Genomic DNA, 144,179 nt, shown 5'->3' with positions numbered 1-144,179 from the left:
TAAATCTGGCCTTTCTCTCTTAGGGTCTCACACGACTAACTGGCCTGCTTGACTCGGAAGAACCATGCCTATTATTATAAAAGGCATTTGACTGTGAGGACCGTTAGGCTTGGCCTTCCTGCAGGGCACCACTGGTGTCTCTTGTAATGGCAACGCTGCAAGCACTGGAAAGTGGGCTGAAACTCATAAAACTCATAATAATAACTGAACAACTGCTACTTTTGACCTTTAAATGCTAGGATCAATACAGACATAGAAACAAAGAAAAATGGACTCATATTCTGTTATCAGCCTCCCTTCCCACACAGTCATCTTCATGCTAATTACGTTCATTCTGCTCCAGGAAAAATATAACTTCTGCTCCTTATGTGAATGAGTGTTGCAGTGTTTATTCAAAACCAGAATAGCCGTCTGGTCTTGGGGTGTATTTCATTCATATTATGTAAATAATTGATTCTTTGAAAGACCAGAATAGCTATAAATCAAACCTGTAGGCAAACTATGTTTTCATACATGCTGCTGTTTCCTGTTTTCCCATTTTGATGGAGGCATTGAAAACCCCCAGCCATTACAGTACTGAATAATCTTCTTTTGGTTCTCAGGATAAGAGGAAGTGGAATTATTTCAGAAGTCTTCCTAACAAAGAATAATTTTAGCAACAGTTTGCTTTCTAAGATAAGGCCACTCACTTCAAAGTTTTTATTGTTTATGAAGAGGGCAAACATCAATAAACTGTTACAAGATTGGCTATAGATATAAAAGATAATTTCTTGTAGAAATTGCTTTACCTCTCCACATCTCATTTCCTTCAGCTGTAAAGTGATGGCAGAGTTGCCTGACTATGCTGGCATCTGTAGATAAGAAACAGATTTAGTGCTACACTACAATTCTGCTGCTAGAGAGAGTTCACACAGGATATGCAACAAACTTGCCTAAAAATCAATCCAGATCATCCCCTCTTACTGTGAATGGGTAGGAAACCCAAACACCCAGGTTTACATTGTACACATTAGACAGGTGTAAAAGTAAAGGAAGAGAGAGAGAATAAAAGACCGACTGACATACAGGCATTCACACACCCAAATTTTGATATGAAGTGTCTGATCTGAGAAGCACATCACAAACCAGTTTTTCTACCTAATTATTCTCATCTAATACTATTTGTTTTTCTAAACACATTCCAACAAACAGCATCTATGATGCAGGAATCCAAAATTACATAATCATGCTTCATGATATCTTAGTGAGACCATGAGAAGGCATACATAAAAATGTATTATTCCTTCTAGTATTTAAATAGCATTTCTTTCTGGGATGGCATGTAGTGTCTGTTTCAGCAACACTCAGCAACCACACACAACAACGTGAATGAGGCATAACTATATCTACTTAGCAGAGTTGTTACGGAGTGGCTGACCGTCACTATCTGAGCTGCAGTTTGGCATGGATCAATTTTCATGCAAAAAGAACTGCGGAGCGCTGAAGAACCCAAGCATGCACGGCATCAGTATGACACCTTCTTTGAAAGACACCTCCAGTAGCACATTTGCCTTTACTGCGGTGCTTGGATAAGCACTGTCTTAGCTAGGTGTGAAGACACAACATCATCACTTCCCAAACCCTCTCCTCTAACTGATCCAAATACCAAGTCAGTCCAAAACCTGCTTATACTGTGGCATGTAGAAGGGTCACACTACAGTTTGCACAGGAACAGAGGCTGAAATCATACTAAAGTCGAAGGTCACATTCATAAATCCCTGTTTAGATATACAGACTAAGTGCCAATCCCCCAAGGAAAAGGAAAAAGTGAAGGGAAGCATATGGGTACCGAGCATTGTTGAAAACCCAGGCTTTTGTTAGGCTCCTACTTCAGAAATCTCGAGCAGCAAGTAAAAGCCCTAGCATATTCTTTTACACAATAAAAACAAAGAATAAAACAAGGTACCCATGACTGAGAACTTCAAAGGCCTGAATTAATTAGAAACAATTTTCAAAGAACACTGAACATTATCCATGCTGCCAGTGCATTTCCCAATGCTGAATAAATCCAAAGCAAATATCTCACAAAAAAGAAAGCTCTTCTGCTGAAAAGTTCTTGTCCACTTTTAAAGGTGCAAGCAGTTTCCATAATCTTACAGGTAGCCTCTGCTCTGATATAAATTACGCTAAGCAATGAAAGTGCTGTCCCTGTCTTAACACTTGCACCACAAACAACACACGTTGTACAACCTAATTCCATAATGCTCATTCACATATATAGCTCCACAGAAGTTAATGGGATTATGGAAGGGATTGAAGACTTCAGGATCAGACCAACAGAACCTCTCTGGCTCATTGCAAAGGACTCAGCAAAGAGAGAAAACACAATGATTGTTCATCCATCTTAGGAGATATATACCATAGTCTTTGCTCAAAACAAACCAAACAAAAACATCAACAGCACTGCTTTGGTATCCCCACCTGCCCTGTTCTACAACAGACCACAGAGGCATTTAGTGAAGTTAAGGACCAGAAAACTGAAAAAACACCAAAGAAACATAGAGGAACAGATAATTAACCAGTGTAGCCCTCTGCTGCCATTAAGACAAAGCATTCTGTAGTAGTTTCATCAATTAATTAGCACACTGTATACAGTAACACATCAGAATAAATAAATTCTGTAACCAACATCTGCTGCCATCTCTTAATAGTGACCCGAGTGTCTGCATGCACATGCATGGGCCCAAGTACACACACACAAAACACATTCTTAAAAATAGGACATGTAATTTGCACAAAGGTTTAACATTCCTGTTTTTCCCCCAGATTCAAGCTTTGCAAAAACAGTAAACTCATAATTCAACATTTGCAGAGTGCTTCAAAGTTTCTCTGAGCTCTCCTCCCCCCCCACCCCCCCCCCAAATATTTTCCCTCCCCTACAAACAGAAAACACAAGAAGAGACCTGTTTATCACATGACCTTCCTTTGGAGGAATCCTTACATTTGTACTCTCTGAATCACTTACATAGTAAAGAAAAAGGAAGCTGCAAATAATATTCACATGGAGCACACAATTCTTACCTTCCTGACTTTTAGGTTAGCCTTCTGGGCATGTGAAATTTACTAGGCACTGTTTCTTTCTTCTTGTACAGCTTAGGCATGAGCTTGTGTGTATGTTTCTGTTTATGTTTACAAAAAATCTGATGTATTCCAAAAAAGGCACACTTGCTGTGTTTTGACTGCCTAAATATCACTACTTATATCTTTTTATGGTATTATCAATCAATATTGGCTTTATAGAACAGGATTATCTTTAAAAATAATTATTCCTATTTAAAGATAATAAGTATACTTACTGAACAAGAAAATGGGAGTGTAAAGGAAATGGGAGTCATTAGGGACACTAATGTGACACATATGTATTTTCTGGATGTGTATATGTGCAGCAGAACCAACACGGTCCAGCCTTTAAAAGTCAGGAGATATAAACTCTGCTAGTAACCTTGAGCAAGCTAAACCTCCCCTTGCTTTCCCATACCTTTTAGGTAGAGAAGCTGTCTGGGACAGATACTGTTTCTTATTATGACATGGTAGCAACAAATACAAGAGAGAACAATCTTTCAGTAGCATAATCCATAAAAATGAAATACTAATGTACCAAATATTGCCCCAGAACAGCAGCAGTAACAGCAGTACCAGGCAGAATAAAGAAGCAGCAACTGCATGTAAGCAAACACTGATCTTTGGGTAGAAGAGTCAAGAGCACTTTCTGCTTAGAACAAATCCCACTAGCAATCATCTGGCCTCCATTCTGATCCCCTTGATTTGGGAGCTACGGTGGATACCCACGCGTGGAAGTGTAGCAACCATGGCACCGACACGAGCACAGGGCACTTACTGATTAAAAATCAAACATGGGTAACAGCAGGAGCACAGGCAGTTTTGCTGAAATGAGATCTGCACAGCAGGGCAGGCATGTCTTTTCTTCATTACCCTAACAGCCTAATAAATAAATAAGAGATAGTTATGTCCATGGTAATCACGCTGGTGATTTTTTTTTCCCTTCCTTTCCAAGACACCTTAGGAGAGAGGTAGCCATACCAGGGCTGCAGAATCTGATCTGTAAATAAAAAACTGAGACCTAAATGAAGCCCTTTCTGTGATAGTATTTAAGTAAAACTACTGTGAATTCTCAGGCAACCATCTACCATTCATCGGGCACTGGTGATACCTGAAGCTGCTGCCAATTATTTTTCACTCCTGAATTTCTTACGAAGAGATTGCAAGAGGTTTTTACACCTCCGCATAGAAGCACACAAAATACAAATCCTCAGGAACGACAGCGAGACTAACCAGTAGCCTCTTCTCCACTTAAAGACACAATGGTTTCATACCCTGCCATTCCCAGCTTCTGTTTTATCCAAACTACAGCAAGTGTCGGCTTCCTAAAGTACAGTATTCTCAGCGTGTCACACGCAGGGCAGCATCCATGTGCCGCTGACTTGGTAATTGCATTATCTGCAGCCACTGATGAATGAACAACCGTAATGCATACATCCTGGGTTTAGCTCTCTCGGGACAAGGAGATACAGACTCCCCATACCAGATTCACTCAGTTTGCTGAGTCCAAAGGCACACAGAAAATGCCCGTGTGCATTCCCTCTCATTTTAAAAGCAACGTTGTATTCTGCTCCCCCTTCCCACTGACAGGAAAATAACATTTCTATTTACAAGCACGCGAAACTCATTCCCAAATCTACTTCTCTGCATCTGCGATCGATTTTACCTGCAAATAACAAGGCTTGAATAAAGGCTTGCAAAAATCGTGGTGTAACACCGACTGCCTCTCCAGATACTAGGAAAAAATAGAGAGGCGCTAATATCCCACAGCATAATGGCCCTTTAAAGAACACCTAGTCCTTATGGGTATAAATAATCGCAAGAATAAAATGGAGCCAAGGCGATCTTCATCGCGGGAGGAGGGTGGAGGGGGTGGAGGGGATTGACCAGCTGCCAAAGCCCCGGCTGCTCCGAAAAGTTAAACGCGCAGAGGAGCTTACCTTGGAGAGGCAGCGGCCGCCTCCGTGCCCGCCGAGACGGGACGCCGCAGCCCCGCAGCCCCGCTCGCCCGAGCCGTGCAGCCGCCGCTCCCCCGGCAGGCGGCGGCCGCCGATGGGCGCCGCCCCCCGCCCGGCAGCGGCGCGGGAACCACCCGCTCGGCGCCGGCACGGAGCGAGCCCTTTTCACCAGCGCAACAGAAAAGGGAAAAAAAAAAAAAGAAGAGAAAAAAGGGGCCTGCGCTTCCCAGTCGGGGAAAATAAACCAAACCCAAGGCCGAGGAAGCGGTGAGCGGAGCGGCCGGCAGCCTGGAAGCGGGGGGATGCGGCAGCCCCTCGCCCGACCTGTTGCGTGTGTCGGTCGCTGTTGCCTCCCGGGGTGGTGAAATTTGCTGAGGATTGAGGGCTTGGAAAGCCGTTCCTCGGTGCAGATAGGTACAAGGCTTAGCAAGCGGTAGATGAAGGGATTTTCAATGCAGCCATCGTCGTATTGATCGTATGTAATACAAATCACAGAAAAATAAGGAGAAAGATGAAGGAAGGGGCAAGAGACGACTCCGACTGGTAAATCACTGAACGCTTCATCTGGAAAAAAAGATCAAATAGAGGAGAGGGGAAATCCCTAACAAATCCCTGTCTCATTCACCCTGCATTGCATGGGAGTAATATTACCATTTCGGTTTCATTAATGCTTAGGGCACTACTCCTGGATCAGCTTTGGTGCTCCGCAAAAGTGAGGGAAAGCCAGTCCATACTCAAGAGCATATGCACAAAATACACAAAGGTACCAACCCACATAAGGCCTGACTGTGCCGCCTTTGTGTAAGGAGGAAACACAGTGGACATAGAGGGAATTTCATCCTTCTCGGGCTGTCATGACATCTCATGTTCTTTTTTCATCTTCAGTGGTTACAGTTCTGTTTTCTTTCTTTTTCACCTTCAAAGTTCTTTTTGTCTTTAATATACTGACAGCCACAGGAATCTAGTTTGTTTGTTTGTACTTGAATACTACCCACAAATCAAAAATATCACCAAATAATTCAAACCAATTGCTAAAAGAAATGAATTAGATCTCAATCTATAAATTAGTTTGAGAAAAGATCAAATGTATTTTGGCTCCAATTGCCAGAAGACACAAAGGAAGTTTAGCACCAAACTTTGCTCCCTCTAAAAACACACTAACCTCTCAAGGGCAGCTGGAAAAACCTCCTTCATTTCAGAGAGATGAATACATACAAAAGGCAGGCTAGCTGCCTTCCAGATGGGGACCGGAAGTTTGCGGCAATGATCCCGAGCAGTCCTCTGCTTCTTGCAATCCCCAGGAGAGAGGAACGTGACCGTCATCTCAGAGCAGAATGGACAGCTGGGAAATCTCAAATCTGAAATCCAGGTTGGGCAGAAAATAAATGTCTGTTTCTCTCTCATCCGACAGAGAGAAGGGTGACAAAATTTGTGGCATCCTGCCAAAACCATTGAACCCACTTAGGCACAAAACCTCATATTACCCAGACTGAATAGCATCAATGAGAAAAAAAAGGTTGAGATTTTATTCACTGATATTCCCACACTTCCAAAAAAAAAAAAAAAGACTCCCTGCATCATAACAATAGCAGTCTGAGAATAACTCAAAGCAAGGCCTGGGCTTGACCTAATAGCTGAAATGCTCATTTTCAATTTAGAGACTTACTGAAGTGCAAAATGTGTGCGAGCATGCGTGTGTATATACATCTCCATGCAAAAGAGGCAGAGCCCAGGATGCGCTGTAGGTAGACAGCCAGTTAATCATTGTAGCCTTGATCTCTCCTGACCTGTTCGGGGTCTGTAAGGGTTGTTTGCCTGTCTCTGCTCTTGAAACAGTGCTTCTAAGGACTAGCTCAAGTACCTTTAACTTAAGTAGATTGAGGATTTGCTAGTTTGTACCTGGACCCAGGAATGTCAATCCACCAATCTAGAATAGCTGTTCTGTTCCAGGCTCTTGTGTGGGGAAGGCAGACAGGTGCTTAGCAGGATAGGTTCACCTATCAGCCAGATCCACCAGCAACACAAAGCAAAGCTGGCTGTGCCCTTCTACCGCATTAGCACCTCTCAGTGCAAGAAGTCCTAGACCATATTTTTATCTGCACTGTTAAAGTACCACTCCTGCTATGCTTAGAAAGATTATACAGTTGCTTATGGACCCTGTGCAGCACTACAAATGAATTGATGGGATCACAGGGAATGCACGAATGAAGGTCTTTTCTGCTTGCAATGGAGGAGTCAGGTCTACTACGATACAAGCTTAGCATTGACATGGCCACCAAACTAGTCCCACCCACAGCAGCAGGCAACTGCAAGTCAAACCGTGGAGAAACTAAGATTTTAAGTGAAAGCATACTTACATACATGACCCAATTTTCAAAACCTGTTGAGCTTTTCTGAACATCCACCTAAATAAGAGCAGATATCTTCCAAAAAAACCAAGCCTGCACCATTTAGCTCATACAGATAAAAAACTCATCAAACCATACTCAGCCTATCTTGGAGAAGCCAGCATTTCCTCTGTAACAGCAGAGGGCTTTGTACCTTACTGCTGTCAGCAGGTGACTTTACAGATGCCCATCTGCTAAGCGTTTTGTAAATAGCAAACATTTGTCTCCTGAAATGCCCCATCTTCCGGCTCCACTCAAAAGCAGGAAGCCTGCCTTCCTGCTTGTGCCCCTGCTGTATTAAAAAAGGCATGTAATTGACTGTTATGTTACTAGCAGCCAAGCCGGTAACATAACAGTCAGCCTAAGATGACATGAACATGAGAGCATGAACACAAGTATGTAGCAGGGCCAATCATTTCGTCAGGAAGTGGACTCAGCCCTTCCTGCAAGGAGCTATGTTACCAGAAGGAGCAAATCTTTCATCACAAAGTTACTGGTTTGAATTCAATGCAGACACAGCTCAGGCTGAGTGAATTAATATTCCCTACAGGGATTGCATCTTCAGCAAACTGCCCAGAGAGCAAGGAATTAGCTCTATTTTTCTCTGGAACGGTGTCTCTCAAGGACAAGTACAAGGAGGAAGCTAACACTGCTGATACTTCAGGTAGAGGCCTGTAAGAGCAACTGTCTAATAGCCTTCACAGTAAAAAATTGACAGGCATCCCTCTCTTTAAAGGGTTTGTCCTGTGTGCAAATACAAAGACTGCACCACACTTAAAACGCCGAGACATTACCCAGGTGCTTTGGAATTTTAATGCTAATCTAAATACCTTCACTGAAACAAGATAAATGTAATGGCTAAATAACTGGTATGAGAAAACAGAGATAAACAGATGACCGGGCAGCACAGACAAAAAGCAATCAAAAATGTATCAGAATCCTTCTTACTAGGAAGACTTTGGCTACACCACACATTTGCTTTCCCTGCCCCTCCGCTGAAATTTTGTACTGTGAGTTTAAAAAAAAAAAGTGATCCTTCACTAGACAGCATTTCAGTCCACATGCTGGTTCCAGGAGCTGTGATACCTCCCTTGAAATTCTTCTGTGCACCCACAAACCACGTAGCTTGGTAGATTCTTAATGACAAATGTTCATATGTAATAAATACATTGGCACAAATACTCCTAACTTACTGAAGTTTGTGGGACTTCTGTGATCATCTTTTATGATTACGAGAGTTTATCACATTGACCATGAAATTCCCAAACTGTGCCTCTAGATTATGTTGGAGGAGGCACACATTAGGTCTTTGCACAAACAGGCCCACTGCTGCCATTTAGTGCTGGAATGGGGATCGTCTGCATGAGCTGGCACAGGAACTGGATGGGACAGAGCTTGCTAGCAGCATGCTGGCAGTGATGTGAGAGGAAGAAAAATCCCTGCTTGACTCAAACCCATATAAACTTTCCACAGCACTAAAGCAACACCATCTTTTTATTTGTAAAATAAATAAATTTTTAAAATAAAATCTGTGACATCACTGATCCCAAACCCTGCCATTGCCATAGTCTGAGCAAAAGTGCACTTCAAGGGTGAACTACCCCACTCCATAAGACAGCAGCTTAGACAAGAAAATCCAGCGTTGCAACTCAGGTCAGTCTCTCAGCGTTGCAGCTTCAATGCAGGTATACTGACTCCAGGCCCCTCTTCTGGGCTCCCACCATTCACCATCACACATTTAAACCAGACACAAAGTCATGCTGATTCTGTGAAGGCATCCAGACAGAGCAACTGCAACATTTTCCAAAGGCAAAACCATAGAGTGTAGTGAAAGGGAAATTGTATTGACTTTTTGCATTGCTAACAAGGGATTTGCAAGCACACAGGCTATGTTTGTTCAACCAGAGTTGAAAAGAAAACCAGAATCATATGAAATATCCCTCTAATCCATGAACCCAGTGAACAGGATGGCCCCAGCTATTGTGTCAGTACATACGGCTTGGGGTCCTTAATCCTTCAAATTATTGGCATGGTGCACTTGTTCTGTGACAGCTCTTTCAGATCTTTTCCCATCTCTATTGTTGTGGTTTCTGCTTGAGTAAATAGTAGGGCAAAAGTGAGGCACATTTGTTTCTGCTGTCAGGAAGAATGGCCTGGATCTTCACTGTCCCGCTTTTCCTGCCAACATTGTATCTTGGCTAATGTGCATGGGCTACCATCAAGGAATGAGTCTTCTTCCATTTAGTCTTGTATGAAAAGTGCAGAATGGAAATGATGGCATGAAGTACAGAGCTGTCAAGGATGAGGGCCAAAAATACAGAAAAAAAATTAAAAGCCAGACTCCACTTTATTTACATCACAGACCACCATTCATATCCATGGTGAGAAAATGCAAAGTGAAATAATTGCCTCCACTTTACAAACAGAGAAACTGAGGCAGAGAATGGCAATATGACCCTGGACACCCCACAAACCAGTGGCAGAGCAGAGAAGAAATCTCAGGCTTTCTTAGTCCTGATTTTATCATGTACCCACTAGGCAGCACTGCCTTGTTTTTACATCAGAATCATTACAAATTATTAAACCAGGATTATGGTGATTTATACCACCTTTGCACAGACAAACAAGGGAAGGAGAGAAACTACACTGTGGAAAGGTTCAGCTATGAGGTCATCTTGAACAGCTCAGGGATTTTGTGTCAGGGTTTTCAACCTTGGCTGTGGTAAATGCTGCAGGCTCCCAGCTGATATGGGAGGGGTCAAGATAGCATTGTCTTCCTTTAGAAAAAAAGATTTGCACTTGTTCAATGAGCAGCCTTTATTTGTCCTCAAAAGACTCTGAGTTACTTTTAAACTGTTTTAGAGTCTCTGGAGAGTCCTACTACCTTTATTCTTTATAATATAAATGGAACCACTGTAAACTATGATTCTTGTTGGTATTGATAGTAAAAAGGGAAGAAAGCAGCATTCTGTTTGTGCTTGCTCTAGAGCCTCACTGGACAGATAGGACAAAGATAACCTTGGCATCTGTTGTTATATTCCAAATCCCAGGAGGAATGAGGGCTCTGAATGTGGTTTAACACTTCTCTTGCTGGGCACTATGTAAAGGGAACAAGCAGGCTCTGAAAACCAAGACAGTTTTCTTCTGAGCAGAGATAAAGTTTTACTTTTCGTTCTCTGTCTTCCACCATCACAGCCTATTTCTTCTCTTTATCTGGTAGACAGGGTGGTATGGAGGAGGATGTATAGACATAATCATTCAGAGACCTGGCTTTGTTTCCAGCTTTGCCACTACTGCGTGCAGCCCTGTAGAAAACACTTGTCCACTCCATCACATTGCCCGTATTTCCAGCCCCTTCAATTTAATTAGGGGCTGCCACACATACCAGAGTCCACAGACATGTTCCCTGTCCCTAATGCAGAAAGTCAAGAAAGTTTTTATTTGTCTGAGTCTATTGCAGACCATATGTGCAAGAAATCCATGCTTCCTCAAAGGGAGTGTCTTGCTGTGCAGTTGTGACAGGGTGTGTGGGCATATGTTTCTGCCTGGCCTAATTAATCATTAAACCATTTCAACAACTGATTCTTCTTTGGCAGGCTATGCAGGGTCATTCATATCTATTAATATATACCCACACATATACACACAGAAAACATAAAGCCATCTTTGTTAGTTAAACACAGCTCATCAATTTAACAGGTAATGTTGTTATTCCCTGATAAGATATAGATAATGCTTAGAATAAGGTTTTCCATACAAACAGTAATAATTTATGAACCTGAAATGCTTTCCATAAATGCATTATAATGGCTACTTCAACTTTCTGTTGTGAAGAATAGTTCTGTCAACAGACTGGAATGTTTATGAGCAAATAATAACAACAACAACAACATTAAAGGGGTCTGAACAGAGTCCAAGTGCATTTCAGGTTTTGGTTTGAGCAATTCTAAACATATTTTTTCTTTCACTGATATGTTCTCATCTCTAATCAGAATCCATAGGGACATCCCATCTTAAAGAGGGATCAGATCTGACCTAGGGAACAACAAGCTTCATCAGTAATGAGACTTCCCGTCTATCTCTACAGGTAGCAAAATATCTTTATCTAGCTGGAAACTTAAGCTGGCGCAATGCATAAAGTGTGCCAGACCACAAAAGTAAATAGTGAGGAAAATGCTAAGCAATCAATAAAACTATGCAATGTCCATGACTAGCTGTAAAATTATCTTCCTCAGATTGGCTGCCTTTCCTGTGATCCCCTTTTCCAAGATTTGATATTATTCCTACCTTAAAAGAGCAGAAATAGTCTGTGGCTCAGGACAATTTCTTCCCTTCCACTCATGGAAGAATTGAGAGGGGTCTTCTGCTCATTCTTGCCCCATCCACTCTGGGAAAGGAGAGTGAAGAAATGAAAAAAAACTTAAAAACCTGTAGGAGAAGGTGAGCTGTGTTGTTGGGGGCACATTTTAAAAGTGAAATTGCTGAAATAATGTAGGTTTAGAGACAGATTTAACTGTTTACATGGACAAATGGAAGAGCAAAAGTGCAGGTGATGATAGATTTTTTTTTTCCTTCATTCAGAACTATTTAAGGCTGATTGCTTTCGATGAAACACCAATCCAGTTTCTGTAACCTAATTTTTAATTTTAAATGCAAATTGAACTGAACAGATCTGGAAAAGTTCTGATATTTGTTTTAGGATTTCTGCCTTCTTTGCATTTCTTTATACTTGTTTTTAACCAAAAGATAGGTAAAGAGATGCTAAATCTAAACATCTTTGGAAATTAATAAAGCAAGAGAACCTAAGCTTGTAATACTTTAGACCAAGGCCCATCACCAAATCTCTGACCTGTGGATTCTTACTCAGCACCACTGGCAGCCAAGTTTATTTCTCAGTATTTTCACTTGTAAAACTGAAGTCTTGAAAGCAACTTGGGAGAGTAACAAAGCACTTATTCTCTGCTGGGATTTAATTTGCTTTCTTTCTGTATATCTGTCAGCCATGAAGGAATCTTTATCTATCCCCAGCAAGCCTAAAACATTTGCAGTGTGAAGGAACAGAGCACAGCAACATTAAACGGAAACAAAGAAAGAGAAACAAAACTAGAAGCAAAGATAAGGTTGAGAAAAAAATAGCATTAGAGAAATCAGAAATCAGATTCCTTTCTCTCTCCTTCATCATGGAGATTTAACCTTATACAGAACATTAGATCTAATTTCAGATCTATATTGCATAAAGAATCATAATAAATAGTGGTAAACTTAACGAAGAAATCATAATAGTCACCATCATCATAATCTTGCTTTCCGTTAAAGGCTCTAAAGGCATGTTGGGAGCATCACTGAACTGATTTTCACAGTCCAGCTATTGCACACACAGATTTTTTTTCAAATTTCTTTTTCATCAAAGAATAAATTAATACGGTGTGAGTACTCCCCCTCTCTGCCTTAAAATTTAAGCTAAACTAACCTGGAAAGCTTCACTCAAAAGCCCAACTCAAAACATCCTCTAGGGGACTTGTTTAAAGCTGCAGGATCCTTCTCTATTCCCATGCTCCCAAAGTACTCCATTTCCTGCCAAGGCAGCCTCTTATCCTAATGGGTGGACATTTAACATAAAATGTCTATAATGCCAGGGACAGAGTAAAGTAGTACCTCCAGGTATTTGTCCTTTGACCAATCTACCTGAAGCTGGGAATGTTAACTCCTGCTGAGTCCCAGCCTGCCATGGGTAGCCTGCTTTCAGTACCCAGTTTAGTTGTAGGCCTTTGTATTCTTCATGGGAGATGTAAGCATAATGCCTTGTTGACCCATCCCCTTTCTCTTTCAATTCTCAAAACTCTCAATGTAATCTGCACTCCGAAAATCAGGACTTTCTAGTCTTCTAAGTAGCCACCATCCCACTGAGGTAAATTAAGTGCTGCCCACAAACCTTAGACACAGACTTGCTTCCCAACAGCTGATCTACCAAGGGGCTTAGACAAAAATACCAGTATTAAAGGCCTAGGACAGAGCATACATCCTGCTGTGTTCTGCTACATAGTCTATGTCTGTCTCAGTCTCAGGTTTAAAACTGATGAGTGAGAAGTAAGTTCTGTATATGGAATCCCTAATGTTCTGAAATACTTAAATAATATCAAGTCATTGGGCTAGCATTTGTTTGAAATAAACATGTACAAATTACAGAGAATTCCTGAAAGACATACCCTGAGTCACTGGGCTTTCACTGTGTTGTGGTTTAACCCCAGCCAGCAACTAAGCACCACACAGCTGCTTGCTCATCCCTCACCCTCCCCAGTGGGATGGGGTAGAGAATCGGGAGAAAAAAGTAAAACTCATGGGTTGAGATAAAGACAGTTTAATAGGACAGAAAGGAAGAAAACAATAAAAATAATAATAATAATAATGAAATGACAGTAATAATAATAATAATAAAAGAACTGGAATATACAAAACAAGCAATGCACAATGCAATTGCTCACCACCCACCGACCAATGCCCAGTTAGTCCCTGAGCAGCGATCTGCCACCCCCCAGGCCAACTCCCCCCAGTTTATATACTGGACATGACATCACATGGTATGGAATATCCCTTTGGCCAGTTTGGGTCAGCTGTCCTGGCTGTGTCCCCTCCCAACTTCTTGTGCCCCTCCAGCCTCCTTGCTGGCTGGGCGTGAGAAGCTGAAAAATCCTTCACTTAGTATAAAACACTACTTAGCAACAACTGAAAACATCAGTGTGTTATCAACATTCTTCTCATACTAAATCCAAAACATAACACTATACCAGCTACTAGGAAGAAAATTAACTCTATCCCAGACGAAACCAGGACACACTGTTATTTGTTTACTGAATAAACCGCTCTACTCTGGGACTGTCAGTGCTTTATATTGTAAACACAAAGGATCAGAGCGCCACATCTTTATGACACATACCTTATAAGCATGTAGAAATACTTCTGCTATTTAATTTGGGATACCCTTAATGACCAAGCTGGGAGTCAACTTTCCTCTGTAGCTTTCAAAGCGGTTTCAGATGGAAAGTAAAGCTCATTATTTCTGGGACTCAGAAAATTAAATGACTGGCACATAGTCTAACACCAAGACATGGATCTGGGACAGAAATCCCACTGTTCTGACTCCCAGTCTGAGGTCCTGTGCACCAAACGCTCCATCATGGGACACTGACTGCAAGGTATAATCATTTCTCGTATTGAATAGAATAGAACAGAATAGAAATCTGTCCTTTCATTCCAATGAATTACCCTCAAAACTCCTTTCATTATCTCCAAGCCGTTAAAATAATCACAGTTTTATTTTGCAATCCCACCACTTCCATTAGTTGCTAGACTAGTGCTTTCCTTTGGGATTTCAAAGTATTTTAGGAAACCTATCTGTACAAAAGCCTTTGTCTGAGAATGTTTATCAATAGAAACCATATCTATGACACATAAATCAATAAACATTTAAAACACATAATATGGTGCAGCTGAAGAGGGAGATACAGCGCTTACCCCTAAGTATTATGAATATGAAACCCCATTGGGTTAAATAGTGACAGAGATTGCTACTACTGGGGTATTTCAGTGGTGTGTTTGGAGTATTGTCTCTGTGCTCAGACTGTTTTGAGACCATTCCTAACAAATAAGCAGCTTCCTTATTTAGCTGGCACCTTGCTTGACTGACCCTGATGGAATAGACAAAGGAAAAGAGACTGAGTATCATTTAGCCCGCATACTCCAGAAGTGATGAGATGACGACAACATTTGGGACTACTGGGCAAAGCCTGGGGGTACTGATTTAGATGCTGGACTACAATGATGAATCTCCTGTGCCAAGTCAATCTGATTGCCATTATTACCCAGAAGCTTGGGGACAGATTTTTGTCTTCTCCATATTAACTAAGGGAATATGTGCAAATGTAACAAGCATTAAAACCATCAGTCATACAGCTTGACTTAATAAATGTATTTGGATATGGCATCAGTACCACTCCTGCTTTACTGGCTGCGCCAACCATTTTAAGAACATTGCCATGTGCCATTTTATTGCACTGTGTACAAGGAGTGTACTCTGTTTTTTTCTTCAACAAGAACTTTACTGTGATTGATATAAGAACACACTCACTTGCAATTTTGATAGTCAGACACAGTCACCATCCAAGGTATGGACAAATATAAGCCTGCCAGGTATGTTCTTGTTTGAAAACCCACATATGTACATAGGTATGTACATATGTATATTCTTGTTCCCATGCCACACAATGCATTATGTGAAAATCGTTACACTTTGTGAACATCATCTTCTGGTGATGCTTGAAGCTACACAGATTAAAGAAATTGCTCTGCCTTCCACTGAGCATTTAATTTGCCTGAATGTTAGCTGTTATGATAAACAGATTGTAATGAATGTGGTCTTGGGAAATTTAATCCATTTCTTTGTTATTTCATTGCAGCTTGAGTCAGTAAAAGGTGCTTGGTGGCTGTGGAAAATTAACTGCATATAGTAGAGAAAGACTTATCACTAGTTTCCTAGTGCTTCAAAAAAATAAAAAGACACGCATCTCTTCATGAGTTGGGTACATCAACAGAGTCATCCCATGCCTTCACTGACTAGGCAAATACAGTCTTTGGCAGGAGGACAACAGTGCAATATAGACTACTGCAGTAGAATCAGAAAGAGGTCATATTGTATATGGTTTGCAGAAAATGTCAGATGTTAACTTAATTTGAATGCACTTTTCACGTAAATAGAAATTACTAGACTAGATGGTAATGGTCTAGGAAAGATGTTTTAAAAGGACTATTGTCAATGACACACACACTGCTACATTGGGTTTTATGAGATTAACTTCAAAGGTTCATAGAAGAAAATGCAATGTAAAAGGATCACCTTGGCAAAAGGAATGGTGATCTGATGGCTACTCTGGAGAGCAACTTTCAACGTCAGGGTACAACTACTGCCATTGATGTCAGCATTTTTGAAGGAGCAATATTTGTGAACATGTTGAAACCTGATGCTAGCAACACACTTAATGATGACGCTCCGAAATGTTTTGTCATACCTTTGAGTCACAGCAGCAGGATTGTAGGCTGAGCTGCATCTGCTGCTGAAAGTCTCAAGGCTCAGACTAGAAGCAGGAAGGGAGAGGGAGTGGAAAGGTTTTCCAAACCTCTAGCACCAAGCTAGCAATAGCTCTGGCCCAAAAAGTTATGCAAGCTCTGTGCTGAACAGGGCCCAGATGGGTTTATGCACATGATACTGGCACCTGAGTTTCCTTCACCCTCAGAACATGGACAGATTGAAAGCACACTGAGAAAGGCCAAAAGTAAGTATTTGGCAACACTGAATTGCACTTCCCGAAGGGCCCCGATAGGGCATGCAAAGCATGCACAGAAGGTTGGGAAAGACTTTATTGCTTCCTTATTCATTTTATGCTGCACACTTCTGTAAATTTCTTTTTCTAGCATTTCTAAATATTTATAAAGCTGTGTATACTCCTGAAACTCAACATGTCTTCTTACACATACACCAATCTGGGTTACTACTATTTGGAAAGAGAAAGAAAAGTCAGCTTATTATTATATAGAACAATTGCATTAGTAACATGCCACACAACATGTTAATTCTAGTATTTTTACACAAACTTAATCCACTACAATTCATTGCTTTAGCTTTTAGGAACCCTTAGACAGGAACATGAGCACATGAAAATAAAAAGTAACTGGAATGTGTTAACAGGATAAATAGTGAGTACTCCGACAACGCTAGGACTCAGATTTTAGGCGAGCCACCACTGGCACCATGGAAAAGTCTAGCAGAAACTTCAGATTTTAATGTCTTTACTAGCTGACATCCTAAAACTGTCACAGACTTCAGGCTTCATCATGAAGCCCAGAACTTTTATAAGTTCTGGGGTTTTTTCTTTATTGTGCTTAGACAGAGTTATTACAGGAGGGGCCTATAAAAATCCAGTATCACTTTGAATCTCACTAAACTCTTGGCCTCAATGACATTCATCAACAGTAAGTTCTAGTCCGTAATTACATGCTGTGTGAAAAAATATTTCCTTTGTTACTACACCAGCATATTTCTTTGTGTTTTGTTCTTGTTGCATCTTTGCTGCAGCAGCCAGACACATTACAAACCTAGAAGAACCATACAATTAAGCAACTTGGAACCAACTGAACAGCTCAAAGCAGCTACACATTATTTATACACCTCCTGGAATGTGCAAATAGATTTATATCACCTATGTGAAGCATATTTTATTTAAAGAACAATAGACCAAATCCCTGTCTTGTGAAACTCCAGTTAAACTGATGAGGTTAACCTCAAGCTGGATACATATTAAAATAGATTCCTAGGGATATATTATCAACAGAGATCTGACCTGATCTCCCTTTAAAATAAATCACCACATAATCAGTTTCTGTGCAAAAACAAAAGTCAGTGTTCCCCCCTCTGTCTCCGACTGTAAAAAGCTGCTCTGTCTTAAATTAATGGGCGCCTTTGACTTCTCAGCCTTTGGAGGTTGTGTCTGTGTGTGGTCTGTTCACTCCATAAAGTATGACCAGCAACTGATGTGTGTCTGCCACATTTGCTCAACAGCCATGAGTGGCCCAGAGTATGGGCTGCAAAATGAGGCACACATGGCAATGATTAATGGGGGCTGAGAAGTAAATGAACTGCCCAAGTCGTGGGGGGAGCTTTGAAAGGGGCACAGAATGAGGGAGAAGAAAGTATTCCTAGAGTTTGATAATGCATTCACAACTAAATGTAAGAGTAAATGAAAAGATAGTGCCTACTCCTAGAAGCAAGAGAAAACAAATTAGACAAATGCATTATGACCAGGATTTATAACACAATAAAAAGGAAGAATATCCTGTCTGGAAAGTTCATAATAAAAGCATCAGCTTCCTGGCAGTTTCAAATTGGCAGCAGGGCTACTGGACTATTAGAGCTTCAAACACCAGTTAAGAAAGAAATAGGGGGAGAGTAAGAAAAATAGTACCCCTTACGTTAACCTATGGAGTTCTGGGATGTTACTTTGCAGATTGCATCTTTCACCTACAAATATCTACAAACTGTATGTGTGATATATGTACAAGAACAGAGAGCTGTGCACAGAAATATGTGCTGTGATATGGATGTCATAGCTGACAAGATAAGTAGGATCCAGGCTTACTTTTGTGTTAATACTTGAGAACTGGCCCTTTCTCCAGGGTTAGACTAGAGGGCTCTGAAGTTGCTCAAGATGCCAGCAGCCTTATGAGCAAAATATAGGAAAAAAGAATATATTAGCCTAGGCCAAAAGGCTGGGGATCAGCAGCCTTCAAGTTGCCTTGACCATGGTCTTTTTCCTCCTGCCATGCCCCTTTTCCATTTATTGGCAAGTGTTATGTTTATCTGTATTTATGAATGGGGGAAAAGATAAGTTTTCACATCTGCTGAGTTTGTTTGCCATGCTGCTAGCAGTGCAGTGCAGCCCAGCCCTACGGCACTGCCATCGTACCCAGCCGCTTCAGTCTGCAGAAAAAACATGGGAACTGGAAAGCAGTGCTGCTGACCAGTCTCTGTGCTCCCTCAAAACAGAAGGAAATATTCTTGAAATATCTCTCCTTTTTTACGTCTGATCAGACCAAATACAAAACACATGTTGATTTCATAGTTTTCTCTGGGATGGGGGCACAAGGCACCATTCGGTCACTCATCTTGTCCAATGCACAGATGGGTCTCAGGAGAGATGAAATCATAAACCTTTCTGAAGCAGGCTGCCTTCTTAAGGAGCAAAACTACAACTAACCTGAAACAAGCAAGCAAGCTTTCACACAACTTGGGTTTCCACTTTTTTTCTGCCTGAAAATCTCTATAGATCACAGCAACATATATGAGTAATATATGTTACAGGTAAGCTCCTCAATACATCACAGCCTACACCACTTCACTGTCTCTGCTAGTGGCTGTGATAAGAAGGATGAGGCTATCCAGTCCCAGAGTTTGAGGCATTCAGTTCCAGAATTTATTTCATCCACCTTGTGCAGCTTTCCTAAAGGGTAGCTGAGAAAGAGACTTTGATTCATCTGGCCATGTGCATCAGTCAATTCAGATAGGGAAGATGATAGGATATTATAAAAAAACAGTCAAAGGAAATGGCAGAAGTAATACCTGCTTTCTAATTTTTTTGTACTAACATTTGCAATTAGCAGTATGGTTTTAGTTCTTTGGCTCCTTCAACATATACAAACAGTTGTGGTAGTCAATGTTATTTGATTTACCAGTTTTTGAGGTAACTGCCAAAACCTGTTCCTTTTCCAATTAGACATTATTCATTGCCTCTCAGCCAGGATAGACTGCAATCACTCTAGTGAAATACACTCTAGTGAAAGACCACTCTGAAATTGTAACTAATGGAGAACAGACCTGCATGGGGGTCACATTTTCATTAGTTTGAGTACCACCTCCTTCCCTGTGTGACAACACTGCTTTCATACTAACTGAAATGGCTCAGGAGGGCAGTGCCCAGATATAAACGTGGGACCGGGTATTCTTAGAAAAGCGACTTCCCAGGCTGAGACCCATCAGTCTCCCTAGTTATCAGCAGAACAGACCCATGTTGGCTTCTGGGGCATGGTGCAGGTTTGGTCAATTTTGACAAGGGAGTGGTCTGAGTGACAGAGGAAAAAAGTGGGAAGCTCTTGGTGACAAGGCAAAATGTACTGTCAGAAGCTGGAGCCCAGTGGAAATAGTTGTATTTACTTACTGACTTGTCCATTGTGCAGAGCTCTGGAGGAGTAACTTTAAAAACTCACATATTTTTTGAAAGAATTATCCCTTTAAAGCATGAATTAGTACTACCAGATATCTCTCATCCAACTACCACCTTGATTGCATTTATTAGTTAAATCTGAGTATGATGCCACAGAAATAATGTCTCAATGCATAGGACAATGGATAGAACAGCAGTATATACTACACACTTGTTTATATACTCTCAGGTCACTGCTAGGGTGATAAAGCACTCATACTCTGCTCTCTGGTTCTGTGGCATGAGCAGAGCTCCTTTAGTGAATTATGATATTGTATTAATTCATTCCAGGTCCAGCTGTTAGCCAGCACAGCTACAGTTCCATTTTGATGTTCTGAGGTTTGCACATGTAATAAATCACTGTGGCAGCACAGGGATTTATGTGAGCAATTCCTCATACACTTATACAAATTCATATACCTATCAAAGGCTGTCTTGTGTTGCAGCTCACTTCAGACACCACCTGCAAAAGCTTGCTAAGTTTCAGGATCTGACATGTTCATTGGGTCAATTTATGCAACAAGATTCAGTAGGACCAAAGATTCACAGGACCTTTTGGAAAAATGCTTAACATGGAGACTTTTATTGTTACCTCCTTGTTCGCCCTTTACAGCCCTGAACACATTCAGTACACTCATGTACTGAAATCAGAGTTACAGTAATCTATGCATCTTGACTGTCCCCACATTTTAAGGCATTCACCATGTCCCAATTACACTGGTATGGCAGTTTCAAGCAAGCAGAAGAACCAAACACATATTCAGCAAAGCTTATACATAGAAGAAAGATATTCCTCCTGGCCTGGAGTTAGGCTGAACAAAAGGGACAGGACAGGATTTTCAGAGACGCTCAGGACACTGGACACCCATATCCCATTAAAAATTGGCTAAGTGACTCCATCTTTAAAAATACTAGCTGTAATTATTCAAAGAACACATCAGTTAATACATTTGGATGTCATGACTCTGGTTTATAAAAATACGAGCCTAAATCAGGCTCCTGAACCCATACTGAGGCATTGAAGTAACCGTCCCGGTTTGCAAAACTGCTGAATACCAGCCACTCCCACTGACTCACCAATGTGCTCAGCACCTTGCTAGCAAATCAGGCTCAAATTAGAGCACTGACACAAAGCTATTAATCAGCCAAGTCTCAAACCAAAAACAGTTCAAGGGAAGCAAGGAATGGAGAAAAATTAAGACTACAGGGAAGAGTGAAGAGATTGCTCTGCAAAGGCAGCTTTACATTGTTCCAGTAGAATTTCCTTCAGAAGTTTGACGTTATTAATGTGTGTAACATAAAACAGTTCCACAAACAGAAGCTCTTTGCTTGAGTCTGCTCCGACAACAATAAAACCAGTTTCATATAATGTACATGGAATCCCCAGAGATTTGCACTAAATCATGTTGACAAGAAAATCAAGACAGAAACCATGCAGAAAAGTTTTGAAAAATAAATCAAAAAGGTTAGGCTGATTCTGCAGCACAGCTCTGTGCATAGATAAGCCAGCTTTTTCCAAAGTCATCTCAGATTGCTGCTATGGCATGTGAAAATGTAGAAAGGCAGGATAGGGGCAATGTAGAGATTATGTGTCATCTGTGGCCATGAAAAAGAAACAATCTTCACTTAACACCTTTGGAATTCTGTCCTAACTACGTCAGCACTACTATTGCTTCAGTGATGGCAGGAGTCGGCCCCTGTTGTTGAATACAGCATGTTCCTCTAAAATGTTTGAACTACCACTAAATTAATTTTATGCTTACTAGACACAGGTTTTCCCAAACAATGTATTTTCTAATTCATATAACAAGTTCTCTTTATGCAGATTTATGTGCTTCCCACTTATATATTCTCCTATCTTGCCCTAATATAGTTTTATAAAAGGGTAAATGTTTGGCCCCTTTCCAGAGATACATGGCAGCCGTAAAGCTTTCCTAATGTATCCATTGAGAAGTCTCTGGGACAGAGGAGTCCCACATGGTAGAGATCTACCAGAAAACTCTTTGCCACACCATGCCCCGTTCTCAGCCACCAGTGCTGGGGGTTTAGCCATATGAAAGAGGATATGTCCCAAAAATGTCAAAGCTCTGGTGCTCCCTGAGAGCTGTGAAAGACGAGAAAATTCAGACGAGCTTCAAGGTTACCCGAAGTTAAATGGAGGCTTGTCTAGCTTTGAAGTTTGTGAGTGATTTAAGTGACCAAAGTCCTTCCAGTCTTTGGCTGGATCAGTGATTCTGGCCTACATATTTTTGTAGATATGTCCTCCTCTGCAATTATATTTGATACAATCTTGTTTTGACAAATATGCACTCCAAACATATTATTATTTCTCAATATATTTTTCACAAAGCTCTACATCTATTTTGCACCTTATATTCATTATTTTAGGCAGTTCCCACCCCAGACTTTTTGCACTCCATGTTCCCAAGACAAGAAATTGGGTGACTAAGGGAAAAATGTGTGAAAGAAGGTGGCATGAATACCAATGAAGATGGGTGTGCTCACATAAATCAGCAGTCACCATGGTCACAGATGGCCTCCAGCTTCAAGACTGCCAGGTGACAGTGATTTGTAGGCAGTGCAGCAAAGACAGGCCTTGAAGAGGCTTTTGGAGGACAGTTAGGGGGTAGCTGAAGTTTGGCAGAGGACTTCCTCCCATTTACAAGAGAAGGTACCTGCATGGAAAAAGGCAGACAAATAAGGAGATAAACATTGGTGGAATAAAGCAGAGGCACAGGAAATCAGGTATTGCATTAAATAGTGGATGAAGTCTTAGCAATGAAAAAGAAACTGCTCCTTTGGTTTTAAGTACCAAAGCTGGTATTTTTTCTAATGAAACATGATTTTTGGTTTGGTTTTAAGTCTCCAGCTTATACTACATTAACAAGCTTGTTGTTTTTTTCCACTTGGAGAAATAATGAACAACGACGTTCTGAAAATAGTAAGAACTTTCACTGGAAGAGTGGTGAAAGGCCAAGTATCTTAGTATATTGATAAGAAACAAGGTGCATGGGAAATCAATCTGATACAACAGAATTTAATACTTCATATCCTTGCTTAAACTGATAGTATCTTTCACTAGTACCATGTTTGGGTAGTTCTCACCGAATCCTAGCTAGCAGTTATGTTACTAGTAAAATGCTTTGGGGCAAGTTTTGTAGGCAAAGGTAATATCTCTTCCTAAATTAACTGATACAGTTGAGAAAAAACAGACAAGCTTCTGGTGATGTCTGCTGCCTAAGTCTTTGACACAAACACTCCATCATTCCCAGTAGATTTACCTTCTCTGACCCTCTGACACAAACCTTTGAATATGCCATTTAACTCACTAGTAACATAACTATAGAGAATAATACAGGCTTGGGTAAGACATGGACGTGTTCAGACTACTTTACTTCTGTATCAAATTTGTTCTTGCCAGGAGCTGTTCACTGAAAAAGTTTGTTCCCAAGGACGTGCTCTCTGAGGAGCCTAAATCTGATGTTCCAAATAAGCATCATTCCAGGACAAATTTGCAAGCCTGGATCCCAGCCTGTTTAGGTCCTGACAGAGACCATGCATTCCATTTGCATCTGGGAGTGATCAAGAGGAGGGAGCACTTGCAAAGACCATTCAAGTATTATTGAAGATCTAGCAAACCATTACTCAATTTCTTTGTATATCAGCAAAGAAAGAGGAGGAAAAAAACCCAAGCCTATTCATTGGTTTCCTTAGATTTCTAGGAAGGCAGAGAGAAATTTCACACCTTTCTTAGTGCCATGTACTGCAGGCAAGTATCCAAGCATAAAACATTACAGTTTTAGGAGCCACTCACTGGCTCATTGACTTATCTCAGTATTACGCTACTCTACAGAACCAGCTCTTTCTTTGCAAGACAAAGATTCTGCTTCTGGGCACGTATCTGACTTCAGAAAGTGACTGTTCAGAGCCTGAGTGGAGTGTTACTGTTCAAAGAGAAGCTTCAAACAAGCTCACTGTGCTTGAAATATATACACAGTACACTGGTACCTAAAAAAACCCCCTCAACACAAACAACAAACTCGATCAAAGAAGAGAAAGAGTGCCTAACCAGTAGTGACTTGGTAAGAAGGACTCTTCCACTAGCAGGTATCTGGTGCTGTCACTTAATGACCAACCCTAACTTCAGCACTTTTAATGTGGGAGGTGAGTTACAGATCATTGTGTTGGTCTGTTGTGAGTGGGAGGACGCAAGAGCTCCACAGTAGGGTTCCAAACCACTGGCTGCTCTCACATATTCAGGGACAGAGCAGGAAGGTGAGGGAATGCAGGAGGTCCCTGTTCTACTTGGTGTGTTCAAACTGATGCGGAGCACTTCACAAATGCTGTGCAAGGTTCATACACAAGCTGGAACAAGGCCAAAACTTCTACTGAAATCCATGTAACCATGGAGTACAGATAAACGTTAGCTACTATTTCCCCTCCCTCAGCTATTTTGAGTTTGTGTCAGCCAGGGGTTTGGATGTGGCTAATACTTTTTCCAGTTGTAGACTACAAAATTCAGGAATCATTTGAGAGCAAGTTTCTCTTACTGGGACCAAAAAGCATCTAAAGTCACAGTTCATAAGGTCTACAATATCCTGATCCAAATCTTGCTGAAAGCTTACAAAATTCAAATGCCACTTTCTCCGTCTATCCGTGACAGAGGAGAGGAAACTAAAGCCGTCTAAACCAACATGAAGAGTCTTGGCAAACCAGTTCTGTTACTTCATGAAAAGGTCAGGACATAGCTGTGGAGTGTGTGTTTATCCAAAGCTGCTAGGCCATGAAAAGGTGGGGCTGTCACTAGCAGAACTACATTTAGTGGCAAGTGTTATGCAGCATGATGGCAGTATCATTTATGTCCTACTTAATGTTTCTATCAACAGATAAGACTAAACTAATAATTCATATTTCTGCTCTCTCCTATTCTGTTAATGCTCATCAGTAAATCAGAAAATTATGATTAATTTTGAAAGTATTGCTGCTTTATTTCCTAAAATGAAGATTCTAAAAACAAATTCTCTGTACATCACCATATTTATACACTACAGTTATTATCCAATGGAAATTTAAATAAAATGGAATTGTCCACTAACAAAATAATTGTGTATGAAGATAATTTGTAACTTTTACATTTGAATGCTAAATGTACTCTACCTTCTGGCTCAGTAAGTTTGTCTTTCTCTGCATTCAAATTACTTCCCTCTGCTCTGTCTGCCACATGCTGTGGGATTTGCTTTGGTTTTTATGACAGAGAGTGATCAGATTGTGGCAATCTTGGTTTACTTGCTTAAGAGAAGCTATTGCCATTGCTGTTTGTCAGAATGTCTTGTTTTTCTGTGTAATATTACCTTTTTTTCCTTACTACTTGATCTGCTGCTACAAGGGAAACATTGATTAAAGGACTTTATTGGAGTGGAAATAAGGGAATACTGAGGTTCTGTTGGGACCCTGTGTAGTGAGCACTTGTGTAGTAATCAGAATAACCACAAGATTTTTGGAGCATAGGGACACATACATTATTTGCTTCCTCCTGCTCCAGTGAGGGAAGATCCTGTAGGCCCTTGGGACCTGAAAGTTTAAGTCCATCTATCTTCCCTGCCCCTGTTTCTCAGTACTCATAGTTTTCCTGAGCCTAGGTAATAATGACCTCAAGAATCCCAAGAGAAAAGTTCAAACAGTGAACAGCTTTTTCTTCCCTATAGTAGAAACAGTCATATAATTGCCAAATAATGGATAGCGTCTTAATTGCTTTTAATAGAAATGACATGTTCTGACTCTTTCATCTTTCTTTTTTGTGTTTCCTTCTATACCAAAAGGCATGTTTGCTTTCCTCCACTGCCTGGTCTCCTTAGATTGTCTTTTTCATGGTGCTTCTCTACATAACAGCACACACTTTGTTCTGACAGAAGAAATTTGGTATCTACCTGCAAACTCTCCTAAATGCAATAGTCTTGTTCTCTGCTCTGTGTGATTGTTATTTCTGTAAAAATGAGATCTATGCAATATAGTTGCATTCACATTTCTGACAAACATTTCTACATACTCTTCCAATTGCATCAGGGCATCTGTGAAGCACTTAGCACAGAGAGATGGCTTTGCCACTTGCCAAGAGGTTTTTTTTTTTTTTACATCAATAGAGAGGTCTTTTTGCTTTAGAGGGAGAGGGTAATAAGTTTCACACAGTGCAGGGTCAAGTGCACAAGCAGCGAGTGATCTATCACATGTAGGCTTCTTTTTATGTTCTGTTATCAGATTTATCTCTTTCAGAAGTTGCCAATGCTGTTACCAAAATATAAATGCAGGGCTTCTTAGTTCTGCACCTCAAAACTTAGAGCCTCTACAGCATTTCACCTTTCAAATGTTTTCTTGTAATCCCAGATAAGGTAAGAGTCTGTTAATTATTCTTGTTGACAAATGAGGAAGCCCTTAAAGAGACAGGTGAAACTTGTTCAAAGCCAGTCAGTAAGTAGCAGAGCTGCAACAAGTATCTCGTGACCTCTGATCATGAACCTCAAAACATGCAGACTCTGGTTAGTCTGAGCTGCAGGTCAGCATATGCAGGCAGAGTGTAAACTGTAACCAAATGTGACTATAGTTTTATTTTGCAAAAAGCATTACACATAGTGGGATCTCTCTCTTTTTCAACAACTGAGTATCAGGATAATTCAATGGCTGTATTTTCCGAAAAGCAGTGTGGTGAGCGAGGTCTTTTATAAAACTAACAGCTTTCTACAAAGTATTAAAATGAGAAATGTTTATTTAAAGCTGACACTCTGAATGAACAAATCAAGTACCTCCGTGACATAAATGTCAAATAAATTAAATGTGGTGAGGTAGAAACATATCCTGTAGCATTTTTTTACATGACATTAGGAATGCAGTAGCATGGAAGTTAAGAACAGAGCTGTCCTATGTAAGGAAAAGCACTAAAAAAAAAAGACTAGAGAGGATAGCAGCAAATACAGTAAAAATTGTTTTAAGTGATTGCTGATTGCAGGTGCCCAGTTTGAATTGTCTTGGGCCTGTACTTTTTTCCTCACAAGTGCTGAGTGTCTGCAGTATGCAGCATTTTTGAAAACAGCTTTTAATTTATATGGATTTCAATTTAAATATATCAAGGGTGAGGATTCATTCAAACGTTGGCTTTCTTTTTTCCAACTCCAACATCAGTGGAGCCATGTTCAGCAATTTCTCTCATTTATTTATTTAGCTTCTCTGACAAAGAGGAATTAACTTAGTTGGAGCTCAACAATATTTTGGTCTCCCTGATTATGTAACTAAAGAGACTTAAACCAAGGATGGGTTCAGCACAGCTAACATGGAATGGGGAAATGAAGCTGATCACCACTGCCTTTTGGCTGACAAAAGGCCCTTCGCTGACTCAACTTCTGCCTCTGCATAGCACTGGTTGAGATTCATTCTTCCTTTGTAATGCTTGGGTGGACACTTTTTTCCTTCCCCTCACCCCTCTATGGATAGAGCTCGATCTCACACAGTATTCTGTTCACAGATTCTTCTGTTTCAAGGCAGCTTCTAAAACGTACTTCAGGAAGTAATTTCTGTCAGCATTTTTGCTGAAGGCAGCATCAAGAGCCCTGGCTAGTGGTGCCAGAGTGCAGGGTCTCCTTGTCACAGCCTTCAGGTCACATCACATAAAGCTGTAGCATAAGGAGAATATTGAAGTTTCCCCAGAAATGCCATTTGATCACAAAGCAGAGTGTATGTCTCAGAACCATCCCTTAATTTATGGCAAGCGCTAAGAAAAAGGTAGAAAGCTCCAGTGCTAACCTATTTTCATCTACTCATGTTTGAAATTAATGTTAAAGTCATATATCAAAGGCAAAGCCATCCAGTAACCTATTACCACACACCCCTATCTCCCAGATGTGCACCTTGTTTTCACTCAGATAATTGCTACATCAAGACTGTAAGTCTCTCAAATACAATCGGAGTAGGAAAGATAAATATCTAAAATAAAGTCTTCTTTCAGGGGAAGGGGGTTGTTATGCACATGCTTTTATATTCCAAACACCAAATAAAGACTGGACTGTACAGATGAAAGAGTAATTGTTTTGAGCTGTCATATCTCACACACGGCTTCCTACAATAAGCACAAACTTCCTTTAAAAGTAATTGCAACGAAGAGCAGATCAAGCACCAATCTGTTTGCTTTGTGCTGATCCACACTTAATACAGCACTTAACAAGAAAACTTGCTCTCCAGCTGCTGGTTATGGAGGGAAAAAATGCGCTTTGCAAACTTGCATTTGTTATAAGTTTCTGTGAATTTCACAACCTGAATGAGAGCAGTAATACTTGAATGAACTCGCAATCTGTTTCAGAACCAGCAAAGAAACTTGTCTCCCAATTCAGTGCATCACTGGTGTGACACTGATGCTGCAGCATCAGTTCAGGAGGGGAGGGTGCACAGTGAAGGTCAGAGTGTATCTAAGTGGACAGTACTGGTCTGGCAAATTCAGGCTTTTCCTCTTAGTGAATGCTTCTTGCAGCTACTCAAGGGCCTGTTAGGTGACTGCTTATCTTCTAGTGCTCCAGCCAACACAGCTGCCACAGACAGACCTCCTCTCTGACAGAAACTTCATAGCCCAGTGTCTTCCAGACAAAATGAACCAAATCCTTACAGAGTGTAAATCAGCTCTATCCCATTGAAAGCTGTGCTATTTGTAGATCCTCTAGGAATCTGTCCACACATAAGCACCTTCAGCAGTAATGAAGGTCATAGCATAGATGGCATGAACTTTGCCACTACAGCTTATATAATTCTGCCAATGAGCATATCCAATCTCATCTTAAAATCATCTGAGGCTTTCAAAGCAGTAAATCACTGCAGCATGAGACTGCTAGCACTGATGAAGAGTGTCAGCCAAGTCTCTTCTGTGGGAATTCCAGAGACCAAATCTCTTCCTATTGCAGTGTGTCCCAGGAGGCTGCAGAGAATGGCTTTCCCCAGCAAAGATGACCCTGAGTCTGCTCAACAATGACAAGAGTTCAAACCACGGGCAATCTTTCCTGTGTTGCCTTTAGCAACACTGATATCAAAATAACGTTAGATACCATGGTAATAACAACACCCGGAGTCCTGGCTGGGCTATTTTAAGAGAGAAACATGGCTTTCTATTTTGATAGCACAGATACAGCCCAAAATACAGCCTTCAGCAACAATACCTGCCTTTCTTTCAAATGGGTGTGCTGGGAGCTTGCCTATACTGTTCCTACGTGCTTCTGCAGTAGTGTTAGCCAAACATTGACTCATTTTGTTTCAACTGTCTGGCTTGGGTAATAGGGCAGTCAGTGTTTTGTAGCAATCCCATCTGCTCCCTCCCAGTCATGAAGGATCTTGCAGATAAGCTAGCAGGAGAGGTGATTCACTGCAGTCCTCTCACCATCATGTACTGTATTTCCCTGTTGTCACTGGCTTGCAGTCTGGTTTTGGGCAAGTCCCTTTGCCCCATGCTCATTTCTCTTCTGTAGTTCACAGGATAAAAGATGGGATGAAAATTACTGTCCTAAAGACCTTCAAATTGGACCAGGCCTGGCACAGCATCTCTCAAATGAAGTCGCCAGAAACTGTGCAAGGCCAGCACAGTTCCAAGTAACTACTAGTGGTCATCAGGACTCCATCCACTGTGTACTTTCTGTAGCCACATGTGCTGTCACAGCAAAAGTCTGTTTGGAAACCTCTGACCTAGCATGTGTCGATCTGCATTACAAAGTGTTTCATAACAAAGCTTACAGGAATTAAATACCAGAAAATGTGTGGGCATCATATTGTAGTTTACTACCACAATAATTATGTGGCTTGCACTGAGGTTTTGCTACTGCTTTCCAAGCAAACTATCAGAAAACATGAAGGAATTTTCTATGCTTAAGTAAATACTGTTCAAGGAACAAGAGAACCTCCAGCAGGAGAAGGAACTACTGCAGTATTGGCTGGGACAGATGCCACAGTATTTTATTTTATTAAAAGGAACGGAAATTTGGTGATAATTTTTATCCACATGATGTGTATTTGAACACTCCTTAAAAGTTTAGCTGTTCAAAACACACAATAAAATTGCAACACTTAACACAGCCCATTTCAGTTGCTCCGACCAGTCTTCTGGAATCTGCAGACTTGTTAAAACATTTTCCAATACACATAAATATTCTGTTTTCATTACAGTTGTTGTTAACCTAGTATCAAGCCTCTGCTAAGCATTTCTAAGCCCAAAGATCTGTAGCCAAACAGCAAGAATAGAGGAGTACTTCTAGAGGCTTCTCACTTCTAACAAGCCAAACTGATCTCTTGAAGAAACAGCAACTGCTTCTGCATTTAGTTTCTAGCACTAATCTCTCTAATTCTTTGTGAAACAGACCCAGTCAATATTATTTATTTTTAATAAAGATCACTGGGATTGATGGAAGGAGAGACTAAGGTGAAATACCTATGTAGTGTACGTGGATAGCTACTTATGTCACCGTTAGGAATAAGACGGTCACACAGGATCTAGAAAAGGCAAAGGCAATACATTAAATTATTGAAAGAGACTGTTTACAGTTAGATGAACAGTTTCAGGAAGAGGTTATAGTTTCATACAGTACTCAGTAGGATAAATCCTTTCTGAGGGCAGTAGAGCATTACTGTCGGAGATAGTACTCAGAAAGCCCAGAAACCTCACAGTTATGGATTAACTGCGCTAACTAGAGAAAATTGCAAGCCACATACGTAGTGCCTAACAGGATGCACAAGAACTATGCACTGAAATCCATGAGAGGGGAGCATCAGAAAAGGTATCCTAATACCACTTCTCAGAAATCAGCTGTTTTATGTCTAGTGTTATACTTGCAAGACCCAATTCTGTAGCTGTTACAGCTGCCCTGTGTCTGACACTCTGCACTAAGCAGGCTTAAAACCTAGTGAATCCACTCAGCAGGGAATTTCTCCTGTGAGAGGGAATCGTTTTGTAGTGTAAGACAATTGCAGCTGTTCCTTTCTCAGCTCCTGCTACAGGAAATGCAGCTGGGAACATTAGCAAGGCCTGGACAGCAACAATTCCTCTGTTCCCAGCTTCTGGAGTAAAGGGTCAGCAACCATTCGTGTAACTTTTAGAGCAAGGTACAAACTGACAAACTTTGCTGGGACAAGTTTAGTACAGTTTGCCACAAAACTGGGAAACTACTGTGTTCTCTGCACCCCTAACCTTGTCCCCAACCCTATTTCGATCTGCATTCAGCACTTTAATTACATTTGAGAAAACAGTCTTGTAGGATGCAAGTCTTTCAGTGAGCTGGTGTTTCCAATTAATTCAGAACTTTTCTAGATAACATCTGTTCACTGTTACAGTGACTGGCACAGAGCTCTGTGCTCGACTACCATTTCAAATGCATATGCCAAGATCTTCTGCAGAAGGGAAGCAGAACATGATTAAAACTCTCATGATTTTTTCTAAAATTGGAAGATCCATTTCAAACACTGTAGCATTTGTAGATATGCCTGTACAAAGAGAAGCCCTGTTACCTTAGGCTGAATGACACTCAAAACAAAAGGCTTGCCCTATTTCTATTAATTAGTCAAAGTGATAGGCAGGGGATTTTGGTAATGTTTTTAGAGATGCATTTACAGCAATAGGGAACACACTACAGTCTTCTATAGTACTTATGTCCTGCCCATCACTCCAATATGAATATTCAACACCTGCCCTTAACCAAGGTAGGTTGTGGGGCTTTGCTTAATTTGAGTTTTCTTAGTTCTCTTGACTTGGATCCAACTGCTTAGGAAGTGCTGGAGTAGTCAGACACCAATTCAAGAAGGGCAATTGAGAAGAGGGGGCTTAAGTCTCATTAAAGGCAACAAACCTAAGCACCTAGGCTGTCGCAGCTTTGCTTATCAGCATTCATTCAATAAACTACACAAGCGCTGCATTTAGGCACACCAGAGTTCCTGGTGCAGCATTCTAGTCATGCTCCTGAAGCACACAACTGGAAGTCTAGCAAAATTATACTTCTCAGACAGCTAAATTAGATTACACAGAACTCCAGGACTCTGCAAATTAGGGTTGCTGGTATCCATCCATCTAGCTTAGACAGCTCTCTTAAGTAGTAATATTCCCTCTACTTTCTTCTCTTACATTGCCTGCAATGCAGAATAAGCCCTGTGCAGGATTCTGCCAAGAGCACAAGCAAAACATTAGACAGGACAAGATACATAAGACAAGAAAATTCAAGAACTTGACTTTTTTAAAGGTGTTTTCAGCAAAGGTGTGGATTAGCCCTTCTTTGATTTAATCAGCCTTTCCATGGTGGCTATGGCAGTCATACTCCAGCAGATTTAAGACAACACATGGGGAAAATAGAACAAATTCACTTGTAAAGGAACTCCACTAGTATCTGATATTATTCTAGGTGTGAATTAGCCTAAGTAGTTTATCCCCAAGCAATTTCCATTTTCAAACTCCTGTGCCAACTAATACTTTGCCAAAAGCAGAAAACTGACTGCCAAATCTCATCTTCTAGTTAAGCACAGTGCTGCATCTTGAAAACCCATTTTGGGAGAAGGGCTGGGCTTGGAGGTGGTAAACAGGATAGGAGAGTGCAATGCTATGTGGCCGCTCCTCAGTTCCTTCCAAAAATAAACTACTACACCCTTTAAAATAAAACCTTGACCATACAAGATATTAAAGCCCTTAGCTCAAGCACTCTTTGTACACAACATGAGATGTTATCAGGAGTAGGCCAGCCAACAGAAACAACTGCTAAAGCAAAATCCTTTTGTGACTGGTCCATTGTTTCTGAACACCCAGCAAGAAGTAAAGGGTCTCCATCACTGGAATGGAACAACCCTGTGTAACAGCAAGCAGCTTTGCAAATATCATTAGCTACTACTCAAAACAGTAAGACAGTGAAAAAACACAACACAAGGGCTTACATATGCTTTGTCATTTCTCTGCCATTCCCCCTCCCTACGCACAACCAGCTTCCCAAACAATAAAAGGGAAGGAGGTTGCTGTCTAGTGAATGGAACAGGATATTGTAAGGCAAGACCTGAAGCCAGGCTCCGAGTTAAGTGCAAGCTGCTGTAAAATGTGCAGCAGGAACCTGCAGTCGGACTGAAGTTCTGGCTACACTACTGTACCAGGGAGCAAGGACACACAATGACATTTATCATGCCTTGCACAGATAATCTGTGTTTGGAATAACACTGCCTCTTTATGCATCTGGGCACAGACAGGCTCTGGCCCATGCAGGTGCATTAATACAGTGTCAAAAGCCATCCATGCCATTTGGAGATGACTGGGGGGTTCCACAGACTCACGAGTGTCAGATTTGGTGACTGGTCTTTGGCGCATCATCCACAGAACAACCCTCATTCAAAGCATATGAAAAAAGTCACACAGAAGACAAAGAATTATGTTGTTATAGCTGATATAGCCGGAGCAAGAAGATGCATAAAACAGGAAAAGTAGCTAGTAGGAGAATGTAAGATATGAGATAGAGCATTCCCACCCAATGACGTGCTGCCAATATTTTAAAATAACAGCTCCCAGAAGCATCTCCCCATCATGTGATGGATCCCTCACGGCAGAGGTGGCTGTGCTGCAGAGAGAAGTGCTGGGTGGGTCGAGGAATCTGTTTGCTCTTCTCTTGTTTTCCCCATTTAAACAATGTTTTCATAAACACAACCAAGGAGGGAGGTGGCTCCACTTGGCAGACAGGCTCCTCCTGAGTAAATTTGCTGGAAGTGTTTATTCTCTGCTCCTGAAAGCTGTACTGAGCATACTCAACAGCTGTGCAGAGAGCTCAGCAGGTACAACCCAAAGCAGTGCTGAAGGCTTTGCGAGGGAAAGATCAATCTCATTCCCTGCAATATTCCTCCTTTCCCCTTCCACAATACCTGCTTTTCCAGTATAAGAAGATGCATTTTAAAAGTAACGTAGTTTTACTCCCCAAAATTGCTTGCATGAACCTCAAAGAGGGATGAATGAGTAATAACCAGAAAATGCAATTTGGCATAAGAAATCACTTTTGTCTTCAACAAGGGCCGGTTTCTTGTTGAACCAATTATTGAAATTCCAGTGACCACCCTCCCAACACACAGTTGTCCCAAGCCTTACAGACTGACACAGATTTACTGAGTGGGATAAGTATGCCTTAGATTCTTTCGCTATAATCTCCCTCCTTTTAGGTGCTCACTTGTTTCCTGACCACTTTTTGGGTCCTCAGAAACAGAAGAGATGTAAAAACCACTGCAGTGCAGAAAGACTCACCCCCATTCTCACTAGGTGATGCAGTGTAGGAGGATCTTGCTCTTAAATCACCCATTTCAGTCCTCCCCCCTTCATAGATGACGCTTAATTATAACTGCCACATATTTCTGCTGCAGGGATTGCTTTATGTATTTCAGTCACCTAATGCTAAAAAAGCCCAATCTTATTTTAGTCCCAGACCAGTTTTCCAAAAATCAGAGCTAGCCAGCTCATTTTATGCTCAATAAGAGGGAGACAAATGTATCTACCTTACATACTTCTGTCTTTTCATACTTAATAACCAGGTGTTGAATTGTCCTCTAGGGAAGAGTCCTATCAGGGCTGAGAGACTGAGGTATTACAAAGCTGCCTACATTGAGGCCACTCATGATTTATGCACTATATGATTAGCCAGAATCAGCCTCTAGGGTTAAGCTTGCAGATACTAGTTTGCCATAGATAGAAATAGTAAGTGATCTAATCAAGTATTTTGCTATTTAATACGTAGCCTAATTAAGATATTATAATATATTCAGGAAGTAACATAAGGTCCATGCCCTGTAAGAGATTTCTTGTAATATGAGAAAATCACTTTTGTATAGGTTTAGAGTGATTAATGAGAGGAAGCTAGCATTAGAAAAATAAATAAATAAGAACCAGAAACATGCAGGAATGTTGGCAAAGAAATAGAGAGGCTCATCAGCAAATAAAAGCAGCACTGTGATCCGGGCTGAAAATAGTTCCCCAAATAAATTTATCATCTTTGGTACATTACTAAATCCATGTGCATGGCATATGGAAGATGGCACACAGTGCTAAAGATGCTGAAAGTACTGGTAAGGGAAACAGTCCACGTTCACATCAGATATTTAAAAGGGATAGGTTCTTCAATCTAGGGTGGAATAAAGGTAATTTTATTTCAGACAAGGCAAGACAAAAATGGATTTGTGCTCTGTGCAGGACTGCAATTTATTGCAGGCAAAACACAGTGACAGCAGGCAAAGTCCTTACTTCCAGTAGTTTAAATGTAATCTCCTGTTCTAACAGGCTGAACTTGTCAAAATGGTCTGAGTGAGGTGAGCGTCAGAATCCATTGCCTGAGAGGGCTAAAAGTCAGCTCAGCATCCTTATCAGAGGGTTCAGCCTGCTCCTACTGGAGCCAGAAAAAGGAAACCTGCCACTATAACATACCGCATCCTCTCCATAATGTGTGTCTAAACCCTACTACAGGGCAGCCTGGGGTATGCACTGAGTTTGCCTTGCCTAGACATCTTCCCCCCTGTGCGAGGACTCACATCATGCCATGGCATTCCTCATTTTAGGACTCTGACAAATCTGTTCTGTATTTTGGTTACAAACCACTGTTGACAGCTAGCAGCCAAGACTCTCAGTGTGCATGTAAGTCACACAAAAACACTAAGCAGTCTCCAAAAGGTGTGCCAAGTTCCTATACTCAAACTGCAAAACATCTGTATCTGCAGGAACCCACAGGATATGTAGCTAGGGACAAACCACAAAGCTGAATGAGAAGACTAATGCACAGTTTCCCATGGCTAGCATCAACTTAGGCAAACAAAAATTACCAGAGCCAAGCCACAACACTGCTTTGGTATACCATGATCCAATATTTAATCTTTCAGGGATTCACCTTCCCCCACCTCCTTAATGCTGGTAGTGACACTGTTTTCCAGGGGGTTGCTGTTCCATGATTGCAACTCAAGAATACTACGCACTCCCTGTTAAGAAGGAGGAAGAAAATAACTCAACTATTTGAAAACTTTAGTAAGAGCCAGTCTTGATATAAGGATGTCAAACTACATAAAGTCCCCTGCATTCTAGGCACATTTTGCAATTGTTCGTTTATCCACAGTATTAACAGTTTACCTATCATTTCTAGTTTGAATTTGCTTGACTTCCACTTACCACAACTATCTATCTGTGCTTTAGTCTGAACTACCTAGATTGCTTTTCCTTTGAGAGATATTTCACTCTGCCAACTTCAGCTAAAACCATGAATCCCAAGCATATTTCATTATTCAAATTGCATCAGGTTTGTACCTAATGTAGAAAATTTCAGACCCTTACTAAGAAACCCATATTCAGTTCATTATATTTTTTAATAGCAGTTACTAGGAACCCTGACAGATAGCTGAAGAGCAACGGTTTGGTTTTTTTTTAATCAGGGGGTAAATTCAGCTGCATGAGCAAGATAGAAACTAAGTTCTGACTTATTTCAGAGACTCCACCTCCATAATTCCCCCTGCAGGATATGGAATAGCTACAAACAGGACAAATTCAGTGCCTGATAACATTAGATTAGAAAATGTTACTGCCTGCATATCGCCATGCACAGAGTAGTGTTATAGTTGTGCTTTTTTTTCTTTTTTTTTTTTTTTAAATACAGTGACCCTGTCCAGTCATCACTTGCCTCTCAAACTTTCTCCTTAAGCTTTTGAATCCTCAGTTGTGTCTTCATCAGACCAGTAAGAGGCTTTCAGTTGGTTTGCATTTTTTTTTTTTTTAGATTAAACTAGTCACCATGGTCAGCAGAAGCTCTACCCAAAGTGTAGTTTAACACAATTACATGTGACTTGCCAGGTCTTAATAACTCAGCAAAGGCAAAATGTTTAAGTCAATTTTTTTCTTGAGAGATAACCCTGGGGTACATGGTGATTATCATAGCTTACTAGACAAAAGGAACCTGATTATCTAAGGTGTTTTGTATTTAGGATTTTACTCTTGAATCATTTTTCAATGTTTCAAATGCTCAGAAACACATTTAACAGGCAAAGGAATTGCCACTTGAAACATTACAAAAGACAAAAAAAAAGTTTTAATCCATTGCATTGTGCGAATTCTACAAGGCCGGAGTGGAACATTCATGTCAATAGTACTGACTGAACATCTTTTGCAAATAAAAGGTAAAATTAAAAATGGCCATCATTTTACCCTTACCTTAATAGTGACTATTAGCGCTGAGCCAGTCTGAGTGGCATATTGTAGATAATGAGGCCAATTTCAATGTTATCAGCATCTCAATGTTACCTCACATTAGAAATTAAGGAATGAGTAAGCATATTAATGTAGTCACGTATTTTTAAAATATGCATTTTAAGTGTTCCCTGAGTCTAGTAAGCCTTAAGCAAGTAATCCCTGTAGAGAATGTTCTGATAGTTATTTTGTGCATTGATGTTACTAAGCAACATTCATATCATCTTACACAGTTGGCCGTACTTGTGCAAGATCACACAAAGGAGGACAACATTGCAAAACTGTTGGCAGAGCTGGATCAAGACACTTTGAAGATGCTGGAGCAATGCAGCAACATAACTGTAAAGGTGTTATGTGACTGCCAGTCTGTGTGCATTAGGTAGTACTATAGGAAGCCTATGGACTTTTTAGTCTCCCACATCCTTTCTTCTGGTAAATTTACACGTACTTGTACAAAAAAGACTGATTTTTCACAGGCTGTCTCTTGTGAAATCATTTTTGCCTCTGCAGTTGAATACAACATGACCCTTTTTTAGGCTTGTTATTCATAGCTCCAAAAAGGTGCTAGCAAACAAGATTCAGGGAATCTCAGTGAAGCAGGTAAGAAAGATTTTTCCCAGATCTTCTGCATCACTCTTGGGCAGATATTTTATGACCAGGTAAAGACAGACATCTGTGCTCCTTCAGATTCAGCTTTAGAGAAAGTAAGGTCAATTCTTAAAGTTGGGAACCAATATCCTATGACAAAGTAGCAGCAAGTCTGAAATGTTACTGTTACAAGGTGCTTTATGTGAAAAACATGGACAGGACCAAAAGAGTTTATAATAAATTGTAGTCAGTATAGAGGATGCGATGATCACAGCAGATCCACATCCCCTTATGTCTGCAACACTTGCCTCAACCTGATGTTGCACACCCGTGTTTAGCTATAGCATTTGAAACATTTTCTTACTGAAGTCTCAGCATTAGACTATATTTTCATTATTCCATAAATGATCCTGTTGAATTCAGTAGAAGCATTCTATATTATTTTGTAGAATAACATTTCACCAGACTTTGAATTTAGAAGTATGCTCTTTATTCATTGTTTGAACTCCTAATAGCATGAGTAAATTGACAGTTTCATGTCAGCCAACTTGAAGTTGTTTCACATCCATCACCCAGCATTCGTGTTCATTCCCCTATCCTATATGATATCAATTTGTGGCTCACTGCATCACTCAAATCACAGTGACTACACAAAATCATACACAAGTACTCACACAAGCACTTTTTGCAAAGATTTTATTCTTCTCTTTCTAAGAATGTTCCTGTAAGCAAAAGTTTGCATGGATAAATACTCACAGAAAATAAAGTAAGATTCAAGGGTTGCCAGGGAGGGGTTGGTTGGTTGGTTGGTTGGGGTGGGGGGGAGGAATTGATTTGCAGGTGTTTGCCAGCCTTTATTCTTGAAAAAAAAAAAAAAAAAGTCATGGCATTTTTCTATTTCTGCCATGCATGTGTTTATATCCTACACCAATAAAAGTATTATCAGATGCACAAGTGCAAGCTGGAAGTCAGCTGGGCTGTGTCAGAGACAAAGCTGGTAATCGCTGCAGTTTTTTTGACTCAGCTGAGGGATAACTAACACCAACTGAGGATCTGGCCCTTTACATGCTGTCAAAAGGGGAGGGCTGTGGAAAGTGATTCCCACAGGATCAGGTTTTGTGTACATTTCCTGCCATTCTTTATCTGTAGTTTTCCATTGGTCTAGTTCATAATTTTATGAAATGTCACTCCAATTATATTTGTTATTACAGTTATATAATTCCCCACCCCCTCCCCCACCCCTGACTCCACTACTGCTAAAGATTCAAGTATAAATAAACTCTAGAAACTCTAGAAACAATTCTCTAGCTTTTAGGCACTAGGGAATTATGTTCCCTTCTATTGCATGGTAAGTAGCTGAGCTGTCAATTGAACAGTTTAAAAAAAAAAAAAAGAGAGAGAGAAACCCAACTGCAGACAAATAAAGGTGTTTGAATCTTCTCCTGTTGATACAGCAGCACTATGTCACAGCAACAGAAACTAGTCCAGACTTGCTAACTCCAGTAGCATAAGTGCTCACTGTTATTGCTATGCAGATTATCAGATCCATGAAAATAGTAAAATGTGATATGCTGAAAGGATATTTACCACAACAGTTTCATACACTAAGAAGTCAATGTCCCACTCTTGCAAACTGCATGTCTTCTGCAAGGCTCCATAAAGAATCAAAGACTCAACTACATCAACTGTTTATATAGCAGAGCCCATTTTTTTTTCCTGGATTCATGTCCTAGGTGGACATATGGCTTCAAGAGAGACTGATATCTCTGTCCACTATATCCATTAACTACAGCTTTAATGACTTTTTTTAAAATTATTATTTTACAAAGCCTTTATTAAAGGCTCTTGCTATAACTGCATTCACTTTAGGAGTCTTTAGGATTTCAGCCCCTCTAAACGCTCAAATAATTCTCCAAATCTTCTGACCTAGCCAGCCAACCTTATTAATCCATCAACTTTAGAGAAATAAAGGAAACAAGACTCACGGGGTCAAGATTAGAATTCCCCATGGTGTCCAGAAGGGCTACATAACTAAATTCTAGATTGTAGAGAACTGGCAACTACTTTATGCCAAATTCATCACTAGCATAAACAGATGCAATTTCCAAATTTATGCCAAGTTGCAGCCAGTTATTATGAGAACATGACCTTTTTCATTCCAGTTATTCCTACCTCCCCCTGCCCCCCAGTCTCCTCTTTATTTTGGCACACAGCCCAAGACTGCATGCACCAGTTATGTTTTTATAATACTCCAGTCTCAGTTTCCAGTAAGAGGTAAGAACAACCAAAATGCACATCACAGGGCCCTTATAAATAGTTAAAATCTGAACAGCAGTCCTAAAAGAAGAACGGATTGAAAATGGCAGCAAGAGGCTAGATCTTACAACTTGTAAAAATGCTGAAAATGGAGGAATCAAACTTAGTTTGACCGAGGAATGAGGGTACACAAGACAGTACTGTTTCAAATATGATTCTGCATTGATTAATAGCAATGAGTATATGTATTATATTTTTGTCAAGGACAAAGCACTGAGCACTTGTAAATACATGTTAAACAGCAGGCCAAAGGTTAAAGAGGGATTCAGTTAGCTATTACTAGACAGAGACCTCATTAATCCATGGATGCCTCATCCAGATGTCTAGGTATCCAAAAGCTTAAAGTGTAAGCAAACCAATAGGTCAACAATGCAGGCTTTTCTATTAATCTAATAGGGGCTTTAAAAGTTATCTGGATTAGCCAGGCCTGGCTGTCTAGTCATCATTTAAAGATTTTGCTGTCTCTTTTCATGTCAAGTCTCAGATTTCGCCAGGACAGAACTGCTGCGAATAACAACTTTGAACAAAGTTACGGCTAAGAATGTTTGTGGCTTGACTTCAAGCCCACTTAAAGGCTGCATCAAAACTCTTGTCTTACATGCCTTCACTTTCAGTTGAACAAGGATTTGACATTCTCTCTTGTAGTAAGTCACTTCAAAGTTTTTTAGTTTTGTATCCTAGCAGTTCAATAAGATCTCTATTTCAAGTGACTTTAGCACAAGAAGTATTGGACTAATAGCTCTGAAGACAAAAGACCTGGCTACAGAAAGCACACAACACAATAGAGTAGCAGAACAGCCTTTCACCCCCCTAACTGTGGTCCAGCTGGTGGATATAAATGTGGACTTGATATAAATGCAGACTTCAATTTCAGCAATGTGTCTCTCTGCATACTATAATGGTAGTTTCTCTCAAAAGCTATAGATGTCTAATATGCAGATGCACTGAGCTGAACAAACGTGGGGGTGAGAGGAATGGGAAGACACCAAGTTTTAAAACATTGTCCTATAAATGGAAAGTCCACATGCTGCCATGCACCATTTGAATCAGCTAATTGTTATTGCATAGAAGGTCACTCTAGATCCAGTTTAGGAGCTGAGTCGTGGAAGCTGGTGAATTCAGCTATATATAGCTTTTAAAGAGTGAACAGTATATATAGGAGTATAACTGCTAGGTACACGCACATTCTTGAAGTTGGCCTGTGACTGCCAAAGCCATTTGGATGCAAATACTAAATACATAATTGCAGCCTATTATTCCCTACATAATACCTGCAATATCAGGACTTGGAGTGATCACCTGTATGGAGCAATGCCTAGCAGCTAGAACAACCAGAGCAACTGCAGACTTAACCATAAACAACCCATTTCCAGTGTTAATGGAAGTTAGGAGGACAAAAAAAGAAATCACATCACATAGCTATTGTTACAGCTAATGTTACATATAAAGGCTTAGAGCTTACAAAATGTCATGGGCTGCGTTCTTCAGCAAGATTCAGAAGAAGTTTCTATGGCAACTGAATTGTTAATATAAATGTAGCTTATATTCCAATTCATGCTACAGATCATGTTTGACAAACCTCATAAGCTATCAGTTTACATCTAATTGATTCCATGTTTGAGGATGTAAAGTGCCATTTGCTGACTTGCAGGGATTACATGCTTTTTGTATTTTCACACACTGCTGCTTTTAATTACGAAGATGAAAACCCAAATATTTTAAACAGGTCTTTAGTAATGCATTAAAGTACAATTTAAAAGAAGCAAACAGGTTCAGTATTTGTGATATTGAGTGCCTAGAGTGTCCCTGTTGTTACTTTCCCCACTCATTTCTGCTTGCATAAGCATCAGTGGGCAGGACTTGTCTGCACCTCACAACCACCTGCTGAAGCTCCAGCTAACTGCTAGCAATGCCATGGGTTATAGTAGCATGGGACAGAGAATGGAACAGCAAAGGACACACAGAGCTCGCAGCGGACTGGCTCCATATCAAGGTCAGTCACTAGAAGTTGTTCTAGTATGAGCATGTTTCTTTAAAATAAAATGTACTACATCTCTTTTAAGGGATATTTTATAGCAAGTGTACTCCCTTTAAGGAATTATGGTTATTTCTCCCCATTCAAATGTCTTTATCTGCTTCCAAGTATAAATTATTTTAAACTATTAAAGCTCACCAGTTATAACATTCCAAAATATTGTAATCAATTTCATAAGACTGCTTAAATTAAAAGTTAATTTGAAGCTCAGTCTTGAAAAAACAATATTTAGCAGTTTTGAATATTTAGTAGTCTTAAAATTAGAACTTGTCCCATTTTTCCAATAGTTAGTATTTGTATCATAATTATAGTTTGCCTATCATTTTAGTACTCCTTAAATAGCTTAGCTGCAAATAGAGAGTCCTTATCCAATGTACAAGAATGTTTCCAACCAGTGAAAACACTCAAAATCCCTTCAGCTACAGAGTTTAAGAGATCCCCATGGGTGTGGGGGAGAAGGGGGGGGGTGAAGAAAACACACACACATCATTTCCAGATATTCAAAGCCTGCAAAATGAAGTATAATTTGAAATCACAGTCAAGTGCCTTCAGAGAGGCTCCATCATTCAGAAGTGATTTGGGATATTAAGCATTTGGTACTTCCATCATTCCAAAACTTCTACAAAGCCTGCTTCTCTGAACGTCCTCCAAGTCTGACTCTTAGCTCAGCTCAACTTTGGAGGAAGCCATTTAATTTTCCAGTTCTATCACTTAACCCTTAAACTTTTCCTCAGGCCACTTATTACCAGCATCATACCAACCAGTCCCCCACAGGTAAAGTTTTCCTCTGTGATAGCCTCTGGACCCAGACAAGGATTTCCAGAAGGCCACCACCTAGAAACTCCAGCCCAGCCAGATGAGTTATTGCAAAACTATGCCTCCAACAAGCCCTATCCTGGACATATTATCAGCTGAAAGATTTAAGACATATCAGTGTCAACCTGCTGTTTACATGCTCATTAAGAGCCTTTTCAGAAGTTTGTATGCAGTATGCTATTTCTTTGTCTGGGTCACAAGTACAAAACATGATATTACCCTGACCTGTAATTTCAATGGCAAAGTCTCAAATACTTCCATTATTTATTACACACACATCCCTCATCCAATTTCTACTATTTTAAGTGTAGTCTTCAGACAACATAAGAGGAATACTTGAACCTAGTATAGTTAGTTTTGTTAAGATCAAACATAAGGCTTTTTCAGGTGGAAATCCATACTAAGAAAAGACTGTCCTCGGTAACTATATTTCTTAGTGCTTTTCTGCAGAGTTCAAGCTACTGAACAGCTAAATCATTCATTTAGCATATGAATAAGAGATATCCCTTAAAATACAGGGCTTTTCATGCAGGCCAGCTTAAAGCTGTGGGGATCCATTGTGAAGTCTGTTCAGAACAGTAGTTAAGTTTCTGGGACAGCTCTATTTTCATGGAGTGGAAACTACATTAACAAATTCAAGGTTCAGTACTTTTGTTCCTTCCTAGTCTGCCATAGCTCTTTTAGTTCAGCACCTCTCCAATTTCAACTACAGTATCCTTCCAAAACCAACATTTCTGTGCTCAGATTTTTGCACACAGCATCAGTCTCTTAAATACCAAACCCTAAGAACTTAAGTCACACTGCAGAAATGCAAACAATGTTCTGCAGAACTGGGGGGGGGGATCATTCCTCACATAGCTTTTCAACAGAGCTATACAATTTGCAAATCAATTTTGTTGTGCCAACCACTAATTTGTACTTTTATACTGTGATATTATTCTGCAGTTGCCAGCAAAGTTAGCAAGACAATGCTTCACCACCTGATCAACTACATTAGAAAAATAATGGCATTTATGATTTCAAATGGACAGTAGATTACTTAGTCTTGGCATAATTTGGAGCATTTATTTCACAGCAAATATTTTCAGCTGATATTCCCCCTCAATTTCTTTCTCCACATAAAACTACCCATTGAAGACAAGCATTTGATCCTTGAATGAAAAAAAAAAAAAAAGCTGGCAGTTTAGGGCTCTGTAGAGTCTCTCCTCAATCTGTGAAAAATACTTGAGAGCCTAGTAACAGTAGAAATCACTAACCAGAATGTATTCTCTGTTATAGGGGAACCAGGCAATTTTATGCTAACCATTCATGCTGCATGACGAGTTTGGAAGCATCATTTCTAAGACTGGGAGGAGATTTTGAATATCAGTAACTAGCTGAAGTAAGTGTTCTCAATAGTCCCAGCTACTTTTTCCCTCTGAAAAGGGAAAAGGGGGGATAAAAAAAAATCCACAAGTGGGATGAGTTTTTCTAATAGAATTCAAAAGATTCCTGGAAAGTGTTAAATAAGAAAAAAACAAACTTGTAGGATCCCTGTAGTTCATAAGTAGAGTCATCACTCTACCAGAGTTTCCTAAAACTGCAGTACATGAATAATATTATGTACAATGTTATGTAAAGTGTGACATAAAAAAACCCCAAAACTACAAGGAACACAGCACCCTCCCAAATTTCAGACTATGTTAAGCAAGCATAGACATCAGTAAGACAATGCTATTCAGCATTCAATGCTTACCCTTTATTTCTACATTTCCTTCTCATTCCTTTCCAGCTGCCCTCTTGGAATAAGTTTGATGAGGGGAAGCTTAAAGGTTAAAAAAAATCAGAAGGAAAAGCAAGAACAAATTACCACTTAAGCTACTTCTGTATTATGTCTTTCACTCACATTGTGAATTTAGGCAATTCAAGATCTTTCTTAACCCATGCCACGATGAACTACCCTAGATAACCTTCTCCTTCACATTGGGCCTGCAGAAGAGCAATGCAGATATATACTGCTGCCAGAGTGGTTTCCAGCTCCTTTCAGGCAGTGCCTGCAGATCACTGAGACAGTCTTCTAGGAAGACCTTAAAAAAAATCTGGTGATGACTTACTGAATGTACTACTCTGGGTTTGCTGTGCTGCATCCTGAAGTCTTCTGTAAAAGCCTTTCTCCATCCATTTCCATAAAGAGAGCTCCCTCCAACACACACACACACACACACTCTACTTCCTCCAAAACAAAAATCAGCTCACAAGAAACTGGAGTCCCTTATTCTCTGCATTGGCACTACCTTAAAAATCCATGGAGGGGAGACACTTCTAGATCTCTAGCTACTGCCCTTTGCCTTTTGTTACAACTGCTCTTAATATGCCCTTGACACTGCTCTGCAGTCCCAAGAATGCCCATCTGAGCAGACTGGTCTGAGCCAGCATTCCTGGTAGCTCGCCAAAACCACAATACTTACAGATTATTCTCTCAACTGCCTGGAGGAACATATCTTCCTCTGGCAGAATGCAAATGAACTAACGGTTTAGAAAACTCTGTGTAGAAAAGAAGGAATCAAACACTAGAAAGTTAATAGTACAGGCTATCAGGTTTCCAGGAAGCAGCAGAGAACCTTCTGGTTTTGTGCCTTGTAACGCACACTGCTACCAGAACAAACCCATTAGTGACAAAAAGAAGCAAATAGCAGAGATGGGGCCACATGAGGAACCCAAATCTTCAGGTTCTGCTGACCCTAGGCAGTTTTCTACACTGTCCATTGCATAATGTGAATGATAGAGTGATTCTGACACAAACACAAGCTCACAGGGCATGTTGCCTACTGAGGTTTTGCTTGTTATGGCCAGTTTACTCACATCATTCATGACACCAGCTGTAGAAGCTTCTTTCTGCTACTACAAAATATTTGCTGTAAATGGTAAAGTGGTCCTGTAACTTCAAACTTGCTCATTTTTATTTGCTTGTTAAGTGCCTTTTTGGGAGAAAACTATGTTGTTTAATTAACAGAGCCTGTTTGAGGGTAGTTGCTACAACTATCACTTTTCTAACAATAAGCAGTGTTCAGAGTTTATACAGCAAACATGGATCATATGAACCAAGCTAGACATTCTCCATTTACATTTGGTAGGATTCCACAGCATGGATTAATTTTTTCTGACAAGCAGGTGAGTACCCTTGCCATCATTTAACACTAACTACCAGCCATCAAGAGAAAGGATTTTTTTTTTTTTTTTTTATCAGCCATAGTCTCCAGCCCTGGATCAAAACTCCCATTACGCAGTGGTAAATGGACAGCAGATTTACAAGAACACCAGGCTGTGAACTATGTATTCAGATTGGCATTTATGTGATGCTGTCCCCCGCAACTGTGGGGCAAAAAAGACAGGGACAAGGACTAAACACATACGGGGAGTAGTCAGAAATAGACTGAACCTGGCTGATGGGAGAGTTCTCTTATCTGTTGTCCTCTGATTTCTTCTACTGACAACAAAGCTTTCCTTGTTTTCTGAAAGTCATCACGTACGACTCCCTTGAGCTAAAAGGTAGTGGATGCTTTTAAAAGGTGAATAAAAAATGAAAACCATCTTCTTTCTGCTTGTATGTTATCTCATGGAAGTAGTCTGTGCACAGGTCCTCCATGAGGTAGGAAGCAGCAAACTACTGCCTATCTGGGCAAACTATTACCTTTTCTGCAAATGCAGCATGCAAAACCTTATAACCTTCACCAGAAACAGAGAGATTGCCACTGAATGGATCTCTGGCTCTGCTGGTTGTCAGTTATTCCAACAAAGTTAACTCCTGGTCCTACTGTAAGCCAGTGTACCAAAATGCCATTCTGTAATTCTCAAACATGCAAGATGTTCCCCATTGCCACTGCATTGCATGTTTTAATCTTAACTGGGACAGGAGAAAGAATTATTACAGAGTTTGGCAGTGTAAAGTAATCAGTTATATTTAGTATTTCCAGGGTCACAGCTAGATAGGTTTTAGGCAAATAATGATTAAAATAAAACCTGAATATCTGTGCAGGGAAAAATGAGATGGTGATTGGGGAGGAATGAAAAAGACAATTTATCAACTTAGCAATAAACTTCAGACTCTAAAAAAAAAAAAAAAAGTAAAAAAAAGCATTCTTTCCAGGTCATTTTATTTCACTACAAGAGAATAACACCACTCCTTATGTGGAAAGATAAGGAGCTGCATCTCAAGACAACGCTGGATGCTTTAAATCTGAACCCTTGCTAGGAATGGATTCACAGCTCAGAGTGCTCTTGAGTTGGAACTTACTGGCTTGTGCCTATTTTGGAAAATATTCTGCACTGCAAAAAGAGAAAGGTCAACCTCAGATACCACAAACTGCATTACAGTATTACACAGTATGATCTCTCACTTGCCCATCACAAACCACCTTCTCTATCTTCCAGGTGACCTATATTCACTGATCAAATGTTCAAGTAGTTTTGACAAATTTAGGACTCATGACTTAAACTGAACTTTACTGGTACTCACCCTAAGGTAAGATTAAATGAGGAATGAAGGGAAGGAGTAGATACTAAGTTTATACCCTTGTGTCTTCTACAGTGCACTTATTTAGTAGTTTTCCATTCTATGGCTGTTGGTTTGTTTTCCTGAAGAATTTTGTGCTCAGCAGTACACACCTAACTGTGCAGTTCCTGTCAGCATGCCCAACCAGCTTTGCAGTGATTACTGGTATTTATTCTGAAAATATTCCACATCCCATGAAAACAGACTCAGACCTGCTTCAGACAGGTATCATGACAGAAAACACTTACCCAATTTCGTCTCCAGGCAGTTGCTTTAGCACACAGACAATTGTCTAGAAACTCATCTTTGGGGACACATAAGGTATAGTACAGAATCACCCATGAATATTCTCATTGTATAATATTCTATTAACATCAGATTATTTTCCAAAAATTATACTGAACTGATTCTTAGAAGAAGTCCTACCAATAAATTCTGAACCAGTAGACACAGGGAACCTACATGCCAAATTTGCCCTTTTGATCATATGTTAAACTCAGCAAAGAGGATCCAAAATTCCAAAGTGGTCTCCAACTTTGAAAAGTAATTTGATCCAAAAGACACAAACCCAAGCTTCCCAAGGGCTATGCTGTATAAAAGCTGTGTTTTTTCAGCTGGAGATGGTATTGAGCTACTTTAATTTTATCAGTTATCTTTTAGATAAATATATAATGCTAGATATATGCAATGTCAAAACAGAACTATATAATCCATGTAACAGTTATTTTTTGGAAGCCTGTTAATTCATGCCAGTAGAAATTGCATTTCCAGAACAGTACACTTGAGCTAGATCAGATGGGTTCTTTTTTTTTTTTTTTTTTTAACTTGCTAATGCAACAGAGTACTCAATGAAGGAGCACACAACAGAGAAAACATCCTTCTTCCCACCCTTCAAAATAGGATTGGCTGCAAAAAAAACCCTCTCAAAAAACCATAATAGTATTTAGCTGATGTCAAGAATACCGTGAAATAGAATACCATGAAATAGTGCTTTGCTTTACACCAAGAGCTCATTTAGGATATGGTCCCTGCAAGTGTCGACTCTGACCACGCTGCTCTGCCTGGATAATGAGCCAGTGGCCGAAGACTTCAGATCATTTTATTGGTAACAGCAGTGGTGTGCTTAAGGGTCATAAGGGGTCCTCAGAGCCTTATGAACTGAAAAGTCACTATCCTAAAGAGCATATAATTTTATATATGATGGGAAGAAGAAAGTCACATTTTATAGACAGGAAATAAAACCACACAGTTACAACACAATTACAAGAAGTTGGTGGTTAGATCTAAATATTTAAATCAACACAATTGTTCAAATTATTTTGCCAAACCCTTCCCTTCTCCAGTCTAACAGTACCTGATAAGAGAGCAGTCTGTCTATAGAGATAAGACAAACTCAGCAGTTAGGGTATCATGATTAACTAATAATAAGCATCAGAACCAGCTTCTGTGACCATGATTTGAAGGAATGGGAAGACAATTCAGCCTAACTTCAAGCTTCCAAACACTTTTTCTTACAAGCATAAGATTAAGACTGAAGGAAGTAAACAGCTGGTTTACAAGTCTGCAGGAAAACCAAGATAATTCTTCACAGAGCTGTAAACACAATGCTTTCCTGCATGCAGAAATGGTTTGACAGAGGCAGAATTTTCTGAGGAGCAGCAAGAATTCTAATAGAGGATTTAGCAAATAGATACACTAAGACCAACTTTGCATTTCTTAGCTATGTCAAGGATTCTCGCATACCTCCATCTTGTAGCTTTGTATGTTTCTTTCTTCACAGATTCATCTTCCTGTTGTTAAAAGATTCCCAATAGCAATGGAAATGGGACCTTGGTGTTCATCCAGAATCTGACACAAGCAATCTTGGTTACAAGTTCTTTCACCTCTTTTCTTATTCTTTTGCTTTTTCCTCAGCACCTGGATCTCCACTGAAACCAAGAAGAAAGCTTTCTCACCAGATACATTCAGACCTTTCACAGACAAATCCCCAGAATGCTTCATTTTGATGTCTTAACACTAGCACCACCACTGCTCCCTCAGTTATCCGTTAGACTGGACACACTTCCTCCAATTCCCGGCTTGCTCCTAGCTCCCAGCTCTCCAGGAAACCCTTTGTCCCTTCTCCATCCAAAGAAGAGAAAGGGCCTTCTAGGAAGCAAAATTACAGTACACATCTTCAAATCAATGGCATTGTACATACAAAGTGGACAGACTGCAACATCCTACCCTTCTACTGCGTTCTCTGCTGTAAATGTCCTCATGTATTGATTTTTATTAGTATCAAATACCATCTGAACAAAACTGAGGCCCACTGAGCTGACTGTTGGTCTCAAATGTCTGGTGATGCTTTGAAGATCTGTCTAAATATTTGTAACAGTGCCTGCTATAGCCAAAAACAAGCCTCACAAAATGTGGATAAACAGCTTAGCCTTACACACATCAAGCACAACTTATAAGGTTCTTCATACGCTGCAGATTGAACGTCTCAGCACCTCTGGCTCATTATTACATCTGCCAACTCTGCTTTGCCACTATCTGCTGCAAGTATGCCTTCTTGTGGGACCTCAACAGTGCCACACACTATGGTGTTCCACAGTGCTTTGCAGAAGAGATTAGAAGCCACTCCCATTGCCCTCCCTGACATGTAGAGAAGGCAGCCAGAGTTCATCAAATTGGAGGCAAAAAGTTTGGACTCTTTAGGGAGTTGAAAACATCAAGATCACCTGTGGGAAATGCTTTGAATGCCTGCATGCTTGGGTTGCATAACAGATTTGGGAGTGTGCTCCTGGAATTGGTCTCCTCCCTCTGAGCACAGGAGAACCACCCAGAGATGTTTGGATTGAGGGCAGATCTATCAATTCTTCAGATGTTCATGGAGCCAGTCCTTAAGCTGCATCCCTCAGTTTGAAAAGGCAACAGATGACATACAGAGGAAATTCTTACTCCCTATTAGTTTTGGTGCCTTAGATAACATTTTTGTTATTCCTTTGGGAAGACATCTTCATGGTGCAGAGTATCTTCCCATCCCTTGCAATGGCCAAGAAGGAATTGCAAGTATGTATTACTGGAGACAGGAGTGCTGGCCTGTAAACCCAAACCAACCAAATGTGGTAGTTCCTATTCACTTGCTTGCTCTGCATACAGTTGTCAGATGCAAGGAATCCCAACAAAGAAGGTCACTTGCCCAAATAAAGTTCTCAAAATGACTATAATGCAAAGTCATCAACTTTCATCTAATTCAGTCATGTGGACAGACAGCTAGAGAGCTGATATAAACCCCTCTTTATCTTCCTGCTACAACTAATAGTGACTTAAATTCCCACCACATGAGGCTATTTACATACAACATAAAGGAAGGTGAACTCCTTAGCTGATCCCTGTAGGACAGAAATACCACTGAAGTTCATCAGCAAAACTGAAAACAGGAAATGTCAGCTAAAACAGAGGATGCAACACAAATAATGCTATAAAAAAAAAAAAGAAGCGACAAAAACGTCAAGATAAATTCCTCCTAAGTAAGAAACAGCTGTTTTATTCAATGCAATGCCACCAGCTGAATTACCCTGATGTTGTATTCACATAGCCAGGTGGAGGTACAATAGCTTTTCATGGAAACACACTTGCAATTTTACACAGAGAACACTTGGTACACTTTTAACTAAGTTAGTGCTCAGGGAACATGTTGAAGAGACTGACCAATGCTTTAGAAGGTTCAGATGAGTAAACCCAGGCCTTCAAAAATCCTTATGTTGGAACAGGATACTTCAGAAATAAGGTTTTGGAGACTTCCAAGCACAACTAGTTTTCATACAAGGGGTAAGGCTTAGGTCAACCAAAAGCAGTTGAAACTCTGTTATTGGTTGGACCAAGATCAGCTGGTAGTACATTAAGGACTTCACTACCCTAAAACACATTGTCCTATTCACAACACAATAGCTAACCTTGTGTAGGTATCTCCCACTTACAGCCATAAACTGCATGAAGATAATCAGAAAAAATGCTTGTAGGCATATTTGTTATTAGCTTCTGTTTAACTGAGAAACAAATTGGTTTAATTTGTGTCATACTAGACTTTGTAAGCACACCCTGCCTTGCTATGAGCTGCAATAGTAAAGCAACAATTACATTTGTTTATGTATCACTGTCCTCACCCTCCTCGCTCCCAACCTACACACCAAAAACAAAGAGCAGGAGAGGATCACAGATCCCTGATACAAGCATGCATGCCAGGTCAGGGGCATTGCTGTATTTAATTCTTCTCTAGCTGCCAGTGCACTTGTATGTGTTAAATTTCAACCTAATCTCAAGACTGAGAAACTCAAGCACCTCTTCAAGTAGAAACACATACAGAACATAGAAAGCACCAGTAGAGCTGGAATACAGATCTGATTTTAAAAAGGAGCCTCAAATGGCTGAAATCTCTGAATTTGGCAGGGAAAAAAACCCCAGCAGATTTTTGTTACCTTTTTGGACAGTGCAACACATCCTGTTACAGTTCTATGTACACGCAATACTTCTGTTTCGCTAGTTTCTAGAGGACCACACAGCAGGTAGGACCTCACTGGTAGACCTAGTCAAAAATTAAAAAGAAATCACATTCTTTCAAGCTCTATCTACTCGGATTTGTACTGTAGTCTGACAAGTCTAGTAATCTAGTGCACTAACCAGGACTACAAACAGTATGGGCTTTTAGGTTTCTTTTCCAAGGTAACCTAGAACCTAAAGAACTCAAGGCAAAGCACAGACTTTTGGGGCCTTCAGTACTCCTCCCAGAGCAGAAGCACTGGGCTGGAAACCTCAAAGCTTCCAGATTCTAATTAGCTGTTCTGCCTTGCTCAACACTGCATTGTGTAAAAAGCAAACAGGTGATCTCAATCAGCAACTGCCATTTCCAAAGGGGTATGTAAAAATTTCTGATTTGCAGATTACTGCAAGCAGTGTTTTTATTCTGAGTTGGGATAAACTTGAGCTAAGATTTCCTATGAGCCAGAAATACTGCAAGTTAATAACGCTCAAGAATAAACACTGCTTGTAATTTTGTTTTGTAGAGCATCAGTGTTTGAGGCATTGCAAATGTCTTCTTAAGGGTAGCACTCAAAAACCCCACAAACATACCAAAGAAGTTAACCTCGGCAATTTAGGTTTTGTTCAATTCAAGTGTTTCACAATGTCAGAGGTGAGCTGGAGAGAAAAGCTGGATACAGGCATCATTTAAAAGATGGTGTCCTGGGCTTAGAGATCACCAATTCTGATAACAGAATGAACAATACAATCTGAGGTCAAACCAGACAGGAGAAAAATATTTCCTTCCATTACAGAGAATAACATGCCTGCTCTTTGAGCCACCAAATATTTTCATGGCATTTTCTAGCCAATGATCGGCATGTCTTTCTTGTTGTGACTTTGTCTATGCTTATAGAGAGACAACTGTTTTCAGATTACGCTTAGTCCCTCTGTGAAGATACAGTTCCTTATAGTTACATTAAAGCAAGCACATCTAGCTTCTGCTAGATGGAACCTGAATAGCTTATTTATGTCCTAGACCTCTCACTGTTAAATGCAGAGTCTTAGCCAAACTTGTAGGAGTTCTTTAAAATCAGGTATTGGAGGTTTATTCCCACTTTCACAGAGACTGAACAATTCTTGATATATAGTCTGTCAACTGCTGCATCCCACAGCATATTGCTATGGTTTCATTAACTTGAAGCTGAACCCAATACCCCAGCTCTTTAGAGCAACCCACTAAGGCTTCTTTAAATATAGGATGGAGAAAGCCTCTTCCACCAAGGTCTGGACCAGTGAGAAAATCAAAGCTCAAACATTCCCCAAAAGCAGCTCTAGCCAAGCCATACAAACCAAGCAGTTTGCAGTGCAGCGATCCTGTTCAAGACGTGGCCAAACTGACTCCTAGGAAATACCGAGAAAGAGATTTTTCTGGCAGTGCTCTTTCCTGAGATACAGTCTTGGTAACACAGTGCTGCCACATATTTAGTACAAAGTCAGACTTGTAAGGAGAGTCAGACACTTTTAGCCAAGTTGAGATTTTCAATGGTTTCCCCTGGGTCCTAACTTCCCAAGAGCTTTGCCTGCTATCACCATGCTCATACCACCTCATTAGCGTAGTATGAGGATAATAATTTACCAGGATTGTGACAAGCCCAAGTCAGTGCTTTTGGAACCTCCTTTGTCCAATAAAGATACTGAAATCAGTGTGAACCAACACCTTCCAAAGGATATCTCCTGTTCATTATGAGTACTTTTTGGCCACTAACGTTATCTTAGTTTGTTATATATCACAGCACAGCATGCTTCTGAGAAAGCGTATGCTGGATATTTTTAAGTGCAAATGATTCTTTTTTTTTTTTTTAAGCAATCTATCTTTCTCCCACCACTATTCTCCATTGTGATCCTGGATTTCAGATGTTAGGAGTTACAGTTATGGAATGAGATTACCTGTTCCTTGGATTCAGCCATGCTGGAGTTTATGCAAAGGAGCATCAGTCATATTGTGTTATTTCCATGGGCACAGGCTTCACAGGAGCAGTTAAGGCAAAGCCCCTTCTGAATTTTGCCTAGGGAAGACACACAGTGTCAAAGCCAGTCTAAATAAATAAAGCCACATACAAAATGAAACACCTGCTTCTTTGAATTTAGAGATTTATGAACAGGGTTGGTATCATTGCCACTTGGTCTCCTCTCTGCCCTAAGCTCTAGAAAATTTTAATTTCACAAGACACCGGCCTACTCCAGGCACACATCAAAGTCAATGAGATCAGAATCTGTCCCAACCTCTACTGCAGCACAACCAGCATTTATTTAGCTTTTCCCTTGAGCACTGACAATCTGTATTTCTTAACCTGAACAAAGCCACCTAGACTGACGGACTGTTTCCAGTACAGCAGCAATTAACTGCTTATATCCTGTTGATATCTGTGATTACAGTCTGACTTAAGAACCCAGGACTTCAGTTCTGGTTATGGATCAGGCATCTCTGTACCCCAGAAAAGCTGTTTAGCTTGTTTGTCCTCACCTCTTGCTGCCAGGATCTGGAGAATGGCCAAGTACGTAAGCTGCAGGTTCACAGAATCTGTCATAGAACAGCATCATCAGGCTATACTTTTACAACCACCTGAACCAATCCAACTGCTGGCCACCGCAGTCCTGCTCTGTCCTTACTTCAGAGTCCCACACCCCTTCTTTGCATTAACTGAAAAGACACCAAGAAAGTTACTAACTTTCTCACCAGATCTGAGAGCAAAGACAACATTATATAAGGACAGATAAAGGCCAGAACCAGAAAATGGGAAGGAAAGGAGGACTGTGTGGCCAATTAGATCAACCTCAGTCATCACAGGAGCACAGCTTTTGCAATTCTCAAATCTCACTAGTATCTGAAACTCTTTTTTTGCAAGCTCAAGTATTAGATGCAGTATGGAAAGTGTGAATGGCCACAGCAGAGCCTCTTGATCCAAAGAGTTTTTGCTATTGAAGCTAAACGGATTCCATTAGGAAAGGACAAGGTTAGACTCCTCAGCTATTATGAACAGAAGGCCTATTGCTGACTACAGCTGTACTCAAAGCAAGAAATGGATTAAGCAGCCGAAGCTGAAGTGAGGTGGGAGACAGGCGAGATAGGTCCTCTAGTTGGCAGAGCACTGGGACAGAAGGCATGCAGCTTGCCCACACAGCAAGTCAGAAGCAGAACTAGCTAACTGCCCTTCCCTTTCACTGTATACTCTTTCAACAATTTTAGCCATTCAGTCTAAGTGCTTTCTAGGGTAAGCATCTGTTAGAGCTTATTTTGGCTCAGCTTCAGGTCTCAGTCTTGTTCTTGGGAAGGTATTTTGCCAAATAAAATAGCAACCTTTTGGCTCCAGTGCTTGTGAGCAGATATTTAAAATATTGTTTTTGTCAAGGACAACTTCTTTTGATGGGCTGCAAAAGACCCAAATTCAACTTGAGACATTATTACAATCCTTTACAATCCCTGGAAGCTCTGGTTTGCATTTGATTAAAGGGCAATGGAAACCAAAGATTTCATTTTAATGGAGCAGTCTTGAGCCTTTGCAAAAGTTCTACCCAAAATCCGGAAGAGCTCCTGTGGTGACACAAAATGGACATACCACTTAAAACAATTAAGTACCATGTTCTATTTGCATAGCATGCATCCTATAATTTTACTTCAGTTGACAAAACAAATGCATTTAGCAACAATTAAGTTACCTTTAAATCAGTACTGTTATGAACCCATGGTCAGAATTATGTCTTAGGAAAGGCTTGCTATAACACAGGAAATACAATTCTAGTTCCCATGCTGAACAGAGATGATAAAGACTGAACACTACCTTACGTAAGCCCTGTTAAATACTGGACTATGCTACAAGTCACTATCTACACAAACAGTCGTATCTGCTTTGAGTACCTCAGTTGCAACAGAATATTGATCTCCAGTTTTCAGTTGAAGGGATACTCTTCCAATGCTATTGACATGCAACGTAGCAGTATAGAGAGCTTCCATGAGAAAGCAGACTGAAAAAAAGCATACAAAAGTTTTCAAGGAAAAAGAATAAAAACAGAAGCAAGAAGCGTTCCAGCCTAAAAAAGGCTTCTGCAAAGCTCTGGCTAGCATGCAGTCTCATGACCTTTGGAGAGTTCTGTTATAGGATTCACAGTCACCCAAGGGTAACAAGCACATCAAAGTGAAGCTTTGCTAACTTGCTGTAGCCAACCATCAGCAACTCTACAATTGTTAACCAACAACTTACATATTTCTGTGACCCTTTGTATACCTGTAAAAAAGTACATGGCTCCCACAGAAATTAGAAGTATGTTCCACACACTACCTTTTTCCCCACAGCCCTTGGACTTGCTGTAGATGACGGCATGACTGATCATTTGACTACCACCTGTCCAAGATCTGCTTTTTAGGGAAACCATCCTGCAAATATAATTAGCTGGCTCTAGGCTACCATTATTCATAATGAATACCCTGTTGTATAATGACGCTATCACTGATGCTATCCCTTTAAAAAGATTTAGCATACTGAGTCAGAGCCTGGGATCTCTGCTGGGGATGTTGTTTGTTCCCATGTGCTTGTCCTTCTGTCAAGTTATATGCCTGCATTACAAACATCGCCATACAGTGATAGCTGTGGTACCCGAGCAAGTTAGCTTGGGTATGGGAAATAATATAGCTGACTAAGCACAGAAATTAAGTGGCCCCACCGTGAAGGGTGTATTAGTCCAGGGAGGCTCCTGTACTAACATGGCCTTAGGGTTTCTCATACCTAAACTAATTTGAGTGTGTCTGCATTGCAATGTATTTGCCAGTGTATTTGTTCTAATATATATAACACAAACATATGTACGTTTGTTTTTTAATTATTATTTTCTTCTTGACAGTGATGCTATATTGCCATCAGCTTTCAACACTCAAATATCTTATCTAACAATCCCCAAAACTGTGAAAGTGGGTGAAAGTTTTTGCATATTGACAAAACAATATTTGCTTGATACAGTATTCCTATAGCCATAATTTTCTTTTACATTGAGAATTAAAAACATAGTACAAAACACTAAAAGCTGATATTATCACTTACTTTAGGATTACAGTAGCATGTCTTAAAAAAAAAAGAAACAAAACCCAAAGCCAAACCCAGCAATTATTGCAAGACTTGCAACAAAACAAAGTGTTTGGCATCACACTTCTGGTGGCAATAGAGTAGCATGGCACCTTACACAAAAGAAAGAGTTCAGGGCTCAGAACAGCCATGGACAGAACTACAGGTGCTTCAGACATTTTAACGCCCAGAGGTTGCTACAAACTACATTTAGGATTCCCCTCCTGTCCCCTAAAGGCATAAGTAAGGTCAGCCAAACCGCTGACTATTCCTGATTTCTATCTGAACCGCACTCTTTAGAGCTATATATCCTTTTGTGCCTGTATAGATCCATCTGAACAGAAATAACAATCCAGGCTGCCACAAATCCAGATTCCAGACTCAAGAAAGCTACTGAAACTTTAAGGTGCCATGACCCAAATTCTGCTTGCAAGGTGAGTTTCTTGCAAACTCCCTCTAGACTCATAAATATAGTTCTATTTCCAATAACATGTTTCTATTTAATGTTTTCTGCATTTAAAACCATAATCCTTTGATAACTTTGGGAATATTTGGAAGATACTAAAAAAAAAAAAACCAACCAAAAACCTAAAAAACCCCAGAAAGCAGTTGGACGTCCCTGAAGTTGATTGTTTATATGAATAAGCCATAAAACAAATAAAAGGCCAGACTGACCACAGTAATAACTCCCAATGCTGATTTGAAGAAATTAAAAGCAGGCCAGGAAGCTTAAATCTAAATGTGTTTTCAATTGATCTTTGTTCCTGACTCTGTTTAATGGTCAGCTGTTTGAGAAACCCTCTGGGGTTCTACTAGTTGATTTCAAACTGGGAAACAGCAAACAGTACCACAGAAAGTGAGATGCTTTTCTTTTCAAGAGAGTGAATTTAAACACTGCTGAAAGGTTGTAGACTGCCAGTCTCAGAAATGTCTTACAGAAGAAATACGGAAAAGCTTTTTCACTCACTCTATTTATCTACAGTACTCATACATCTACCAGGACAGAATATCCGAGCTTCTAAGAAACTAAAATAATGGTGTCCATAATTCTCCTGCAAAGCAAGGTGGTGTTATTATCCATATCTTACTCTGATACAGAAAGACTCTAGGCTATATTCAGGTGACCAATATTTCATCCATGCTGCTAAGTTTAGTGTTTCCTACAGACCAGGTATGTTTGAAGGCCATATCAGCCAATACAGGACTCAGTGCAGCAGCTGAGGTAAACTTTTACTCGGTTCCACTGGGCACAATGTATGTCTAATCTCTACCACTCTGAGAGTGTATGTTTCTAAGTCCAATGCTCTAGACTTTAATTTTGCTGGAGATATGCTGTGCTACCCCCAAAATGAGTCTTTAGCTTCCATTCTTCTGTTTCTAATAACTTCTTCAATTCTTAAAACTAAAAATATCTTTAAAAAGTAAAAAAATACAGAAACAAACAAAGCTCTCCCCCCCCAGATTAGATCCTTGATAGAGATAAAACTTTTTTTTTTTTTGGAGCTATACAGACAAGAGGTATTTGAAGCCATAGGGGCAGGCATGCTCAGAATGACATAGAATGCATTAATGAACTAGAGTACAGTGATTAGAGTGCAGAAGCCAGAACAGAAAAGCAAGCTGCTAGCCCAGCCTCCTCTTCATTCCCAAATACTCAGAATTCAGCTACCCCACTGCTAGCCAGCACTATCATAAGCTGATGCCACCTCAGTTCTTTGTTTCATGCTGTCATCCTGCTTTCACAGGTTAGGGCTGTGTTCAGATGGTTTGCATTAAGCAGGTAAATAAGATGCTTACATCAGAATTCTAGGCTCTGTAGACTCTCCATACATTCAATATTCAGAGTGACAATTGCCTTAAGAGGGCAACTACGAGCATCTATATTAGATTTTAGCAAGGCGGCCAAATTGCCTTCTAGAGGTACTTCTCTTACCATTGACCACAGAGAGAACGTACAGAGTCCAGAATCCAAACACGGGCAATCACCCAAGACAGAAGGTAGACTATGGAAATACTACCCATGCTTCTGTCCCTTGGCCAGAAGTTATTAGAAAAGTATCACCAAGTAACTTTTTGGCTACCTCATTTTTAAAACATCAAATGAGATCTAAGAGAAACTAAAATGGAGTAGTAAGGCTGCAACATGTACATATTATTTTTTAAAGCCATTCGGAGACTTCTTACTAGGAAGTCAAAGCAATGTCTTTTTCTGGGTAGGTTTCTCCTACCACTCAAAAATCTTTTCTTTCAGAAATGAGGAGGGGATTTGTTTCTCATATTTGCTAAACCGGGACAAGACATAAAAATGTAAAAGGTTGTGACTTCCACTGTCTTTAAGATAAGATGTACTTACTGAACCTGACCATTCTGTTAATGAGCTCTACAGAATATCCCAAGGTGTATACAGATGAAGTGTAAGATACTGGCACATTTAAAAGCAAGGCAATTTATTAATATTTGGTAAGGAAAATGCCTAACAACAAAAGGATCTGGGAGAGAAGTTTTACAGTATTTTCAGAGAGAGACCGAATCCACTGTAGACTTCAGAGGGCAGAGAATGAAAAAGAAAGACTTCTAGACAGAGCTAGCTAAGGGAAGATGACTAGGCATGGTGACGGATATCTCCCATGAATTTTGCCATTGGCAGAAGGCAGCCTGGCTGGCAGCTATGGAAACAAATGACTGGGATGATATTTCAGTGATGGATCAGCTCTTGTTATTTACTCCAATGCAAAAAAAAGAGATGCAAAGGGATGTCATTCAGAATAGTAAGTGGCAAATCCCAAATGTTTGAGAGAATTAGAACAGAAAATCCCCAGAACATCTAAAAACAACTCTGGAAATTCTGAACTTTTCAGGTCAAATTACACTGGGTGAAAGAAATTAGCTGTGAAGTTGTAGCTGCAAACAGAAATTTGACTTTTCAGAAGGGGGCTGGAATTCTCACCTGAACAGCCTAATTAATTGTGTTTGTGTACTCCCCTATCTACCACAATAACTCAAGTTGAGCAGATCTGTAAAGGCTTGTGATTCAGCTGGAGTACTGGGCAGCTTGGAATCAATTCTCTGTGCAGACCAGTCAAACCAACCCTTTGCAGTTCACTCAGCCAATGCTGTATCATGCTTTCTGGTGCAGAAGGACAAATTGGCAAACAGAATATAGAAGGTGAATTTATATGTTGGCTCTTGGGATATTTCAAATCTACAGACAGATTGGTTAGGACAGCATTTAGCAAAAGCAGCCCTTGCAAATACTATAGTATAGTCCAAGTTTTCATGATGAACAGGTTTAATATAAAATGCAATCAAATTTTTCTGCTACACCTGAGGTCTCAGCAGTATGAACTCACCTCAGCTAAAGAATTATCTCCATTTATTATTGGAAAACAGTACAGAGACAGTTACTGTTGTCCTCCTGCTTAGGCTAGTTGAACACTTCCTCCTTCTCCAAAGTGCACAGTCTCTGGGTCAGGAAATGCGCTCTTCAGCTTCCTCTCAAAGCTGTTTCCTCAAAGGGTAAGGTCTTTCCTGCCTTTGCTCAGTAGACTGTCTGTGCGTGTCCTATATACAAACCTAGCCACTACAATATCATTAGTCATATTTTGCAGAAGTGGAAAACTGAGATTGAAATGTTAAATTACTTCCCCAAAGTCAATGGCACAAATAGGAGTAGAATAATAGCATCTAGTTGTGATCAAACATGTCAAATTGAAAGAGCTGAAACACTACCCAAAGCATGTCTCTACCATTACTTCAGTTATAAGGATGACTTGCCTTAACATAGCCCAAGATGCCAGTAATAGAAATGCAATGATCCCTCAGGTCTCCCAGGCTCCTACACAGAAACTGTCCCCTACATTTTATTAGTGCTGTTCTTTTTCAGCTCCCATTTCTGTATGTAAATTATTATCTTCCTACCTTCTCCCTCATTGGCCGCTTATTCATCCAACACATCATGATGCAGCTGCCTCATACTGGAAAAAAAGTGCAGAGCTGTGAAGGGACAGACAACACTGTTAGACTCTGGTGATGTAAAAATCATACAATCCTTGGAGTTCACAAAATAAGAACATTTTTGCCATTCTATCTATCAGCAGGCTTCCCTACACCATCAAATGAAATACGTATTTTCCAGTCTAGTTACTTCACTTATGCATGCAGATTCCATGTCAAGACACCAAGGCAAATGTTTGTGCTGAGTGACGTAGCTAACAGTGCTAGTCCCAAAGGTCTAGTTCAATGCTTCTGGGGACATATGCAATTTTGGTCTAGGCTCAAATGTATGGAAAGTGATGACTTTGACCCATGCTGTAAAGGACACCAAGGAAAGGACATGCTTACTGATAAGAGAAATAAAGCTGTAAAGTGATTTTATAAGAACAAGGGACTGGGAGAAGAGATTTTCCCAACAGATAGCACACTGATACATTAGCAGTTACAAGTGTTAGAAATTTTTAATATTTGAAATCTGCCTGCACAAGAACTTTCATACTTATCTGCTATCAGTGACATTACACTTCATTTTATCTGGATGTCAGTAGGTATTCAAGGACACAGCATTGCTCTGTTACAAATGCTTTTAAGTCAAGCACAGTAGCAGAAGTTACCAGACAAAGGGACACTGTGTTAAAGGCTGCCTGCCAGAGGTTACTTATTCAAGCTGATTACACAGAAAGCACAGTAGTGCTGCCACACTTCTGCCCCATACTCTCTGGGGGAAAAAAAAAGAAAAGCTAGGAGTCATATCTAGGTTTTCTTCAGTTCTCACTGCATGGGATAGGCAGGAAGAATGTAATATAATATAATAATACAAGGTTTGATCTTGCAAGGTAGTGCACCTAACTGCTTTCCTAGGTCAGAACAATCACATTCTATCTTAGTTTTAAGTACAAGCAGTATATAAAATGCCTCTCACTTGAAAGCTGACTCTGAACATGATTTGAGTCAAAAGTAGAAAATTATCATAATCATAGATCATCAAGAAGCAGGAATGCCCTCAGAGGCTGGAGAGTTTGTGCTTTCATCAAAGACCCAAAACACCTTTCATTACCATATATTTCAGTAAAATTTGGGGTTGTACGGCACATCTTACGATTACACTGCCGTAACGTCCATAAGTAAAGCTCTCTGTAACATTCTTACGTGAAAAGGCACGGAAGAATTAAGGTAGAATTAGGGTAAAATTAATGAATTCCACCTCATTGATTTTTTTATTAACTGGAGAAAGAAACTGGCAAGTCAAATACGTATAATAAATATTGGTGGAAAAAGTACCATGCACAAATTCCCACTTAGGCTCCTTCAAACCAGGCAGAGTTAAGTCACTAATTAATTAGCATTATGTGATTACAAAGGATGTGGTTTGTATTCATGACTATCTTATTGCTTTAGTATCAGAGGAAAATAAAATTGCATCTCTTAGCAATAATCAGTAAACGCAATTAATCCTGAAACTCGTGGAAAGGCAATGATTTCAGACCACGGGAAAGAGGGCTGGCACGAATTCCCCGGTGCGAGGCAGCGCTCGTCCGTGTGCGAGACCGCGTGTGCCTGCCGCCATCTCGCGGGGAGACGCCGGCCGCAGCCCCGCGGGGAGCAGCCCGGGCACCGCCACCGACCCGGGCACCGCCACCGACCCGGGCACTGCCACCGAGCCGCCCCGCTCGGGTGCACCCCGGCGGCTCTGGCCCTGGCATCCATAGGGCCATGACCTTCTGTCAAGGAGGCCTACGGTGATGTCGGAAAGCCCAGCACCGCAGGCTCTCGGTCTGCAAACGCAGGTGGAAATGCGGAGCCAGGAAGGGACTCCCGCATCCATCCCTGGAGGGCCAGCACAAGGAGGTTTTTCACAAAACACCTGGATCAATTACCTTTCTTCTGGCTGGCAGGAGAGGCTGTTCCTTTTATTAGATCAATTGATCTTGCTGGAAAGAAAAGCAGACTGCCTTTCAGGCACGTAAACGCTTATTCCAGGCCTGTCTTCTGGGAGCCACCACGAGATCTCCTATCATTCATGCGCCATACATCTCACATGTCAAGGAGTTCCATATTTCCTAAACAATCCTATTTCTAGTTATCCAGCTTCTTTTTCTCCATGTCCTATATATATCTTATTCTTATTTCATCCTTTTATTTCCTTTCTTGCATTTTTCTTACATTTTCGAAACTAAAACCTAGACAATAGTACACCTCAGGTAAGATTCTATTTCTCATGTCTTTCTATCTGTGTATCTGAAGCATTCATGATGATCTGCACAGCATAAGTGATTTCTTGTTAAATGCATAAAATGACAAAAATGCCTCATACACAATTGGTCCAAGAAGCAGGAGTCTGCTCTAGTAACGTCTGGCAACATCCCTCTTCATGCAAATGTTTGCAATATGCACACGTAAGCTGGGGCTTCGCTATTAAATATTTCTGATTTTCCTCATCAATTTTGTAGTATGGCAGGGATTATGCCCTGTAGGCTTTTCCATTATTACTTGAGCAGCCTTAGTCCCTGCCATGGGTGTTTAAATATCCTGTGGCCAGTACAAAGAACTAGGTAATAGTGCATGTGGGACTACCTTTTTACGCACCTTGATTTAATAAAGAATTATATTATCTTGACCCGGCCCTGAAAACAGCCGAAACAAACTTTTCCAAAACTAATCTAGCCAAGGGTATATCCTCACAGTATAAATTCCATCAGGGCTTTTATGAGTTCAGTTACTGTTTTCTATACAGAAATGTGATACAGACCTTCATAATAAAATATACTTTTGCCTTTATATAGAATATTAAGGCTATAGCATTTTCAGTCAGCTAAACTCATCTGGGAAAATAGGGTGAACACATGATTGTACATACCAGGGGAGAGGCATGGTATGAGACAACAGAAGACTCTTGGAATATCCTACCAGCATTTGGAGTAAAAGCAGTTAGCCATTGATCCCAACAGTATGCACTGAATTACAAAAACCAACCAACCAACCAACCAAAAACCACCAAACCCACCCTCTCTTCAAGAAAAGTCTGTTCCAAGTTATTACTGATACATTCCCACTGAAGTCTAAGGGGTTACACTACTGCAATAACAGAAGTCTGCCTTTTAGATCAAAATGCCTTTTACCGTGGCTTTTTAATTTAGTTTACCTTCTCTCTTTTTTGACTGATCTCTTACTGGTCATCAGAAGCAATGGAACTGGTACATACAAGAATCATGAACAGTTAGATAAATAGTTTGGGGACATATTTTGACAAATTGAAATTTTCAGCACTTGTCTGAGACAATTAGCTTGTACCAGTTGGGGTTTGCCAGGGTTTGGGGGTATTCTTTTACTTCCACAGCCATCCTTTGTTCAGTACATGTCTCTGTTTTCCCTTCTTCAATGAGTGTAAAACTCTAACCATAAAAGTATCTGTTGCCCTTAGGATGCCAGCCTGTGTACATTTCTCTCTGTTACTTTTCACTGCAAGTTATTCTGTGAAGTTACTTTAGCTTGGATCTCTATATTTCCACATAGTGACTAAAAAGCACATGGCAGTCCCTAATGCGCTATTTTTGAACACCTAGTAACTTCCATTGCCACTCTAACTTTAGCAAAGGTATATTCTTTTCTCAGTGTGGTGGTATGCAATTAACACTATGCCTCATTATTTTTAGGTAGTATTTGTATTTTCACTCTAAGCATTACCTCAGTAGTCCCATGTGTCAGTGTTGTTCCTCCAACAGCTAAGGTAGCCTCATAAAACATTACACAAAAGCAGGGAAGGACTTGAATCCCTCTTGCTGAAGGGATGAAGCTGAATCAGCTGACACATTAGGCTGGGAATTGGCTGCTGCCAACAACTGTCTTTCATCTACTGGCAATCCCAAATGCATGATTAGTGGATGAGTATCTAAGACACCCAATTAAGACTAAATAAGGGAACTATTACTTTTTTTAATAGGGGGAAAAAAAAAATCCAACCAAACAAAAAACCAAATCAAAACCTGAAATCATTGCCCACGACTACATCATATAGAAGTCCTGGATAGAAGGCAGAACATATGGATCCTGAAAAACACAGATGACCAGTAGACAACAGAAGTGCTGGTAACTCGACTGTGAGAGGGGGTGAAGAGGGAGCTCTGTGAGTGCAATGAAGGCTGGAGACACAGACTTGACATTCCTGGCAGGGAAATGGACTTCTGTGCTTTGATCTCAAAATTATTTGGAAAATGAGACCCGATATTCATTTTTTTCTAAATAAGCATTATTATATAAAATAAACATTAAGTTCAGTGACAGATTTTTCTCTTGGCAGAAATAACCGAAAGACTCTACTAACTTCTTAGAATGCACAATAGAAAATCATTATTATGATAATGGAATAAAAATGTCAGATTCAATCCCATGAAACTAACCAGATAAAACTACATGCTGAAATGATGAATCAAATTAATTGTAAATATTTTATTTTACCTGTAATGCAATGTAAGAAATATTTTTCCTTAGAGCAAGAGATGATGTTGCTTCCGGTAATACAAGCAAGATAGCTACTGATAAAGAAATTATACATCATCTGTGAAAATGCAGCTGACATGACAGCAAATGCAATAACAATTACTCAGTCACACATAAGGACTGTAAAGAGAAATCATACAAGAGCAGAGCTAGGAGGTTAATTATATTCACCACCAAAACCAGATGCAGGGAAACCACACAAGGAAAAACATAAAATCAGAAGGCCCTGAGTTACCACGCTGATACGTGGTCATGTGCAAATGTGTCTTCTGTTTCTCCTCTAGGCAGATAGATTTTACTGTAATGGGGTAGTATCCAAACATCTTAATCATCTCACTAGATGGACACTAAGTTTTCAACAACAGGCACCATTAATACATGTAACTGGTAACTACCCTCCTCTAAAAGTAAACTGATACTTTGTGAAACAATATTAATTATGAAGGTCTCTTTTTCAGCAAGGAAAAACAGTTTTGTAGCTTGGACACATCTGCTCCACGCGCTATTACATGATTGAATTTCTTCTCATTAGATTTATACAATCTTTGTGTTAAGTGGGCTTTGTGTGAGCCAACCACTGATGTTTGACTTTTGAGATATAGGCTGTCCATCTTTACTCACTACATACACTCTCTGGTATTCTGTCCAGCAGCTTGACATCAACATACTAAAAGAAGGTTATCACAGTTGTCAGTTTTGAAGCACAACTGTAGTTCCATATTAAGCCAATGAATTTTTAAGGTGGCAACATAAAAGTATAATGGGCAGGTCTTAAAAACCCTTGCTTGCTTCACCTGAATCTGCAGCTGACTATGTCAAATTAAGCACCAAGGTGTTTGATGCAAACAAGAATGAGATCAAACAGCTGCTCTCTGACAAGAATGCCTCACACATTAGACTTCTCAATGACACATCAAAGCTCCAGGAACAGAAATACTTTAAAGCTTTATGCAATTTGACCCAGGCACACCTAAAAGAAATGAAGGCTACATGGCGAAAGCCTAAGAATCCAGGTGATCCAGTTTTTACTGGTACACAGACTAGGAAGTGCTTTTATGAAGGGATAAAATCTGTTCATGTTCCCATTCATTAGCTCTCCTTTGTAGCTTTGACAGGTGTTCCCCATTTATGTAAAAGCAGCAAATTGCTAGCACATGGGCAGAATGTATTATCTTATTATTGAGCTGCTCCTTTTATACTCAGCAGCCTGCCTTCAATGACTTGAGTTGAAACTGCTTATCAGCTGATGATGTTCACCCCTCAGCTAACTAAGCAGAAAAAACTCCAAAAGCCACCAGTCATGATAAAATAATTTTTTATGTTAAAATTACTTTAACTTGTAACCCAGACAGGGGAAAGAGTGTGTCAGGAGCCCAAAGCGGATCTATAAAAGAGTAAAGATGGTTGCACCTGAGGTAGTAACCACCACTGCACTTTTCTCTCTGCTATGCCTAGGAAACAACTACATGGAAATGTTCTCAATTATTCAAATAGCCACTTGATAGACAATGTGGTGCCAGAGAACTGATGCAGTGTTTGATTGGAATGGTTTCACTTGACTAAGCATTTTATCAGGAGGTGAGACTTCTGGATCTTGCAGTGTTTATGTATGTGCATACACACACACACAAACAGTTTACTTGTGGGAGAGAACAGCTTGAGACCAAAAAACCCCAAACATTTCAATGATACCCAAGTTCTCCCTTAAAGTTTGTCAAACATATTAAAAACTGTGATAAAAGGTTTTGAACTAAGCGACTTAGAGGTAAATCTGTTACTACATTGCTACAACTGTTAAGATAACAGCTGCAAGCATATGGCCAAGAAAGGGAAAAGGAAGCTCCAAAAGAATCCAGTCTCCTTACCAGTCACCAAAGGCATACACGCTTCACTTTACAACCATACCTGCCCCACCCACACAGGTTTGTTGCTTGGGACTGAACACACAGGGCACTACAAGGCAAATTATATCCAAGAAGTCAATTTGTTGGGTAACCATTAAACCTTGGATAGAGGTAACCAGCATTTGCTCTCTACGTGATACTTGGCAACCACTTACTCTTCTGTGCCTCATTGGCAACAAAGACCTGGAAAACAGGACTGACAGCACTTCCCTGCCTCAGGGGTCCAATCCCCTAAGGGCTGCGCAGCCCTCACGCAGCACTACCGGATAACCTCCTTCACTGTGGTTGCAGCTTGGCGCCATGCCTGCAGGCTCCTGTGCTTACCACACCACCACGCAGCCGTAAGGCAGCAGGAAAAGCGCCGCTGCCTCTACCCTCACTGCAAGCGGGCCGAGGCGGCCCCACCGGCCCTGCTGCTGTCACCAGGACCGCACTGCCGCCGCCCAAACGCCTCAGCGGCTACCCACAGCTGAAGCGCGACCGGGAACATGCCGGAGAAACACAGCCAGCTGAGGCAGCCCAGGGTTACTGCAACACCCTGGGGCCGCTGAGGCGGCGAGGCTTGGAAGGCCACGGGGAGCTCTGGGACACCCGGCCCTGCTCAGCCTACCTCCAGCAGGGCCTTTCAGCCCCAGGCACCGCCAGGGCTCCCTGCGGCCGAACCGGCCGGGCGAGTGCTCGGCGCTGTACTGACAGGCATAAACCCTGCCTTCTCCCCACAACCAGCGAGGAGAGTTACAGCGCCACAGCCAATAAATGAGCCTTCCCGTCCTGACAGACAGAAGGTAAGGGCGATGTCAGCCAATGAGAGAGCAGATAGGCACGGAGGCGGGGGATGCGAGAACCCAATTGAAAAACTTTCCGGCCCAAGAGGGTGCGAAAAAGACTGTGCTTCAGTCACAGACGGTGTGCTCTTCCTCCAACCAGAGCGTTTTCCCTCATCGCTCTCCCCAGATTGGTTAATAAATGGCAGGAGGGCACATCCCTTTCCCCAATAGAAAGGTGGCACTGCCTGACAGGCATTCAGTTCAGCCAATTATTGCCGGCGAGGACCCCCCCACCCCTTCTCTTGCAAAATGGCGGCGACAGCTCCTGCCGCGACTCCTCCTGCGGTCGCCCCAGCGCAGAGCCCGACGACGGCGGCGCCCGCCACACCGGCGGGAAACGCTCCCCCCACCGCCGCGCCACCCCCGCCCGCCGCCCCGGCACCGCCGCCCCCGGCCGCGCCGCTGTCGGCCGCGCTCTCGGGCCCCTTCCCCGGCGGCCGCGTGGTGCGGCTGCACCCGGTCGTGCTCGCCTCCATCGTGGACAGCTTCGAGCGGCGCAACGAGGGCGCGGCGCGGGTCATCGGGACGCTGCTGGGTAAGAGCTGCCGCCCTGCCCCGCCCGCCGCCAGCCTTGGGGGCGAGCAGCCCGCCGCCCCCATGGCGTCCCCCCTAACCGCGCTGCCCTCCCGCAGGGACCGTGGACAAGCACTCGGTGGAGGTCACCAACTGCTTCTCCGTCCCCCACAACGAGTCCGAAGATGAGGTACGGCCGGGGAGCTTCGCGGGGAGCTCCGGGCCGGCTCCGGCCAAGCCCCCCCCACCCCCACCCCGGGCTGCGCCGTAGAGCGGGCGGTGGGTCTCTCGGCGGGGCGGTGACTGCCGAGGGGAGCGACCCCTGCGCTCCCTCGGATGGCGGCGTTAGGGCTTGTGCCTCTGTTGTCCCCCGCTAAGGGTTAAGCATTCCTGACTTGGTCCTGTCCCGTTTCTCAGGTGGCAGTCGATATGGAATTTGCCAAAAACATGTACGAGTTGCACAAGAAGGTGTCTCCTAGTGAGATCATCTTGGGCTGGTAAGTTCTCCTGCTAGAACGTGCAAACAGTAGTGTTGGTCCCTTAAACTACTTGAAATACATAATTCTTGTCATGGGTTGAGAAGCAGAAGCAGTAATGCTTGTGACAGTAGGATCTTGCAACCCGTGTTATGGACTCAGTTGTAAAGCTCCGGCAATTCCTAATAGGAAGAGACAGTATTGGAGACTTACAGGGTTTGATTTTGTTTGTATCTAGCAAAGGTATCACAGAGGAGTGATGAGTTACAGAATGCTTGCATGGATTTGTTAGAACTTAGCCACCTGTAATACAACCCACACCACGGAAGATAACTGGTTAGAAAGAAGGGGGAACGCAAAAGAGTAGTTTCAAGTACTAAAGGCCTCAGGAGGAATTGGTGATACTAGCTTGAGCATGCAGAAGTTCTCTGCTGAGAAAACGTGGAAGTACTTGTGTGTGGGATGCCAAGCAAGATCAGTATGGTGTTACGGGAACAGAGCCAGTATCTGAGTGTGGATAGCTTTATTAGTCTTTTTGTGCTTCTCTGAGCCTACAAAATAGCTTAGTTCTGTGGAGCAAACTTCCTCAACAACCTTCTAATGGCACAGCAAAGGGCAGTTCTAATGACAGGAGTTGCCCTGTGCGTGTGAGAAGCTAATTGCAGAGCAGCTAAAGGAGCTAGATTAACAAGTTACACCTCCTGCAGAGAGATGTTTGATTTGTGGAAGATCTACTTGGTTGGTCCAAATTTATTTGGCATGCTTTGATTTACACAAAAATAAAGAGTTGGTCCAGAACATAGTGACAGATAACTGAATCTTTGGAGTCTGATGTCAACTGTACTGACTCTTTATGCCTGGTACTACAACAGTGGCCCTGTACATGATTTGGGCATGGGTGTCTCAGCCTGTGATTCCTACAATTCTAGGACAGCTGGCCATAAAACTGCAAATTCCCTAGTTAAAACACTTGTATTTAGTGTGCTTCTACATCAGAAATTAGTGTTTTAGGATACAAACCTGTTAAATACCAACAATACCAAACATTGGGCTCTTGAAAATTGGAAGAATGGCTCCTCAACCTGTGCTCTTTTGAAGGTATGCAACAGGTCATGACATCACGGAACACTCTGTCCTGATCCATGAGTATTACAGCCGGGAAGCGCACAATCCAATCCACCTCACTGTGGACACGAGTCTCCAGAATTCACGCATGAGCATTAAAGCCTACGTCAGGTACTCTGGGAGGCTGCATTTCTGGGAGGGGAGCTATTTGAATTTCTGAGACAGACCACATCAGGGTAATGAGAAATGTAGCGGGCTGCAGTGTCTCGTTTTGGACAATACTGTGCAGCAGCTAAAACACAGCAGTGAGCCAGGGATCATGGCTTACTTCCCATTGGAATATCTTGACCACAGTATGTAAGTTGAAAGACCTAACCTTTCATAAGCTGGTACCTCGTTGGGGTGGGGAAGTGTGGCTTAATTAACTTTAACAATGTTCTGAACATCTTCATGACATTTCACAGCTAGGATTAATGTCGCCAACTTCCATCACAATGTCTGAATGCTAGCCTGTAGTCACTGGGCTTTATTGCTTGGCAGTTTATTTACACAAGTTGGAGGATTAGTGCACTTAAAACGTAATTGAAACAGTATCTTCTTGATCAGCCTTTCTTCTCCTTAACCCCTTCCATTTTTATTGATTAATAATGGAGATTAAATATTGTGAAATGAAACTATTGTACCTCACTGTTCTTCCCAGTACTGGCTGAAGAGCTCTCCTCTTTAAGGATAAAACCCCAGCCTTTCTTTTGTAGCAGAATTCTACTGCTTCTTGACTGTGCATCTTCAGAAAAAAAAGCTGATCCATGACATCTTACTTACTGAAAGCATAAGTGAACTTCAAATAATTTGAATAATAGAAATAATAAAGGTGTTGAGAGTGCTTTGTACTTGAATTTTTGTCATATTTATGTTTAAGTGATTTCTCAAAGAGCATGGAGTATTTCAGGATAGAAGAATACCTGCTGTATAAGCAAGAAGGAACTGTGGCTAAGAAGATAGTACTTAACTCTCCCTGCATTCATGCTGACAAATGTTAGAGCAGCTAGGAATATTCTTGGATGAAAATAAACAGTTAGTAGTATGCCAGGACTGATTTCCTGTCCTCAATTATCCGTGGTCTTAATATTGCTGATTTTGGTGAGAATGATTAACCTACTCATGTTCACACTTCAGTGCCAGCAGATCATTGAGATGGAAATCTGTTACTCCCTCCCTTAAATATGTCCATGCTGAAAATGTTTTGTTGTCATTCTGTTTTTTCTAGTGCCCCAATGGGAGTCCCTGGTAAAACTATGGGCGTGATGTTCACACCTCTAACGGTGAAATATGTTTATTATGATACAGAGCGGATAGGAGGTGAATGTTTTCTTCCTATTTTGGTTATAACCATTGTTGTGACACTGTTCAAATGCTTTTTTTACCCTGATAAAATTGCTATTCTGGGAATTCTACTGGGAATTAGACTGTCTTGCTGAAGCTATCCTAAAAATCTTCAGCAACTTAAGGATTTAAACTGTTGTTCTGTGGCAGTCGGTTTTTTCACTGAACCTCCTTTTGCTTTCAGTGGATCTTATCATGAAGACTTGTTTTAGCCCTAATCGAGTGATTGGCTTATCCAGTGACTTACAGCAGGTGGGGTCAGCATCAGCCAGGATTCAGGATACCCTGACCATGGTGCTGCAGTATGCAGAGGATGTATTGGTAAGGACAGCTTTTTAAGAGCCAGCAAATAAGTTTGATGTAAGCTTGTGCATCTTGTTTTTCTTTTTATATATTCTCTTTCTGGGCCATAAACTTACTGAGTTTTACTCATGATGAAGTGTATGTTTCTTTTGCTTAGTCTGGCAAAGTGGCCGCTGACAACACTGTCGGGCGTTTCTTGATGGATCTTATTAACCAGGTGCCAAAGATTTCACCAGAGGACTTTGAGACAATGTTGAATAGCAATATCAATGTAAGTTCATCATCTAATTTTTTTCAGTGCACTGCCAGAAATTTTGAAAATTTGTCATACAGACACAAATTTGTCTGTGATCAAAACAATCTTATGTTTTCATACAAACATGTTAATAGAAAATAGCCATTTCTTGTCAGTAATTTGATGTTTGAAGAGCTGAAGGTGGATAAAGGAGCTCACCATAATAATCTTGCAAATAACTGCAAATGAGAGAGTAAGTTTTAAAGTACTTAGGAATTATGCAAGTAATCTGAAAGCCAGCACCAATTCTTCTTTTAGAGTGATTGGACAATATGAATTACCAAGCTTAAAGCAGTATGGATTTCAAGGATAACTGGTGACTTGCCAGCTTCCTTTGCCTGAGCTGAAGTTCTCTCTCCTTGCATAACACTTAGGACGTGAACAAGGTTTTAGTGTGCTACCTTATTTCTGTAACAGATTTTTAGAAAGCAAAAGCTAAGTTTCTGAATGTGTTGTTCACTGACAGTCTGCAAGACCAGAACTAATTTTTAATTTTGCTTATACCCTTTGACTTGGCTGGTTAACATGGGTGACCTGAGAGTTAAAATTTCACAAGCAGTGTTTCATATTCTGGGAATACCAAAACCTTCTTCCTGCGAGGGAAGCATTCCTCAGGATAGGACTTTCAGGATTAAAAATATTTCTAGTAGCTGACTGTAAACTGTTTTACAGGTGTTAAAAATTCAACTCCCTAATAGGCTACCATCTTTGTTAATATTTCCAATCACTGGGTTTTTTTCCCCCTCTCAGGACCTGCTGATGGTAACCTATTTGGCAAACCTCACACAGTCACAGATTGCTCTCAACGAAAAACTTCTGAGTTTATAAAGAAACTTCTGCCACTGTACACTTCAAAGAGCCTGAAGAATGAGCAGATACACTTTTCTATGGTGGTGTTACAAATTTCCTTGGACCGTAATTTAATTACTTAGGTGACTTGGTTTACATCTTTATTTCCATTGCCCTGAAAAATCCCTAACATGATTTAGGGATGAATGGGAATGGCTGCTGTTTAGTTGAGCCCAATATTTTAAAATGGAATACATTAATCTTTTGTCTCCTGCGTTTATCTACTTGTGTAACAAAACACAGCTTTATTGTAAGAATGTATTTGAAATAAAAGTTCCATTGCTATGGCAAGAGTGGCTTCTGTCCAGAAAAACTGTTCTCATTTATTGTATAATGAATTAACTTTTGAAAGAAAGCAGGGGTAATGTGGCATCAGGAAGGAAAACTAGAGTGGACACAAGTCAACTCCAATTCTGCAGACTTCTTTGCAGGTTTTTTTTCCAGCTTTTAAAGCACACTGAAAGTGTGGCTTCTTGTGTTGCACATAATATGCTTTTCTGTGGAGGACTACAGCATGGTCACTGGTTTATTAGTGGTGCTGTGTATATGCCCTTCAGCAGGGTACTGACAGAGTACGAGACAGCGAATTCAGTTTACGTTATGGTATCATTTCTATGCATATCTGATCCTCTGGGAAAGGAAATCAAGGTCAATAGCTTTAGCCCTTCACAAAGTGGGGTTTCAGAGAATTAAACTAGCAACTGAGTTCATGGTTAAAAGAGCATGAAAAGCATTGTAGCTGAACAACTGTGGCTACTGGAGTTTCCATCTTTGCAACACTTCATGAAGTTTTGAGGTTAAAAGTTGGGTGCCATCAAGTAGGAATTTTCTGTTTCGTGACCCTTTACTGCTGCTAGAATTATGTGAACAGAAACTTCCCATTTTCTGCCCAAAATCTATTTTATGTTAAATGAGTTATAGCTGAAAGCAAGCCAATGCCAATCTGAGCTGTAACTTTTTACAGTCTCGGCTAATAACATTACCTTCAGAAGTCTGTTCAGTTGGACTAAGGAGGTTTTGCCTAATAGAGTAAAAGTGTCCCTCTTCTACAACATAACTGTTCCCACCTAATTACTAATGACTATTTCTGATGCCTCACATCTGTTTTGGTAAATGAATTTGAAATGTTAGAGAAGCCTGCAAAGCCAGTGTTCCCCAAAATAATTTTTGTGGTAATTTGCCAGATAAATCCGAGAATGGGACTCAGGTTACAAATCTGTAGATCCTGTACTGGTTGTTCCAATCTGGAGAATTCCCCCAGTGGCTCAATGCTAAATTCTAATTGCAAGGACAAGGTAAATGAAAACTGAAGGTGTAGCAAAGATTCTTATCTCTTTGAAAATGTTATTCGTGAGCATTAAATAACTGTTAAAACTCGGCTCTTGTTTTTTATTAGTCTGAATAAAAATGTTCTGTTTTCCCTTCTCTTCTTTAAACTTAATATTCATAACCAGCCATTTAACTATTTCACAAATTTTCAGGTCAAGGTGGTTTTTAAAGTAAGCATTGAAATAGGTGGAGGAAAAGAGCAAGCAGCAAAGCTGGATAAGTCACAGGGCAGTAACTGACTGCAAAAAAGTTGCAGGGGGGGAAAGCATAATATTCTTTCCCTGATCTCTCCTCTGCAGTAAACTCTTGCCATTCCCTGTTAGGAAAACTGATACAATGTAAGAAGAAAGATTTTAAACGCTCTGAGTTGAATAGCTATGTTATTTAATAAGCTGCTGTGCACAAAATGCAAAGTTCTGAGAAGAAAGATCAGTTTGTGATCATTGATACAGAAAAGGCATTGTGGAATTTGCCTGTCCTTGCAAGTACCTGAAGACTACTGATGATATGTCATAAGGGACTGAGGTTATGTCTTCATAGGTGGAAAGATTCACTGCAAAGTAGAAGTGTCAGAAGAGGCCACAATCCATAGGTTTGGTTGTATGATGTCAAACAGCACAGTGACAAATGCCTGGAATTGGAGTAGGAAAATATAGTTGCCCTTTTAAATACTCTGTATCTGATCCCATCCATTCTGTCTCTTTTTTTACTGGGTGAATGGCACATTGTGAACCTTACTTTCACTTGGGAATTCTGAATGCCTGATTTCAAATTTCAGTGGCCACTCTTACAAAGGACAATATTGCAAACACAAATGTAATGCATCATTTTGCTTAATTGTAAAGCCCGGGCTGTATTATTACCTAGGAGGCATTCCTTCTCTGGAGTTTGAAAATCTAGATGGGAATTCCCAAAGGTATTTTATTCAAATAGTTCCACTTTACGGAAATCTGTCTAAAAACTTGGAAGTTCAATAGAAAATCTAGTGGGAAAAGTTTGGGAGTCAAGAAGCATCACCAAGGATTTCAAGCTTTAACTTGCTATTGATTTGTAAACCACAGATTTCTTGGCTTTATTAGGGGACTTTTTCCTTTTTTCTTTAAGATGCGTTGCTCCAAATAATTTTGACAAAGTCTAGCTTTAAATAGTCAAGACAGATAGTGCTCTGGGTATGCTTCTATATACACTGTATAATATATGTAGTCATATTAGTGCCCTCACTAATATAATAAAAAACTTTTCTATCCTCTGTGACATGTTCAGCGTTTTTCTTTGCTTAGATGGCTTCTCTGAATGAGTACAACTTTGCTGGACATTACTGTATTACATGTTTATTTCTGGCAATGTGCATGTTTTCCTGACAAGTATTAGGCTTTAAAATACCTTGCTTAAATGGCTCTGTTACCAGCTCCTAGCACTCAAGTATTTAATTGCTCAAATGGTGATTGATAAGATCTTTTTTTGTATCCTGGCTTAGTTGAGCTGATCTTGGGTTTTTACCTCAGCATGAAGTTCTCCTTGAAAGCTTCTTTTCCTCAGTATAGATAACAATATTCAGAACAGAGTTTACCATTACAATTGATTCTCTTGTTCCCTTTTGGTATACTGTGTACGTAGAAAAGTTGGAGGAGTGTATAAAATCAGTCCACCTTGCTGCCTTGGACCCTTCCCAGACATGTAATCTCCATGAGCCTCAACAAAGGAACAGAGTTTCAGCAAAGCATCTCTTGGCAGTACAAAGAGGCAATGAAACCTTGTGTTTTTTCAGTGAGCGTGGTGACCTTTGACAACCCACAGTTTAATTAGCATGCAGACATTATGCTTTGTTCTGACATCTTAGCGGAGTAAGACCGTGCTTGTTTGCATCTTTGAGCAACTGCATGTAAAACCCACAAGCACATGAAAGTACTCTGTGTTACTTATCAAAATCAATACTTGCAGGATGATCTACCTTTAACAGAAATGCCTTCTTAAAATTGCAGGAGGGTGCTGTTAATGCTCCAGTATTTCTTAAGTGGTGACAGTCTCAGTAGTAGAAAGAAGGTGGTATACCACAACGGAAACTGCAGATACCTGATGGCAATTAGTCTCCCTGTGCTCTGTTGTGCTGCAAGGCTTGCAGATGACATTTAGATGATTCTTCAAGAGATATCAGTGGATAAGCAGTACACAACAGTCAGGTTTCCTGTGACTGCTATCAGGTACTTAGGATCGATGCTGCACAGAACAGTTCTGGCAGTGGTGGTGACTAGAATTAGAGTAAGATCTAAGGGGAGTCCTTGCAGACTGTATTTGTGTTGCTGTTAGTTTGCTAGTTAAGCTAAAAAGCAATTGAAATTTTACATTCTAAATTCATGTGACTGAAGAAAACGGTTAGTACTATGCGTTTCTCTGGGTAGGGAAAGAAGTTCATGCTGCTAATTTGGTGTGTTTAACAGACACTTCATTGTTGCCATCTTCTCTGGTTCCCTGTGTCCACTAACTTTACCTTAGAAGGGGTTTCCTGAATCACAAATTTAGTTCTTTCCCATCTTGACCAACCATATCTTAAATTCTATTTTAAATATACCTAAATAACTCCTTTGTCCTTACTAAAGTTCTTATTTCATGCTCTTCCTGGTATTTATACATAATCTGTCATAAGTAGCCATCATACTGTAGCCTTCATTTTACCAAACATATTAAGCTTTATCTCCTTTCTTCTGACGCACTGTCTATGCTTTGATCACTTAGCTGCCCACTTAAAACTTAATTTTAGCCTTTCGTGAACTTGAGTTGGTAAAGACCATACCCATATCAGCATATAAGTCAATAAATACAAGAATATATTAATACTTTCCTGTTATAAATTCCTTCTTTGCTTCTTGGTGTCCATCATGTAGTGTGATTGAGCACGCCAATCTCTTGCCCCTGCTGTCATTTGCAGCTGAACTCCAATCTGCCAAGAAAATTATTAATTTAAATGCATGACCTGGCATTACAACACTTTTTAATTAAAAAAAATCTAGATCCACATATTTCTCCTGGTTTGGATTGTTCTCAGTATTGGTGACACCTCACAGTTTTGTCAGCAGGTATCATTAGCTTATTCCTAACTTTTATGCCCTACTCAGTTAAGAAAAAACTTGGAATTGATCCCAGACCAACTTAACAGAATTCTACAAATTCTCTTTTCAACATAGCCTTTCTTCTTTCTTACAAGTTCTTTATCCTTGCTCATGCTAATTCCTGTCATCTGTAGTTTAACTAATTATGCGTTCTTGCCAAGCCTTCTGTGGATGTCCAAGTGGTTTATACTGAATTCCTCATTTAGAATGTATATTGTGTCAAATTGACCCAGTATGTCCAGTGACTGATCTTTGATAAACCATGCATTTGGTTGTAAGCCTTGGAAAGTGGAGATAAGACTAATTGGTCTATATTGTTGAGAATAACAAACTTTTTATTTTGCTATCTGAAATTTGATACTTAAAAAAAAAAATCTCACTGCCAGAATTACAATTTCATTTGGTGATTATTTCCCTATACTGGGGTGAAGGTCACTAAGTTTGCCTTGTTAGTTGAGTCATTTAAATTTCTTGGCAGAATACTTAAGTCTGCTGCAAAGAGGAAGTAGTGTTTTGGTGTGTGATTTTGTGAACCTGTGGACATATGCCATCTGTATCTGAAATGCATGGGTTTAATCCTAAGGATTAAAAAGTTGGTAGTGAAAAATGTTGGACATGCTGCTCTTTTAAGCAGCCTAGCAGAACAGCCTGCTGTTCTCCTTCTGTGCTTTGAAGAAAGGTGAAGCTTCTATTTTTAGTGTGGTTCCACCGAACAGACCTAGAGACACTGGTGGCAACTCCGTTTTAAGGTTTGCGTGAAATCTTGATGTTTGGACTACAGTGGGTGGAGCCCTAACGTGACTCACTGGGTAGTGACTCTCAGCAGCTAACCAAACACATGGTTCTTCCTGAAATGAACGGAACTTACTCTGCTCCCTGTGCACATGGAAGGTTAACTCAACAGCTAACTTTGACTATTTGCATTTTAATTACTGCAGTCACAAGGTAGTGTAACAGGAAAAGTATTTTTAGTACATAATTTAGACTTGGATCACTGCAGTATCCTGTTGGTTTGTTGTACTTTGACCTATGGCTCAAAGCAGACCAGATCTTGTTGCTTACGACAAACTGTGGGAAAGTTTTGTTGGGTTTTGGTGGTTTTGTTTTTTTAATTTAACTATATTGGCTGAAATAAAACATCAAAAGTAATGCTTCATATTATTTAAGTGGGAAATAATGTTCCAACCAGGATACATAGCACAGAGAAGCAGCAATGCTTTAGTGACCTATGTCACCAACAATAAACTACTCTGGGAAAAAAAAAAGTTTTGTTTCAGCTCTATTGATAGCACTTAGCTAGCATGACTATGTAGTTGAGAGCCAAGACCCTCCAGACCAGAATTCTGTCTAGTATCATGTCTTAGCAGAAGATGCAAGGATATTACAAAAGAGAGGAGCAAGAGTTTGTCTCCCAACTTCACTAAAGTTGAATTTTCTAATAGTGAGATTTTGCCTTTACTCTGCATGGGGTTTTAGCAGCTTTCCTAAATGTGCTGGCTCTAGCTTTAGTAACAAGCCAAAGGATTTCCTTAAATACAGGGAGTATAAATTAGATGACCACAATGGTTCCATTCCATGCTTTAAAAAAGTCATTCCAGATATTCTTGTTAACATATAAACATGCAACACATTTAACAGATTCTTCAGACATATGCCTTTTTGTTAAAATGTTTTCTAGTTCTTTTCCCACTTGTTTGTGAAAACAGATTGTTCCTTTCCTGAATAGCTCAAATCCAAACAGTCCACTAAATGGAAAAGATAAAGAATTGTGTATTTTATAAAGGTACTTGGTTCCCATGGAAACAGGGATTTAAATATATACCTGTCCTGAAAGAAATGTGCTTAACAGAGGTGAAATAAAGTAGACATACACTGGGAGTGTCAGCTGAAGAATGCTGTGAGGATTAAATTCTTAAAGCTGCTCTTGATGTGTTCTGGGCAAACAAGGGAGAACAAGGCCAATTTTGCTGAAGATAGGTCATTTATTGGATTCTTTATGTGGCTTTAGGTGCTTTTCATTTGAAGCAGGCAAGCATGGTAAATTATTACCCACCTATTTTCTGCTGCGTGCACTTAATGCTGTTTTATAGACAAATAGAACAGTGGCTGTTGTTTCATCTAGAGCTCAAGCGCTGCACCAGGTTACACAAAAAAAATGTTTGCGTTTTAATGGCCTCTGAACTGCTAGAACATTTATCATTAAAAAAGTAGGAAGTTATTTTGAATAATCTCAAGTAACTGGTGCATAATATCGTAGGTGGATCCTTCATAAATTGTATCTTGCTGGTCAGAATCTCTTATGAATAATTAACCACCAGGTAAAGGAAGGACTATGTATATGTAGTGTCTGTTCCAAGTATAATATGAATAAACATTACAATAGAAACAAAACACTGAGTGCACATCCCACAATTGCATACAAATAACTATAGTTAAGGTTTCTTTCTAGAGAAAGGTATGTAGTAGTCAGGACAATCCTACCTTTATGCCCTCTTGGGACCTAGATCCCGATCTTGAGTAACTACATAAAAAGAAGCAACTCCTCCAGCTCCACTTACGTCTTTTATATGCTTTGCCTGTTGCACAGTGTTCGGGTGGCCTAGACGACTTGGCTGACTACTGCCAGCTACTGGATGATGATCTTGATCTAAAGACTCATGTGTTACTGGATAACAAGACTCGGTTTAGAGCTACATGCATTAGGGCTGAACTCCATTGCAGTGGTGCTGTAGGGAAACTGCAGTGTGGACTTCTCCCATCCTTTCCCAGGTAGGTGGCTAAGGACTCCGTGGGATGGCATCACCTGGCTCTTCCCGTGTTGAATGCTTCCCCTGATACAGCTCCGCTGGCAAGTCGCTGTGCGTTTCTGTGGCACTTGCGTCTTTGAACGTACCTCTCAGCCGTTTGGAAGGAGAATTGGGGATACTGCAGCTTTCCTTCAGCAAGACGGGGCAAACCTGCACAGATAGGAGAGGGGTCCCGGGTTAGCTGGGCGATCACCACCGGGAGCCGCTGCCGGCCCGCCTCGGCGCTGCGGGGACTCGGGCGCGGCGCCCCTGCCCGCGGGGTGCGGGGCCCGTGGGCCGGGCCGGGGCGGGCTCGGTGCCGGGGGCGGGGCGGGTGCCGCCCGGCCCCACAGCCTCCATTTTGCGGTGTAGCTGCGGGGAGAGACGCCGGCGGCTCCGCACGTTTCCCCTCAGGTGAGGCGGCTGGAGGGGGGAAGGGGAGGAGTCGGCCGGCCGTGACTCGCGCGCCCCTCGCCTCAGGCCCCGGCCCCGCCGCCTCGCCTCACACACCGCCTCTGGGGGAGGGGGGGGCGGGACGGGGGACTCGGCCCCAGCCCCAGCCCCGCTGCGCCCTGCGGCACGGGCGTGCTGGGGCCCGGGGCAGGGCTCCCGGAGCCGCGGCCGCCCGCCAGCTCGGGGCTAGGCAGGTGTCCGGCCGAGGGAGGCGCCGGCCCGCCCCAGAGCGCCGCACCCCCCTGGCCGGGGGGCCTGCCCTCCCGAGGGAGTGGGGATGAGGTCCCGGTCGCCTCAGGAGAAGTAAGTAGAGTAGTACCTGCCTCCGCCCGCAGCCGTGCCTGGCCGGAGGGCTCGCCGCGCCGGCCCGGGGCTGGCGGAGCGGGAAGAGACCAGGGCGATCCGTGACCGCCCTTCCCGCCCCAAAGCAGAGAGAGGCGGTGGCTCGCCCGGCGGGCAGAGCCAGCTCCGGGCGGGGCGGAGGACTGCGGCGGTCCCACCGGGGTCCTTTAAAGGCTCCGGGGGCGGGTGTGGTGCTGGCGGGGGCGTCCCCGGCGGGGGGCGCAGGTGTGCGCGGGGCGGGCCCGGCCCGGGCGGTGCGTCCTCCGCCGCCGCCGCCGCCGCCCTGGCGTGTGCGGGGCTGGGCCTGGGGGTCCCGCGGGGGCCGGGCCGGGCAGCGGCAGCAGAGCGGAGACTTCCCTGTTTTTACCTGCTGAACTCCTGCGCAACACGCCGAGTTTAGCGCGTCCCCTGATGTTACACCGTCAGAGCCACGCCTGCCCTCCCCCCAAAAAGAGACAGCCCCCCCTCAGACTTCGATTTCAGCCCTTAGAGGAGAACCGGCGGGAGTTGCCGCCCGCTGCCTCACCCCCGGGCGGGCTGTGACCCGCCACCGGCTGGGCCTCGCCTCGTACCCCGTCCGGGGTGGAAATTAAAATCTGACGGGAAAATCTGATGTTGTTCCGGTTATAAAAGCAGTATTATCAGAGCCTTTGTTCTGCTTGAGGATGCTTGCGCTTGAGATAAGTGAGACCATGTGCTATGGCAGCGGCAGTCCAATGTTTACCAAGTACTTAATTTATCTCCTGGAAAACATACTTACATACTGAAAGACATTTCAGTAAATATTGCTGTCTGGTCATAGTAAGTTTTGAAGAGACTCTTCTAACTGGTGTCAGAGGCAAGTGTGAAATCCCAATTTACCATATACTGATCTAGTTATAAAAGGCCTGAAGTAATTGAAGCAGTGGTCCTTACTTGACCCTTTTATTACTCTTTTTTTTTTTTTTCCAAATAAAAAAGAAAAAAAAATCAGCTAGATCAAGCAAATGCAAAGAAAACATTTTTATTTTGTTTTTGTAATTCAGAAGAATGACAAATAGGAATCAAGGTCTTGTTAAGAGGGGGATGATTAAATGAAATACCATGATTCCCAGTACCTGGCCCAAAAGAAGTCACACTGCAAATTGACTCCCAGAAAAGGAACCAATATCACAAAAGTAAGGAAAGCGTTAAACAATTTACCAGTGCACTGTAAGTCATCGGTTTACATGGGTGGTTAATTTGCTAATCAAAAATATGGCATAGCCTTGATGGCTTGTTTGCTTGAAAATAAGATGTTGGAAACTCAGGCCTTAAAAAGCTTTTTTCCAAAACGTGTTTGCTAGTAAATCAGAGACATAGCTGAAAGCTTCAATTCATTCTAAATTAAGTACCTTACCAATAAGTCTAAAATTTGGTATATTTTAATATGGTTAAAAGATTGTTGGGTCCCATTTATTGTACAAATTAAACTTTTTACAGCTGTTGAAGCAGCTGAGTTGCCAGCTGTTGATTTTGCATCACAAAAAGCATAGTAAGTTGTACAGTGGAAATGATACAGTGCACCTCAACAAGTTTTACAGGCTTTACAATCCTGTCTTCTTAACGATGTAACTTTAGTTGAATTACATTAAGCTGAAAAGCTGAAGAAGTTTTTGTTCATTTTTTAATACTCAGTATTGCTGACACAATATTTTTCTGTAAGCGGAAAGAATGAAACTGAAATTAGAAGGAGGCGTTGCTGGTCATATTGTTCCTGAAAGGAGTTACAATTAGTGTTGAAATCAGAAATACCAAAAGAAAAGTGCTGTTGAAATCCAAATTTAAAGTCCATTCAAGCAGCTGTCAGTAATTAATACTGTATAGGTACTGGTTTAAGGTGTTTCTTCTTAGGGAAATAAATAGCCATTAGCAGTGTTCATGATTAAAGCATAGATTTACAAATACACCTCATGTTGTTTTTCCCCCTTTGTTTATTTGGAAGTGATAATCCAAGTTTATCAGTGTGAGACTGCATAGCTGTGCTTCTCTGCAAGTTGGTTTTGGCTCTTATTTGAACTAACCTACACAAAGTTTTAATGTTTTCCACATTAAGTCTCAGATGTTTAATTCTATGACCTTAATGGTCATAGAATTGCCTTAATGGTCCAACGCAGTAAGAATTCTGCTTTCAAATCCATTTGGTTTGTTCAGTGAATACCTAGAAATGTGAATAATTGTTCGCTGTACTGCATCCATTTTTGTATTTCCCATGTGTTTTGATCTGTGCAGCTAAGGTGCATACTGTCTTAGAAACATGCTGTGAGTAACTCCCAGGCCCTGATCAGGGAATCTGGCTGGTTAGCATTAACATCATTTTTTTTCCTGCCATTAAATGTTTCGTAACCTGGCTAATGGCCTCAAAACTCCTTGCCCAACTGGTTGGCAGCATGGGGGATGATCTCTGTCCCATTCTGTTCCTATTCCCCAAGCCCCTCTATTAAAAATGGGACTAAACCAAACAGTTACTGACAGGAAACAGAAATCTTCTACACAAATGAGGTAATGCTGGGGGGTTACACGTTTCTACCCTGTGAGCGGAGAAGTGCAGGGTGATGGGAGACAGGTACTTAGTGCAGTGCAGGACTGGGGACCTGCTCTAGCCTGACCCTTCTGTTTCTGTTCTGACAAAGGGCTCAGCCCCCTCCTGCTGGCACCTCGAAATGTATCCTGTATTTCAGAGTTCCTTTGGGAGGTTCAAGCCTCTTACCATGCTTCAATGTCTATCTGACCCTAAATAAGAGTGGTAGTTAATTACAAAGCTGAAGATGCTTCCCTTCTGAATCCTGCTTGCTGTGGTCATGTGTATGAAAAAAAGGAAAGGTTTTGTGGGTTTAATAGCTTACAAGTGCTCCTGAGCAATTTTAAACCTACTGAACATACTGTTCCAAGTGATTTAACATGTAATTAGCAAGCAGATAACTACTACAAACTCATATATAGTCCCCTGACAGTGAAAATACTTTTATTTTTTTTCCCAGAATGTCATATCCAGGCTATCCCCCTTCTGGCGGCTACCCTGCTTTCCCTGGTTATCCTGTAAGTATGGTTCTTGAATATGCTGCATTCCTAATGTATTTATATTCTGTGAATACCCCTTCTTACTATGCTGTCTGTGTGTGTAAATAGTAGCTCTCAGTTCATATACAGTATTCTCTAGAGATTATGGTCTTTGTTTTTGTCTATATATCCCCGAGGATGACTTTACAGTTGTCTTGCAAGAATTCCAAGAAAGAAGTTTAAGACTTTTTTTTTTTTTTTAATGTTGCCTATTGTTGCAGAAAGGTTTTTGTTTGTTTGGTCTTGTTTTAGTTTATCTTTGTCTTGTGAGTTTCGGGTTTTTTAATATAGCTAACTATCTCGGCAAATAATTTTTTTAAAGTATCAGTAATTCTTACATAAATATGAGGGTCTTTACATACAGGGTCAGAGGTAATCTCTGAACCAGTCTCTGCCACAGTCTCTACCAAATATTCTGCATACCTGTATCCCAGGATTTACAGAGATGCTGAACAAACTACAGTGGCCATTACCCTCAGGAAGACCTTGGAATGCTTTACTCAAGTAGCCCAGCTTTCATACAACACCAAGTAAATATTTTTCTGAGGATAAAGGACACCGTATCTTGACTTTGACCCCCTATCCTTCAGCCGCAGGACTTTGTTCCACCTTCAGCTCATGACTGGGTGGACTAAAAATTCCAATGAAACTTAATGGAAGGCTGGAATGTATCAGGTGTGGCTGACATTGCAGTCTTTTTGATATGCCTGCATCATTTTTCAAAGCTAGATGCAACTGTGTGCTTTTATTAGTATGGCACTGATCATACTGTAATTGTGGGAATTTTATATGTTCTGTGTTTTATGTAGTACAGAACCAGACTTAAGCATGGAGCTCAGCCTGGATCTCATTAAGATACTGAAAACCTATAAATACATGCAATATATATAAATACATGCATATAAATACATGCAATAAATTGTCCGATTATTTTCGTTTACAGTTTACCCTTACTCCCTCTGAAACACTAAAGTCAGTCAAACTAAAGACAAACATGTTAGAAACCAGACTTTCTTAACTCCAGGATTTCTTTCCCCCCCTCAAGGTTCTGCTGAACCCTCATGATTGTAGCTGTAATTTATTTTTAACTACATCTCAAAATACTTTTTTTCTTAACTAGCATCTAAAATATAGCCAACTTCAATGGATTGATTTAAAAGACCATTTAGATTTGGTATCAATGATTCTAGGTTTCCTAGTCTCATTGATGATGCCCAAAGTGATAACCAGTGCAAAAAAATAATGTGAAATTATTTTCTTCTGCAATAGTGATGGTTATCTGAGCAGGGCTTTTGAGGATCCTAATTTTGGATTTGTGAATCTAAATGCCATTAAAATCTTTTTGTTGAGCCTGGCAGAGAAAGGTTAGACTGTACCGCTAGGGAAGAGAATATTACATAGCCTAGGCACAGTAATCTGGGAGTAGAAATCTTGGGGCAACCAAACCCGAGGAGAATGTTTGAGCTAGACTTTAATGCTTTGCAGCTTATTTCTGTTTTCTGGGCTCAAGAATGAGTGTGTACTGTATGTAATGTGTGACCTGTATTTCTAAAGCTAGTCAGTAAAGATGATTCCCAGCAAGTGAGTAATGAGTCCCTGCATTATGCTTTGTTATGAAGCTGATTTTAAATACCTGATTTTTAAGATCAAGTATATGGCTTTTAACTTACAGGGTTTTCCCTTAGAGATCCTGGTCATTTGAGTAAATATTTCTAATGTACGTTAATGCTAACAGCAACCTTTGTGGTATGATTGGTAAGTCACACATGTAGCAAAACAAAGGCATATAGATGTTTGACTTGTTCTTTTTATTTAAAACCTGTAATAGGTGTTCAATCTGACTCAGTGGTCCACACATAGTCATTCAATGTCCATGCTTTATAACATGGATTCCAAAGGAAATGGAAAAAAAACCAACCCCACCTCTTTTAAGTTCTCACCATGTAACATTTGAAAATACTGGTTGTGCAAGAGAGGCAGAAGTTTCAAAGATACTAAGCTCTTAAAAGTCCTATAAAAACAGGAGGTGAGCATCTAATGATTCATAGAGAGCAAGCCTAGCTGAGCTCACCTCTCACTTATGCACGATAGAAGTAACAGCTTTCCAGTAAAGGACCAGGGGTTGTGGTGGTTGCCAAGTTGAATGTGGCTCAGCAGTGCATGTCCCCAGGGAGGAAGGCTAATGACATATGAGGCTTCAGCAAGAAAAGCAAAGCCAGCACGTCGAGGAGAATCATTATTCCTCTGTGCTCAGTGCTCACGAGGCCACATCTGGAATACCATGTCTATTTGTGGCCTTCCAGTACAACAGAGACATGGACAAACAGGAGCATGTCCAGGGAGGGCTGCTCGCTAAGGAAAGAAGGCTAAGTGGAGATCTATTTGGTCTTTTGCTACGTAAGGAGGAGTGATAGAGACATTGGAGCCAGACTCTTGTCAGAGGTACACAGTGAAAGGGCAGCTGGCAACAACTGCAGGTTGTCATTGTAATTTGATTTGAGGAAAACATTTTTCACCATGAGAGTGGTCAAACACTGGAACAGGGGCTCAGAGAGGCTGTGGATTCACTGTTCCTTGGAGATACTGAAAACTTGACAAGGCCTTGCGTGACCTCATTTAATGCTGAAGCTGGCCCTGCTTTGAAGTGGATGGGATCAGAGGCCGTCCAGAGGTGCCTTCCACCCTGCAGCACTCTGATTCTGTCAACATGGGAGACACATCAGAAAACTCAACCAGGAGACCCCCATCCAGGCTTCAGGAATTCTGCTGCTGCTGCTTCAAGTGCTGAATCTAATGATATAATCCACATCATTATACATGTGGACATTTTGGTAGCTTGGGAGTTTTTTACTCTAATGTCCTGTTAGCAGGTATACAGACATCCCATTTTTGTGTTTCAGCCGACAGGACAAGAGTCTGTCTATCCACCAGCTGGTCAGTACTCCTATCCCGCAGTTCCTGGAGGATACCCTCCAGCAGGAGGAGGGACCTATCCTGCAGCACCACCGAGTGCTGGGTATCCAGGGACAGCAGGATATCTTGCCCCGGGGGGCTACCCTGCCCCTGGGAGCTACCCTGGAGCTCCCCAGGCTGGAGGAATGCCACCTTATCCTGGAGGTAAGATCCTTTGTTAGAGTGCCCCTCAGGAGTGATTTCTGGTGTAACCATTCCCTGTGCTTGGTAGATGTAGTAAAGAAAAGCAGCTTTGTTCAGCGATCAGTTTAGGCAGCAGCATGTAGGCAGACAGCCAGATTGCGATCTAGCAGTAAACATCTGCATGCTGATGGCAGGGCCGGGACAGATTTGGGCCACTGCACAGACACAGAGAAATTAGTCTCTTGCATAGCTCTGCTCAATAACCTGGCTCATGTTGTATCAGAAGCCAAGTACAAAACGTTATAGTGTGCTAAAGTTTTTCTTCTTCTCCTAGCTCCTACAGGCCCTGGCTTTGGTGTGCCTCCTGCTGGCCCTGGCTTTGGTGGCTATCCGCAGCCTCCTGCCCAAAGCTATGCTGGAGGTGGACCAGCACAAATTCCAGGTATGTCATGTATAAGAAACTTGAAGCATCCAAGGTTAAACCAAGAGATCCCAGGATAGGTAGTAACAAATTAGGCCCTTACCTTTGTTACTTCTAGCTGTTGAGGTTTGTATGCTGTACACCTCCTACCACCTTTCTTGACAAGACCACTGAAGGGCTGATGAGAACCATGTCTATAGGAACTACATCCAAAAGAGATGGCTGTCACTGATTAATGGTCATGATGTAGTGGTTTAGGTGCTTATCCTTCTTCAAACTACAAGTATCTGATGAGAACTGTGAAATCCAGAGTCCACATTCAATAAGTCTCTAGCTGTTCTGTTAATCTCAAAGAAATGGATGAGTTTTTTCAGATCTGTGTGTTCATGGTGATCCTTGGCATAGTGGGGGAAGTGGAAAGGAGAATGCACACAATCGCTTAAAAATGGTGCAGTTTTTAAAGCTTTGAGCGGTCAGCTACCATCAAGATGATTTTTGTCCTGGAATGCGTCGGTTGTGTTCGCAAGAAATTCAGAGCAGCAACCCCCTTTTTTTACTGATTGCTTTGTTAACTCTAATAATAACTAAGCTGCTGTTAAAATGATAAAAATGGTACATCTATATTATGGATAAAATGCCAGTACAAAAAATGTAGTTGTAGCTTTGGTATTCACAGTGCTTTTGATCACAAAATGAGATTCCTTCAATTCTTTTTGCACCAATGAATTCTTAACATTTATATGCTAGACATCTTAAAGTGTATAATATGACTTTAAAATAACACAGGACACACATTCTTCATTTGCATGGGCTATCTTGGCTTTTGTCAAAGAGAGATCCTTCCAGTTCCCACAGCACCAGTAAATTTAGTATTTTTAGAATTGCCTTACTAGCATATGTACCAGAATGTGTCTGTGATTGCTTCTTCCCATCATTCCCAAGGGGAAAAAGTTCAGTTACTGATCATGCTAGGTATCATTACTTAGGAACCATGGTTTGTGCAGTGGTAGATCTGTCGATGGCTTTATTTTCAGATTAGATAGCATTTACATAATAAGAGGACCTAACTAATTCCTTTTATCTTGTTCTTTAATTTATTTTCAGTAGGATATCCTGGTGGACAGGCACCATCACCAATGCCTGGTCTGGTATGTGCTGTATCCTCTTCTATAATGAATCTTAGGTGGCTTCTGCAGTTTTAATGTTTTTACAAGTGGTTTCCAACAATTGCTGGAGTGTAGCAAGAGTTCCCAGCTACACTCAGTACAACCTGAACAAAATCATAACCCTGTATCTGTGTGTACTTGCTCATCAAGTAGATCTTTATCTATACAATTGGGTAAAAGTATCACTTTGGCATTGGTGGGCCAAAGCTGTTCAACACAACTAAATGTCGCCCTGATTCTGTGTTAGAGGAAAAAATGGGGAACTAATGGACAACTCTTTCTGAAGTACTGATTCCAAAGTTGTGATTTTAATTTGAATTTGTATTGTGCAGGACAGCTAGTTACATGTGGCTCTTATTTTCAGCCTGCAGCAATGGTTCAGTGTACCCAGGGCACAATTCAAGCTGCTCCAAACTTTGATGCTGGAAGGGATGCAGAAATTCTACGCAAAGCTATGAAGGGGTTTGGTAAGTAAACAACAGAAGCTTAAATTTCTATTGAGCTAACTTCTTAATGCCATTTTGTCCTTTTCTTCAATTTTCATTTAACCATACATTTTTTCTCCCCAAGCTTTTCAGAAGTCACACTTTCAAAATGACTTGGGCAATGTAGTAGACAAAGTTACATAGAAAATTTGGTAGATTTAAATGGTAGTCTTTTATTATGTATCTATGCCCAAATGCAAGATTATAAAATGCATAGTCTTGGAGGGATTATTACGAGTTCTTACATGAAATTGCCCTTCTGTTTCCAAGGAACTGATGAGCAGGCTATCATAAATGTTGTTGCTAACCGCTCCAATGATCAAAGGCAAAAAATCAAGGCAGCTTTCAAGACTATGTATGGCAAGGTATGTTCACTCGTTCTTTGAATCAGTAAACAAAATCAAACTTTCAGCTGCTGCTTTAACTGTCTGATTGCATTTTAGTCCTGGGGAGTAGTTTGGGCATTTAAAAAATGCACTTCCTTTGGTTATACTCCTTGTGTACCAGGGGACATCTGGTATTTGACACGGTGTTGTCCTGATACCTGGCAGAAGCAGGGGTGGGGGAAGCTTGGGGGCTGGCTCTGTCTCTGTCCAAACAAGAAGCTTCTCTGCTTTTGTAATGCTTGATAGATAGAAAATAATCAAGCTTAAACTGTCCTTGTATTAGTGTCTGAAACTACTGAGTTTTTTATGCACACAAACCAGCACTGAAATCTGTTTTTTCATAAGAAACAAACTGAGAAACTGGTTGAGGATTGGTTAGTCATTAAAAGCCTGAGATAATTTAATTTCTTCCCTCTGTCATTTTTGCAACTTGAAGTGAAATTTTATAGTTGTAGCATTTTTCAGGACCTGACTAGGTCCTAATTGGTGAGGAGATAACGGAGAAGAGCTGAGCTGTCAAAGTTTTGGATAGAGGAAAGTTCTTTACAAGAAATAAACCAAAGCTTTACAGGAAGAACAGCACAAAGGTAGAAATCAGTCACAAAAGTTAGTTCTGGTTTGATTTTTTTTTTAGTATAATCTACATGGCTAACACTCTCCAAAGCCCTTTTTGTGTTTATAATTGAACAGGATTTAATTAAAGATCTGAAGTCTGAGTTAAGTGGAAATGTGGAAGAATTGATTCTAGCCCTCTTTATGCCTAGCACCTACTACGATGCCTGGAGTTTACGTCATGCAATGAAGGTATGGTTTTCCTGTGAATGAAATAGTTTAAAACCATCTTAAAATGCTCATCTAGGAAAAGAGGATACCTGATCCCTGCATTGTTGAAAAATCCTGTAGTGGCAAACAAATTTCAGGACTGTGGGGCTTAAAATTCTTTTCTGCTGCGTCCCCCAGTTCCAGCCAATTTCTGCAGGATTAGCCAATTCAGAGCAGTTGTCCATCCAGCAGAGGATGAAATGCTGCAGGGCAGAACGTTGTTCTCTGCCACTTGGTCATAATTTTTGCTAGAACATAGAAAGGGCCAGGGTGCCGTTAAAACTGTAACCACTGTTTAAATTGAAGGTATGTACCTCTCCTTACTCTGAACACATCATTGTTACTGGAAGATATTTTTGGATTATCCTTTTTTTTCAAAAGGACAACAATGAAAAATATTTTCTTAAGGTCAGATGATGCGTGTATCTGTTCAAGTATTAAGACTGCATCAGAGATTAGGTGAGCTAGTCGCTTTAAACTTTTAACTCCGGTAAACTGGTACATCCAGTTTACCACAATTTCTTGCTTGTTTGAGCTGCAGCAGCTAGCATGTGGCCGATAATGGAAATGCTGAATGTATGAATGCAGACCTTCTAAAGAACACGGAGCTTAAATGAAGATATGGCTTTAGTGGAGGCAATAGCCACTCCTGACCACTTAAAAAAATTTATAATACAACATTACCTAGAAGTCTCACACAGATCCACTCCCATCTACTACTTGCCTGAATAGAGATGACCATGCCAGTAAGATCTCACTGTACACAGAACTCCCAGTTAATTTTCATTCCAGGGAGAGGGAAGCATCTATGGAAAGTTCCTGCTGGTGCTCCATGTTGAGGAAGCAGTCAAATTTGGAATAGGGAACACACTTGTACGCTGACCAAAACAGAATTTACGTGTGAATCTTTGGCTTTAATGATTATCACAAGGCTCTGCCTTCCTCCAGGATGTTTCCAGATTAAGCCAAAGAATTTCCTTCCTAAACCATTTTCCAGTTAACTTTGGCTGATGTTACTGTTGTGGATGTATAGTTTTGGGGTATTTTTTTGAACCTGTGCAGAACTGAATGTTTGAGGAATCTTCATTCCATTTTAAGTATACAGAAGACTTGGTGCTTTCATGCTGCAAGGATACTGTTCTTACACTGTAGATTGTATTAAGTTTTGAAATAACAGATGACTGCTTAATTTCTCAGTTGAAGAAAACTGAATACATAGTGCTTCATAGTTATGCCCTCTTTTCCTCTGCCTACAGGGAGCAGGCACTCAGGAGAGAGTGCTGATTGAGATCCTTTGCACAAGGACAAACCAGGAAATAAGAGAAATAGTGAACTGCTATAAATCAGAATTTGGAAGGGACATCGAACAAGACGTCAGAGCAGACACTTCAGGACACTTTGAACGATTACTTATATCTATGTGCCAAGTGAGCTTTAATTTTATTTTTTTTGGTAAGATAATGGTGTACAGTCTCACTTCGATGCATGTAGTCATAATGGCTCCATAAATAAATTGCCTGTGTATGCTTAGCAACAGCCAGGTTTTTAAGAAATTAGCTCTGGGCCATTAATTTATTCCCTAATGACAAAATATGACCCTCCTCAAGGAAGAGATACTTCTTATCTACAAATCTGTGATGAATTGTGACCTAATTTAGCACGCTGTATTCATCTCAGAGAATTTATGTGTAAATACTTTATTGTGCAGATGCGATCAAGTGGTACTATAAAGCAGTGCTCCACAATGCTGTTGAAGCAAGATGCTTTTTATTTTTTGCATACATTAACAAAATAACTTGGGTGAATCTGATTAGGATAACCGTTATGGTATGTAGAATACCTGTGAGAATCCCTATGAACAAGCTAAGAGGCACCGCAGGGCAAAACTTGCCTCCCAACTTACACCATACTCCCTTCACATCACCAGAATTAGGGAGGTGCTACTATTGAACTCAGGTGAATACTGGAGCTTGCTTATTGCATATAATTTATTAGGGCTCTTTTTGCTTTGAAGAATAGTTACTTGCAGTGAGTCATCCATGTTTAGGAAAAAATACATACTAATGCAACTTCCCACATTCTTCTGACCAATGACACTTCTGTATCTCGTTTGCTTCTACCTTTGTGAGAGTTCAGCTATTTGGATTAAAAAGTCAAAATCCAAAAGAAAGCAAACCTTGAGAAGCTCATGCTGCTAATTTTTATTTTGATAAATCCAGTACTTTACAGTAATTGACAACCACATCATTTAAATATTATATTAACCACTACAGATACAACAGTATTTGAGAGCATGTATTCAGCCTCCTCAGCCAGTATATTTAGCAGTATCCATCCATGCACTGGGCAGCAAAAAAAAACCAAACCCCAAGCACAAAGTGTCACATAAGCCCTACTGACATATTACAACTATAGTAAGTGCCTTCTGGAGACATTCTTACTTGAAATTAGCAAATTCTAAGTAAAATAGAAGACCTGAGATGCTTCAGGTGTGCATATTCAGTAAGATAATTCATTAGTTTGTTTGGGAAGATTCTTTGCAACTTGAAGCCTAGAAACAAACAAATCAAGAGAAAACTTACATTATTAAGTAAAATAGAGAATTAAGTACAATACTTACTTAATTAGAACTATGAGATGGTATGTAGGGGTGAAATTATCTAAGTCGGTGTATCTACAGTTTAAAGCATACCCTACAGATAGGGTTCTGGGCCACTTTTATTTGTTGCCTATAAGAAATACTAAACCAAAGAGTAGTTTTAAAGCAATGTATGTATTTCAAACTGGTATTACTCTTTCTTCTTCAAGCTTTGAAGATACATGCTTGGGGTCTACAATGCAAGCAATTACAGCATAGCCTTCTCTGTGTAATTTCATTTGGCATCTGTTGTCTTTGCTTTTAGGGTAATCGGGATGAAAATCAAACTGTGGATTATCAAAAAGCTCAAGAAGATGCTCAGCGTCTGTACCAAGCAGGCGAAGGAAAACTTGGGACTGATGAATCTTGCTTTAATATGGTTCTGGCAAGCCGAAGTTTTCCCCAACTGAAAGCAACAGTTGAGGCATACTCCAGGGTAGGAGTTCTTCACTGATTTCAAATGAGCTTGGTCACCATATTTTAAATTAAGATTCCAGTTGTTACTGCATTTCATTATCCACATATTAATCTCATTTATTTGTAGATTGCCAATCGTGATTTATTAAGCAGCATTGACCGAGAATTTTCTGGAAACGTGGAACGTGGTTTGAAGACTATTGGTAAGTGATATGTTCTTCCCTCCCCTTATCCCATAGGAATTAAACCTTGTAAATGTAATTGAAGAAGAATCCAGTTCAACGCTGGCCACATGGCAGACAAACACACTATCTGAGACTCTGCTAGCACAAAAGTAACTTCAATTATTCAAATTATTCACTTTACACTTAACTAGAGAAAATAAGCATCCACCATGAAGAAGTCAGTTTGAAACAAGAAAAGGCTACACAGGAACCTACTTGTCACTCCTCTGGGAAGGCAGGCAACTACACAGAAACAAGGGTCACTTGTTAGTGCTTGTAGTTGTGTTTTTCAGAGCTCTGCAAAATGATGTGAGTACCAGGGTAACAGAGCTGTGACTCTGGTTGTGTAGCACCTCAGCAGAGACAGCTGAACCACTCCCACACATGATCTCAGAACCAACATGAAACTACTTTAGGCACAGTTCCCTTTCCACTCCTCTTCCCTACCACCACCTACTCCCCAAAAGCTCAGCATTTGTTAAGCAAAACTTCAGCAAAATAGAAGACCCGTTTTGAATTCACCTTCTCCTGCTGGTTTACTGTAGTAAAGCAGTTAAAATTTAGCACAATTTGCTGGCAGTGAAAATCAGTATGACTTACTAGAAATAGTATATCTGCAGACACCAGTCCTACCAGTGCTTTCCAAAATGACAGCATTTCTGTAGCCAGAATGGATAAGCAAAAACTTCCCAGATTATATTCAGCTAAAGAGTTTTATAGGAAAAATTCACCTCTACGAATCATGTAAGAGAATAAAGGCTCATCTCTGAGAGTGAACAAGCTAACTGAAACAAGATCCATTCTGTAACTACTACAGTGAGAACTCTTTACAGGTGTACTTTTTTTTGTACTTTTAGTGAAATTCTAGGATGCAACATGAGTAAAATACCTTGTATCCTAGTACCACCTATCCAAGGAGAATAACTGTTTTTAAATTACCTATTTGAGAATTAAGGTTTCAGCCAGCTTTCAGAAGCACTTCCAGAGAAGCTAACTGTTAATAACCATAACTTTTCTTGTGAAGGAATAACTCATTTGGTCAGCTTGAAACTAAACTCATCTCTATAAAACAGTTCCTGTCATCCACAGTAACTGGATCTTCACCAATACCTACCTCTAGCTGTCTACAGCAAGAATGCAGAGTTGGTCCTGCCAGGTATCGCTATACAGCATACAATACTGGAACTAATCCTAAAAATATACTTTATTGCAGTGCAATGTGCTTTAAATCGCCCAGCCTTTTTTGCAGAAAGACTTTATTATTCTATGAAAGGAGCTGGCACAGATGATTCTACCCTCATCAGAATTATAGTCACTCGCAGTGAGGTAAGAAACATTCTCCTCTGTAAATGTGACATGTAGTGGAAAGCTTTTCATGTAGTCCTTCATTGCAATACATGATTTCCACAGCTGTGGAAGCTTTTATGGAGTTCAGATTTAGATGAACATGTTTATTTGTATTAAAGCCAGCTTTTATATAGTAACTTAATTATGTCTGGCTAGATAGCAATACTGCTTGTCTTCCTTCTTAACTGTGGCTGCCTGTCCATGTAGCAGATAAACACCTCAAGTTCAAAGGTTCAGCAGTTAAGAGTTAGGATAGTAGTCCTAACAAAGCAAGGAACAACGGCTAGCCTCTCTGCTTTGGGAGCTGCTCCGGTCCTTAGAGGGACCAGCTGGCTTGTAAGACCTGCAGAGTTAATCAATTGCACATTTCACCCTTGACATGTGTTCTCTAGACCATGAGGGTGGAGATGTGGGGTGACTGACCATCTAGAACTTAAAATCATACACTGTTTCAAGTTTCGTGCCTTTTTCTTTTTCTTTGCATAGATTGACCTTGTGCAAATTAAACAGATGTTCACACAAATGTATCAGAAGACGTTGGCTACAATGATAGCAAGTGATACAAGCGGTGATTACCGGCGTTTGCTGCTGGCAATTGTTGGTCAATAGAAGAGGATTATCTGTTTTTTTTCTTTTTTAAAACCAACTGAAGGACATGTAACATGCTTTATGGAGACACTGACTCTCCTCGTGTGTAAAAGAATAATTTTAAACTGTATAATCAAATATGCCTTCTTGATGATTCAATAAGCTTGTTGCACTTACAACTGCCTTAATTTACAGCACATAATATTCTTTATTGTATAATAAAGGATGTACCTTGTCTATTAGCCCTAAGCCTTAGTCCTTTTTACCCAGACAAAACCACCTCCCCTCTGCCAGACTCTCACATGATTAAACTGTTTGTCTCAGCTGAATCTCCAGCACTCAACTTTCTTGAAATACCTAAACTTAACTGCTGAGCTAACTGTGGATGACAAAAAAAGCCTGAGGCTGTGATGTGAAGCATTTTACACCCCCCCCCTCTTCAATGTCTTTCCATTGGAATGTTGAAAAACATGCAAGTGCTCAGTTTAAGTCACATTACACTGACAGTTTAAGGACCTTGGCAGAATCTGACTGTACCCCCCCTATTTAATTTCTTAAATGAGTTACTAGTGGTGGTTAGTTACCATTATGCTTAGGGCAGCAAGGGAAAGGAGAAATCATCTCAGATCTAATTTTGAAGTATCTCCTTGTAAAGAAGTGGGTTATACAGCAAATGACTGAGCAATGACAAAAGCCAGTATCTAAATGCTAACACTACAGAACAGGTGTAAATCCAAACTGAAAGCAAGTGCGACCTCAACAATACAAATGACTATGTGGATGTTTTCAAAGGATTTGAAAAGAACAGCTTTGAATAGCACATTTGTTTTTTTAGAAAGCCACAGTGAATCTGTCCCCAGCCACAAATGTAACAGAAGCTTCAAGTCCAGCAGCTAGCAATGTGTTTCCTAACATTTCTAAGCAATGCTTTATCAAATAACAATTGTGTTATAGGACATCCTCATACAAATAGCAAAACCCTATTTCTATTATCCCTCAAACAAAAATAGCTAGGGCTGGTAGAATTCATTCTAATACAGCAAACCTTTCACTCTTACACAGCACGTACATAAAGGTTCTTGAGAAACAATAATAGATACCAAGTCTACCAAGCATTTCACTTGTCAACCTAAATCTGACTTTAAACTATAAACTTCTTCTGACATTAAACTCAGAAATACAGACCGGTTTAAAATTCCTGGGTCAGATTAAAACTAAATATTCCAAATGCGAACAATAGATAGAAGTTGATTTGGGGAGACTAAAAGACATTCCACTCTGCATTACATTGGTCATCCTTGGCGCAGGTATCCACTGTGATATATAGAGCTTTCCCAGCTTGACCCAAGATTCTCATAAGCTTTGGATCTTGTTTCTTTGCTCTTGAGCAAACTTCCTTACAAGTGAAGCAGCTTAGCATTTAATAATTAAAGCATATTAGTGCATCTACATCTTTTTGTGTGACTAAAAAATCTTCACCTCTTCACCACTTCACTTGTCATTCAAAGCAGAATGTTGACTAAGTCTTGCTTGTACATCCTACTAGTATGAGAAAATGACCAGATGAATAGGGTTCTATGTCCTAGTGATATTCACCTGTTTCACAGCAAAAAGTTATTTTCATTACATTCTAGTAACAAAGATACCCGTTGTTGAATGGGTAATGCAAATTGAATGATTGATAATGAAATTGTAGCAAAAAGTAGGCGAGGAAAGAATGAACAGATACTGTCTTATCCTGCATCTGAAAAGCCTAATTTTTATATGTAACTAACACAATGGTGTTTCTAGATTGTTAGCAAAAAGAAAGCTGTTTATGAGACTGTTCCTCTCAAAAAGTGTTCAGACTCAAACCAGAAGAGACCTACCTCCTTCTGAGAGAAAAACAGCCCCAATCGCAACCATTTATCTTTTTGCTAAAGAGGCCAATCTTCTTCTTCACAATTCAATAGATAAGACTGTAGCAATTTTTTTCACAACTGGAATTTAATAAGCTTTGAAAGGGAAGCTGTTGTTTATAAATAATTTTGGGCGGTGAAGTTGCGTGTTTGCCATTAAACTAAATGTAGGTAGGCTCTGTGAACTAGGCTGGTCTTCCCTGTTTGGCTCACCAGGTGGCAGCAAGTTTCTCAGCAGCACAAGTCCCTGCTGTAAAATAAGCCACCAAGAACCCTACTCGGGCACTTTCTGTACTTCTGCTTCTCAGTTTCACTAAAATGCATTTACACTGCGCAGAACAGTCAGAACCCCCAGCCCACCCCTGAATACTCCTCCTCCCTGCCGGTGCCCTACAGGTAAGAGCACCACAGATGATCGTTTAATCCAGCAGTTCAGGGAAGAAGTGGCCTATTCCCTGGGACCCACGACAGCATCTGCTGAGCCCAGGGCAGGGCAGCATTTACGGCTCCAACTCAAACCAGAAGCCAACCATGCCTCTCACAGCTTTTGCTACCCGTCTCCTGTGGCTGACAGAGCTATTTCCAAGCCTTTTCCCATCCCTACCCAAGAACAGACTATGGACACACAGACTTTTTTTCCCCCCTCCTTAAAACGCTGAAAGCATAAAACAAGCAATGCAAACTACTTACAGTTTCTCGGAGGGAGGATATAGTTTCTTCTCCCCAACAATACAAGAATTAGAGACAGCTCCAGACTCCACCTTTCAGAAACACAGTAGCAAAAAATAAGTGCCTGCTTTCCAAACAAAGAAAACTCACAGACATAATCCTGTTATCTGACTACTTGCTTAAAGGCTGACAGGAGACACACAGTACGAGAAATCAGGTCAACAACCGCCCCAAAAATTTTCCTTCATTGCAGATCTGCCTTCGTATCTGGCAAAAACTACTACAGACAACGGATACTGCAAGGGAATCCTCAAGGAAGCAAGCATCGCTGCAGCTGGGCAGTTACTGCCACACAAGTATCAGAACCAGTTCTGTCCAATCACAATGAGTTCTCTCCAGACAAAGATTGAATCTCTATTTTTCTTCACATACACAGCTCCAACTAGTCAGAATACTAATCACAGCCAAGATCTGAGTATCATGTCATGAAACATACTGTCTTGGGAGGTTGAGAAATTTTCCACCAGTGCTTACAAGGAGGAAGGCACCATCATAACGTTCATCATGTACGATTTCAGTCATACTTAGTAACACGTGTTTGTTCTGCTCTAATACGACACCATGTGCAGACTGTACAGCTCGCAAGTATGGGGGTGCTTCATAAAAAAAACCCCAAAACTTACCATTTTTTAACTTGATCTTCTGCACTCAAACTTTGAGAAGAGTTTCCAATTAGAATGCATCTGCAATAAAGTAAAATCAAACATTAAAATTCCATTAGCAACGTGTCACTTATTTTTATCTTAATTCTCATCCTGTTCAGCAGCTCGTCCTTACTTTAAAAAGAATATACCAAAAAGACTAAATCGTGTATCTGTATTGACTGTCAAAACAAACAGTCCTCCCCCTCTGCCCAAAAAGCCCAACACACTTCACTAGTCTTGAACGTTTAGTTCAAACCAACACAGAAAACGTAGCCGTACTTAACAGCCTTTCTAGAAACAACTAACCCTGCTCCTACAAGCTTGTACAAACCAACAATGGATGTTCAGATTAGCAGACAGAGAAAATGTCTAGGTATTTTATTTATGAGAGAGAACTCAAAAGCAAAAAAAAAAAAGCAGGAATAACATTTAAATTAAATAGCATTTACATTCAACTAGTTCTCCGCAAGCTAAATCTAACCTTTTAGGCTGTATTTTCAATAGCTTAAATTTTGAAGACTATTTCTAAACAATTTTCAAGGTCAGATTAGACCTAAGTATGCCAAATAAAACCAATACACAATGATAGGAGCCACAGCCCATGCACAAAATTTATTGTGTGCTACCGTTTATAAAATACTTGAATAGTTCAGAACATGCATAAAATTTCCAACTTAGGGGTATGTACAGATTGTACTTCATGGCAAACAAAAAAAAAGGGGGGGGAGATGAACTCTAGTGACGTAAGTTTCAAGTTGTGTTCCAGGGGATGAGAAGGATGTGTAGCAAATGTCAAAATATATATCAAAGTACAGTGGCAATCAGTACAGTCCATTATTTGTGAACAAATTAGCACAGGGCTTCAATTTTTATTTTAACCAAGCAGTCCTGTAGATACCAAAATACATGCAGTCTCAAGTTTACACTTTCACTAATGCCTTAGCAGTTGAACAGAGCAATTGCTTACGCACTGCTTTGCCTAAACAAAAAGTATGTCCGATACAGTTTCAGTTTCCTTTACAGACTTAAAAATAATGAAAAGCTTGCAGCTATTCAGCCCAGTGATTATTAGCTATTTATGCAACCGTAATACTCACAATAAACTAAAAGTACCCATAACATCTAGGTAACCTATAGATGTACATCATAGGTCTATATATTAAATATTTGCAAAATGAAAACATGCATACACAAAATACAATGCCAAGCTTTACAGACTTGATATGAATCAAAATTTACTTAAACAATGTACAAAGTTCAATTAAAAGTACCTTAAAATTAACACTTCCATATTTTTCTTACTTTTAAAATTAGTATATATAATATTTTTTTTTTTTTAAAATTCAAGGTGGGGAAGAGTCTTGAAAAAGCTGGGCAAAAAAGTTTCTAAATTAAATATTTTTTTTTTTTAAATCTGTGTTCAAGTAATAAACATTCCTACATAGAAATCTTCTGATAAGCTGTAACTAAAAAATACAGTGAATACAATATAGAATTAGCAACATCTAAGGAGTAAACCTGAGGTCAGCATTTTACAGAATGACCAACTGAGATTTTTTTTTTTTTTTGGCATTTTTTTCTGTCTATTTAAAATACAGTTTTTGCAGCCTCAGATATTTTAAGACCATTCTAATCTATCGTTTTAAAGACATTTCATGAAACCGATGTCCATTAATAAATAGTTAGCTCTTAGGGTTGTATTTGAAAGTCTGATTTAAAAAACCAAACAAACAAACTACCTCTACTGAAAGAAAAATCCCATTTGTAAACTTAAAAGTGTTGACAACAATAAGCATAAGATGCTAGTCTAGATGTGCTTTAGTGATAACAGCCCGATTCTTTCCCCAGATCTCTTCTGAAGCTTCGGCAGCCAGTGAGGGACTTGGTGTAAATTGGTGAGGCACGCTCCCAGGAGGCTGGGTCACCACGTCAAGAGAGGGGCTGTTGTCTCAAAAGCATGATGGTCTGTCTTCAGTGGGATCAAGTCAGATGGTTTTCCACCTCACATTAAGTAGTCACTCCAAGCGATCCCCCTGGCTATTTCATCTGTTGCCACATCAAAAAGCAGTAATCTAGGAATTCTCAGGCAAGACATGAGTGAGTAAACCAGAAGCTGACGTGGTCACTGTGCATTGTTGTTGCCAGTTCCATTGTTTCCATTGGCATTTGTTGTGTTTATAGTATTAATACCATCTTGTTGAAGAGCATCTTTTCTTGGTGGCATTCTCTCATTGATCCTATCCAAACCTTTTGCTTCTTCAAAACTGCAGATTTTATGTTGCGGAGAGAATCCTCGTATTGCTTAACAAAATGCAAATTTGATATGTCAGTAATGGAAAAATAAGTTGAAAGCATATACTTTTTCTAACAAAAGATGTTTAAAAACAGGTAAGAAATCAGCCAAAGAAACTTATGGCTCTGCATCTGTATTAGTAAAAGCTTCTCTAACCTGCTTTCCTGAAACGTTCAACAGCAATCACAATTTCAGTTTGTAACGAAAAGAACAAAGTATGGCAAATATTCTGCAAGTAGGAATCAAGGGGTTTAAGCCCACTTGATTGCTTCTGCGTGTCCCTGGCATGGTCAGCTATCAACACCAACTGCTTTTGCTGCCCGGTGCGTCAGGCTTATCTTAACATCCCCCTTCTCTTCGGTGGAATGTCAGTAAGATCTAAGCAGCACAGCAAGTGCAGTGGAGGCAAAGCAGCAACGGGTTACCAAAGTAACAGTGGATTTACATCCTGCATACGCATCGATGGCCTGATCCTGCAGTTTTCATGCAGGCAAAACTGCGGGATGTGGTTCACATTCTGTGCTAATCATGTGGATGATGGAAATGGACACAACCACAATCACCGAGTTAGCACTGTGGTTAAACAACGGTATCATTTAAATACAAATTTATTTAAAATAAGTGTAGAAAATAGGTATTCTTTTGCTACTGCTTATTTTAATGAATGAGGTCTGTAGTTGAATTTACACCTGAAAATGGCTGACCACATAATAAGACTCAAGTCTTTGGGATGAAATAATTCTTTGGAGGTTTAAGGACAGCTTTCCACTCACAACAACGGGACCTCTTGCACGTGTGTGTGAGAACAGAATATGGCACTTGTTTATATTTTTGGAGATCTGACTTCCTTAATTAAAAAAACAAAGAATACAGTCATTAAATGGTGCTTTGTGACCAAATCTGAAAAACCCTGAAGGTAGCTCTCTCAACTGCTATGCTGTTTGTCATTTACTTCATTGAATACTGAGCAAGAGGAAATTAAAGTCTCTCTGAAAAGACAACAATCTGAAGTTTAATACTCTGAACACCAAATAATTTGATGGCATTTTGCTCAATACTACTAACAAAGGACGTATATACAACTTATTTAGCACAGAAGCACTGATAATCCATGGACTTTAATATGCCTCATACTGGCAGGCTGGCATATATACTGGAAATAAATTTGGTCAACAAATTATGTTCAAAATCTATAGAAAAAAACATTATATTTATACATCTTGCACTACCAGATGTGTTACAGAAAGTTTTTAAAAAATATGTTCAAAGCCATTAAAATAGATTTTATGAGAAAAGGCATGCATAAACAACCCTCCTTCCACATATAACCCCCTCCCCCCGGCAATCAAACAAAACCTTGCAGTTGAATGCAGAAAAAAACCACTCAACACTACTATTTTTAAGGACTTCAAGACAACACCACGTATCACAACATGCTATTATACAAAAACCTACTGCATGTTTTGTAAAAACAAACAAAAAAGACCAAAAAACCCCCAAGAATTTCCCTATATCAATATTAAAGATAATCATAATCCTAAAGCCAGAAATGAATGTTACATGTAAAAGGGATGAATCAATGCAGTTGATTCATCTCTGCTTGTGCAAGTTGAAAGTAAAACACACCCACACAGAGTACTTTTGAATTCCCTCCCAGACACCACAGATCTCTGCCAATGGCAAAGACTCTGATCATACCTTTTTCAGCCTCAATTGCCTCTACAGTGGCTGTACAGAAGTGAGCAGATGCATGCAAAATGAATGAGAAAGATGAAGAGTGTAATATCGCACAGCAGAAAAGGCAATGATCAATTTAATATAGTATGCTACGCCAGACTAGTTTACAATTAGTTAAAATGATAATTAAGGTTTTGGGGGATTGTGTTTAAGTTAAACTCCTAAATTTTAACTAATACAATTTATCAACTAGAAGTATATCAAAGCAACGCTAATTAACTGATGTTATTAAAGGCACATTTCTGTAAGTGTTTTGGTTTTGGTTTGTTTTTTGTTTTTTTTTTTTTAAGACCACAACAGCAAATTTCGACTGATGTTAAAAGTTGTGGTATGTTAAAAAAAGAAATACTAAAAATCTATTTGAGACTACTATTTCTGAAGATTAAAATGCATTAGTGAGCTTCATTAAATTACCAGGAAGGACAACGCTATAAAAATAACACTAGTCGTGTTCCAATAAGAAGAAATTATTTTTCTCGTTACATTTAGCTCCCTGAGGTTTAACTAGTACTTCAATTTCTCACTGTATTCGAAGCTAAAACGGGTATCTCTGAGAACTGAACTGTGAAATTTAAACCATAAAAGACAAATCTAGCAAGTCATATTTACAAAGTCTCACAAATTGTTTAGTTGAATCAACAACAAAGTCTACAGCAGGAAGAGGTCTGGATTTAACATAGTCTTGGTTGGGTGAATTAACATGAATATGAAAAAAATCTAGCTTACTAGTTGTTTTTCGAACTAAATAACCATGACATCTGCTGTAATTTCTTAGGTGTAAGATCTGTTTTAGTTGTTACAGCCGTAGAATTCAAAGCTTTAACATAAGGTTATTAGGATAGCAAAATCAAAATAACTTTCTATTAGGGCACAATTGCTAAAGAAACCACTTTGTAACTACGACCTAAACTGTAGCTAAGTTTCAATAATGGTAACAACTTTTTACCTCCCTCACTATGTGCCATGCCTCTAATACCGTGATTTCAGAAATATTAACAAAAAATAGCATACATAGTGGTAAACCTACTTGTGTAGTGCTTGATATATGTTGTTAACAACAAATATCATAACTGCGTATTCAAGCAAATGTTGGGGAAACTAGCTATATATGGAAATATGGCATTAGATCAGAATAGAATTCTTTAAAGTGAATTAAGTTTATTACTTCTCATTTCCTATCCAACAAAAACCAGACGCAACATTTCAATTGCCTACACTATGTCTACACTATGTTGTTATTTATCAATTGCCTACACTATGCCTTAACCTCACTGTTGCATAAAATTACAATTGCCACTGAGATACTCTAAAAAAATAAATAAAATTAGATACTTGCATTAAGTGCTACTAAAATAATGTGGAATACTTAAGGGTAGTGCAGCATTTTAACGTTTACATACTGCACGTTCCATGGTACCAAAAAAAGAAAAAAAAAAAAGAAAAAGATTTTCTGCGCTTAAATCTACAGAGACAAGGGCAATCCCAGAATTAAATCAAAAAGCCACTTGAATGGATGATTATTTATGTTTACGTTAAGGGAAAGAAACTTTCTCAAACTGTAAAAATAAATTAGTTGAAGAATTATTTTAGAAAGTCACCAAATACATATTTTCGTACTATAATCAATTTGCCATACAAATACAAAGCTATGTAAAAAAACCACCTCTTTCCACCATCTCCTGTTACCTGTGAAGTCTTTGTTTTCAATCTTTTCCTGAAAAGATCACGAATACTGATTTACCTCTGTAAATTATGTAGCTTGGTCATAAATACAAATTTCAAAATTTACTCCTAGTTCATTCTATTTGTAGTACTATTATTCCAAAAAGATCTCGGAATATACATCACAGTTAGGAAAAAGATAATTTTCAACTTGACATAAAAGAACAAACTGACTGGAAAATACAAGCACTCAATAAAACCCACACTGTAAAGACTCCATTTGGAAAATAATTTTGTTGGATTCTTTTTTGCAGGTACATTTAAATTGAAACTATATTCTTTGTAAACCCTGATAAACCACAAATAAATACTATATCATACTAACGTAACAGGTAATCCTGAGGTCTTTGCTCAGAAAATTCTCAATTTGAGAGCAAATTTTAAGCAACAGGGTTCAATGGCATTTCCATCCTCAATTCCAGCTCTTCCCCTGCTTTACTTAGGGGACAGATATGATTCAAAATCCTTGCCGACTTCTAACATAAAACCAAAAAACTATCTTACTGCCCCTCCGACTAATAGCAAGGGCAGCAATGAAAGGTAAGAAGTATTCGGCTAGTTCAACTGATTTCCATGGAAGTACTTACAATTTTTAATTTAGGCTTGTGTTTAGTATGTTGCTGAAAAAGGCTTTAGGTGTTTGTCTGATTTGTTTTTTAACAGATGTTAACTCCATTTGGAAAATAATTTTGTTGGATTCAGTTCACAGAATAAGTCACTAGGAAATGCTACTTTAAAGAATAGTACTTAATATGGTCTTTAATATTTCAGCTACTACAATGCAAGCAACATAATAAAAACCATAAAACTACATTAAAAAAAATTTAGAAACATACAAAGGCCACGATTTCCCAAAGTCTGTTTTTATCCTGGTACATCGAAGCTATCAAAAAATAACCTATGATTTTTTTTTTTTTTCAAAAATATATCCATTTATTACCAGGAGAAAAAAAAAAAATCATACAATGACTTCTTCCATAGGATGCAGTTTTGCACTTTTTTCCAAAATTCTCTTTTTTAACTGACTTGTCTTTGCTTAACCCTTTCACTACAGTTAAAATTTGTATTAGACTGGCTAATGGGTTTGGTGCCCTACTCTGCATTATGTCAATGCCAACAAGCTTCTCTCCTCTGAGAATGACCAGTATCCCACAAAAGATAGCAGGTATGGCTGAACAAATTCCTGAAACAGTAATGGTATTTACTAAGACCTAGTACAGAATATGTTACTGACATTAAGAATTATAATAGGCATACATGCAAAAATTGCATATGCATTGCCTTAATGGTGACTTTTATATATATATATGTGTGTGTGTGTGTGTATATGTATTTTCCCTGATAAAAAAATTCAGTCCAGCTCTCTAGAGAAATGTAGATACACACTGCAATTTCTTATAGCTTTCAAAGCTTCTTATAGAATTTATAGCAACCATCATAACTATAGACTTTTTCTCAATGGGCCATTGAAAAATGAGCACTTACAAGACTGAAACCTGGAAACCCCATGACATACTGGTTGATTTTGTGAATTTTCAAGCAACCAAAAAACAGAATAAAAAAATACTACAATTAATATTATATTCATTTATTTTCTCAATCTAGGCTAGTTTATTGATAGTATACTGATCAACATAGTACAATATACTTCAACAAGTAATTAAATATTTGTAGTAAGAAATCCTACTATACTATCAGTGACCATATTTTTGCCAAGAATATGAATTCACTGATATTATGATGGTTTAGAAAACTGTCAATTAGTGAAGTTTTATTTTATTTTTGGTTTACTTTTAGCTTTGCAATTGAGCATAATAATTTGAAAACTTCTACTTTTTTAAGACTGAAACAATAAAATTCTTATCAGTAAAAAGAAGTTTCTGCAATTTTAGGAGAACTAACAGTTGGCATGATTTATTTCGAACAATCAACATGACTAAAACAAATGAGGTATATTAATGTAGTGCATTAAGGAATATTGCCATCAAAAGTTCTAGTCAAGAAAAAAAACACACCCACAAAAAACCAAAACACATTTTGCATACTTGCCAAATGTCCCACATTTTCAGTAATGGTAGAAAGTCATATGTTTTATGTTAAAAAAATTTTCTAGTCAGTTTGATCCTCTCTGATATTTGTAATGCAACATGGATAAAAATCTGTTAAATGAGTGAGAGGAATGCAGACTCATTTTTTTAAGCATAATAAAGTATCTCATTAAACAATGAAAATTAAAACTAGAACATATGCTTTTGGAATAGTTGGGATGGATTAGGAAACACACCATTTCTTGTTATAGACATTCACAAAACAATCACATACATACACTGGACATATAAAATTACTTGTAGACATTATATGTCCACTGAAAAATGACTTGAAATGTGACATTCATGTTTCAAAGCTATTAAAAAACAGCTTTGATAGTTTAATAGAAAATGTAGTGAAAGGCTTTAAAAAAACTACATAAAAAATAAAAAAATTTCAAATAAACAGCCTAAATCACAAAATGAGAAAAGCAGCTACCCTTGGAAAATAGATTGTGTAAAAAGTGGTATTCGTATCACAATCTTTCAATAGCTATAAGATTCAGTGGTCCCATACAACAGTTTTACACTTTCTAGTAAAGACTGAAGATGGCCAATAAAAAGTCTTTGAATAATTTATGTTAAGAGTGCCGCTGACAGGAAGTGCAGGTTCAGACTGGTATATTTTAGTTATCCACCATTGTGAACAGAAACCTGGACTTCATTCTTTTAACACATTTGGTACAACATCATAGCATTCTACCTAAGTCTAGTTTATCATTTATGGGCCTTGTGAAAAATATGATCCAATGATTCAACAAACTAAAAAAAGAAGAAAAACCTTTTACAAAATATTCAATGAGCCAGATTACAGGTATATTTTGTATAGAGTTCTTTTATTTTCATGCAAAAAAATATATGCACACTTAATAACACCCTTTTATTTTGATTTATTTACAAGTTTTAAATTCAATCCCTTTATTCTCAACTGATTTTATAACAATTGCTGAATATTTTTCAAGTACATTATTGTTCAAAATGCACAGACAATGTGCAGCAGCAAATGCAGCAAACCTCAAAAACAAGGTGCTACAACATTGCTTCTACATCAAGAGACAGACAAATGTCTGGGATAGTGGTTTAATTTTTAACACTTATACAGACATACATCTATACCTAGAGAGAGACAGACAGATCTAAGAAAGCAGCTACATCTGCAGAGGAAGGAAACAGCATGTTACAAGGACAATTCAGGGAGGTCAATTATACATAGAACATTTGACAAACAACATAGAGAACAAACTTTGGCATTAATTACCAGGGTACAAAACGTAGCACATTTCAATCTGTCAATGGAGCGTATGTAATATGGAACTCAGCAGCCTGTAGCTGTTTGTTAATATTAATATCAACAAGTATTTGACATTGTCAATGAAAATACTAACACATCTATAATAAAACCATTTTAATGGAAAGCAGACAAGTAATGATGCAAAATTACATTGCAATTTTTGTATCTGTAAAGATCAAATGCCTCAATACTAGATCTATAAGGTCACCCCACTTCAGGCATCTGCGCCACCTGAAAAATTGTAAACTAAGGAAGCTTAAAGTCTGAAAAATGTGGCCTGACACCGCTGAACTCATTTGCTTTTAGTTTTATACCCTGGTTAAGTATCCATTTCACATTGCCTGATTAACACATAACACTATGCTTGTATCAGCCGCTAAGACAAGAACTGAAAAGCATAAGAAATTCCCTGCATGCATTATGTGTAGTGTTAGCAAAAGAGTGAGATGTGCCCCAGTCCATCTGAGGCACAGCAAGTTGCATAACATCATTACCACTTTGCAGGGTCTGTCGTCCTCCGGCCAACACTCCACTAGGTAACATTCCAGTGGGAGTCAAACCCTTGAGTGTCAGCACACTTTCACTCTCCTCCCTGGTATGAGAAAAAACAATAACAAAACCTTAAATATCCGCTCATTAAAACTTGGATTAAAGTAAGGGACGGGGAGAGGGACAGCCTATTTTTCCTGTGCTTCATGCATGTCAAGACTGAATGTAAATTCAAATTCGAACTAGAAAGGGGAAAATATTTCTATTCCATACCAGTCTTTCCTCTGCCTAGCAGTTATAAACACTGATTACTTCTGAACCAAATTCTGAGCAATCACTCACATGCAGGCTCATTAGCTTTGAAATTAGCACTGAATGCCTCATGAAGTACTGAACATATCTCAGTGCCATAAAACGATCCACAATTTTGTTCAAAGTGTCTATGCTTCAGGAAATACCAACTTTAAAAAATTATCCCTATTTGAACAATTATGGTCTGTGGAAAACTATACATTTTGGGTAAATGTGATCATGAAATCTCTAGATCTAGACGGGTACAAGAAGATGGTATTTTTTGAAAGCTGAAAACAAAGAAACAAAAACCTGAAACAAAAACACCCTAGTCCTCAACTTTCTGGTATGCCACAAATTTTTTGAGACAGTCCTGACCTCCTCTATTATATCCTTGATTTCAATCTCTCTGTTTTGGTATTGTCTTTCCAACACTCATAGTTAACAGCCGGACAAATAACTTGTAAACTAAAGATCACGTTCTCCAATTTCTTGAAACATGTCTCAAAAATAACTTTAAAATATTCTTTAACCAAAAATACAAACATCAATGGGGTGTGTCAATATGCCAAACAAGATTCTGATGCACAATGATGTCCCTGAAAAATGTTTGGCATTCATTATCCTGGAACAGAGATGTTTTCCTAATATACATAAGATGGGTTTTAGGAATGCAGAAGTCATGCAAGTACCTGAGAACAGAGAAGACTCTTGCCATCTTGCCAATTGCACGAATTTTGTTTCTGATTATTTCTTTCCGTGCGGCAGCTGTACCTACTTTCAATGGAATAAGAGAGAGTCTCAAGCTCATGAGTATTTACAGGGTCACCATTTTAAAGTGCATTGAATTCAACACAACTGTTTAAGTTCAGTACTCTTCACAGGAGGCCAGTACCCAAACACTTAAGGGCACAAAGTTATAAAATTATGGCTTCAGAATGCCGACAAAACCGCCATCACCTCTGTGTCCACAAAACACACACAAAAAAGTTTAGGATGTTCACAGTGATTTCCTAAAGCTAATTTACTTAGCTAAGATTCCTAAATCTAAATTACCACCACTACAGTGTAGTAACTATTGTAACTCATTTGCCTAACTTTTACACTTGAAATTCTTCACTGACATCTGCATATATCAAGATATTGGGCATGCAGCCCAAGAAGCCAAAGAGGTATTAAAGCCACAACCCCCCCCCCGTTGCTAATTCCTACACAGCTGTCCGAGAGAAAACAGTAGTTTGTTTGCTTGTTTTTATGTCACATCCCCACAAAAAACCCCACAAAATAAAATGTCAAAGAATTGCAGTGTTACCTCCCTTACCACCTATGTTCCATGTCATCTTAGGTTTGCATCATTTGCAGAAATTACAAATACCAAAGATCTGGAGTAAATACTGCATATTTCTCCAGAGCAGAGATATACCATTTGTAACAGATAAAAGTGAAGACAAAACTCTGAAAGAAGGCTTGTGATTGGGAAGGAGAGCCACCTTTGCTTGCCTTGACATTATAAAAACTGAAGCTCCTTTCTCCATCACCAGGTGCTGCTGGTTTGTTTCAATGTATAAAAGTCACCCTTCCCCTCATCCTCCTTTCCTTTTGCTGACTCCTCAATTCCACTAAAACAGTAAAGGCAGATGAGGAGATATCAAAACTAAAATCTTTACTTCTCCTCAGCCATTGGGGAAGAAGAGTATTAATCACACCAAGATAAGAGTAACTCAGTCATACTTTGAATTCAACCACAGGGGACCAAAAGTGAACAAACTCAAGACAGCTCTGTTAGGTATTCCAGATCTTCCATATATCATTGTTCTTCAACCCTGGGAGAAAGGTACTCATTAAAAAGTTGCCAAACTAATTTGCAAGAATGTACAAGAGAGGATCACAGAAGTGGGCAGAGGAAAGCTGCATAGCCACAAATTTGTCTAGTCACATTTGAAAAAGGCAGCTGTGGAAGAAGCCTTTTTTCATCCCTTCTCACTAGTATTCAGCTTCCACATGAGAGTACAGACACTCTAGCACAACAGAGTCACCCTTCTCAGATCACGGTTGCAGGAATGCAAGCCCTTCTGTTGCACAAGAATGGACAGACTTCCCACCCTGAACACCAAACCGAATAAAATACAAAAGGTAAGGCATACAAGGGCAGAAAACAACAACAAAATCACACAAGAAGGAAAATGTACAGTAGTGACAAAAATAAAAAGGGAGCAAGAGACAACCTTTGTATGGACACTATGAAAGAATCTTGGGGTATGACAAATATCTGACAATCCATTTAAACAAAATCAAAAAGCCAGGAACTACTGAGTAAAGCTTTTTTAGACAAAGGAACAACTTTAATGAACTGCAGACCCCAAATTGAAAAAAAAACAAAAACCAAAACAGAAGGCTCAGGAAAAACTTTGAATAGGATAGGCTGAAACATTCAATTTTTACTGAAAATAATTTATTTTAAATTTTAACTTTTAATTTTTAAAGTTCTAGAAGTTTTTACTTTTCTCTTTGAACACTATTAAATAACAGCTTGAGGATCTGGAATGAGAAGGGGACTCTTTCAGAGTTTTTGAAAAGGCTAGGGCTAAATGAGGGACCATCAATCTTTCCCTACGAGTCCCTCAATTGTCACCCTACCTACACCTATTTGAGGGCTACACTGATGCAGAGCTGAACATACAGGCTGAAAAGATTTCAGACAGTGCTAGTGCCCATATCTAACTCTGGAAGGTCCCTGTGCCTTAAAAGGGGAAAGGCTGGTTTTGCGTAGTTTTGACGTTTGTTTGGTTTTTGGCTTTTGGGGTTTGTTTTGTTTGGGTTTTTTTAGCTGCAGCACTGTGCTAATGTGGCCATTGAATCCTTGTTAGTTCGGAGAAGACAGTAAGGTGGCATCTGCTTGCAGAAGAATGTCTTGATTACACCCTAAATTAGAGGAGATATGACAAAGAACTCTCCCATTCCCAGTGCCTGCACAAGAAACAAATTCTGAAACCCTCATACTATTATGCTTCAAAGAATTTACATAACCTTTGGAAACATCTCTATAATCTAATGCATTCCCAAGTATTAGAAATATTCTCTGGAAGCAACAAATTTATACAGAGAGCAATTTGATCATTTAGGTAAGTAATGGTCAGAATTTTCCTGCACAGAATTATCTACCCTGGGATTTCCGAAAAACAGGTAATAGAGCATGAATTTAAGTTAGTAGGCTTCTTTTTACATTTGTATCCAGCCATCTTCAAAATTGCACATACAATCAAAAAGTACCTTTTTGACATCTCAGTTGAAGGAAACTAAAAGTACTATACAAACCGGGTTTTGGAACACTGTATAAACACATTCCATGCACAACCTTAAAAAATGCTCACGATAAAGGTATTAAAGAGCAAGACAGACAACTGAACGCTCCCTACACATGCAGGACCAAAGATAAAATTTTAGAAATAGGTAAAAGAATGAAATTTTACAAAAAAAGGAATGGAAGAAAGGAGGAAAAAAATTCATGCACAGAAAGACAGATGTCTTGGAATATGACTTCTGATAACAAAATACACAAGCCTTTATAAACAACTCATTAAAACGGGCAATAATAATAAAATGCTACATATGTCTCTCAACAGAACGGTATTGCCTGCATTAATACTTATGCTGCCAGGTTCTATGAAGTCATATTTCAAAACATTCCTACTCTGTCTGGTCTGTACCTTTTTTATTGCCATATATGAGTCGCTCTTCAGATGGAGAGTCCAGAAAAAAAGGAAGTGAACGATGGAGAAAAAGGTGAGTGAGACAAATAAAATAAAGATATTTAACTTGGCAGTGGTAATAAAGAAGGAATGGAGAGGAAATGTGAAAAATTAAAATGGAAAATTGCAACACTTAAAAATGCATTCATCAAACAAGAAGTGGAACTGTTGAATATATTTTAAAATTTGACAATAAACAAGTGAAAGCTTGAAAGTCAACAGTTAAAAAAAAAACAACATTCACATAGAAAGATAAAGCATAGACAGTACCTAGGTGGCATTAAGAGATGCATCAAGCACAGAAATTGTTAAAGGAGACAGAAGAATAAAATAATTCAAATTAGGAAACTGCAACTATTGTACTAAAGACAGGGCATATGCAATCAACTGACGACTGCACTTATGCTGGACAACGTAAATCCTAACGTCTCAGAATACCACCTAACCCTACCCTGCAAATGCTTGGTGTAATTGCTTTATGCTCAATTTAGTAGCATTGCTTGAATGAAAAACATAAATAAACTGTTTGCAGGATCACATTTGAGACTACTTCTAAGTTTTCACATTTCTGGCAACAATCTCAATGGCAGCAAAGTTCAAGTGGCATATAACCAATGCTTTCCAATCTAAAACACACAGCTGCTTAGCCCAACACTATTCTGCTGCTGAATTTGAACACAGTAATTATCAAACATTAAGAATGGGGTCATGTCTCTAATATCTTTATAAACGATCCTTTAGTGTTTCTCAAAGGCTGCTGACACTTTTCTTCCTCCTCCCCCATCATCAAACAATCCACCAAATCAGTTCTGTTATTGGATAAAATGAAGCAAGTCTGAGAAACTTTTAGGTGTGACATTAGGCACTACTGTAAAAAAAACAACAAAACAAAATGCGATATGCTAGGTCTTCATGTTAATGTTGCTTCTTAATCATCATGCTACAAACACCTCCTTAACAATCTACTGTATCACAGTTTAAAAGACAGAAAGATGTTCTAATTCATTACATAAATACATATTATACAACACACATATACAAGTTATTTTACGCTTTATGTACATACACAAGTTCTTTAACTTTTATGCTTTAAACTCAAACACCAAGACTTAAACTTGTATTTCATACTTTATGTATAGTACTTTGCCGTAAGAAATATCTGACTTTAAGCTACATCAACACTTCATTGAAGAGCAATCATTAAGAAATTTAAGATCTTACAATAAATTTATTCTAAATATTAGCAAAGCAAGTTTAGTATGTTTCAAATTTAAAGTGCCAAGAAATTCTGAGAATTTTCCACAAGTTTCAGTTTTAAAAAGAAATCAGATATGAATATTTGCAAAGGATATCATTACTGCTTCTTCATCACAAACACAAAACCACAAATCCCTTCTCTGCCACCGCAAAGTGTCACTATCTAAAGAAAAATTTGAAGGCAGTTTCTTCAAATTCCACGTAATATTACACCAGTCTAAGTTAACTACTGTTTCACAGGTTATACCATTAAAAAGATTTATATATCTTAAAGTAACCCCTACCGTCAAATTGATCTTCTCCCTCTGTCATCAGTTCATCATCAGAGCAAATGCTCAAAACATTCACCAACATTTCTGTTACTGTATAGGAAAAAATAAATCTTAACTCAATCCCTGTAGAATTTTAAATATTTCCATGCACACAAGATATAACTAGTCACCAGCAACTATAGTGAATGAACTTCCCACATCATAGCCATTACTCAGTAATCTGGTTTCAAAAATATGTTTTTCTTGATGTGCACTGTCACAGGATTAAAAAGCTCAGAAAAATAAGCAGCTAAAAATTATACCACCTAACAATCGAAGAACACAACAGAGCTTTCTCTCCTATCTTACAAGGAGTTCTTTTAGATAAGAATTCTCTTCTTCTATATTAGTATTTTTACATTAGTAAAAGTATTTGAACTAGATTTTATGGAAAGTTTACTTAAATACAAAAACATTTTGACTGCTCAAATTTAGGCTGAAAACAAGAAAGCTATTCCATTCCTGGCACCTGCAGGCATCTAGCAGAAGCAGTGAAGCAGAAAAATATGACATAAATATGGTGCAAGCTACATGTCTTTTCAAACTCCCCTTAAAAGTATCAACATAGTGGATAAACAAACTTGTCTCAAAAAACTTGTATTTTCTTTCCCCAGGAATCTCCCTATTCTTCCACTCAATCTTTCCAACATATATCAGACTCTTTCTGAAAACAGTCAAACTTCTCCTCCCCCTAGTGTGTTCAGAAACCTATTCCAGAAGTTCAGTCAGATAGTTAAAAACCCCGTAAATTGATGTCTACATTTATTCATGACTAATTCATACAATCCTTGTGTTATCTGTTATGGTACCCTTCTCCATTCTTGGGAAAGAGTTACTCTCTACTTTAATGAAAGAAAAAAAAAAAAAAAAATTTCTGATTTTGATCTGTTCAATGCAGACCAGACAATGTTGACACTGTATCCTTCATCAAAAGTGGAAGTACGTATTTGTTCAAAGGCAAGACAAACTACAAGGGCCATGATTCCAGCAGTCTTAAGCATACAGCAGGTCAAAAAGCAACTTACTTAGCAGTACTTGGCTGTCTCATTACCAGCATCATAACAAATGCAAAATAAACAGTATTAACTCTTTGCTATTGAAAATGTTACTTACTGCATCATCAGGTATGAGAGATAAACAAAAATCTCCTTTCAAATGTCAGGTCCCTCCATTTAAACATAAAAAAATTAAGTGGGTTAACCACACTAAAAAGTGTCCAAATTATTTAACTGCTCACTAAAGACAATATAAACAAATCTAGAATCCCAGGTTGATATGACTGTAAATATATCATCTCAAGAATACTTTTCAAAGACATTTAAAGAGCTTTCCAGATCTCTTTTATAAAAAGGGCAGTTCCTGTCATGGAAGGATTTTAAACAGACCCAGATAGCCTCTAACCTCATTACTTTTTAACTGAAGACTACTTGGAGCCCCAGTGTCCTAGATTCAGAGTTATCAACTCTAGAGGGAAAAAAAGAAAAACAACAACAAAAAAAAATCTGTGCTAAATTATCCTTTTTACAAGAAAAATTATAACTGAAAGTTATCTTTAATGAAGGTCGATCTATTATAACTATATAGAGAAGTTAAAATTTTACATGAACATCTCAACATACCTATTAATAATGTATATAACCTAGCACTTTGTAGAATATGAACTATTTTCATATTGACTTCAAATGCAGTCCTACTTAACAATGCAGGTATACACCCTCAATGGAAATTATAATTTCTATTAACACCTCTGCTTTATTTAGATGCAGTTTTAACTATCTTGACTGAAACAAGCGAAGAAAACAACCAAAACCTGCAGAACAAGTTGTATTTCAATCTATCGTTTCTCAGAAATGGCATTTTCACATGCCAAAAAAGCCCTACAAATCAGTTTAACAACTTCACCAAATCTTCCACCTGATAAAGACAAATACAGATACCCATTTTCACAAAAATTATGCAATTAATCTCTCACTGGTAAATATATTTTTTAAAAAATTAAAAAACCTTCCCAACATCAATCTGGGAGAAACAGGAAAGATACTTACTAATGTGTAACTTTTGCCTACCTTTTTCTCCAACAAATGGCAAAGACCATGTGAAAACGTCCATAAAATTTGGTAGCCAGTAAGGATGAGGAGAACAATTGAACTGACGAATATTCATCACATTGTTTTCATATTTTAATACAGCAGCTAAAATAAAATTCAGACATTTTGAAAAGAATGTTTAAAACTTGCAAGTACCACAAATGTAAAGTCACAGGTTTGCTTTAGCTCTATTTTATACTATAGAAAAATAATTGTAGAGATACTCCATTCTCTTTCACAGTATCTACAGGACAGATTTCTAATGGAGAACTTTGGATTTTTACTGCACATCTTGCAGTTTAAGGTACTGTTACATGTCGATATAGTTCTATACTATCCTATTATAGGTCTATAATGAACAAAGACTTTTAAAGGTCCTGAAAAGGTATAGTTTCAGCAACTTTAACAAAATCCTAACACAGAACAGCAGTATATCCAGGTTCAGGTTTTAGTCTTCATATGTGTCTTCCCACGTCGTAAGCCTGGAGTAAAACCATAGAAATCTCAAAGATCAGGGAGAAGGGGAAGCACAGAGAAACAAAACAGAAAAACAGAAGCATTCTAAAGCTAAATAAGCATTGATTGCATTTTTCCATACTTAGGCTTACATAACACTGGGAATAGCTGTTGTGAAAAAGGATTCTTAAAAAGCAATATCCACAGAGATGGTGAAAAAAGGTAAAAAGCCAGTTGAAGCTATTTTTATTTCTCCTTTACTTTACAATCAGTGCAGTAACAACAGCTCATCTTTTCCTCTATACAGTTAATCACCCTACATAAGTGGTATGGGTTGGGGGGGTGGTTCTTTGGAGGTGGGTGGTAGAAAATGCAATGTATTTCATAGAAAAGAGGTCTTGGTTTCAAAGGAACACTATTTGATCATTCATTCATCACACACTTGAAATGCCATACTTTAATGTCATACTTGAATTTCAGTAGGCTTTATTTTTAATTATTTCTGTTGTTGAACTTTGTTCTCATCTATGAATAATATTACATCACAGCTAAGCTCTTCTCTGTAATTCTGACTTGTGTTTCTCCACACTATTAAGCATGCTTCTCCTGCACAACTTTATCTTAAGCAGATGGACAAAAATCAGTTTTACACCTCCCTAATAACATTTCCAATAGTGATCAGTATTTGCTCTTTCTTGATTTCCCATACACAGCCATTATGGCCCTGTACCACCACAATTAGACTCTCAGATGCCGTGATACACAACACAAACTACCTTATGCATAGGCTGTTGATCAGTGCTTCCTCCCTTCCTTACTTAGTTCACAAACTAAAGACAACCAGGGGAGTGAAAACTCACAGTACAGGAAAGCCTTGCCTGACTGGAAAACACCAGGTGACACATTTGTAAGTACTAAATAGCAACAACTTTTACAAAGGAAACATTTGCCCACACTTGTGCTTCAAGGTACTCTTATAGGAGATCATCATTTATGCCACGTGCTCTTCTTCATAACATAACTTTTATCAATTGATTTTTTTTGTCCTTTAATTTCTTACCTGGCCAAAAATTGTTGATATTAGCTGACTTATCTAGTAAGACATTTTTTATTTTATTATTACATACAGCTATTAATAACAAGTTCTTACCTTTATTATTGTAGACATCCAAGTAATTAGGTGCTGAAAAAATTGTTATTAATGATGGGAACCCTGTAGTTTGACTTTTCCTGTACATTCTATAACTGCAAAACCAAACAGATTATTTTACATCTTATAGCAATAAGCAATTAATTTTTATTTTACACTGTGAATAATTTCTTGAAGGACACAAAGTACTTACCCTGCATCTTGTGCTTCATGTGCTCTAATGATTGACAACAAATTATTATTTTGCAAAAATTCACAAACTGCTGGATAGCTGTGAAATGAAAACAACTATGAGTAAAAGAAACTCTCTTAAAATATGCAGCAAGAGTCACCATGAAAACAGATAGACCATAGCATACTCTCACCTATAAAAGTATGAGCATCCTCTGACTGTATTGTGACTGAAATGCTCTTGTGAATTTTCATTTCCGAAATCTTCTGAAGGATCTGACCACAGTAAGTCACACATTGGTCCAAATGCTGGAGGCTCTTTGAATCTATCTAACTGTTTGAGAAAAGGCAACAGCACAAAGACTCTTTGAATATTAAATCAGTAAGTTTTACACATTTGTTAAACTACATATCCATCAATACCAAGCATTTTTAGAATAAATCCCAACCATATCAAAGAGAAGTAGTTTCTGTATATTTTTTTCCTCTCCTCCTCATGAAATAAGGCAGAGGCATGCCAAAAGAACCAAACCTGTTAAGAGCAATAAGATTTATTAGTTGTAAAAAGAAGGGAGATAAATTCCAGACTGATGGATATGTGTAATACAAGGACAAGTTACAGACAAGGAACAAAATGGTCCTTTTTCATGCACATGCCATATCTACCAATCTGGAGACACTATCAGAAATTAGCAAAGAGAAACAGTACAGAAAACAGGAATTATAATAGAAAAGCATGACTCATTAGCACTGACTAGAAGAAACTAAATATATCATTAAAAAAAAACCCCAAACCAAAAAAAAACCCCCCAAGCCCCCTGAAATACCCGTCTCCATAATGGATCATTTAACAATGTAATGAAGAGGTGACTAGCTTAGCCATCTTAGACTTTCATACAGGCTTTACTTCTCAGCCATAGCCCTGGTGTAATGGGCCATGAGCATTTTGGGAGATGTCTGTCTTTGTTTTATTTTTTCTAGCTGCTTCTTTACAAATTTCCACTTGGAAACACCTGCTTTAGCAGCCTGCAACTTTCGTAGTAGACACAGTGAAAAGGGGCAGGGGTAAGGAGGATAGCGCACTTGTTAACGTAAAAGGAAAATACCCTGCTTAAGTACGTAACAGTCAATCAACCTCTGATGTCCCAGAAATGACATTAGATATCCCAGATTCAATGTAAAGTTTATTGGATCTTTATGTAGCTGGAGTTTGTTCACAAGATGATTTTATCCAAGAAATGTAGGAACAGTTCTTTGATGGACAGTGCATTTATCTCACTTTACCTCCCATACCAAAGAAGATGACTTTGATGGTACTAGAGAACACTTAACTCTTCATGACAGGTTCGAAGGGAGGTTTGGTGAGCACCTGGTGAATTTGAGTCTAACGGTCCATAGGAATCCATTCAAATATGGAACCAGCAGTAGTGCCAAGCTCTCTCATGCCCTGGAAAATCAGAGCTCCCGAGGCTGCCACCTGTAACATAAGTGGAGAGGTCCAGATCTTTACAAATTCCTGCCAGATAATGGCGAGGCAGGTATTAACTGAAGTTGTTGTTGGAATTTATTCAATATTAAAAATCCAGTGGTTTAACATTTCCCACACTGGATGATAAACCCTGTATGGAATATTTCTTCCAGATTGAAGAAATCAGTCCATCAACTTCTGCAAGTACCTGAATTTCTGTAGATTAAACCATCAAGTTTCTAAACCTCCAGCAATAAATTTGGGTCCAGAAGCTAACAGAAGCATTCACACAAGGAAGAGTCAACTGTTTGCTGATTGATGTTTCCTGCAACACAGAAGGCTGAAAGTCTAGAAAGCATTTCTAAGAAATTTTCTTGAGTTATTCTTCAAGGATTTTCCTTATGACTTTGGCCAAATGGATAGAGACATTATAAATAACAAGTTTTTGTTGCTGCAAGCAACACACCTCTCTCCCAAACTACTTTCTAATAGCATTGGAACAATAATGTAGCCATTTCTTGAAGTAAGAAGGTCAGTTTGTAAAAAATAAATATACTTACATACACACCAAATCAGTGTCTCCTTCACTAGACAGTCTATCAACTGGCATGGTTCTCAAGACATCTCAAAATTTAAGGAAATGTCACTGCAGACTACTCAACCCAGACTGAATATATCAAATCAGAATAATCAACTTAAGGGTTTCTCTATATCGATACAGCAAGAATGTTAACAAAGGACATGAGTCAATTCAAAACACTTGTTACTGATTACCTATTTCCCAATATGTTGCACCTATGGCAAAACAGAATCTCAATACAAATCAGCTTAACATATTTCTAAATATGATTAAGGTAACTGAGAAAGACAACTTTATTCAAGAATAAGAATCACTACACCTGGTGTTAAAACAGAAACAGGTAGTATATATTTTTAATACATACCAGAAAATATTTATATCTAAATTAATTTCTAGGTATTATGTAGTCAGGGCTACTAAACTGAAGTGCATCATACCTCCACATAGATGTTCAAATTCAGGAGTAGCAAAACCTTGGAGGTAGATTAAGGTACAGCAAATTAAAATTATTTTACTTTTGAGGCAAAAGACCTTCACACAAATTTCACATACATGAAGGTACAGACACCAGTTTTAATTAATCTGTCCTAATCTTCCTGAACTACCACATAGTAAAGCCCTAAAAACAATGTGAAAGGCCAGTGATGAGTGGCAGTCATCTTGTATATTACTAAAGAAAAGGAAATTTCAGCAGACCACAGAAAGGAAGCAAGATATTATAAAGACAGATTCCCAGTAGTGCCCCCATATAATTCAAGGCACTTTGCTGATCAAGCCTTAGTATCACCAAGAACTAAACAAAAGAATGACCATCTGTTGTAACTGAGGAAGAAAATTCTGCCTTTCTTCTTTAAATTAAGAGTCCCCATAATCTTATCTGGAAACTTCCCTCCTTATAAATCACTAGGCTTAAAATCACAATTCTTGCAATTTTGTTTCAGCAGAAGTCTTGGCAGTATAAATTAAATCAACTAAACAGCATCTCCAAGTTGACGGACATGTGTCTGAAAGAGACACTCTTTACCAACACAATCAGAACATATGTGTAAACAAAGCTCAGAGAATAAAAATCAGATTACTGCAAGTTTCACAAACTTCCATTTTCCCAGAAATAAGAAGCACTTGCAGCAATCTTTCTGGTTAGGCTTTACTGTCATAGCTATTATGATAGCTGTCCTCTACTGGAAATGAGTTTATGCCAGCAAAAATAATCATTTAATTTGCGTAGTTTAATCACGTTCCTGAATGTCAGTAATACTGACAAAAGACTTCATCCAGAAGAAATTGCATCTGCACAGAATTTTCCTTTTCTTGGGTGATTCCTACACTGTTTATAGAGCTGTGATTTCCCTTCTTATGCCAGATGATTATGCCTACACATTTGCAGAGAAGACCTCTCCTTAATAAGAACTTCTGCTAATAAACCAGAAGGCCTGTAGTATTATACAATTGTCTCAACTGTTTACAGAAGTCATTTCACACACCACACTTGTACCACAAGTATATGATATGTTCCTAGATATAAAAAGGCATTTCACATCACCCATTTAATTTAAATACATTTACAACATCAGTGCATGCCAAGCTCTAATGCAGCTATTGAAGCTGCTGCCAACCCACGAATAGTGCCTTTTCCAAGTTACCAGATGATTCTTTAAAAAACAAAAAAGGCCCAAAGAACAGTTCTAATAACACTGACTGCCTTACATTTATAAACATGGTTTTCATGAGAAGCAGTACACAATGCAGATTTTCATATATATATATAAACATACAAGCTTGTATTTCATCCTGATGCAGCCTTGAGTGTTATAGAAGCACATATGAAAGTACAGGCCAAGATGGCAGAATTACCTTTTAATTAAATTTACTTGACACTTTGAAACCTGATTAGCTGCCAGACTGAGACTAAAAGAAAAATGAATCACAATCCTATTATGACAGTGGCTTTCCAAAGTGTTTTTCCAGACTATGTTTCCTCTACACTACTTTCCAAAAAGCTTTGACCATGTTTCCTTTAATCTGTAACATGAGAAGTGTTAAGGCCTTGTCACAATGGCACCATTTCCTTACTTTGCTTTCTTACTTCTCTTTCTCTGCACAATGCATATAGAGTTCTGTACATATTAGTATTTGCTCCAAAAATGCAATGTGCCTTAGTACATTTTCCCACTTACACCACTGAACTTGTAAATATGCTTCCTCTCTGTTTCTACCATTTTCTTCTCCTCTCGCATCATTCTGCTCGGCAGTGTAATATCTGTAAGTGAAATGAGCTGACATTCCAGCCTCTGAAATGATCCAGTCAGTACAAAAAAAACAACCTGGTGAATTCAGGAATGAGATTCAACTGGACAGCAGCCTATAAATCTGAGGAAAGGGAGAGGTAAAAAAGAAAAATGGAGCACAAGTAAAGGAGAAAATGTTAAGAAAATGAGAAATACAATAAATGAAGATAAAAGACAAAATGGGCCATCAATATTTATATACTATAAAACCAAATTAGGAACATACTTTTCTTTCTCTCTGATATTTAGATCTTTTTCAGAATAGGCTGCCACATACCTTCTTCCATATGTGGATAAACAACTTTTTTCTTCCATCCTTACCTATACTCCCAAAGCTTTCTTAGAACCACCTGTTTATATTTTAAGCTGAAATCAAGTACACTTTCTCTGTTACTAATCATAACAGGAGTGGTTTTGATTTCCAAACGCAACAGTCAAGATGTCAACTAAGTTAACTAAGATAAGTCAAACAGGAGTATGCAAAAAGGAAAGCAACTGAGTTTGAAAATTCCCATCTGATACAATCTTCACCTGACATCAGCAGTCCATGCAAGTTGAAATCAAGTTATTAGAAACAGGTACCTCATGTCATCACAATCTTCTTCCCTTTAAATTGCACACCACTATTTAGTGTTTCCATTGTAAAATTTTTAAAACTTGTTTTCATTCTTCTTACTGATACTCAGCACATTTACAAGTGAGCAGCACTCCACAGCTGTTACTCAAATGCACACCAAATTTGCCATTTTAAATAGCAATCTGAATTTCTATTAAATGCTTCAGTTTCACACTCTTTCAAAACCAAAATCCACATGATGAAGAGAGTAAAAAGAAACAGTTTTCAAAGAAATATAAGAATAACTGAAATACGATGTTTGATATAGCAAACAATTTTAAGACTACAATTAATGAGTTTTTTCCTGAAAGTCATGAGAATGCTAGCTCTTATCTAGAAAGAAATACATAGCATTATTTTGATTGGATATGCAGCTCTTTACATGTACTACCCGTCTCAGGAAACAATGCGGAGTTTTTGAAGGGGTTTTTTTGTGTGTGTTCTGTAACAGTCCCAGCTGTCCCAATGAGATCTACTAATGGAAAATGCACTAGAGAATCCAAGAGTTTTTTATTAGGACACTGCTTAGCCTACATTTCAGTTCCTGATTTACACTTCCAAAAGACACAAGAACAGAAAACAATATAGTGACAACTTCACAAAATTACCTTGTATAGCATCATATAAATATCTGTATTTCTGTTTATTTTTAAATACACATAATACTCACTCTCCTAATGTCATCTAGTGTATTAATTTCTGGTGAAAGTCCACCATGAACACAAAGAAACTGTTGATTTAAGAGAGCAGCAAGAGGGAGACAATCAAAAGCTTCCATACAAGCATCATAGACTCTTTCTGAGTACTTTATTTTACCTACAGGAAAGAAAATATTAAAAAATTTAAGAAATCCATATTAGATGGAAGAAGTAATCTAGTGGATTATAATTATAAATCTTAAAGTGAATGCTTAAAAAAAACCCAAAGCAATTAATATTTTGGGGTTTAAATAAGCATTTCCAAACACCACAACAGCAAGCACATTTCTAAGACATATTCTCTTCTAGAACTATAAACTTTTTTCATTTCTTCTTCTGTTATCTCAAGTGTGGAGAAACTTTTTTTTTTAAATCACAGAATTATTTCATGTTATACAATTATACAGCATAATTCAGTGTAAAATACTACTGAGAAGTTTGTGGTTTCTCATTTACAGTGAAAAGCTAAAAACTGCTTATAGATTACATCACTTTTACCTACATCAAAGAGGGTTTTACCAGGGCAAATGATCCATTTATCAGCAGATCAATACTTACACAAGCCTCCAAATAGAGGAGCAGCTTCCATCACCAAAAGAGTTATCTTACTAGTATAGCTGAAATCAGTTCCCCAAATAGAAAAATTATTCGGCAGTAGGGTTTTCTTGCTAGCTTCACAATGCTGCTCAGCAAGTTACTTTGCACTCCCGATTATAGCCAAGACAGCAAAATAACCTTCCTCTCTCTAGGATTTTAAAATCGGGACTGATACATCAAAATTTACTCCATAATGTACCTTTACAGACAGCAGTCTTCTACATAACTTGCACTCCAACACAACACTTAACTGCAAGCAATTCTACACAAGTCAATGGGTCCTCTATATGTTTGCAAGACCTTAATTAAACTAACAAACACCTCTCAAGCAAAATGACAGACCGTAGATCAGCAGGTTGTAAGTAAGCTAATTTTAAATTCTTGGACAGTACTTACATTCTTGCTTAAAGGTAAAATACTCTGTTAGGTGTCTGCATTCATGGTTGCCTCTCAAAAGAAATAATGTGCTTGGGTAGAGAATTTTCAGGACCCATAAGTACAGCACACACTGTTGAAAAACAAAGATATCCAGTAAAATACACTAGTTTATAAGAACTTTAAAAATTATTACTGAGAAACGTTTGAGTAAGAATGTTAACAGCTTCAAAAGCAAGTACAGTTTAATGTGCCATTTTAAAATACAGCACTACTTCCCTGAGTCCGGTTCTGGACATGAGTTATGCAAATTGCTTATTATTTTTCTTAAGAACAGCCGCACAGAATGCTGAAAAAATATTTATATTCATTGGACACTCATAATAAAATAAACTCAACAGAATTATACTGCAGAACACCTTCATCTAGACAAATAATGTAGGTGTTTGTGCCTAAAATCTGATTTTATAATATGATTCTCATTCTAAACACTGGCATAAAAAGGAAAGCAGACATTTATTAATAGAGATTGAAGAAAAAAAACCCACAGAACTATTCACATTGCAAGTCAGCTATATCATTTAGAGATGGTTTTTAAACTAAGAATGGACAGAGTAAACCTTTTTTCCCCCCAAAACTGGGAAAACTCGTTGTTTATTTGGTGTTCAAGCAGCAAATTCAAAGAAATATAGTAAGTTTCCATGTATCATTATTATTGCAACATCAGCAGCGAACAGAGTTAACAACAGAGCTACAGAACATGCACAATTTTTTCAGTTTAGAGTCTGTTACCACCCAGCAGTCCTGAATGCCCAAAATGTATTTCTTAAATTTCAAATCTGATTCTTGTATTTTTAACTGAGCACAAGTCTCAAAACCCCAGAAGTTTTGGACTGCACTGAAGTCACCTGCAAGCTGTTATTATTATTGTTCTTAATCAATATGAGTACCCAGAAGCAATCATTCTTCAAAGTTATTTTGCATAGAATAGTAAGTACGTGACGGAAGAAAGAAAACAAAGGAACACTTTAAAAAACACAGCAAACATGGAGAAATACATCAAAGACTTTTATGTGAAGTTTAGCTAAACTAATTACTGAATCTTTCTTATATTCTTAGTAAAAATATGCAAAATAATAATTTTTCTAATGATACCACTTGCTTTCCAATGTTTCTATAACTCTAAAATATCCTGATATATTGCAAAGTCCCCAGATTCTTTAAAACTGTTTCCCAGCAGAGAGCATAATCAGTTTCTTACAAAACAACTGCTTATCATCGAATGAATACATGAATTAATTTGGCAAAGTCTACAATTGTGAACTGTTTTACTTAAGTCAGTTTGTATGAAAAATTTACAAAAGCTGGCAGCCTTGAAAACATTTAACAGAAAAGTGGCAAAATAGTGCCTTCCTTTCAGTGAATGGATACTCCATTTGATTAAATTGCTGAGATTTACATGTTCTCAAGCATGTTACCTATTAAGCACAAAAGAAATTTTTTTTTTTTAACCTGTCCTGTACTGGCAAATTTTTTTTTTTATTATCAAATAGAGACAGACTGATGTCAGAGTTCTCTAAGTCCTGTTACTTCCAGTACACAAAAGAAGAATTGGCACACACTTATGTGAAGGACTCCCTCTTGATCCCAGCAGTTTGTTATATACAATGAAGGTAGCATGTAATTATCTTCCCTATTAGAAGTGATGACATTTTTTAATTGGAAATGGGTTACTACTAAAATATCAATGCAATTAAAGATGTTTCAGGACAGACTGATTAAGAATTTATTAGTGAAAAATCAAATTCCACTGTTCGTACATTTTTAGAAAATTTCACCTTCACTTTTCCATGAAAAATCAAATATTTTACCAAAAGCATATTACATTTCCAGTCACTAAGAGAGATTTTTAAAGTAACCATCTATGAAAACTCCTGGAGGTCAACTTAAACTTCCTAAATGTTAATTAAGGCAAAAACTTAAGTAGGAAAAAATTATTTACGGTTAAAATGGAGAACAAATGGCTGATTTTCATGTGCTACTTTTTTCTTTCTCAACAGGACCACAAAGTATAGACCCACCTTCATGCACCTGCAGCAGTTCAACTTCATTCAGATAATCTGCCACGCACTTCACTGATGTTCCAAGAGCCACTCAGAGTAGAAGAGAGCAGATTATCTCAATGAAGAAAGACAAGCCTTTTAAGAACCCTGGAGTCGTTTTCAAGAGTATGTTTAGCATACCTTTACATATTCCGTAAGTGTATTTAGCATGCCAAATATTATATTAAAAATTAAATTAAAATCAAGAGGGAAAAAATTGAACCTGTTCTTATTAATATATTCAAGAACATCCATTGTTCAGAAGTTTTTTGTAAGTGTGATGGTTCAAAAGCTTTCATACCATGTTTTGATATATTAACATAGTGTTGCTATGTAAACGTCCTTGTCAAGGACAATTACATTATTTGTAATCAAGAACAGGCCAAGAAAATCAAATTAATAAATAGGGAGTCTGTTGAAATTTTTCCTTAAAAATGACACTGAGGCAATCACTCTTGCTGCATCTCCCATTTGTCTACCATCCCTAACAACCCCAAAAGGCACTGTGCATGCCCTTCACAGTATATACCCACACATGTTATTAGAACAGCATCATTTTAATACAGAAATGAAGTATCATATATCATGACTTGCAAAATACTGTTTCAAATGGTATACCACTCTATTAGATTTGCTGTCTATGAAGAGATCCCAAGCTGAGGCACTTCCCAAGCTGGCTCCAGAAGAATAGTTAACTTAAAAATCATGGCTCTGAAACTAATTGATATGAGTAAGTGAATATCTCTGGAATGTAGCACACTTAATAAACATGCCGAAAATTAAAAAATTATTTGAATTCAAAATACCTGAAAAATTAATGGCAGAAACACAGGTCATCCTTACGGAATATCTGTAATCGCCCTCAGAATTTTAGTAAAGAAAAATATTAATAATTATTAAAAAACATTTGATTACATAAATAAAATGAATCTACTTTATCCAGATAAACAGCTATAATAAATTAAAAGACCTTGCAGTCATGACTCACCTGTTCTCCAAAAATATACAAACACACACCTTCCTGCATACTAACAGAGAAACAGGATTATGTATAATAATGGTATAGAATTCGACTTTTAAGAAACTAACTAAAGGAAGAGGAGGAAAAATCAGTAAGTCTGGTGATTTCAACAGGACCATCCAAACGGCTGGTCAACTTCCTCCTTTGTCATGGAGGCCATGTAAACAGGCCTTTGTCACAGGAGAAAGCACAGCAAGGAAGGACACGTTCACATGTTAAAGTAGACCTAAAATTTAACTTGAAAACCTCTGTGAAAGTGTGCTTATAGAAAAATTTAGGACAGAACAGATTATATTAATATATTATTCAGTTACCTCTATACTAAAATAACCTCTGTCTACATAGTCACCGAGGAAGAGGTATCTTGTGTTAGCAGGTGATCCTCCCACTTCAAACAGCTTCATTAGATCAAAGAACTGGCCATGAATATCACCACACACTGCAAGCAAAAATTTTGTTCAAATTAATTTAAAAAAAATCTAACAGAAAAGTTACTAAGTTATAGTTAAACAGCCACAAAGTACTTCTAATTAAGAGGAAAGGCAGGTATAAAGCAGGAGTAACAGAAATTTTTGAAGCTTCCCCCTTTGTTTTTCATTAAGATGCTGTCCTCGCTACCTGTGACAACGCTGATCATAGTCCTATTTGAGTCTAGCAGATTGTGGAATATTTTTCAAACACAGTTAAATGCACTGAGGTCTTGAAAGTTGTCAGCAGCTCTTTACTGTCCTCCACAACCCCTTAGGTATCTTTGCAAATTCTCCTTGGTATGTGTATTTGAAAATGCCTACTGCTTTGCAACAATTTGCTGTGTCTATGTGGGATTGAAAAAAGCAGGGAGTATGCTTTTGTTTCTGAGTCAGACTAACATACCTTTCAATATCATCGTATCTTCTCTTTGCTTAGTTACTTTTCTCCTTCAAATAACCATGTTCACTATTTCAACAGTGGATTTTTCTTGTGTTTTTAGAATATGAGACAGGACAAGACCAGTGGTCAGCAACCTAAGGCAGAAGTGCCAAAGATAGCAGACGGGAAGACTTTGAACAGGATACAGCAAAGCCAGGACATCTCACAATTTAAAAAATGTATGGAAGAGACAACTGCTCCTAACTCCTCATTCCCAGAGGAGTTCTGAGCTCAATAGAAGTCAGGAGCTGCCTTCTCACTCCTGCACGAGGTATTGCTGATAACAACAGGAATTTGAGAGACTATGCCTTCTGTTGATGCAAAATGTCACTGATCAACTGACAAACAGCATCTTCCAACTTCTCACAGTTTATCAGTACATTTTTGGGGGGGGAAAAAGCTATTCTAATTTTGGAAAGAAATATTGGATATGGCATACCACACTTTAAAGGCTGTTACTCCCTTGGAGCAGACCATTTGTCATCATGACCTAAAAAATACTAGACTAAACAGAGTATGTCCTCTTTTATACCACTTTTCTTAAGATTTCTACTCAAACACTGCAAGAACTTTCCTTCTTTTTCAGCTGCCAATATACTGGTAGCTCTGGGTAACTACCTGAATAAATGGAAATAGAAAAATTCTAAACATATGGACAACACTGTAGTTTTGAGATTTATCTGGAGCTTCAAAACACTCTGAGTTCAGACAGTGACTTAGTGGTTTCCACCATTTCAATCATTCTTTTTTTAAAAGAATGTCAATAATAATGTACTGTTTAAATGTTTTCATTTACCCAATACTAACAACTTAAAGCAAGCTGATGCCCTGAAAGAAGCTTTTCAGACGTTAATTTTATACAGTTCCATCTAGAAGAAAACACATTCAAAGGAAAGAATCTGATTTGACCAGATATGCAACGTAAACTATTTTCTATGAGTCTGGATCGTTTATAAATAAAAGTACTGAAGGACATCAGTTCCACCTCTCACCAGGTCAAACAGAAATAGAACTAGTCAAACCATGAAAATACTCCAAAAAACCCTAAGAGTCAGTTTTGTATCACAGTGGATCTAGTTGTAGTATGTTAAAGATGCTAAAACAGTCTTTCAACACTTTCCAATACTACTACCCTCACAAGAACATCGTTTTACATGCAATCATCAGTCTTGCCTACAGAGGAACTATAAAGGTGTATTTTTCACTCAGAAGTCCAGTTCACAGTATTTGCTTCAAATCATAGCAATTCGCTTCTCTTCACATACTTAGATTTCAGGATAATTCTGAGTTCATTTTTCCATTCCAGGTAGATGTCTTTATTCCCACTTACAACACTGCAGGAATTAGAAATCTGTAATTCATCAGCATTTAACTACTTTCTATTTTGTCATTTTAATACCAATCATACTATTTTTTTCCAACGGGTTTAATGCCTTCATTTTGCACAATAATGTGCAGCCTATTTTTTCAGGCCATTTGAGTACTGTTAAGCAAATCCAGTTGTGAGGGATAATTCAGTAAGACTATACAGAAATTTTATTTTAGCAATTTTTAAGACAAACTCTACTACTGAAAAAAATCTGGCTTTTTTCAAATTTAATTGAGTGAAATTATCTAGAAATATTACCTGTAATTGGAGCTTCAACTTCTATCATAGTTTTTTCCCTCCGTAATATTGCAGCACCCTCATTGATGATTCTAAGTGCAATTTCTTCATCCACTCGACCTTCTTTTATCAAGTGGTTCTTCAAAATGTCAACCCTTGGTCTTCCATCTGTGTCAAACACTTCTTCAGATGTCAAGCGATGCGTTGGTGGAAAAGGGACAGCTAAAATTTAAAAAGAAGAAACAGTAGTCGCAACAATGCTATTTAAAAATATACTCCATCTAGGATTGGATCTGTCATGGAATAGCTGCTATCCAAAGTAGCAAATTTGTCTTACAATCAACCAACTTGATGACATCATTAAAAGCTGGATGGAATAGTGCTATCTGTGTATGTATTTAAAAAAATTAACATCTATAACGTGCAAGTTTGTAGAAACTATAAAACAGAGTTAGAAGACACAATAATATGTACAACATTTGGAAGAGTCAAAACTGCTTTTGCAAAGGGACATCATCTCTCCAATATACTGCTATTCTCTGAAGGACTCAACAAGTGTTGGGGATGCAGGAGATCCATTTAATATCCACTCAGACTTGCAAAAGGCATTTTAAAAGAAACCCATCATCAAAGCTTCAAAAAAAAAGCAACCCCAAAACAAAAAACCAACAACAACAACAACAAACCCAAACAAAAACAGCACCAAAAAACCCCCAACCAAAGAAAAAAACCTCCAAAACAAATCCAGAGCTAGCAAGAAAAGGATACAATACTGTTTAAAGTACTAGAAATAAAAGGAGGTAATAGCCAGCACCTGGAAAGGAAGAAGGTCACTGGAAAAGCCCCACTATAATCTGAGCTATTTGATAAATTCATAAATTACACTAAAAGGAAGGTAACTCAGGAGTGATGCAGCATTCAGGTGAAAGTAAGTATTCCAGACAATGAAGAATAGGGCAGGCTATGAAGAGCTACAGAAGTCATCCATCCTACTGAGTGGCTCAGCAAAATATGACACATTAAATATTAATAAATGCAAATTAATGAAGGAAACAAATCCTAACTTTACATATAAAAATCACAAATTATAAAACTACTATGACTATTCAGAAGCAAGGTTCTTCCTATAGTTCTAGGAAAATATTTGATGGTGACAAGTCAAATAAACCCAGAAAATTGAATGTTAAGAATTATTAGCAAATAGAAAACAAAAGATGATGCAAATTATGCCACTGATAAATCTAGTATGCAACTCTGGTTTGCCCACCTTATAAAAAAGAAAGAATAATTTAAAAAGGCTTCAAGGAACAATAATGGAAATCAAAAAGTTAGAATGATTTCTGCTACAGGAGTAACTAAGTAGACTAGGATTCTTCAGCCTAAAACCATGAAAACTAAGGAGAACTCTAACAGAGGTCTATGACAGCATTAATGGAGAAGGTGAAGAGAGAGCAGCACTTGCGTGCTCTTGGCCCCTGAATGGCAGAAAGGGGCAGGATGGACTCTGCCACTTTGAAGTTCTGTCAAACCACGGACTGAGCAGCAGAACAAGTTCATACTATCAGAAAAAACTGTAATTATGGGAGCCTACAACATTGCCATTGTAGGTTGAAATTCCTTCTTTGAGCTTGTTTTCCTTATTTGCCTGTTGTGCTGTCCCTAAGAAGATAAAACTAGGAGTAGAGGCTGTCCATATACTAGACACAACTTTAGAAATTACTGTAAGTATCAGAAGTCCTTGGATCCTGGCTTGTGGGTCAAAAACAGCCGTATGTGATCCATATCTCAAAGAAGTGGAGCAGATGAGAGGTCTGAGGTTGGGGACCAAACCAGGCTCAGCAACTGCCCAGACAGCACATCTGATGTCCGGCAGCTTACATGAATTCAAACAATGGCAGTTCAGTTACTGCACAAGTGAAATATGGATGTGAGACATGGGAGAAGAGGATACATCAAAATTGCCACTAAGCAGTGCATCAGAATATCATCACACTCATGCAGCATTACAGGAAATAAAACTAATCTGAAAAAAAAAACCCAACAAAAAAAGCATACCACTATTGAAAGAATTAAACAAAAGAGAAAAGGAGCAAAACCATTCAATTTCTCTCCATTTAAATATTATTTCAGATATGTTTAAAAAGAAAAATTGGAGAAACACATCTAGTCAAAGATAAGAACAACCAGTAGTATGAATACACTTGTAGATAGATTATTTATTTTCTTACTCTCCAAAGTTAAACTTTACAATCCAAAACCCAATGCTTAAATACCAAAACATTCACTGACTTCATTTAAATTGACTTCTAGATTACTAGCAACACGTTGTTATCCCTCTGTTTTATGCAATAATAAAAATCTATCGGTAAAATAACTGATGCATAAATCACATACATATATTCACTGAAATTAAATTATATTAGAAAATAAACTGGAGAATTGTCTATTCTTCCTCTTATAAGTTTCTAACTAGGAAGAAGCTGAAAAATGTGCCTTTGCATTACACAGTGTAGAACAAATTTGGCACTTTATTTTTGGACATAAAGTATTTTATTAACAGAAAAGAAATGGCATGCCTTTCCTTCCAGTTTCCTCTAGTAATGGTTCAAGTTTCATTTGGAAGTGTTAAAGTTCCATGTAGTCCAAATGTTAATAAACTTAACATACTTAAGAAATCAAGACAACCACTTCTGTTCCATGCACAACAATTGTTTAAAAACATAAATCTGTCTCTGAAAAAGAAAAATCCATTGTTCCACAAAGATAAATTTAACTATTTTTTAGAAGCCCTTAATTATGACCATGCAAGCATCAATTCTAGCATTCACTGGTTTTTTTGAACTTGTCTTTCCAACCTTCATATTCTCTTACTGTTATTTTTGCATTATTTGGAAGTTTATATTAATCTGTACATAAATCAGTTTTAGGCCATTTCTTCCCCCACTTTTTTTAACACATTATTTGTGGGCCCACAACTGCCTTCAGCAATGCAAAGTTGAGCTCATCCTTTTATGAGAGACCAGATAATTCACAAAGTAGATTTCTCCTGTTTTAACTGTTGCAAAAGCATTAGAGATCATACCTTCCCAGAAACAAAGTCAATCACCTGCAAGACACAGTTTTGTAGGAATTGTACTTCATTAGTTCTAGTATTATTCCTAGATAACAATCTACTTAAGTGAAGGATGACCCTTTTTTCTTCTTGGAGTTTTTTAGGTAGATGCAGGGTGTGGTAGAGGTCTGTTGAGGTGACCAGCTGTTCTTCATTCTCTTATGTGCAAATTGTTACTGACTTATGACTACCAATGGCTGCAGAATTCAGAAAGATGATGTTGACCTCTTCCTTATGACAGTTCAGAAACATTTCAGGGTTCTAAGCACATGGCAGATGTCCATGTAATATATTTCAGATCGGATTTGCACAAAAATTAATTCTATTTTAACAAACTACAGCTCTGAGTTTGTCTAGCAAGTTACATTTTTCTGGGAGGCTATAAAAACAGATGTTTCTGTCCAGTGTCTAGAAAGAACTGTCTCAAATTATTTGAATTAGTATACTTATGAAGGTTCAAATTAAAAACTCTCTATATCCAGGGGTTATCCATAATGTCCAAAAAATCACAAGTGTTAGTATCAATAGTGAAGCATCTGTAAAGTTGTATTTGCCTCATGAAAAAATGATGTCTTAAAACTAGTTCCTCAGAGTTTAACAAAATCCTTTTCATACAATAAATGTATTTTCCTATTGCTCAAGAAGGATTTTTTTTTTTTACAATAATCTTCAGAGAAGGCAGAATAAAACATGGCCAAAAGATTTTAAATGCATCACCCAGCTGAATAAAACAGTAACACTTACTATAGAAACTGTTTCTTTCCATTTTATACTTTAATTTTTGTCTCAATGATAGTTAACACTACATTATCTCTCATACCTTTGAAAAATATTACAAATAACACCTTTTAATAGGTTAAGGATGATAATTTTTGAAGCATGTAGACAATTTCTGCAAACTAATGGGTTTAATTAAACCTTTGATGAAATAGTAATAGAATGTTATAGCCTAAGGAAAAAGAATTGCAGCATGATGTGTTCCAAGACAGAAATATAACCCACGTTTCAAAGTCTTTGTGCATAACCTGGACTCTCGGGACTGTAACAGAATGGTAATTAAGAGGAATTACCCTAAGGAAATAACATGGTGTTGGTCATTAAAGGATTCCCTTCTTCCATTCCCAGCAAAGCTAAACAACAGAAAAGCATTTAGAGATGAATCTCTAAAGCAATACACACTGCAATACAAAATAACAGACTATATCCTATTAGTAAAAGTATTGATGTTAGTAACAAAGGTAACACATCATGATTTACAACAACATACAAGATTTTCTAAAATAAACCATTGCTTACTAGTCAAAATTAATCCATTTCAATTTTAAAATATGTATGCATGATATAATTTTAACTATATTGATTCAAAATTTTAAACAGTAACGCTGGGGCAAAGAAAACAGTGAGTAGCTTTGGGGATTTGTTAACAAAAAGGTTTTGATGGGGTTTATTACTATTTGTATATGCATTTAGAAAGAGGAAAAAAACCACCTTTCTTTTATACTGCAGTACTACTTAAAACAGAAATATCAACAGCAAAACCTCTAAACCTAGTTCTATGCTGACTTTCTACAAGCCTCTGGGTACATTTATAGCTTACAATAAAGCATGCTACAGACATCAAAGGTAGCACCAATCTGAATAGATAAATTTATAATACATTGTAAAGTGGTTCAAAAGTAGAAAAACTACATTAGCATGGCACTTTACTCAACACAATAATCCCTGCTGTGAGGTGCAGTATGGCAACTAACACAAACATGCTACTTCCAGACCCAAAGCAGATCTCGCATTGCCTAGTAACTCAGTACAACAGTAGCTGCTAACAAAATCTTACATGTAGATACTGTAAATTTAAGCCACGCTGATATATATGCCCATTTTAATAACCTTGGTTAAATCTGGCTTGTATCAGAGACCCTGTTGGAACAGGCTCATGAAATAAGATGAGATCAAAGCCTCTAGACTAATGGTAGGAAAAATTATTAGGGATCAACTGTACAAGGTACTGTACTTCCACAAGCAAAATATTTTCTGCTCTTAAGACCTTATAACTTATAGAATTCTTTTTCTCTGGCAGCGGAGGAAAATTAGCCATTTTTCCTTTATAATCAGGAACCCATGACGTGTTCCACAAACTCAGCTTTGGCTGCAAAAGCATGCTCAATGTTCCAGATTTCATTTTCTGTTTTAAGAGTGGTTTTGATTTCACAGATAAAGTCTCAGCTCACATTACTAAGGTCACTAAACACAGACATTATGTTTGTAAAGAATTTGTTGCTTTGGTGGTAGGTATACATGAAACAGTATATAATGTTTGTCTCCACTAAGTGGTATCATATATCAATACAACCATGGTGTTCTGTGAAAAGATAGGCCAGTATCCTTCATTTTGTCAGCAGGTCTATTACTACAACAGCACAGTTGTCTGCGGTTTTTCTGTCGTTTGGTCAGGTTTTGTGGGATTTTGGTTTTATAAATGCATTGCTGTCTACGTATTGTCACTCAGAAGAATCACAAAGCCTAAAAGCTAGCACATCTATCAGTCTGTCCCTGGAGTTTTCACGCCTCTGCCAACATCCATACAGAAGAAAGAGATGTAGCACCCATGACCGCTATGAGGACAGAATATATCCAATTATCCTTCTGCATTTGGCAGAACAGATTTGAAAAGAAATAGCATAAAGACATCACAGATGGTCTATGGACCAGCAACCCTGAAAATATTAGTTAAGCACAAACACACAGCAGCGACTACTTGAATCAGAAAGCTAGAATCAATAGTTGGCAAAAGATACGAGTTACCCTATTCATCCCAAACAAGAAAGCACAGATTCAGCAAAGTCAGTTTCTTGCAAATTATGGTATTTTTCCTAAATGCCACAAAAACTATCCCTTTACTCAAGCTTCTTTGAATGCATGCCACCTACTATATTAACACGCTTTCTAGAAGCAAGGAAAAATGACCCTGTAAACCTTGAAACCCTACAAAAGCAACTGCAGGCACTATTTATTTTATCCTTACTTACCATGTGCTTGCAGTCTTAGAAGTTTCATAGAATTTTAAATCTCAAATGAAACTATTGATATACCTAGTATGCCACGGTACATTCATCTTTTATGTTGTCTGTGTAATTTTTCAGTTAACTCGGCTGATGCTTTTGGAAGTTTCTCTCAGGAAAAATATAATTATTTGTTTGAAAAGTATTTAAAGATGCTCCTCCCATTAAAATGGCCACAGTGTGTTATGCCAAAGGATTATTTAGTGCTTAAACGTGCTTCTGGCAATGACGGATTCACAGATCTTTCCCTCTCCATACTGTTTTCCAAACAGGGTGGTTTGAGGATTTCCTCTAGAGCTTCATCCAGGCCATTATGTTTATGATCACTAATAAAACTATTTTTCACTATTTTGTCCAGATCCTGAATAGACGCTTTTATAGTTTTTGCCTCCACTGCACCTTATTGCTATGAATTCCACAGTTTTAATTACACATTATATGAAAAAGTATTTCACCTTTCCTTTATATTCATTTCTGGAAAATTTTGTTTAGTACTGCATTTCCCCTTTTCATAGGGAGACAAGAATTACAGTTGTTTCCCATTCAACTTTTCCATTAAATACCATTCATTATGTAAGCAGTATTTAACTCTACTCCCTACTCAGATACCCCTTTTCCAAGTCAAGGACTTCTCATCTTTGTGGCTCCACCTTGCATGAAAGCCAAGATCTGTGCCTCTGAACAGATCTTTAGATAAAGAAGAAAATCAGGAAGGGGGACCAAAATTAATTGCTGCTGTTCAAGATGCATATAATGGCATAATAGTGCATTCTCTTTTTTCTAAACTTATCTTCTAATAATCCCTAAATTCCTGGCAGCCTGTTTGACTGCCACCGCACTAACTTTTTCACAATATTATCCACATAGACCCTAATGTTTCTTTCCTGAGTTCACCGCCCTCTACGTTTAAGCAAGAATTGCTCCTTCCCTTGCAGTCTACTCTACCTTTACCAGAACAGTGCCTCCTGCAGCTTCTTTGCCGAGGCACTCAGTCTAACAAGAGCTTTCTGAAACATCTCTGGAAGGTTACTATCCTGAATAAGCGTTGTTATTTGCCATTCACTCTGTTTTCTAAATCACTTACCAATACATTTAAAGAGCACAGATGACAGATGTCAACCTCCCTCAGCCATGGAAGTTTACTAGCTATTCACATCCTTTCTTTCCTAACTAATTTTGATCCAAAAGGGAGTATTTCCTCTTCTGCTTACTTTAAAGCCTCCGATGAAGGAACCTGATGAATAGTTTTGCCTGGTTCAACCAGCTCACTGGCTCCTCCAAAATATTCTAACAACTCCTCTTGATTTCCATCCATGAAAACTGTACCAACTCCTCTTTAATACTGTATTTCTCCAGGGACATAGTTAGTCCACTCTTTCTTACAAGTGCTATTGAGTCTGCTTAAATTAAACTTATTGATCTACAGTTCTCTAGTTCAATCCAGAGTTTTTAAAAAAACGTTGCCATGCTTTATTTCTCAGACTGAGAGGATGAGTTATGCCACAGGCTATGGAAAATAAATCTGCAATTTTGCACCCAAACCCCCCAAAGAATTCCTTTAGAGCCACTAGACAAGTATCTTCTGGTCCTGAGATATTTTTTTTTTTGAAGATTTGTTTTGTTGATATGTTCTGAAACCACTTCCATTTCAATGAGACAATTCTTTGGTCCCATTCAGCAATAAGAATTGATTCATGTGTGAGAGAGTCCTTAGTTACTTATGCAATGAACACGTGTAAGTAGTTGCCAGATTTTTGTGCTCTGGCCTTACCTTCCCAAGCCTCAGCTACTAATTGGCTCTACTGAAATTAAGGCAGGCTTCCATTTCGGCGTGGAGTTTTTTGGGTTTTGTTGTTGTTATTTTAAGATTCATTCACTATAACCATCCTCTCAAAAAAAAAAAAAAGTATAGGGCCAGTCAAACACTAACTTGTCAGAATTCAGTTCCATTCCATTGTCTCTCCCAAAACAAAACTGTCACTTTTTTTTTTTAAGTATGACCTTTTAATACTGTCTTGACTCTGCTGCTTTTCTGCATCACTTTAGAATCATTTCTGACCACCAGCATAAAGACATTCCAAGTGCCTTATAATGTTTTTAAAACAGCCTTCATGCTGCCTGTGAGCATTTATCCTTTTACCTGTTTGGTTTTTTTTCTTTTTTACCAGACTCTGAATTTTAAAGTTAAATACTGCAATGATTTCTTTTTCTCCTACATGGAAATCATTGTTAAAAAGTAGCTATTAATGTCTTAATTTAGGACTCTGCTCAAGGCTATGAGTTACTTCTCTTTGGGATTCTCTGAAGACTTGTTTCTATGAGCTACCATTTAATACCCAAAATGACTGTTTGCTAATCAGACTGTATCACGACTTTTATCCACAACAAAGGAATACTGAAGCCTCCGATTTCCAGAAGAACAGACGTCATCTCCAAATTTAGCAAAAAACATCCATTAGCTCAGCACAACAAGGTCCTGTGGACTGTTTCCCAAAGCCTAGTAACACCCATAGTGGGGAAAGTGCAATACCAGGGAGGGTAGAGTACTTCCAAGTAGAACTCTGCGGTGTAGCTACTCACAGGTGGGTCAGAGAAGCACTGGTGCTTTGCCCTCAAAGGAAAGCCAATGAAGGCTCATCCCTGCCATGCCTAGGACCACTCTATCAAACTGTCTTGAGCTTACAAGGACTTCTTCCTCCCTATCAGTGAAAAACACTTAATTACAAGGTAGTGAAACCGTTGTTTCAGTAGAACAGATACAACACATTGACAAATTTGAAGTATGAAAGTCACGTGCACTGAAAGGTCAAGTGTGCTGACTGAAGTAAATTACCATCCAAAAAGAAAGGCAAATCCAAACCCAAAAGAACCACATACAGCAGTTAAATATCAACAGCAGTTGAAAGAAAAAAAATCCCCCCCCCCCAATTTTGACAGAACATAATAGAGAAAAATGCTATCTTCCACGAGACAGTAAAACACTAAGTATCAGCCTTCAAAGATTAAGAGGGTGCCTTAGAACACAGTAAATCAAGACGACAGGTAAGTTTTCTCATCTCTATTAAAAAAAGCATTAACAAAAGCCTTGCTGCTAGACACCTTTTGGGAACCAAATGCCAAAAACTGGCTTTAGACATTTCATTTTCATAGCTAATCATTAATTTATAGGAAACTCTGTAAGTACAAATTACTTAGACAATTTAACTAAGTAATGAAAAGAGAAAATTTGAGCTTTTTATACACTTTAAAAGCAACCAATGATCTTTGGTGACACAATTCATACTTAGTAAGGTATGCCAGACCAATACAGCTAGACTGTATAGACTACATATTTAAAGCCACTACTATGTTTATTACATGTATCTCTAATATGAACATTACCCTGATAACCTTTCAGATATTTTTCTAGACATACGCGCTTTCCACTAATTGCTAAATATACAGGTCAAAATATAAAGGGGGACACATCCTAATAATTATCCTACCTTATTAGAAAAGATTAGTTATGGATGACACAAGAATTTAACCATTTTTTTCTTGGGTGACCATCTCTTGCCCGTTTCTGCCAGCATATATTATTAGCGGTAAAGGATTTAATTTCTCGTGTCCTCTAAAATTTAATGGTTTCTGTTATCTTCTCCCCTCTTCCAGTAATGCAGAGAAAGAAAATAAAGCTAAAATAAAAGCAATAGATGAAACAATGCAAATACAAGCAGGCATTAAGTCCTGAATTCACACTTCCTCCCGAAAAGACCCAGTACATAGAGAGCATGAAAGCTGAAATACAGACCAATACACAGATACACCAGATAATATTACTACATTTCTCTCTGTGGCTCTTCTCAAGGACCTGAGACATTACAAATGAAATGTCTCAGCAAGGAGAGGCAGAAAGCCTGGGTACCCCAAGGATGTTCTTTCTTGGCAAAAGAGCTGGCACACAAAAACCCTAACATTTTTAGAGCACTTTTACGCTTTTTTTTTCTCCTATAGCGGATCACATTAAAAAAAATAAACACAAAAAATTATCGCTTAGAAAAGAATCCCCAAACCTTATTCCAGTAAATTCATTAATAATTATCAATAAGTGGATACTTATGAAAAACAAGGCAATTTCTACAGCAATTCATAAGCATTACAGAAGTTAAAAGTATAAGACTTTATGCAACCATTTGAACTGTTGTCTTAACAGTTTCACCAGCACACCTAGTCTACACATTTCCAGTATAAAAAATTAACAATTTTGGACCCCCTAATATGCAGTGTTGTCTTGACAAAAGCAGAGGGCCCACCTTAAGAGAGCATCGCAGAGTATGGTGAACATTTCTTGGTATGCGAGAGACAACACATCTGTTTGTGAACAGGGATATGACATAGTTCTCACATTTTAACGTGGTTTCAACAAATGTGCTTATGTTGCATAGCTACTCCCACTTAGCACTGACATAACCTGCAATCTTGCACCTCTGGGGTCGCTGTCTAAAAAAAGTATTTCCAACTGCACTGCACCTAATGGGGGAGGGGGGAACCAAACCACCCTGTCCTTCATATCAAGAACACAGACAGCTTGGCACAGCTGTCCAGGCTTTCCCCAGAAGCCAGTGATTCAGCATGATAGGTACGGGCAGGACAAGTCAACAGAAAGAACAGAAAGATGCTGCTATATGAACATTAACTGGTTGTAATTATGTCAGATGAAGCTATCAAAGCCCGATTACCTTTACAATAGTTCTGTATCCTACGCACCCAGGTTCAAAGAAAAAGTGTAACCCCAGGGTATAATCCTGTTAGAATGAAGCAAGTCTTAGCTATGATTTTAAACAACCAGGTGCACAGGTCACATTTAACAAGCTAAATTATTAAGTGATTGGAAATCAGCAGGTTTTCCAGCACACTCTAAAGTACCTAATCACTTACCATTAGTCCTCTTGCGTTGTTTGAAGAACTTAATTTGTTACAACAAACTGCGGTAAAACTACAAAAATTCAGCAAGTCTAAACGCTACACGTTAAAGAAGCAATAATAAGTACAAGTTTCCAATAGGCTGGTTTTAACATTTTCTACTATCACTCTTGCAATTTGTTCAAACAAATCAACAGGTTAAGCAAATCCAAAATGACTAACAACTTACTGTGAACAAATCTTTCCAGCCTACTGGAAAACATGCAGATTTCCAAAACATACTATGGGATTCCAAGACTTTAATTAAGACCTGCTAAAGACAACGACATCCTTTGCATTTCTCAAGACCCCCTGTTATACAAAAAGTTAAACGAATGGATCTCCACGCCTTCAAACTCAATCAGACCCTGTGTTTGTAGAAATGTCAATCTTAAAAGCAGGCTGCTTTGCATACAGCCATGAATTCCAATAGCCCAGGTCTGCTATCACAAATGTCCGCACTGGCATGGTGAAATACAGCTGAAAATCAAAACCTTTGAGACAAAAATAAAAAGATCTATACTTTCAGTAAACGAACCCCTAGAAATTCTTTGAAGTATTACCTACGCTATCCTCTCAACTGACAATTTCGATCTAACGAATATATTTTAGGATACTTTAGTTGTGAAGGATTATTCTCTCCACAACCACTAAAATGACACACTTGACGTGCTCCGGAGCAAGGATCTTAGTATTTTACAGCATTTTGGTCGCTAGACCATCTTAGTTTTGCACAGATGTATCTACTTTAAAACGTTTTACTTTTTCTTCTGAGGAGTATAACGTTTGACTTCTAAAGGCTTCCCACGAGACTGCGCTACCAAGAAAAGCCACAAAGAAATAGATCAAGGTGAATTTTTTCCATCGGAACAGGGAGCCCGAGAACCGGCAGCCAGTGGAAAGGGCGGCAGCACCGGATTCCCACTCCCTCTTCCTCGGCGCTGTCAGCTCCCGCGATTACAAGGATCTCCTCTGCGCAGGCAGAGAAAAACCCCCGCAAAGAACGAGGCGTGAAGGGGCCAGACCCCCGGCGGGAAAGCCGGTGGCCCCCGGCCAGCCGAGGACAGGCACGCTCCTGCCCGCAACGCCTGAGCAGCGCACCTGGGCGGGATGCGCCGGGGCCGCAGGCCTCGGCCGGGCACCGCTTCCACCCGCGGCGGGCTGACCCGCAGCCCCACGGGCAGCTCCCGCAGGCGGCCTGCCCCGGGGCTCACCGCAGGCAGGGCCAGCCCCGCTGCCTCCCCGGGCAGCGTCCGCGCCCGGCTCGGCCTCTACCCCGCTACAGACCGAGCCGTCCCCGGGCATTTCCACGCCCGTGCGGGCACCCCACGCCTCCGCAGGGAGCCGGGCAGCCCTCCCGCGGAGCCGCCGCTCCCATCCCTACCTGCAGGCAGCCCGGCGGGAGGCAGACACCCAGGCGAGAGCACCTCTCCCCAGGCGCGGGCGGGCCGCCCCTCCGAGCCCGGCCGTCCCCGGACGCTCGGGGCGGCCGCAGCCCGGCCGGGGGTCGCGGCCGCCGCCCCGCGCCGGGCAGCCATGTTCCCCGCGTGCCCGGGCAGCGCCAGACCGCGCGGGTCAGGGGGACGCTCACCCTTGACGGCGCGCTCGCTGGTGGCGTGGGGCGGCAGCAGCAGCACCTTGCTCCCCTCCTTGGCGGACATCGCTGGGCGCTGCCGGGCTCCGCCGGCGGCGGCTGCTGGGCGCGGCGGCGCCTTCGTCCGCCTACCTCCGCCGGCGGAGGGCTGGCGGGGAGAGGGCCGCGCGGCGGCCGGCGGCGAGGCGGGGCGGGGGCGGCTAAAGGCCCCGGGCGGCGGCGGCGGCCCAGCGGAACATGGCGGCAGGCGCGGCTCCCAGCTCCTCGCGCAGCGAAGGGACAGTCCGCCTCGGGCCCGGCATGCACCGCGCCGCCACCCCACGAGGGGACTACGGGAGCGTGGCGAAACTCCTGGCTCCGCCGCGCCGCCAGCGCGGCCGTTAGGGAGCGTGGCGAAACTCCGCTCTCCCCGGGGCGGCGTCTCCGCCGCGGGGCGCGGGGAGGGGCGGACGCTGCGGCTCCGCGCCCCCGGGCTCTCCCCACCCCGCCGGCCGGCGGAGGCGGGCGAGGAGCCGGGAGCGCCCCGCCGCGGCGCGCCCCCGCCCCCGGGACCGGCGGGCAGAGAGCGGGGGGGCGGCGCGGCGGGCGGCCCGGCCCGGCCCCCAGCGGCCCCTCAGCGGCCGCGGGCCGGCGGCCACCATGGAGAGCTCCGCGGGGCTGCCCGGGCTC

General features: G+C 39.4%; 3 protein-coding genes and 1 long non-coding RNA gene across 17 annotated transcripts; 2 read left to right on the top strand and 2 right to left on the bottom strand.

Annotated features, from left to right (window-relative positions):
* Window positions 1–11,730: 11,730 nt before the first annotated feature.
* LOC128147279 (uncharacterized) lies at window positions 11,731–54,296 on the bottom strand. The gene is made up of 3 exons (XR_008236986.1): window positions 54,226–54,296; window positions 49,516–49,700; window positions 11,731–11,831 (listed from the first exon to the last, which is right to left on the bottom strand). It is a non-coding gene; the product is annotated as an uncharacterized LOC128147279 (long non-coding RNA).
* A 14,549-nt stretch (window positions 54,297–68,845) lies between these two features.
* EIF3F (eukaryotic translation initiation factor 3 subunit F) lies at window positions 68,846–73,788 on the top strand. The gene is made up of 8 exons (XM_052799637.1): window positions 68,846–69,148; window positions 69,246–69,316; window positions 69,544–69,623; window positions 70,701–70,838; window positions 71,935–72,026; window positions 72,235–72,371; window positions 72,511–72,624; window positions 73,399–73,788. The coding sequence occupies exons 1-8, from the start codon at window positions 68,863–68,865 to the stop codon at window positions 73,474–73,476; spliced, it is 996 nt and encodes a 331-aa protein (XP_052655597.1). The 5' UTR covers window positions 68,846–68,862; the 3' UTR covers window positions 73,477–73,788.
* A 7,256-nt stretch (window positions 73,789–81,044) lies between these two features.
* Window positions 81,045–96,424, top strand: ANXA7 (annexin A7). Of its 2 annotated transcripts, none has more exons than XM_052799917.1 (13): window positions 81,045–81,133; window positions 84,514–84,571; window positions 87,493–87,709; window positions 88,023–88,130; window positions 89,217–89,257; window positions 89,640–89,742; window positions 90,031–90,125; window positions 90,837–90,950; window positions 92,225–92,395; window positions 93,872–94,042; window positions 94,151–94,226; window positions 95,461–95,573; window positions 96,081–96,424. In XM_052799917.1, exons 2-13 carry the CDS (start codon window positions 84,515–84,517, stop codon window positions 96,201–96,203), a joined length of 1,389 nt encoding a protein of 462 aa, XP_052655877.1. In that variant the 5' UTR covers window positions 81,045–81,133; window position 84,514; the 3' UTR covers window positions 96,204–96,424. The 2 variants fall into 2 exon arrangements, with proteins under 2 accessions (XP_052655877.1, XP_052655876.1); XM_052799916.1 differs by having other exon boundaries at window positions 89,214–89,257.
* A 2,230-nt stretch (window positions 96,425–98,654) lies between these two features.
* PPP3CB (protein phosphatase 3 catalytic subunit beta) lies at window positions 98,655–143,935 on the bottom strand. 13 transcript variants are annotated; one of them, XM_052799901.1, is made up of 16 exons: window positions 143,508–143,935; window positions 130,826–131,026; window positions 128,604–128,728; window positions 125,188–125,299; window positions 124,167–124,312; window positions 118,739–118,878; window positions 118,567–118,644; window positions 118,374–118,468; window positions 116,747–116,872; window positions 114,654–114,731; window positions 113,071–113,097; window positions 110,056–110,140; window positions 109,078–109,175; window positions 106,691–106,720; window positions 103,445–103,474; window positions 100,040–101,754 (listed from the first exon to the last, which is right to left on the bottom strand). In XM_052799901.1, exons 1-16 carry the CDS (start codon window positions 143,575–143,577, stop codon window positions 101,576–101,578), a joined length of 1,620 nt encoding a protein of 539 aa, XP_052655861.1. In that variant the 5' UTR covers window positions 143,578–143,935; the 3' UTR covers window positions 100,040–101,575. The 13 variants fall into 13 exon arrangements, with proteins under 13 accessions (XP_052655873.1, XP_052655861.1, XP_052655862.1 ...); XM_052799902.1 differs by having other exon boundaries at window positions 110,056–110,137; XM_052799915.1 differs by lacking the exon at window positions 143,508–143,935 and adding an exon at window positions 129,163–129,293 and having other exon boundaries at window positions 130,826–130,937.
* Between the last annotated feature and the right edge of the window lie 244 nt (window positions 143,936–144,179).

This window comes from Harpia harpyja, chromosome 10 (assembly GCF_026419915.1).
Source record: "Harpia harpyja isolate bHarHar1 chromosome 10, bHarHar1 primary haplotype, whole genome shotgun sequence".
Lineage (NCBI taxonomy): Eukaryota > Metazoa > Chordata > Aves > Accipitriformes > Accipitridae > Harpia > Harpia harpyja.
This window is presented reverse-complemented; position numbering and strand designations above follow the sequence as displayed.

What these genes read in the sequence shown, in the direction of transcription:
- EIF3F (XM_052799637.1), top strand. Translation starts at nt 68,863, where the DNA reads ATGGCGGCGACAGCTCCTGCCGCGACTCCTCCTGCGGTCGCCCCAGCG. An exon ending in GGTCATCGGGACGCTGCTGG is followed by an intron (nt 69,149 to 69,245) that starts GTAAGAGCTGCC and finishes GCCCTCCCGCAG; the next exon opens with GGACCGTGGACAAGCACTCG. An exon ending in TGATACAGAGCGGATAGGAG is followed by an intron (nt 72,027 to 72,234) that starts GTGAATGTTTTC and finishes TTTTGCTTTCAG; the next exon opens with TGGATCTTATCATGAAGACT.
- ANXA7 (XM_052799916.1), top strand. Translation starts at nt 84,515, where the DNA reads ATGTCATATCCAGGCTATCCCCCTTCTGGCGGCTACCCTGCTTTCCCT. An exon ending in GTTTACGTCATGCAATGAAG is followed by an intron (nt 90,951 to 92,224) that starts GTATGGTTTTCC and finishes CTCTGCCTACAG; the next exon opens with GGAGCAGGCACTCAGGAGAG. An exon ending in CAGTTGAGGCATACTCCAGG is followed by an intron (nt 94,043 to 94,150) that starts GTAGGAGTTCTT and finishes ATTTATTTGTAG; the next exon opens with ATTGCCAATCGTGATTTATT.
- PPP3CB (XM_052799901.1), bottom strand. Translation starts at nt 143,577, where the DNA reads ATGTCCGCCAAGGAGGGGAGCAAGGTGCTGCTGCTGCCGCCCCACGCC. An exon ending in CAGCGAGCGCGCCGTCAAGG is followed by an intron (nt 131,027 to 143,507) that starts GTGAGCGTCCCC and finishes TTTAAATTTTAG; the next exon opens with CTGTCCCTTTTCCACCAACG. An exon ending in ACGACAGACCCTGCAAAGTG is followed by an intron (nt 106,721 to 109,077) that starts GTAATGATGTTA and finishes AAAATCAACCAG; the next exon opens with TATGTCATGGGGTTTCCAGG.